Below are 144,179 nucleotides of genomic sequence, written 5' to 3'. Positions count from 1 at the left end.
AAAAAGACGAAAAGACAACCCTCAAAATGGGAGAAAATATTTGCAAATGAAGCAACTGACAAAGGATTAATCTCCAAAATTTACAAGCAGCTCCTGCAGCTCAATATCTTAAAAACAAAAACCCAATCCAGAAATGGGCAGAAGACCTAAACAGACATTTCTCCAAAGAAGATATACAGATTGCCAACAAACACATGAAAAGATGCTCAACATCACTAATCATTAGAGAAATGCAAATCAAAACTGCAGTTTGGTATCACCTCACACCGGTCAGAATAGGCATCATCAAAAATTCTACAAACATTAAATGCTGGAGAGGGTGTGGAGAAAAGGGAACCCTCTTGCACTGTTGGTGGGAATGTAAATTGATACAGCCGCTCTGGAGAACACTATGGAGGTTCTTTAGAAAACTAAAAATAGAACTACCATATGACCCAACAATCCCAGTACTGGGTATATATGCTGAGAAAACCATAATTCAAAAAGAGTCATGTACCACAATGTAACACAATGTTCATTGCAGCTCTATTTACAATAGCCAGACATGGAAGCAACCTAAGTTTCCACTGACAGATAATGAATAAAGAAGATGTGGCACATATATACAATGGAATATTACTCAGCCATAAAAAGAAACGAATTTGAGTTATTTGTAGTGAGGTAGATGGACCTAGAGTCTGTCATACAGAGTGAAGTAAGTCAGAAAGAGGAAAATAAATACCGTATGCTAACACATATATATGGAATCTAAAACAAACCAAAAAAATGGTTCTGAAAAACCTAGGGGCAGGACAGGAATAAAGATGCAGACATAGAGAATGGACTTGAGGATATGGGGAGGGGAAAGGGTAAGCTGGGACTAAGTGAGAGAGTGGCATGGTCATATGTACACTACCAAATGTAAAATAGATAGCTAGTGGGAAGCAGCCACATAGCACAGGGAGATCAGCTTTGTGACCACCTAGAGGGGTGGGATAGGGAGGGTGGGAGGGAGACACAAAGGGAGGAGATATGGGGATGTATGTATATGTATAGCTGATTCACTTTGTTATAAGGCAGAAACTAAGACACCATTGTGAAGCAATTATACTCCAATAAAGATGTTAAATAAATAAATAAATTATATATATATGTAATATCATATATATATTTTTTCTACCAGAGGGAGGGTATCTGTATGATCACTGAGATCTTCCTGTTTTCCTTTTGATCCCACTACAGATGATAAAATACCCTGGAGCATGAGAGTAGCTACTTAACGGGCTGTGGCAGCGAGAACTGAGCAGCTCTTCTCCTGTAGCCAGAAACACACTGTGCACATCTGACTACATACTGAACTCACCCCACAGCCTCGTGAAGCACAGGTGTTGAGAAATGAGACAAGTACAAAGAACAGTCTCTCCTAAGTGCGTCCAGACGGTCTTCAGGACAACTTGGACTTAATATTTTCAGTATTTTTTAGAGCTTTAATCGCCATAAGTAGGGACCATGGTATCTGAATTTTATAGGTAGACAGAGTCCATAGAGGACTTCTAAACTCACACATTCAGTCATAGACAATAAAATCAACCTAAATACATATGAATTTCAATTGTGGGTTTTCACATCAGATGGTTAAGTCAGCATCTGAAACCTGAAAAATGCAGGCTGCTTTCCGTAATCAAACCTATTGATTTCACTCACTCTCTATATCAAGCCTTCTTTTGTCTCTTTCTATCATGTTTTGTTCATGTCCTGTAGACAGCGTGTATGCTGGTTTTGTATTTCCTAGAAATGTGTCTTTCGAGTCCGATTTTGCTGTTGTGAAAACCAAGAAGGACTTTAGTCCTGCACAAGTGTCATGTTATTTAAAAACCACAGAATATGTAAATAAAAATCATCACCACCATGTAAAAAGGCAGGGAACAGAGACATTACCGTCCAATAGTAAATTCCATCATTGTTTGCCTGTTTGTTTGTCAAAGCCTTTATTAAGCGTGCTACTTTCAGGACTGTGTCCACAAGCTCCAAAATGACCTAAAGACGAAGCGTGGAGACCAGGAGGGAAGCAGAGAGAGGTGGGGCCCAAGACCCAAAATACAGGGGGTTAATGCAAGGAGGACTTGAGTCCAGAGCGGAGGCTTTCTCACTTCATAAATTACCATCTTGATGTACATTCAATACTGGCGAATTCGGTGCACAAGTCATGCAAAGAATGTCCGTGGGTGGGGAAGGCTGACAGAAGGGGTCAGGCAGCAGTGTCTGTGGCTCTGCATGCTTTGTTAACGGCCCCAGATTTCAAGCAGATACGAGTACATTCTTCACATACCTGAGAGCGCCGGGTGCTCCAGCACACTGTTTCCAACTCTAAGTGGATCTCGAAAGCTCTTTCTAACTAAAACGCTGGCAAGGAAACAATCCCATCACTAAATGTCGCTGTCATTTTGTCTTTTGTGTGATTGGTTGCAGACGTTGGTTCGAAAAAATGCTTCGGGGTCCTTGTCACCCCACCTGCCAGCCATCCACACTGAGCCACCGACTGGGAGAAACACTGAGCAACCGCTAGGCCACAGTGATCTGGCTTCTAAACTTACATTTTCTTACCTCCACTTACTGGTGCTTATTTTGTAAAAGAAACGTCCGAGGGTTTTAGATGATAGTATAAGGCAATAATGAATACGTTAGATAACTTTATTAAACAGATTAAACTTTAATTATAGAAATACAAGGAATTGTATTTCTATAGGAATATTCTATATTCTTATAGAAATACAAGGAATATCAAATATACACAAATTCAGGACAAAGTTTAATTCAAAATAGAATTGGACTGGGAAAGCAGGAATATTACTTAGTCTTATCTTTAACAGAAATAAAAAATGAAGGCTGTAACAACTAGATGTTTTCTCAAGTGAAGGAAAGTCTAAGACTAATTTTTTAAAACGTTAATAGTAGATAACCTGAAAAGTTACTTGTAATAAGGCTATTGTATTACTTGTGGAACGTATTTCAAAGCATGGCGTTTTAATATTCTTTACAAGATATGACAAACAAGGGTTTTATTTTTGTTATTGCTATGTCATTAGAAGTTGTATAAGCCAGGAGGTGTAATCGTATTACACGGCTTAACTGTAAATACTATTAGTCATATTAATGTACACGCTGATTACTGATTTATCAAAAGGGAGGTATACGTATGTTGGAAGAATGGGAGGGGGGTAGTCTATGGATATGGAGGATTATATAAAATAGATTAATTCTCAACCTGAATACAGGCAGACCCCGTTTTTAAATTTATTGTGCTTCACAGGTAATGGGGTTTTCACAAGTTGAAGGTTTGTGGCAACCCCACATGGAGCAAGTCTTTTTCCAACAATATTTGCTCGCTTTGTGTCTCTGTGTTACATTCTGGTAATTTTCACAATATTTCAAACTTTTTCATTACTGTTACATTTGTTATGGTGGCTCTGTGATCAGTGACTTTACTGCTACCCCTCGCTGAAGGCTCAGGTGATGCTTAGCAATTCTTAGCAATAACACATTTTTCATTAAGGTATGTACATTGTTCTTTTAGACAACATGCTATACTGCACACTTAATAGACTACCGTATAGTGTAAACATAACTTTATTTGTGCTGGAAACAAAGTTACGGTGACACACTTTATCTCAATACTCACTTTATTGCGGTGGTCCAGAGCCAAACCCACAGTATCTCTGAGGTTTGCCTATATAAGGAGAGTAAGAGATATCATCTAAAAGCTAGAAATCAAGAAATAGCTGTCTGTCCAAGCATTTATTTGGGAATGCTGTGGTAAATTACATTAGAAACAGCTGAAAGATAGGAAAGAGTAGAACAAAAATTAGGAGGATGGGCTAAGGACCATCATTTTTCTTAGACAATTGTGTTTTGCTTTTTTGTTTTGGTTTTTTGCGGTACGCGGGCCTCTCACTGCCGTGGCCTCTCCCATTGCGGGGCACAGGCTCTGGACGCGCAGGCTCAGTGGCCATGGCTCACGGGCCCAGCCACTCCGCGGCATGTGGGATCTTCCCGGACCGGGGCATGAACCGGCGTCCCCTGCATCGGCAGGCGGGCTCTCAACCGCTGCGCCACCAGGGAAGCCCGACAATTGTGATTTAATGATCACTGTCAGAGTGCCACTTGAATACATGCACATTATTACTTTGATAATTTTAAACACTTTAACAAATATTTTAAAGAAATTAAATCCTATTAAAAATTTTTTTGTGTGTAGACTACAGCAATATTTCTCTTCAGTTAATATAGAAAAGTAGAAATGATAATTAGCCAACCTATTATTTCTTGCCAAAATATTAAAACAACGTTGAGAACAATCAAAACTAAAGAATATAGCCTGCAATTCTGCTTTCCTAGTAAATAAAACTATCGTCATTTTCCTGTCCAGACTTGTAAAGAACTTCAGCCTATTGATCAAGAATGAAACTTTGAGACATGCTATCTTGGTATGAATCCTGGTCATATCTCTTATTTTGTGATTTGAACAAGTAAGTTAACCTACTTAGTGGGCACATACATCACTACATTATTTAAAGGTTGAATAAAATGATAAGTGTAAAACACATACCTTGTGCCCAGCACATGTTCAGGTTAGGTAAATGTTGATTTTTCTCTTGTCCATGGCTGAAATCAAAGCGTGGGTATATTTTTGCATCTCTCCACATAAACTCAATTCATGAGCCACTTTCCAGCTTCCGACACTGCCGTGCCCTCATCATGCCCATCCTGTGTTCTGCTAACTCCTACCCATTCTTTAGAAATGCCTTCACTAGTGGCCCCTACGCACAGTGATTCTCCCTCTTCCGTGTTATCCTCTGTAGAATCCTGCTTATTTCCTTAACGACACTCCCATGCAAAATAATTATTTCTGTGTGTAACTATTTCTTCGGTATCTATTTTTGTCTGATAACAGACTTTAAACTCTTTAGGGCAGGGAGGATTTCTCTCTCAATCATTATTATAACCTCAGCTCTGAACACAGTGTTTGATACGTAGTAGGTGGTCAGGATACGATTGGTTCAAGGAGTGACCGACTAGTAACTGTGGTGTGACTTTCCGTAGGTCTCTGAACTGTTTCTTTCTTCACTGTCTCCCTTACTATCAGAATACCTCCAATTTCAGCACTTCCACTTACTGGTAGTATGCTGAAGAATGCTCTAGGAATAGGGATTGTTCTTGTCTGTGAAGATCTGTGAAGATCTCTGTCTCAGTTCTCAGATCTAGTCTTATACTACCATACTCCTGTAATCACCGACTCAAATCGGTGATTCAACGTATGTCTGAATGTTTAAGTGAAAAATTACACCAAGACCATCCATCAGGCAGTTACGAGGCTTCCTCAAGCTTAATTCCACTTTACAGCGTTGTTTTTCTTAATCCATCTTCCTAGTGGCCAAATACTTTGTACAGTTGATGCCTCATCTTTTAAGAGGAGAACAGTAGAACATGGAACACATTTGTCCTCTTGGGTTTTTGTTTTTCACGTTTTTATAATGTTTTCTAAATGCCCATATTCCTCCTCCTTAAATGTGATTTGATACCTTCTCATTGAAAGCACACTTACTAGAAATATTTCAAAAAAAAATCTCCTTTTGCAAGTCACTTTTTTAGGGAAGCCTTCCGTGGTTATCATCTAAGCCTGACTTATCCCTGGTTATCATCTAAGCCTAACTTAGGTCCCTCCTCACCCAGGCATCATTGCCATCATCACCAATATCATTCTTATTATCACCATCCTGTAAAAACTGCTGAGAGCCTGTGTGTGTGGCGTTACACTAAATGCTATACATGTACTATGTTGTCTAATTATGCAAAAGCAAACAAACCTCTAGTCACAGTGACTGCCTTATTACAAAACCAAACCCCTAAACTTGGTACATCAGGTCAAACGAGTTATTTGGCTTTGCCCTAGTTTCAGTTTTTTTTAAGTTGGTGTAAAGCAAATTGTTTCTTTTCCATTTTGGTGGAAGCATAGAGATTGAGTATTTGTTTTTCAGTACTGGATTAAAAAAAATTTTTTTTATTATTGATTTTTTACTGGACTGTGTATCTAGATGTTGGCTGTCAATTAGCTTTGATAAATGGGAAGATATAAACATATATTATATATATACAATAAATCTATATATTTATATAGATATAAATATAATTACTATATTATTATATATGCAATACATACATGATATACATAAATATTAGATATGATTATCTACCAAAGCTAATTGATAATAATATATACAAAATACAATTGTATAAGGCTACGTATGTATTAAGGTATCTATGCACACGTACAAACATATATGAACCTATATGTATTAATGGTCTATTCACATATGCCTTCTCTCATGATTCAGCAAAGGCCATCATGAAACAGAGTATTTAACTCAGAAATGAAACTTGGGTGTGAACTCGTACGCAGGGAACCCCCGTTACTGACTTGTCACGTTACTGAACGTCGTCTTTTCTTTCTTGAGTCGTGATAAAGCAGACCTGTCCTCTAATGTCATTTCGGTGTCGCTTTTCTCAGAAATAACTACCAGCAAGGCCACGTGGATTCAAGGTGAGTCTTCGCTGTAGCAGATTATATACTAAAAAATCCCTAGCATTATGGTTTTTCCATTTTTCATCCTTTTGAAAGCCTTAATATTATTGCTATGAATGTGATTGTATGAAGCTATAAATTCCTCGCTTAATCATTTTTAAATCTCTCTGACTGTGACCAGGAGTTGGAAATATATAAATGTTAAATTTTATGCTTTTTTCCATGTTCCCAAGCCCTGCTCTTCTATTAAAAACTGTCATCTGTTACCTAGTCAAAGGAAAATGGATAAGAAAAGCTTATTGTAGTCCAAGGAACATTCCTTTTTGCATGAATTTCCCAACTTTAATAGGAATGTAGGCTGACGGACAAAACTTGGAGTTTTCAGAAACGGCAGGACTGAGTGGGAAAGGACACGTCCCACCTCCTGCTTTGCTTCTCCCCAGCGTCAGTGTAAAAATATCTGGTTTGCAATCTGTGTTTGGGTGCACTCCATCACCAGAAATATTCCTCTTGGGACTCAAGTATATTTCCTTGTGATTGTTTTATAATTTCAAAGTCAGACTCAGTTTTCATGGCTTTTTATCCCAGGTGAGGATAGGTAATGCTTGGGTCAAAAATGCACCTTTTTCATAAAAGAAAGGTCGGACGCCCTGGCTTCAGCAGAACTGTTTTGCTCTAAGTACCTTTCACTGAAGTTCGGCATAGGCTGACCATCAGGCTGACAGCAGGAGTTGCCAATATTTTGTTTTGGTTCTTTCAAGGTGGCAGGAGTCTGGCTTTACAGCTTACAGGATTTCTTTCCAGCTCCTTCCTTCTCTAGTATAAGATCTTGGGCAACTACTTGCTTTTCTTCTTAGCCTTCTTAGTTTTCTCATTGGCAAAATGGCCATAATCACACTTACTGCAGGGGTTTCTACTGATGTTTCGAGGTCTAAAAGGAATAAGGTTTTTATGTCGCATCGCAAATAGTCACATCAGTCCTCGGTACGTAATATCGTCAAGCTGTATGATACCTATGGTTTCCAAACTAAGTTTGAATGATGATTTTCATATTTGTCAGAACTCTGAGGAAGTGATTGACTCCAGGACGCAGGCAGAGAAAATACAACGTAGACCTGGAGCATTCTGTGTTACTAGAGAGTGAAGTGCTCAGGAGAGGACAGGACGTATTACAAGGGCACAGAGGCCGACATGAGAGAGCTCCCGATGGCCAAGCCGGGAATAATTTGAACAACAGAAATAAATGGAGTACTGGATTACTGCCCACAGGATAAAATAAATAGCCATGAGTCCAACATCCTGGTGTAAGTACATAATTGAATAAATAACGAACGAATAGAGAAGAGGGATAGCTCTTCTTTACAGAGTTCCAGTTGATGAATGTAGAGGCAATGAGGAAAATACAAAGTCAGCACTAGAACACCACAGTAATAGTTGTTGGCAAGATTCACCAAATGGTATGAGTGAAGATTTAAGGAGAAACAGAATCGTTGCATTACTCTCAAAGCATCTCTCCCAAGATATTTATTAATTACAAAGGGAAATCAGTATCTTTATAATGGAAAAAGCTACAGACACCATCTTAACTAAGTAATCAAGGTAAATATCCCTGATGATAAAACATCTTGGCATCATACACCCTCAGGATGTCGCACTGAGAAAGGCCCATCACTTCTGTGATCTCCTTTAAAAAATGGACAACTTCAATATAATAATAATAAAAATAGTACAAACCCCAATGAGGGGACATTCTATAAAATAACTGACCAGTACACCTCGAGTGCCAAGGTTCTGAAAGACAAGGAGAGATTAAGGAAACGAAGGAGACGAAAAACTAAATTCAGTGTGAGCTCCTGCGTTGGACCCTGGAACAGAAATACGGACGTTAGTGGAAAAGTACCAGCGTTAACTGCTGGGTTTTGGTAATCGTACTAAGACTATGTAAGATATTAACGCTGTGAGGGACCAGGTGAAGGGTGTAGGCAACTTCTTTGTAAGCCTAAGTTTAATTTTTTTAAATAAAAAGTTGAAATAGCTGTTAGGACAAAGTTGTCATTCTTCTTTGGGAATATGTCTAGCCATATCGCTGAAATTGCGTATTTCTAATTTATTACCAATAATTTTACAAAGTTTTGGGGGAAATTCTCTGAATCTATCCCTGAGTACATGCCCTCTTTCAGAGCTAAATCCTGTTGCCCTTCATCAACAATATTTTAATTTGGGGGCGGGGGGTAGGTTGACCTCTGGGTCACAGAATGATCTGAAGAGAAGCAAACCCATATGAAATCATGAACTAGAATGAACTCTGAGATGGTACCCAGGAATTGTCTGGAAATCTCTGTGAAAGGCCATCAAGAGGGAAAAGAGGCTCAGGATGGAATGAACCCCAGACTCTATTTACCTTTCTGTTCTTCAGACTCTCGCCGCAGCTTTCCTCATCTGTTCGAGGGATGAAAAAGCATGTGATTTCCCTTCAGAATGAGCCTTGTGTGAGAAGCACCCTTGTACAGGTCGGAGCAAACATTCGGGTCCCCGAGCTGAGCACAGCACTAGTGACCATCAGAAATGCGACAGGGCCAAGCCCAGGCATTGATACACTACAGGCACACTCATTGCAAAATGATGCAAAGAACGCACATATCTTTAATCAAAATGAAACACTTAAAAAACATTCTTTTATTTAAACAACTCCACTATTTTGTCCCAACCGTCACAGAACTTCTGGGTTTCCATACCAGGAAAACTTTTTAAAAAGAAAATTTGAGACTCTGCTAGGCACATCAAAAATGGTTCTTTTATGGTTCATTGTCATTTAATTAGACTAACAGGGTTTCTTTTTTTTTTTTGGGGGGGGGGTAGGAGTTTATTAATTAATTTATTTTTGCTGTGTTGGGTCTTCGTTTCTGTGCGAGGGCTTTCTCTAGTTGCGGCGAGCGGGGGCCACTCTTCATCGCGGTGCGCGGGCCTCTCACTATCGCGGCCTCTCTTGTTGCGGAGCACAAGCTCCAGACGCGCAGGCTCAGTAGTTGTGGCTCACGGGCCCAGTTGCTCCGCGGCATGTGGGATCCTCCCAGACCAGGGCTCAGACCCGTGTCCCCTGCATTAGCAGGCAGATTCTCAACCACTGCGCCACCAGGGAAGCCCATGGGTTTCTTAAATGATACAGTTTTTGCTTTTTATTACATCCAATGCATGGGATTTCCAGTCAAAGTAAGGCAGGTGTGCCCTGCCACTGAGGTGCTCATTTCCCTGGTGACAGTTGGGCCACGGTGCTCTGGTTCTGACCCTCTGGAGCAGGGTCTGCATCTCAGAGGAGGTGTCGTAGTGCCTGGCAGGCGACTTCTGCCTCTGCTGTCGACTCGTAACCACGGGAAAATTAATGCTAGGATGGGGGTCCTACACAGAACGTCTTATAAAGACATTTAAGATAATTTTCTTATTTTTAAAGAATGAGATCTAAGCACAAAATAATATTTCTTTCTAAAAGGAGAATTGTTTGAAGATCCAGGAAATTATAAATTAAATGTCATGTCGGGCTCCTGTTTCCCAGTGATTAAAGGACTTGGCTGGGGAGGCCCCCCTCCTCAACGCCCCCCATGTACCGAGAGACAGGTTCTGAGGGTTTCCTCTCAGCTCTTCCAAGTATCTGGCACGTGCTCTTCCTAAAGCTTAAACGCAGTGAACCTTAAACTTTCTGGATCGTAAGCCCCTCTCGGAATATGATGAAATGTGTTGATTGTGGGAGAAAAAAGTCTATACACAAATCACCCCCCATCTTGCTTACTATTTCCGGTGCCGCCTAGATCTTGTGAAATCCACCCCCCGCCGCCGTGGACTGGAGAGCTGGGGAGAGTCCACTTTTACTTATGCAAACAAGAGTTCTCTTTTATTGTGTATTTTCCACGTGCTTAGCATGTGTTATTTCGTCTAATTCTCAAAATAATTCTATGCATAACTGAGGCAGGTGCAAAATGAAAATGCAGCACCCCTGGTTTTAAAAACGTAGGAAAACAGTGCTTATAACGACACTGAAACACAGGGCTCTTTACTTTCTTCCTGGGTCTCTCACCTGGGGTTCCTGGGGTTCTTTTGTTTGTGACGTCACGTTGCCCCTCCTGCACAGGGGTGCCCAATGGGCAAGCAGGGCCCCCGCGTGCACACGAGGCCTAGATGAGCCCCTTTCCCTCCCGGCGGGTGGGGACCCCTGTGCTCTGGCTTCATGCGGACGGACCTCGTGACCTCGAGCCCGGCATCCCACTTCCTAGGGGCCTGGGGTCAGGGCCGGGCTAGAAGGGCAGCCCGTGGACCACGGCGATGCCCGGCCAGCGCGCCCCGGGACTCCTCCATCGCCCCGCCCATTGCCGGCTGGATGCGCAGCAGCGGCGTCACCCTCACCCCAAGGTTTGGGTTTGGCTGCAGCAGTGGTCCCTAGGTGGCACGGAGGGGGAGGCCAGAGGGGACCTGGGGGGGCCGTGATAGGGGCGCAGGCAGCTGAAAGCGTGTCCTGGGGAGAGGGGAGAAGCAGCAGTGGGGGAACCCCTTGTGAGCTAAGGCCCCGAGCCCCCCCTCCCATGCCCCCTTGCCCCACTGAACTTCACTTAAGAAACAGATTCAGGGGCTTCCCTGGTGGCGCAGTGGTTGAGAGTCCGCCTGCCGATGCAGGGGACACGGGTTCGTGCCCCGGTCCGGGAAGATCCCACATGCCGCGGAGTGGCTGGGCCCGTGAGCCATGGCCGCTGAGCCTGCGCGTCCGGAGCCTGTGCTCCGCAGCGGGAGAGGCCACAACAGTGAGAGGCCCGTGTACCGCAAAAAAAAAAAAAAACAGATTCAGAGATGAAATCATTAAATGTCAAGACACTGGAGGTAAAGAAGATCAGGGTGTTTAGGTAACCGTCCAAGGCACAGAGAGTAATTGCGGAGCAGGGATTCAAAGCCCGGTCTGCAGGTTCCAAAGCCAGCTCTTCAGCACTCAGGCACACAACGAGGTGGTGAGGACAGGTGTGGACCAGCAGGGACCGAACCTAACGTGCTAAAGCACAACCACCTGTACACCCACGGGGAACCGTCAGCCCACGGGAGGACCTCGTTAGTTTAACAGGAAAGAGCTAAATCGGACTCGAGTTCTGTTTCTTTGACTTTAACATTTGCTTTTTATTGCTTTTGTTATTATAATCCTACATAATGGCCTGCCTCGGGGAACTCTGCTCCTCTGCCAGAGTGTTAAACTAACGTGCCTCTCTGTTCAGCTCACAGGGAGACATCTGACCCCGTCCATCCACCTGGGGATAGCTGCAGGAAAGAAGAAATTAACACATCCCCTCCCCTAGGCTGGCCATCCCATGGGACCTCTGCAAAACTATGGCCTTTTTACTTTACTTCCTCATCTCCTCCCCGTCTCTGTGCTGTAAAGGAGACTGGCATCCAGACCCCAAAGAGATGGTTTCTCAGAGACACTCGTCTGCCATCTCCTCGGTCAGCCGGCTTTCGGAATAAAGTCATCTTCCTTGCCTCAGCACCTCGCCTCCAATTCCCTGACCTGTCGTGCGGCAAGCAGAGCGAGCCTGGACTCGGTAACTTTAGGACCTAGGGAAACAAAGATGAAGGACAAGGCATCCTAAGTGCTCGGGGTTCCAAAGAGGAAGGGGTGGGATTGGGCAGGGGCTGGGAATGCCTGGCCCCAAGCAAATGGGAGATGGGCAGGAGGGGTGGACAGACAGGGTCCAAGGGGCCTTCTGCCGCATGCGTGTAGAAAACAAGGACAGGGCCTGAGAGGCCCCTGCCGGAGGCTCAGGAATCACAGTCAGCCAGGCTCACGGCCCTGAAGCCAGATGTCACGAGAGGCAGAAGCACCCCAGAAGTCTAGCTGTGAAGCAAAGAGAGTGTCCGAGACAAAGCACTGGAGACACCACAGTGAAAGAACCAGCAGGTCTGGGTGACGGAGTGTGTTTGGAGTCAAGGCAGAGAGCCAGTCAGACCAGGGAAGGACGGATGAGGCCTTCGGACGGTCTGAATAATAATCCTTTTCAAAACACGAAAATCACCAAGCCCCACTGAATTTATTATTCGGATTTAACTGTACACCAACTTGACTGTACTGGCCTCACCTAAGCACTTTTTTCCCTTTGAGTCTTACCGTGATTTCTCCATATTGCTAAATACATCAGGATATTTCTGTAGCAGCATCGTCATGTATCGAACCCAGACTCCCTAGAGAAGCGAGTGGAGATGCAGACTCATGCATGATTTGAGACTTCCCACATGATTTCCATGGGCGCTCAGACAGTGGGGTACACCTGGCTTTTTGCTAGGCTACGTGTTTCGTTGTATTTTGTAACAGACAGATGCGTCAGGCTACACTGGCACCTGGACGAAGCTGCCCGGTCAGAACAGCTGTGGGCACGCAGCCTCCATCTGTTCCCCGGGCCCGTCCATCCAGGCTGGGAGGGGTGGCCTTGGAGACAATATAAAACATCCTAACTGTAGCTGAAACCAGCATCTTTCTTGCATAGAATTTATTTCATGCTTCTTTCTTTCAGTCAAGTTTGTGCATTTTCTGGTATAGAATGTCTCTAACAAAGCATTCTGGATGATTGCTAGTCCATTCACGGAGTTCAACTTTGCCAAGTCAAATTTACCCGTTTCAACGGCTCCACCAAAGTGAGCTCACCCTCAAGAAGTCCCACCTGCTCTTGGAAGAGTAGTTGCCGTTAGCATAGAGCTCTGCCTTCCACCAAGCATGTGGGTCACCTTCTGCACTAGGACAAGGCCCTTCTTCAGCCACCCAGCTTGGCTTTGCCTTCCACTTCCTGCCCAAGGGGAGAACATCGCTGCACTGCTCACCAACAGATCTGCACAGGAGAGGGAGCTCAAAACATTCACTTTATGATTTTTTTTTTTGCGGTACACGGGCCTCTCACTGCTGTGGCCTCTCCCGTTGCGGAGCACAGGCTCCGGACGCGCAGGCTCAGCGGCCATGGCTCACGGGCCCAGCTGCTCCGCGGCACGTGGGATCTTCCCGGACCGGGGCACGAACCCGCGTCCCCTGCATCGGCAGGCGGACTCTCAACCACTGCGCCACCAGGGAAACCCTAACTTTATGATTATTTTTAAATTTATTTTTAAATTTATTTTTTATACAGCAGCTTCTTGTTAGTTATCTATTTTATACGTATTAGTGTATAAATGTCAATCCCAATCTCTCAGTTCATCCCACCACCCCCACCCCGCTTTCCCCCCTTGGTGTCCCTACATTTGTTCTCTCCATCTGTGTCTCTATTTCTGCTTTGCAAACCAGTTCATCTGTACCATTTCTCTACATTCCACATATATGCATTAATACACCATATTTGTTTTTCTCTTTCTGACTTACTTCACTCCGTATGACAGTCTCTAGGTCCATCCACGTCTCTACAAATGACCCAGTTTTGTTCCTTTTTATGGCCGAGTACCATTCCATTGTATATATGTACCACATCTTCTTCAACATTAACTTTAAATAGCTCTGATAAGATAGACAAATGTAGACACTGCTCTTCGCAAAGTTTAACTCATCAACCATGCACACGGATGCATATACAGATACAGATTAGCTAGCTGAGGATCAAATAAAGGAAAAAAACGTGGTGGTTTCAAACTCTTTTTATGCAGATTTCAAAAGATGAAATAGAGTTTCATAAGAGTACACTAGTTTGTTAGGTCTGTCATAACAAGGTACCGCAGACGGGGCGGCTTAAACAACAGAAATCAGTTTTTTCACAGTTCTGGAGGCTGGACGCCCAGGATCACAGTGCTGGCGGGGTTGGTTTCCTCCCTTCTTGGGCTGTAGACAGCCCTCTTCTCTCTGCATCTTCATATGGTCTTTCCTCTGTGTGTGTCTGTGTCCTAATTTCTTCTCTTTATAAGGACACCAGTCATATTGGATCAGGGCCCCATCCCAATGACCTTATTTCACCTTAATTATCTCTTTAAAGGCCCTTTTTCCAAATAAAATCACATTTTGAGATCCTGGGGGGCAAGACTGTGACATACGAATCTTGGAGGGACACGCACATTGTTCAGCCCTTAACAATGGGCAACTGTACTTTGTGAGACAGGACCCCCGACGTGAGCCTACGAGTCCGTGCTGAGCATCGTGTGCATAGTTCAAGGGTGAGTTTCAGAAACACGACTGATTCGACTTCGTATGGTATCTCACTCTGGAGAAAAGACTCTCATTTGTTTCTGTTTTCCATCACTCAACTAAATCTTAATTTAACACCCATTATGTACAAAATGCTGTTAACTGCACCACAGATAGAAAAGGATTCAAAGACATCTGAGATGATCCCCATTCTCAACACAATTCCAAATCTTCCTTGAGAACTAATGAGGTTATGTGGTTAGTATATGGTAAATGTCAGAATACACACTAGCCCTTAAAACAGTGACTAGTGACAGTTGTAGACATTCCCTATAGGTTTTGAATAAATATTTTATGCATAAATATAATTATTTTTACAGCGTTTTGCCTTTGGTACCTGGAGAGGTTAAAAGGGAAGCTGGTTCTATTGTTCAGAACATTTCCTTGTGACATTTTTCCAGTGACAACTGAGGCTTTAGGAGAAAAGACAAGGCTTGAAGTGGCTCTAAAGTAAATGACTACTGGTGAATAGTCATGCTAGAGCCTTACCTGGGGGAAAATTTGGGAGAATTTCTGTGAAAATCAATCATGGGGAATTGATAGGGAATCTAAGATTGTATCACGTTAAAAACAAAAAGCCATCCATCCTTTGGCTACCAGTTAACTCTTTATTAGATGAATGCATTTGCTTGGTCACAGTTTACAGATCTTTTTCCCCTGAAGACAAGAATTCTGCAACTTTAAAAAAACTTTCTCTGTGGAAGACTGAGTGGAAACAACAATGTATTACGTTTTTTCCCCTTCAAATGTTATGAAAAATACTCTTTCTAGATTGATAGCCAACACTTCACTCTTTAATCCTTCTGGATCCAGCTTTGTGCCAAGTTAGAAACCTTTAAACACATTTGTTAGCCGTGGCCTGGGCCGGCTGGCTTTGAACTGCTGTCACACACCCGGGGCTGTAATTTCTACGAACCTGCCCCTCACACAGGCTTGCAGAGTGCTGCCGAGAGCCTCGTGTGAGACAAGAAGAGTCATAAATAACAACTGTGTGAAGCCCTCCAGTTTTCATCCATCGTTTAGACTTAATACAAAGGCATTTCAGAAGTGAGTCCTATTACCGTCTGAAACAATGCAGGCCTGCGGTAGGTCTATTTGAGACAAGATTTTACAGCTATGTCATAAAACATATCTGAGTAAAAACACATGGTTTCTTGATCGTTAAGATTTTTCCAACTGAATGGGCCAAACTTCACAATACAGCAGAATTTAATTTTTGCTTTGATACCTGTAATGAATGGCCCAGTAATCCCAGAAGGCCATGAATTTTAACAAAAGATTAACCGTTTCCTACAATCTTGTGCATGTTCACTGAAATACACGAATAAACCTCTTTTCTGGATTTAGCCTCAAGTAAAGCATGCCCATGCGTGTGGGCTCAGGTCCATTCAGTTCGCTCCCAACAGCTTCTATCTGCTGATGTCAATGCTGATTTCCGGTCCCAAATCCCTTCTTGATGATCACAAAAATGTTTTCTCCAAAAAGATAGCGCCAACTACCTTGAAAAGGGACCAAATAGTAGATAGAGCAAATCAGAGAAACTGCAGGTCTGGGAAATGTTAACCAAAGTGATTTCCTGAAATTCCTTATTTCAACTCATTACAGGGACACTGAAAAGGATCTGGCCATAGGCAACACGCACCTACGTTTCGAGTTCAGTTTTGGTTAAAGAGAACACATTCATCCCTCTTTAGAGTGGTTTTCCTACTGATTTGTTTTTAAAAGCAGCCACTGCGAGCACATGCCAAGATGCGGTTGTTTCTCCCTGACACCCAGAGTGGCTGAACCGTCCGAGCGCACCTTTTCACAACCAGCCTCCTCCCCATGCCGGACACTGGCGTTGTGGACACGCGGCAGCCACGATCCACAGTGCACACGAGCTGCACAGGCCCCCAGCGCCAGGCGATAGACAAGGGCAGGCGCGGTGCAGGACGGCGCATCTCTGGCCAGGGTCCCGGCAGCACTGCCCTGCCCACATCTCGCCCAGATCCCAGCTTTGGCTTTATGGTTTCTGATTCAAGCAAGTTCTGGGAATGAACCGAAGGAGGGAATCATTCAGTTAGTCCTTGAGACGAAGTGTTTTTAATGCTCTCTGGCTTATTCCGGGTTCTTAAGTTACATCCTCTCCCGGTGTGCTTTTCTGGCCGTGGGTGGCCTGGGTTGGTCACCAGTGGTCCACGCTTGGCAGAGATGCTCTGCCCTGCTCTCCACCGCCGTCCGAGAGGTGGGGCTCCCCCGACCCAGGACAGGCAAGAGAGCGTGGAATTTCAGGCGTTTACACACTTTCTTAGGTTGGAGCTCGGTTTCTGCAGCGGACTCATGTTTCACCTGAGAAACTGTAACAGGGAACAGCCAATCCTGACTCCGTGTTGGATCTGTTTCTTTCCTTTAATGGCTGCTTCCTGTTGCTTTTGTTCACTAAAAGGATACAGTCTATATGTAAGGGCCTTCCCGGGGGAACCCTGCCCCTCTGTTAAACCAAAGTGCCTTTGTTCAGGGGAACATCCGGACCCTGTCCACCTGGGGATGGCTGCAAGAAAGAAGAAATGAACACATCCCCTCCCCGAGGCTGGCCATTCCAGGGGATATTTGCAAATTGTATGGCCTTTTTACTTTACTTCCTCATCTCCTCCCACTCTCTGTGCTGTACAAGAAACTGGCATCCAAACTCCAAGAAGATGGTTATTTAGAGACATTAGTCTGCCGTCTCCTCGGTCTGCTGGCTTCCCGAATAAAGTCATAGTCGCTGCCTCAACACCTCATCTCCCGACGTACTGGCCTGTCCTGCGGCGAGCAGAGCGAGCTTGGATTTGGTAACAAACCAACCCAAACAGTGTGAGAGCATCGCACCCACAGACACGCGGGCAAGAAGATGGTGAGCAAATCACTCTGTACGTCTGAAGCAAATAGGCTACTTGAGGAAGGAGCACATTATGCCTTTATGACTGATCATCAGTAAGTAGAACTGATTTTGGATTCCACCAGATTACTTAAAATTTTATGTGTCGGGGCTGAACACATGTGTCACTAATTCCCAAATAACATTTAGCTTTTGTGATTGAAACAAGAATAGGCATGAATCTATATTACTTGGTATTATCCACCAGACACTGTTCTAAGTGCTTTACCTAGACCACACACCAGCCCTACGAGGGGGGCAGGACACTGAAGAACCCCCGGAGCTGACCTTGGGTTCGGACAGAAGTCAAATGCTACACCCCAAAGTGAGATCACAGATATAATATCCATTGCAAGGTTTCTTGAAAACGGTAACTGCTCAAAGCATGTTTGCTACCAGTAACGGTACTAAAATTGCAGGGAAATGAATTATTCCTGCTACCTTCCAGCAACTTTGCTCAATATTTATGTGAAGAAACAGAGTATTCAACCTGCTTCAACTAGATAAATGAATGTGGTACATGATTTCTGACGTTTCATCTTATCTCCCCTGCCCACACATGTATGAGCGGGCAATAAAAGCTTAAAGTTTTTTAAGCTATGAAGATTTGGAGGAAGAAGAACAAAGGGCGTTATTTACTAAAGCTACTTCGGCAGTAAACTACTATTATAAGTAGGTGTACTCAGATTTTTTTCATCTCTTCAAACCAAATTTGGCAATAGAAGTTGTTCAGTGTTAGTGGCAGTATTAAATTGTACTGATTATATGTGAATCAGAGAAATATACACCCCCAAATGGCGTTTTCAATAATCAGAGAAGTATTTTATATGCAACAGGTAGAGAGACTGTAAAATGCCTGTCAGACACCCAAGGCATTGCCTATTGCAAAAATCACAGGCTTTGGGCCTGGCCCAGCCAGCTTCAGATTTCTCACTGTAGATGTGTCCCTGGAAGGTTTTCTCCACTTTCTTAGCCTTCCATGTTCTCATCTTTGAAAGGGTGACTGGGTGGATTAAGAGGTGATGCCTTTACAGCACCACACAGTGTCTAGCATTTACCAAACGCCCAGTAGGTGGTAGGTTTCCAGAGTCCACATGTTCTTGCAGGGAAGGAACCTTTCCACGAGCAGAAGACCAGCAATGATGTCCCCTTCAAGGCTATGTTCATAGGTTTGTTTGTTAGGAGCGGAATTGCTCAGTTTTTGGTGGGGGGGAGGGGGCAGCTGTGTGAGGAGGGTTTGCCCACCTGGGCAGCAGAGTGGGGGGGGGGGGGCAACAGAGTGGCCGCACCAGAGGGGCATCACATCACTGTCTTCCTGCACCGTCTTCTGGCCATCAGCTTTGCATTAAGGCTGAGAATGAGGGGACGGGGTGGAGAAGAGACGCACGCAGGCTGTCTGGGTTGAAGATAGGGATGTGACAGGAAACAGCAAAAATCTCTAGGGAAGATGATCAAGGAGGCAAACTCAGGAGGAAGGCCTGTGACCCGGGTCCCTCTGCTGGGGCTTCTCTGCTCCCCTCTGCTTTCCCAGCTGTCCGTCTGCCTCCCAAAATCTGAGTGAAAAGTCTCTTACTCACAGTTCCCACTAAGAAAGCTATCGTATGCTTCCCACCCTTGCTGAGCAATGAACACCTAACTCTTAAATTGTTCACATTCTTACTTGTAGTTCTTCAGGTAATTTAGTAGATACTTACTGTGTTTCCCACTGCAAAGGAAAATAAGACTTTTGCTGGAAATACAAAGCTGGATGAGGCATTGCCCGGCTGACCCAGGAGCTGGCAGCCCAGCATGGGAGGTTAGGTCGAGCGCAGAAAGAGAGAGCACAGCAGAGACGGGTGGATAGTGCACAGAAGCAGAGGCCAGCCCGCGGTGGGCAGACGGACGTCCTGCAAGAGGGGCCCCTCCGCTCTATCTTAAGTAAAGGGAAACTGGGGGAGGCACACTTTAGAGCATTCTCTCTCTTTCTCTCTCTCTCTCTTTTTGATTTAGTGTGCAGGCATTTAGAGCATACTTGATGGCCTCACCAAAATCAGGGAAGTACAGAGCAGACAGAGAGAAGGAGAGAGTGATTTCCAACACAGCCTGTCCAAAATGACACATGGCACGTGCTTCTCAGACACAGAACTCTCCAATCTGTAGTGACCGCAGGGAACTGCCCACAATAAACAGACTCTGAAAAGAATTGCAAACCCTCCCTGGGCACCGTTCCTTTGCCCAGTTAAGACCTGGCATTTATGTGACAGATGCCCTGGTCAAAGGACCAGACTCCGTGTGCCCTGGTGGAGGTGGCCAAGGGCACGAAGGGCTCCCAGGCCCCCCCGCCCACTGGCGTCTCAGGCAGGGACGGCTTCAAGGAGCGGGGCGGACGGAGACGGCCCCGCAAGGGTCAGGCCTGAAAGCAGAGTGGTAAGTTTTCTCTGTTTCTGTTTAGTTTAATACACGCAAATGTCCAGAAGCAAGGCCCACTTCTTATTTTCCTAATAGTTTCAACCGCTGTGTCCTCTCACGGACGCCCCGGAGGAACATTCTGTGCAGAGCACAGCTGTGTGACAGGACGGAAGGCGCTGGGCCAGCTCCACTTTGTCAGTATCTGCCGTCTCCCCAAACCCCCAACCCTCCCCAGCCCTTAATCGTGTATGTGTGCATGTGTGTGTGTGTGTGTGCAAGCGTGTACACGTGCACACGTATGTGTATAATCGTGACGTTTGGGATTATAGCCCGGATAAGCCTAAATGTCACAGTCAGCATCACTTCAGACGCTCTTTCATTGATGACTCAACCGTGCTACTCCTGAGTTTCTTAGAAGAAAGGATGAGTGAATTCCGCAAGTGGGGAAACGTAGCCTGAGACTTGGTGTGGACCTCAAACACTGCAAAGTGGACGCGGGGAGAGAATCAATGATTTCGTACTCTGAGCTTGCCCAGCCCCTCCGTCTGCCAAATTACAGAAAGCCAAGGAAAGAGCGCATCCCCCCCGATACACACGTGGGTGCATTTCTAATTCCTCTTGAATCCCAGCAAGGCTGGCTCTGTTCAGTGTCCTGTCACAGTAATGATCATCCAGGTTAAGAGTGAGCCCTCTCCAAGACACGATGCTATTTACATGAGAAATCCATCTTGCAATGTGTGACATTTTCTTCCATTACAAAAACTGCATCTCGCGGTATGAAAATGGCTGAGAGAATTTAAGGGTGGTGTGTGAGCTTCTGATAATAGCACCACCCATTCCGGCGCCGCTCAGACCTGAGCTCGTTGCATGGGGCATCTCCTGCATCCAGACGGGGTGATTTAGTTATTTTTAGCCAGCCCTGGTTAGATGGGAGGCGGTGCAATAAGGGATATCACCCAAGGTGACCCCCGCACCGTAAACAACCCCTCCTCCTGGGCCGTGCCGGTTGGGGGGGCTCTATCCACTCCCTGGGTCCCTGCTGCCTTAGAGAAGGGCTCACCCTTCCTGTGGGACTGTCCCTGCCAGGTCACGAGAGCCAGGAGTGGACTGTCGCAAAGGGCATCTCGTTCGGTCATGGTCACGGGGTTCTAAACAGGAAAGGGACTGGTACTCTGTGTTCCCTTGCAGTCCTTGGAATTTTTCATCAGTTTTTGAGTCAGCCTGAGTCTGTTCTGGAATTCGGGAGACTTAATCGTGCTGCCATGTCAAGGAATTATTGCAGATGTCGACATGATCCCTTCTAAATGAGCCTTTACATTTTCGAGAAATGCCTTCCTTTGAAGGGAGGGTGCCCACGAGGACCCCAGTGACCTACATATTTGTGATTCCCTAAGACTTCAAGCCAGCTCTTGGCACTCCACCAGGAATCTTTGGTAGGAAAGTTTTGAGCTAGATACTTTCATATAATAAATTCTATCTGACAATTCGGGCACTCCCTTTCATGACCACATCTCCGCTTGCCAGGCGGGTACACTGTACAGAGTCAGTGGGCCCAGTACCCACCCCGGGCCCGGGAGTTACATGTGCTCTTTGTAAACCATTCTTTTAATGAGTTCAAATGAGACTGTTTCTAGTTACATCTCATATAGAACATGTACCTTTTTTTCAAGTAAATGCCTGCAAATTTATATGAGAGACACGTATCACCAGTAAGAAGGTTCATCAACCCAACTTCATACGATTCGAATTTTATCAGTAATTGTGAACCGTTTTTATAAAATGCTAGCTACCCTTTTTCTTCTTTTAATGTAAATATAGTTGCTGAAGAGGAGAAACCATGGTGTTTAGCCCAGCAATTTAAAGATTGTCCCCTTTGATGTGTTCCAAGTATGGAAAGCTTTTCTGTATTATACCCTTAATGCAGAGAAAAGGCTGTTAGAGAATCCTTTATCCCAGCGGAGACCCAGTTCACGCTGCTGGCTGCAAGTGCCTTTCACTCTGCAGAGCCTAAAGAGAGATGGAAATTTCATATGGCCTGAGGTCAGACAATCAGGGATGCGCCTTGTGGAGCATCTATAACAACAGCGAAGTTAAAGACCTTGCCTACTCCTCTTAACTGCGGCTGTAAACTGTCTGCCCAGAACTTCCTTCCGTGTTCAGCCACGTCTCCAGGCCCCACTCCTCTCTTTCTCTGAATTCTTCGTGCCCAGAGTGAGCATGGAGGAGCCGGCCTCTGTGCATCACCTCTCCTGTGCTCACTCACTCATTCATTCATTCTAGTCATTCGGACATCCTTCTCGACTTGCTGGCCTGACCCAGGCACTATTTCAAATGCCACGTTGAACAGAGCCAAGCGTGCGGAAATCCTGGCCTGATCACTTACAAAATACGAGAGGTTTGGGCAGTTACCTGACTTAACCTCTCTGGGCCTCCAAACAGAGAAGGGAACACGCTTACCACACGTGGCTGTAGATATTGATGGGGAAGGTAGCTCTACCTTCCGGTAAAGCGAAAATGCAACACCCGTACTTGTACGTTTTCCTTTACGGTGGTGCTTTCAGCCTTCCTACAAGTCTTCAAGTACAGGATCGTTTTATCCTCACGCCAGCTTTGTGAGTAGAATTTATTATCTCTCTTTTCCCAAGAACTGAGGCAAAAGGAAGACCACAGATGGGCGGACTGTCACCCCAGTGCTGTCCCAGCACAGGTCCTGCTTCTGGACCATACGCTGCCCCGCAACGTCCGTCTTGCAGAGCATCACGTAATGACAAAAGTAATGTTAACGTCAGGAACCACCCGTTCATAGCCTTGAGATCATTTTTTTTCTGTAGGAGACAATTATCTGTGGGTTCCCCGAAGTGCCTGGAAAAGTACTTTGATACAAACCCACTGATGCCAGAAATCCCAATAGTAACAACTAATTCCTTGAAGGTAAGCATTGACCTTTTCCTCTAATATTTATCAGAAATGTCCATGGGCCTAAAAGTGGGAGCATATTTAGTCTATAATTCTTCAGAGCATGTGATTCTGTCAGCTTCGCCCTTGAAAGAAAGAAAGCTGGGTAGAGAGAGATCTGGAGCACACTTTTGGGTGTAGGAATTTTCTGTAATACCTTTATGACTTAAATATACTGTTTATGGCTTTGTTTAATCTATAGAAACACTTTGTTATTAACCCAAAGGCCTCATATTAGGAATTTAAAAAATAAGTCATGTTATACTCATAAACTGACTTATTAATAAACAATTAAAATGGTAAAGAAGATGATTATAAAGGGGAAAAGATGGCCAGTGAAGGGGAAAAGGAAGAGACCTCGGGACTTGCCTGGTGGTCCAGTGGTTAAGACCCCTCACTCCCAGTGCAGGTTCGATCCCTGGTGGGGGAACTAAGATCCCACATGCCGCACGGTGCCGCCCAAAAATGAATAAATAAAAGATAAATAAAATGCACACACCCAGTCATTAAAAAAAAAAAAAACTTAAAAAAAAAAGAAGAGGCCTTGGGGCAGGAGGAAAAGACAGCAGTGAGGCAGAGAGGACCCACAGAGCACAGCCATTTCCCTACACAGACAGAGTTCTCAGGGCACATCATCTGACCCAACCAGGTCTACTGAATTGAATTTACACTTTGATTAAAAAAAGCAAAATTTCTGCCCCTAAACCTATACTTGCCTCTTGACTGAGGCTGATCCTTTCAGGATAGCACCAAAGGAGGCGTGAATTCCCTGTGTTTTTTATTTTAAGGAGGTGCTAATATGCAGTTTAATTATAAGCACTTAAATTCCGGTGATGTCAATGGCCTCACCTCCGAGGGACCCCAGGGCAGGGCCGCAGGACCTGGAGTGGTGACCAGTCCACAGGCACGTGTGGATTCAGCACACAGGCCTGTGAACGTGGCCGGGAGCCTTTTAGGTAATGTCTAGGAACAGCTGGCTTCAATTCAAGATTTTGTGGAAAGAGCAGAGTAGGGGATGGAAAGTTCTGAAAAGGTAAGGAGTCAAGTTCAGTAGACACAGCACAGGTTGTGGCTGAGTGTTCAGAATTCTCTTCTGCTGTTTTAAACTAGGCCCATGGAAAAGTCCAGCTGACAGACCAGTTATTAATGGGTTCACTACGTTCCAAACAACATATGGAAAACTTTCCTGTAAGAAGAGAACAAAGTATGTATTATTTTATTTTTATGTTACAGAGAGAGGTTTTTAAAAAATTGTTTTCCGTATTCCAAAACGGAACATGTTTGATGCAGAAAACTAAGTACACTGAACAGCAAATACCGATAAATTATTAGTTTATAGACATTTATAATTTATATCCATATTTTAATTTTAAAAATATAGAAAGCATTTTTTTTTTTTTTGCAGGGTTGCTGCATTGGGTCTTCGTTGCTGCGCATGGGCTTTCTCTAGTTGCAGCGAGTGGGGGCTACTCTTCGTTGTGGTGCGCGGGCTTCTCATTGCGACGGCTTCGCTTGTTGCTGAGCACAGGCTCTGGCGTGCGGGCTTCAGTAGTTGTGGCTTGTGGGCTCAGTAGTTGTGGCTCGTGGGCTCTAGAGTGCAGGCTCAGTAGTTGTGGCGCACGGGCTTAGTTGCTCCACGGCCTGTGGGATCTTCCCGGACCAGGGCTCGAACCCGTGTCCCCTGCATTGGCAGGCGGACTCTCAACCACTGTGCCATGAGGGAAGTCCCATATTTTTATTTTATAATAATCTTCTTTACCATTTTAATTGTTTATTAATAAGTCAATTTATGAGTATAACATGATTTCTTTTTTAAATTCCTAATATGGGGGCTTTGGGTTAATAACAAATTGTTTCTGTAGATTAAACAAAGCTATAAACAGTATATTTAAGTCATAAAGGTATTACAGAAAATTCCTGCACCCAAAAGTGTGCAAGTTTTGAATGCTCTGAAGGAATCAGCTACATGTTGCAAAGCAGCTTTTCCCAAAGTCCATAGTGAATGATAATTAATGAGAAATGATATGAATAATTGCCCACCTTCCCTTGCACTTTGTTCACCCTTTAAATTATTTCATTTCGGCACCACAAATTAGATAGGAAAAGCTGATATTTTTTTAAAATTTTGAAACAATTTAGTCTTATTCTCCAAATTGCTTATTCATTTCCTTTGGTCTGTTTTCTACCGGGTATCCAACGTTTTCCAATTTATTGCCAAGCTCTCTTTATATTCTAAGTAATTAAGCCTTTGTCACGTATATTATTACTTCATTATTTGATTTTGAATTTTGTTATGGAAAACTTACATACGCAGAAATTTTAAATATGCGTAGAACAACATATATAAATATTTTCTTGGGAGTTTTACCTTTGATAACATGCTTATTTACAAAGGTCTTCCCAACTCCAAGAATGTAGAAATAATTTCTTGTACTTTCCTACACATAAAATCCGAGGAAGTTTATTCAATAAGAGACAGAAGCCTTACCTTTAGAAAGTTTTGAATAGCTTATCAGTTGCCTCAATGTTATTTGTTAAATATTGTCTGTTTTCCCCGCTGGTTTGCTCATTCTTGCGGTATACTAAATCCCTATATACAGCTTTTTAGCACATTTATTCTTTCAGATGAACTTTGAAATCAACCAGTAATTTTAAATATCTTTGAAATTTTGAGTAGAATTGTGTTAAGTGTATAGATTATTTGGGGGAGGATTTACCATATGTTTCTGTATGCAAATATTATATCTTTTAGTGGGATGTTTTATGTTTTGTGCGTTTATGATAAGATGACTTTTTAAATCTAACCGATTAGCTTTTTTGGAAATGTACTGCTTATTGCCAGAGCAAATCTGATCTGGTCCCCATAGTTTATGACTGTTTATCCCCAATAAGGATATATCATGCTACTTAATTTGTAACCAAGACCATTCTGAGTTTTTTTTTTTTAGTTTTGATTGATTTTAATTGTTTTCTTAGTCCAAATAGATAATTGAATCCTCAGAAAATAATTACCAACTTGCATCCACCTTTTCTTTTTTGTTTGATTAACTATGACAGTAGGAAACTCTTTAAATTCCAAACTCTAATGTTTCACCAGTTAACACCAGTCTGACATTTTAGGGATTCGCCATCAGATGAAGCAAGTGTACCGTCCTCTGCATTGCTTAAGCGTTTAACTAGGTTGCACACTCAATGTTATTACCTGTCTTTAGGGGTTCTGATTGATTCTGAAAACTTTACGACAATATCTACTCTCCACTTTAAACTTTTAGAAATAGAAGTTTAGAAATAGAGTCCCTGAGTGTAGCTGGGCACACAACTACCACACGATGGGCATTTCCCAGCTTTCCTTGAAATTAGCCCATGTGGTTCATTTCAGGGCAGTGGGATGAGAGCAGAAGTGAAGTGACAACATTTGTCTTCCTGCCTTAAGGGCAGCGTCTCTGTGGAGACGTTTCTTCTTTCTCCAGTGTTGGACTGGGTTAGTAATAAGCAGACCAGCACTCGGAACAAGAGGTGGAAGTTACTGGGATTCCATAGTGTCCACCCTCCTGGTTGAAAGCCTGGGTTATCTCAAGGGTCAGAGCAGTTGACCAGTCAAGACCACTGTCTTCCCCTAGACTGCTAAGGAAAGGACATAGTATGTGTAATGTATACATAAATTTATATTAATATTTGCATGGGATATGTAAATGTATAAATATATATTCATGTATATATTTAAGTGATTGTGTTTTAGCATCTCTTTCTTATAGAAGCTTCGTCTATACCATAACTAATACACACGTCGATTAATGTAGTCATACGATTTTATCTCTTTTGACCTGCAATACCACTAACTCACGGAGGCTGGTATAATAACCCTTTCGTGTGATGTTAGATTTGGTTGACTACTACTTAGAGTTTTTATGTGCACTTCTGTTAAGAGACTGGTCTGTATTTGAGAGAAGCTGGATGAAATAAGAACATGGGCTTTCAGGCCAGACTTCCTGGGTTTCAGTCCTGTTTTCTGTTTCTTGACGGCTCCAAACCTGAAGATATTCACCGTCACTGTGCCTCAGTTACGTCATCTGTGAAACTGGGAAAATCACTGAACGCTTTCAAACAGCTGGTGTGAGGATGAGATAAATCAATACGAGTAAAGTGCTTCAGACGGTGCCTGGCACAGAGCAGATGTTCACTGGATGCAATTATTAGTGTGAACGTGTGCATTTTTGTTGTTGTTTTTGTCCTCAGGTTTCAGTATCTGGATTATCCGACTTACTTTACTGGATTAATTTTAATTTCTTTTCCATTTTTCTCTGCTGTGGAACAGTTTAACTAGCACAGCCATCACCCATTTTGTAAAAACAATTCTTTGAACTCTTTTAATTAATTCTAAGGAAGTTGTTCTACCTACAATGTTTACATCTTTTCCATAAATTACTTTACCTCTGCCACTGATCTTATTCTAGGATTGGTTCTTCTTAGACATTATCTCCTCTCAATCTTCACCATGGGGCCGAGGCTTCTGGAAAGTCGATATATGCCTGAAACAGAAGTCCCCAGATATCTGCTGCACAGGTCTAAGTCCACACTACAGTGAAACCACGGTGACCGTCCAAATTAATCCCTCAAACCTTCCGTGCCTCCCCTTCCCTAAAGGCGCGTGGCTGGTGAACAAAGTTCCCCTTTCTGTCTGTCCCCAAGGACTGTGTGATTGTCACAGGGCAGGTGTGAGCTCAATGGGGCTGGGTGAGGAGAGACAGGTAACATCGCTGTAGTTTTCAAGCCTTGTGCTCCCCTGCACCTTCCTGCCACCCACCTCAGAACTATTGGAAATGTCTGTGTGTTATAAACTTTACGGGAAATATCGTTAGCTAAGACATGTCACCCTACTGTCAAGGAAACAACAGTTGAAATGATCAGAACACATGAACAAGCATTTACAGTTGCCGTGGTGGACTGAACTGTTCCCCCCAAAGGTATTAAGTCACAACCCCCAGCACCTGTACATGTGACCTTACTTGGAAATACTCTTGTAGATATAATCAAATTAAGAAGAAGCTATACTAGACTAGGGTGTGGCCCAAATCCAACAGCTGGTGTCTTATCAGAAAAGGAGAGGCAGACACCGAGACCCAGAAAGACGGCGGGAAGAAGGCCCCGTGAAGGCCGAGGAACACCGAGGACTGCGGCCACCCCGAGAAGCCACACGACTCAAAGATCCTCCCCTAGAACCTTCAGAAGAAAACCCTGCTTCCGAGAATGGCCTGCTGACATCTTGATTTCAGACTTCTTGGCCTCCAGAGGTAGCAAGAATAAATTTCTGCTAAGTCGTCCACTCTGCAGTAATCCGTTGTGGCAGCCCTAGGAGATTCATACAACTCCTAAGAGGAAACGGAAGAGCGTTAGCCTTTTTTTCCCGCAATCCATATGGCTTTTATTTTGCTCTTTTTCTTGTCCTATTGCCCTGAGTACGAATTTGATTTTGACTTGGGGGAAAGGTCTTTAGTCACCCTCCATTAAGGTTGATATTAAGCTTTGACTTTAGGACGTTACAAAAGAGAAAGAGCATATTAATCCCCAAGTGTGTAGAAGAAAGTAATTAATGCAGGTAAGACTGGAAATAGACAAAATAGAAAACGTGCAAAGCCAACATCAGCTTCTTTCAAAAACTAATCGAAGTAATAACATTAATGAGACTCATCGATGAAAGAAAAAGCACAAATTAACAATATCAGATACTTCAAATGTTAAAAAGATATTAAGGTGATATGAAGAAAAATTCTATGCCAATAAATTTGACTATATAGATTAAATGGAAAAATGTACTGAAAAAAATTGATCGAAGTGACATAAGGAGAAATGAAATGTCTACAAGTCCTTTATCTATTAGATATACTGACTAGGAAATTAAAAATCTTTCGATAAAAAAGGTTTCAGGTCCAAATGACTATACTAGTGAATTCTGTAAAACTTAAGAAGAAAGTAGCACCAATCTTACGCACACGTTTACCGAAAAAAATGATATTGGAAAATTTTTCAACTGGTTTTATTCAGCAAGCATAACCGTGATGCCAAAATACGGCAAAGACATTACCAGGAAAGAAAATATAGACAAATATCTCCCAGGAACACAGGACCAAGCATTACTAACGAAATATAAACATACCTGATTCAGCAAAAGATAATACATTGTTACAACAGAGTTTATTCCAGGTATACACATCAATTCACCATTTAAAAATCAGTCATCGTAATTCACCTCACTAACAAGTTGAAGTAAAAATTTAAAAAAGGTGATGTCACTTGATGCAGATAAAATTCAACAGCCAAACATGATTTTTAAAAAAGAAAATCAGCAAACTAGAACAAAATGAAATTTCCTCATTTAATAATAAGGCATGTCTAAAGTTAACATCGCAGTTAATAGTGCCTCCTTTACTGCTTTATCTTATGGTCGGAAGGAGAGTGTTTGCTCTCACCATGTCTGTTCTGGGACTTTCTGTCCCAGTCGGTGCAATAAAGCAGGATGCAAGAGAGCATCCCAATTGGAAACGAAGAAGGAAAACTGTACATCCTTAAAGATGATGACTGTGTATGTAGGAAAACCTCATGGAAAATACAAAATGAAGAAAACACCGAGTCCTAGAACCAAAGAGTAAACTTAGTAAGGTCATAGGATTTCTAAAACTTTGTATTTTATATTGGGGTATAGTTGATTTACAATGTTGTGTTAGTTTCAGGTGTACAGCAAAGTGATTCGGTTTTACATATACATACATCTATTCTTTTTCAGATTCTTTTCCCTTACAGGTTATTAGAGAATATTGAGTAGAGTTCCCTGTGCTATACAGTAGGTCCTTGTTAGCTATCTATTTTATATATAGTAGTGTGTATGTGTTCATCCCAATCTCCTAATTTATCCCTCCCCCCAACCTTTGCCCTTTGGTAACCCTAAGGTCACAGGTTTAAAGGGTCAATATACAAACTTCAAATACATTTCCATATAATAGTAACAAAACATGTGAATATAAAATTGTAAAAGAAAATATCACTTCAAAAGCATTACAATATCAAGACCTAACAGGTAGGGATGAATCTTAGAAAATGGGCAAAAGAAGACATGCAGGTGCCCAGTGAGCCAATGCAAAAGTGCTGAACGTGTCTGGCCATCGGGGAAAGAGCAGTGAAAGCCACAGCAGGTGCCCTTTCACACCCTATGGGAGAAACGAAGGCAACCGGGCCTCGGCATCTCATTTTTGGCGCCTCCATGGAATAGTACAGATCCGGAGGAGGAGACTCCCTTCCCAAGGCAACAAATGTAGGATGGGGAGAAAACCGGTCCACATGTTTGGGGAGCAGGATATTTGCACAGAAATGCATTCCAACCCTTGTCTCCACCTCATTCCAAGTGTTCGTTTCAGCTTCCAGGAGGAAAGCTTTCCAAACTAAAAATAAAAGTTGCCTGCATTTCTACAGAGGTTTTAGCCTAACGTTCTAATTTACTGCCTTAAGTGTCCTTTAAACGTCATGGTAATGGCAACAGGAAAACAGAAGGGAAAAAAATGAGCCATAGAGTAAAGTGTATTTTGGAAAATTCTCCTCTTGTATAACCGTGTCTCCACCAGTAGCTTTGCCACGGAGGTGGGTCAGCGGTGGGGTTGGCAGTGTATTGCTGGGAGCTCCATGGGGACGAGGCCAAGATTAACAGGACTTTGAGAAACAATACGCCTAATTTCACGGTGACCCTCCCTCACCAGCATCCTCCACACTCTTCGAAATACGCCTTTTGATTTGTCTTTCATTATAGGTAAAAGATGAAGACTGCATCAAGGAAGTAGGATGGATTTGTCCTAGTACATCATAATGACAAACACTGCCAGATTCTGAGGCTAAGTGGGGTCCGCTGGATGGGCTCCACCGAAGAACTGAAGTCTGAATTCAGCTCATTTAAAAACGTCCTCCACATGGATATTTCAAAAGCTGTCGTTACTCCCAGGGCTTTCCTTGAATGTAAGAAGTAAGTTACTAAATCATACTTATGTGTATGAGATGACCTTATCGCTACCTGAGGGCGCAGGAAGACAGATATAAATATTCGTCTACAGACAACAGCATGCGTTCTTAGTTTGCTTTTAACACATGCATTCAGAGAACTCAGGAGGCCCACCACTGTTTTCCAGCAGTAGTCCTAAGTATCAGTACAAGTAAGCCAACTGTGCATCTTTCTACTGGAATTGGTTTAGCAAACAGAAATATTTTTAGTAGAAAAGTATCATAAAAATGTCACAGCCATTATGTTGCAAATGCAGCTAATTTATTGTCTAAGGGACAGATTTCTCCCTTACTCATAGAAATTCCATAGAAATTTATATTTTTGTGTGTGTAGGTACTTTGAGTTTATAGCCTGGATGTTATCTCACAGAAGGAAGCACTAGGGCTTGGAGGTTTGCACATGGGGGTAATGATATTCATGTTAAAGTTACCAGAGGTTCCTGAAATTTTCCAGAATTTACTACCGAATTTTTGAGGTGACACATTTGATTCAGCCATTCATTCATTTAAATACTGGATGACCTCAGTCCTTTGAAGACCGGGGCAATGCAAGTGTTCCATCTTTTCCACAAGTCAGGAGAGGAAACACAACGAAACCCTGACTAGGGACTTAGCTGCAGTGACGTGCATGGCAGAAGGAACCTGGAGAAAGTGCCTCATCGTAGCCCATGTGGCGACGGGCAGAGATGAGGCAGGCAAGTGAAGTAACCGGGCCTGCCCTGGCCTGCCTGTCCTCTCTGGTCTTGGGGCCTCCCAGTGCAGAGGCCTTCATGGGACGCCCATCCCGAGGAGGCCTTTGTGCTCTGGGCTGTCCTTGAGCTCGCGTAACTTGCCCTGCCTCTTGGAGATGTGGGGATCTGGAACATGTCTCCTGTGTCCCACACCACCTACAGCCATTGATTTCATTGCGACTGATGGTAATCTTCTCCCCTCTGCAGAGGGAAATGCTCTAAGGCAGAACAAAGTGGACGTTCTTGGTCCCCAAGCCTTTCCCTGAGCAGAGTTGGAATGCAGAGAAAGAGGAAGAAGGTATTTGAACACAGAATTCTCCTTTTTAGGGCCAATAACCAGCTTATCTCAGACTCCTGGAATTGCCTTTTCTCTGGCCTTTAGGTCCTTCCTTCCTTCCTCCCCCGCTTTCCTTCTTTTTCTTTCCTTCCCTTTCTTCCTTTCTCTCTTTTCTTCCTTTCCTTCCTTCCTTCTTTCTTTTTCTATCTGTTTCTTTCAGTCAATCTTTTCTTTTTTTAATTAATTATTTATTTATTTTATATTCATTTTTGGCTGTGTTGGGTCTTCGTTTCTGTGCGAGGGCTTTCTCCAGTTGCGGCGAGCGGGGGCCACTCTTCATCGCGGTGCACGGGCCTCTCACTGTCGCGGCCTCTCCCGTTGCGGAGCACAGGCTCCAGACGCGCAGGCTCAGTAATTGTGGCTCACGGGCCTAGTTGGATCTCCACGGCATGTGGGATCTTCCCGGACCGGGGCACGAACCCGTGTCCCCTGCATCGGCAGGCGGACTCTCAACCACTGCGCCACCAGGGAAGCCCTCAGTCAATCTTTAAGAGAGACTTCAAGTCCGTAATTCTCTTTCTAGGAACCCCCTAAACTAACAAGGAATAAACCTTTCAACCAACACTTTTATATACAAGGCAGCGTGGTACCAGGGCAAGGACTTCATCACCTGGAGCTTTGATGACAGATTCACTGATGTCTCTCTGGGAAGAGTAGCAGGATTCATTTTCCCTTGTTCCCAGTCACAGAAATAACACATTATGATTCGCTCTGGTCTCCCTCCAAAGGCCGGCCCCTCACTGCTTCCTGACGGGAAGGAAGACGCCATGGGGTGACGTTCCCCCTTTCCCTGAATCCCGCTCTCAGTAGCCTCTGGGGGGGACAGAACACACCCACTCGGGACTCTGCATGAGCTTCCTTTCTGGAGTTTCTGCTCCAAAACAATTGCAATGATAGAAAATCAAGCCCAACGGTACTTGTTTATTGCAGTGAGCCCACCGCATTTGGAAAGGATATTAAATAACAATTATGTTTTCGTAAATTGACTTTGCAGGAGAAGGATTAGATATTTAAACTATTATCACGTCCATGATCTTTCAGATGAAAACTTTCACTTAAAAAAGGAAAGCGATCTCATCAGATGCCAATTGTACCTGTCCTTTTAAATAAAAAAATTTTAAAGGTGAAAACGTAATACGAAATTATAAAAGCTTGAATAAATACATCTATGCATTGGAGATCCATCGTAGGTACCGACATATGCTTTGTGTTTCACAAAACAGATGTTGTTAGAATTTAGATATCCAGGGTTACCAAAACTGCACGTGTTTCCTTAGAGACCTTTTAAAAGCAAAAATCTAATTATACAAAAAATTCTAGGAAAATAGTAATGGCAATTTTAAAGTTCCAGATGTTAGAGTCTTTAAACCAACTAGGCTAGACGAGTGTCAACAGTATGGTTTTCTTTCCTCTTTCAGAACCTTGGTCTCTGAGGGGGAACGGCATTGCACCGTCCAAGGCACGGGTCAAACAGCTATTTATCCCCTACTTTACTGACACAATGTAGTACTCATAACAGTGAATCGAGTGCTACCCATTATCACAGGCAATCAAGAAAATTAGACCTCCTTAAAAATCATTTACACAAATACAAAGCATTTCAAACTTAAGTGACGCTGTCATTATTTTTGTTTTTCCAAGGTACGGCTAAGTTCTCTCTCTCTGGCTGATATGTCCAAGATGTCATTGACAGTGGCAGCAAGACCACGAGATTGGTTCTGATTTTTGTGCTCCACCTGTATGTCTTTCAAAATTAAGTATCTGACATCTAATTTTACTGAGATGTGCCTTTTTCTAAGTATCTAATATCCTAGAGAAATAACGTAAAAGTTATCTCTTGTCCATTTCCTGAGAGTTTGCCTAAAAAGTGTAAAAACTGCACCAGGGGCTTCCCTGGTGGTGCACTGGTTAAGAATCCGCCTGCCATTGCAGGGGACATGGGTTCGAGCCCTGGTCCGGGAAGATCCCACATGCCACGGAGCAACTAAGCCCCTGTGCCACAACTACTGAAGCCTGCGCACCTAGAGCCCATGCTCTGCAACAAGAGAAGCCACTGCAATGAGAAGCCCGCGCACCACAATGAAGAGTAGCCCGTGCTCGCCGCAACTAGAGAAAGCCCGCGCGCAGCAACGAAGACCCAAAGCAGCCAAAATTAAATAAATAAATAATTAAAACAAAACAAAACTGCACCAAAGCAAGGTTGACCAGCCCGAAGTGTTCTTTGAGACAGCGTGGGGGAAGTTCCAGACCTGCCCTTCTCATGGAGGAGCGGAGCCTCAGCAGAGCAGCTTCAAGAATCTTTGCTGGAACACGCATCCCGTGCTCTCTGACCTCTCACCTTCATCATCTTGTGGATGCTCAAGACACTAGAGCCAATTCTCTGAATGAAGTGCCTGACTTCCTTCCCGCCTGGCCTTAGCACTGGCTCAGAGCTAATCCAGGAAAAATGTGGCTTCTCTCTAGACAAGTAGGAATCAGTAGAAAGTAGACAGCGTGAGAAATAAAACACCCCCAGGGGCATGTCTCTTTCTCCTCCAGAGGCCGCTCAAGGTCCTGCGTGGCCTTTGTACATCTCCCGTCCCAGGACTCCTGTCCGCACAGAGGCCCCCTCCCACCGTGATCTCAAAATCCGGCCCAGATCTTCTCCGATGGAAATTTCAAAAGGACCTTCCATCCTGAAGAAGTTGCTTGAGGAAGAGAGTGAGTTTTCTCAGGGCCTCTGGCCAGGAGCACAGCAGTAGTTAACAAGCTGGCTTAGCGTCAGTTGCTCTGAGGGTAACGCACACCCAGAGAGATGCTAGGATTTCTCAGAGGATTTGCACTTGTGTCGGGTGATTGCAGGAGAGTTTAAGGTAGCGAGTCTTTGCTTGAGGTGTCAGGAGGTACAGGTGACCGCATGATGGGACCTCCTAAATCCCACCTAGAAGCTGGGGGGCCTGGACAGTAATGATTAAACAGCAGCCGTCACCCGCCCTGCGTGGGGGGGGAGACGTTTGGTCACTTACGCAGCTGGACAGGGTCTGTGACTGTGCTCAGATATCCTTCGAGTTGTCCTGTTTGTCCTGACGCTTCTTCGCCACGTAACAGCCTCCCTGACATTGAAATGGGTTTATGGTCAACAGGAGAACACCGAGGCCTTGCACTGAGCGCCAGCCCAGTTCATAGCAGCACAAAGGACTAGCTGACAGCTCCAGGCCAACTCCTGGACACCAGGGCTGCCTTTCTCTCCCTCAGCCCCCAGATTTGGCCGATGCAGACAAGGGAGGCCACTGGACACACTCCATGCTCCTCAGATGCTCAGCGTGGGGACATTTCACTTTTGCTCGCCGGGGCTGAGATTACTTAGAGGACACGAACCTCATCCATTCCAGGAGATTTGCTGGGTTCTTTGATATGACAGTAGCTGCCCAGTAGCCTGTAAGATTCTGCACAGGACACACCAGCCAACGGGAACAGAGGCAGTTATCAGAAAGGAAGAAAAGTTAGTCCTCAGAATGAGTCTTGAAACCAGGGGCCTAGATTAGAAAACCAGACAAGGAGTCCAGTCGGGTGGTCTTGGGAAGCCAGGTGACCTTCTCTCAGCTCCGTCAAGGGCCGACGATCTTGCAGTTGGCACCAACAGAACAGTGTTCGCTAGAGCGTGCGCTTCCCCAGGGCTCAACAAGGGCCAAAGACCGACGGTGATTCTCTGCAACAACTCTGGCTAATGCTTGGGTTTTAGACTCTTCTTAGCGTCAAAGGCAAGGTTTGGACAAACGTTGCAGTTGCAGTGTCCCTAACTGAGAATTGCGCTGGACTTGGTGTGCACGAAGGCTTATCTCAGCTGTCCCTTCTGGGAGTTTTATAAATAAACCTCATTTTGGAGGTTTTTGTGTAATTTTTTCCATGCAAACATGATCAGTTGGAGTGTAGATAACTGTAAGTGTTTGCAAATCTCTAACACATATCCTGAATACACAGGCTAAGTGTGTATGAGGTATAGGTGCAAACCTGACGTCTGTGTAGGAAAGAATGATCTGACGGTGCCCAGACTGTTTGGGGGAATGTCCGGCTCATTTATCTCAACAGGAAGAGGCAGATTTTGTGTCCCTTTATGAGGACACATTTTTTGAGTCAATTTAAAACAGACAAAGTGTCCCTGAAGTGAACAAGTTAACCATTGTGGTCAGCGTAGCTCCAATATTAGCGTTTTTTGGGACTGGCTAACTCGTGTTGATAGGGTTGTAATGACCTCAGCGGAAATGTTTTGATAATGTGGAGGTTAAAGTTCACTTTGTAGAAGACTGAAGGTTGATATTCATGTGAGGGAAACTTAAGAACTAAAAGGCACCCGTAAAAAGACCGTCTAGTCTCCGAAGTGTGTATAAGAGCAGCTATCCGGTGGGGTTGTCAGATGCAGCAGACAGGTACTCAGAGAAGCCCCTGTGTGCTGGGAAAATGTGCAGGAGAGCTTTGTGTGTCCTTCAGTAGGAAAAGGAGAGAGACCCCAGGGGATAAAAATATAGGATGGTGATAAGGGAAATCATATTAGGGTCCTAAAGGGGGCCATAATGTACTAATGGGTAAGGTTAGTAGTGGAGCAAAAGCACAGAAGAGTGCGTGGGCCAATCAGAAATAGTCTGATTCCATTGTCTTGGGTGGAAGGCATCTGCTTCTGTAGTCAGTGGCTTCTGGAGAATTCCAAAGAATCCTTAGTTTAGGGTCTTTCAAAGGATGGGACGTCTAGTGTCAAGGAGAAGTGCTGCGTGTTGGTTAACAGGATACACACCTTCACTTTGACTGGTAAGTCCGTTATTCAGAGAGCATCTTCCCTCAACACTCACGGGCAGCTTCTCTGTTGCTTTTACAGACATGCTGAAACGTTTCCATGAGCGGGTGGGCGTGCAGACAGCACCAGCAAGACCTCCTACAACTAGCTCACCAGCATCAGGCCGATCTCTGCTCCTGTGGATAATATTGTGAAATGTCTTAATTTCATTCTATTTTATCATCGCTGTCTTTTTAGGTGATCATAAAGCATTTCAAGGTTTTAAATTTGCCATTTATCTTATAGGAGTGCTTGGATAGGTCAGGAGATCTCTTGGTTTCTAAATCAGGTTGAAATGATGGACATACCCCAAATCCTACCCACTATCAACATAAATGTACATATTTTATCTTTTGTCAGGGAATTAACCATCTGATTTAATTTCTGTGACAAGTTTTTATTTTAGGGGTAAATTCAAATTCAAAAGTATCTTGTTTGGCAATTTTTTGTTTTACTTGTTATGTGTGATTTGTTAACAAACAATTAAATCGCCGTCATCCAAAGGAATCTCTGGGCAGTTTGTGCAGAGTTCCCAAATCTGGGTCGTTCCCGGAGAAAACTACACAATTGTGGAGTCTTTTACTTCATGTAAAGGAAGGAGGAGGGATGGGTTTGACAGTGATGTGTGAAGGACAAAGCAGTGATATTTTATAGGAAAATGAAAAGTGGTGAGCACTTCTTTTTCTTCTTGCAATAGACAAGATTTGCATAGGAATCCCACTTCAGTAGTTATGGGTACTCAGTGACTTACTTCCCACGCATATGTGCTTGTCTTTAACTGCAAGATTTAAGAAAAGGATGAGACTCAGGAAGGATATAAGGGAGTTCTCGGCATATATAGTAAAGAAAGGTAGACCCAGGATGACCAGGCTGGAATTTTAAGACACAGAATGGCTACATTACCATCTTACGAACAAAGGCCCAGAAGTTGATATAGAGGAAGAAAAAAATAGGACTGGCTTTATTATCCTGGTGACAAATATCATGCATGTGAGTTTGTGTCAGAGCTGTGGGACATCTGAACGTGGTAACTAATCTCTGGTTTGCTTGTTTTATATTTTCTTTTAAAATCTCTGGTGGGCTTCATCTTTTCCCGAAGTACAACAAGGGTATATCTTAAGAGACCCACAGACTCACTTCTCTGAAAGACAGGAAGATAGAAAAAAAGCTGTGGATCTGGAGAGGAGAGAAGCTTCGGTCAGCAGTTGTGAGGTGGGCACGTGTACGGGATCTCAGAAGACAAGGAGACTTCCTTCCCAAGTCCCTGTGCCAGCTTTGGCGCTCACCATTCCTTCAGAGCTCGCTCCAATTTTCTCACCACCATGCAGTCCCAATTTTCAGGTAAGAGAAGCAACCACCATTGGTTTAGGCTTTTGTGAGAGCCTGCAATCTTTTACCAGTGTTTTCATGGAGAAATGATTCCAAGTTCCAAATATAAGACTTCTTCGAAGCTTTTGGAAATGAACCCCAGGAACTTCTAGCCTCCTTCAGCTTAGCTTAGAGGCTGAGCGGTGTGGCTCTTCTGCTTGTTTTATCTCGTGGCCAAGAGGAAGTCACCAGTGTGGAGGAATAACAGTCAGCCTTAGTGACAGTTATCTTACGATTTCTAGGGCTAAAAGAAGAAAGATTTTCAAACCTGAATTTTGGGGAGCATTTTCATTTGTTTTAGATCTATGAGAGGTAGACTGATCAGAGACTATATGTCTCACAAGCAGGGTTTAAAATGTTGCATTTCAAGAAAAGTTGACAAGAAACATTCACATTTTCCCTGCCTGTTTTAAAACATCATTATGTGCTATTGTGATTTATGGCCTCTCTTGTCATTCTGGCACCTACAATGGTTAAGATCATTAAAAACATTTTTTAAAGCTTTTATTTATCAGAGCCATGGAAAAATGACATTCCTATTAGCTTTAGTTGCAAAAGTTAGAAAAGCATGTTGTAACTCATTCCAGGTAATATCTTTCTTTTGTATAGCTATTACCCAGACCTATCTAAAGAAACAGTTGAATGTGAATTATTTCAAAATCAGAATAGTCTCTTTAAAATTTGAAATGCATTATGCACCTCAGGTGCTGACAGCAAAGCCTATGCCAAGCATTTGATCCACGAATACCCATTTTCCAAGTTCTCCAGATCCTTAGATCTGCATCTCTTCCATTTTTTTCTGTGGCCAATTTTCAAATAAGGGATCGGGAAACAGTTTAGAGATCATAAATCACACTGATCGTTGGGAAATAAAAAGGGTTCCTTTGCTTCTTCAGATGTGGTTCCACACATTTTTACAAATCTTTAAGCTAAATCAGAAATCCAGACGCAAAATTATGGTGCTTACATATATCATGTCTGTGACGTTCCACGGAGGAACGTGGGGCTGGAAGACCTGACCAGGCTATAAGCTGGCATAAAAAAGCTCAGGTCAACACTGCAGAAAACAATGGAGAAGAGTTTAAAAGTGAGTGTGGTTCCACTGCTGTGTATATATCTCACTAGTTGACTAATTCAACCAAAATATAGCATTCACTGCACGTGATCATATTAAAGAACAGTTGTATTTGCAACTTACTCATTAAACGGACCTGGTAATAGTTTCATTTTTACTTTAAAAAATTCCAGTCTTTCTGATAGGACTAGTGACTGCCTTCCCTTTATTTTTACTTGTCTTTATATTCTCCCAGTGTTTTTTAAATGATAAAAATGAGTTACTTTTCTAATCATAAAAATACATTTAAAAATGCCTACACTGTCTTAGAGACACTCTTCACATCTTCCTGTCTTCTCGGCTGCTCTGCTCACGTCGGTGTCTTCTTCCTTGACCTTCCTCTAGCACGTTTTTGGGTTTTTTGGTGGCGTGTACTCCTCAGTTGCTATAAGTCACTTTCCCTCCCAATGAGGCTGCAGGAGGCTTGACCTTGGGGATAATTTATGTGCTTGTTGCTTCTCAAAGTGGCAACGCAACATTAGCACAAAGATGATAATGATGCCCTTTAAGATTTCTTTTTTTAGGGCCTCCCTGGTGGCGCAGTGGTTAAGAATCCGCCTGCCAATGAAGGGGATACGGGTTCGAGCCCTGGTCCAGGAAGATCCCACATGCCGTGAGGCAACTAAGCCCGTGAGCCACAGCTGCTGAGCCTGTGCTCTAGAGCCCGTGAGCCACAACTACCGAGCCCACGTGCCACCACTACTGAAGCCCGCGCACCTAGAGCCCATGCTCCGCGGCAAGAGAGGCCACTGCAACGAGAAGCCCGCGCACCGTGACGAAGAGTAGCCCCTGCTCAACACAACTAGAGAAAGGCCTGCACACGGCAACGAAGACCCAATGCAGCCAAGAATGAATAAGTAAAATAAATAAATTTATATAAGAAAAAGAACAAACTAATCCCAAAGTTAACAGAAGGAGGGCTATAATAAGTATCAGAGCGTAAATAAAAAGAAATAGAGAGAATAGAAAAACAACAGAAAAATCAACAAAACTGAGATTTTTTAAAGATAAAGTTGATAAACAGCTAGACTAAGAAAAAAAGAACACAAAATCAGAAATGAAAGAGCAGACATTACAACATATGACAGAAATAAAAAGAATCATAAAGGACTATTATGAACAATTACGAGCCAACAAATTAGATAACCCAGAAGAAATGGATCAATTTCTAGAAACATACAACCTATCAAGACTGAATCAAGAAGAAATAGCCTAGATAGACCAATAACAAACAAGGAGACTGAATCAATCATCAAAAGACCTTCCAGCAAAACGGAAACAAAGACAACAGACAAACACCTTCCAACAAAGGAAAACCCAGGACCAGATGGCTTCACAGGTGAATTCTCCCAAACATCAAATAAGAACCAACAGCTACTCTTCTTAAACTCTTTCAAAGAGTAGGAGAACACTCCCAAACTCATTTTATCAGGCCAGCAAGTGTTCACCCAAAAAATCACGTATAATAATGTTTGTAGGAGCTTTATTTCTCTTAGCTAAAAATCTGGAAACAACCCCAAATTTCAGCAACAATTTCAGTAATCAAATTGTGGGGGGGGGGTTAAAATTTACTTTTAAAAAATTGATTTTATTCTTAGAACAGATTTAGATTTATAGAAAATTTGAGAAGATGGTAAAGTGAATTCTCATATACCCAGCACCCACTTTCCCCTATTGCATCTTACGTTGGTATAGTCCATATGTTACAACGAAGGAACAAATATAGCATTATATATTTTAGAAACTTCATAGTTTGTTAAGATCTTCTAAATTTTTACCTAACGTTCTTCTGTTCAGGACCCACCTGGGACACTATAGTACATGGAGTCATTACAGCTCCTTTGGTTTCTCTGAGTTGTGATAGTTTTTCAGTCTTTCCTTGTTTTTGATGACCTTGACCGCTTTAAGATGAGGTCTTTTGTAGGCTGTCCTTCTGTTGGAATTCATCTGATGCTTTTCTCAAAATGAGGTAGCAGTTATAGGTTTGGGGGAGGAAGATTGCATAAGTAAAGTGCTATCTCATTGCACCCGATCAACGTACACACTGCCAACATGATTTGTCACTGTTGACACTGACCTTGATCACCTGGCTGAGGTCAGGTTGTCAGGTTTCTCCACTGCAGAGTTATTCTTTTATTCCCCTTTTTCACACTTGACCCTTTAAAAGGCAGTCACTCTGCACAGCGCACACTAAGGAGTGAGGAGTTATGCTTCCTCTCCTTGAGGATAAGGTAAATTCCAGTATTTTTATATAATGGAATATTCAGCAATAAAAAAGGAAAAAACCACACTACTGATAGAAAGAACAATGTGGTTGAATTTCAAAAAGTATTATGATACATGAAACAAGCCAGCCAGAGAAGTGTACCTCCTGTAGGATTCATTTATATGAGACTCAAGAATAGACAAAAATAATCTATGGCCATTGAAATCAGAAGGATGATTGCCTCCAGGGAGGGGGCCTGATCATAAAAGGGGCACCAGACAATTCTCGGAGGTGATGAAAAGTTCCATGTCCTGATTAGGATGTATTCATTTGTAAAACTACAGTTAACTGTAAACTTAAGGTGTTGATTTCACTTATGTGAACAATACGTTAACTGAAATATTACACTTAAAAAGAGTCTTTTGCATTTGTTGTCAAATAAGTAATTAATGGTCTTGGTAAAAGCAGCTTCAGTACAACTGTTGATGCAGAAGATTTCCTGGATCTTTTTTAATCAATATTTTTTTAATTGAAGTACAGTCGATTTACAATGTTGTGTTAATTTCTGCTGTATAGCAAAGCGATTCAGTTATATATATATATATATATATATATATATATATATATATATATACTCATTCTTTTTTCATATTCTTTGCCATTATGGTTTATCGTAGGATATTGAAGATAGTCTCTGTGCCACACAGTAGGACCTTGTTGTTTATTCATTCTATATATCAAAGTTTACATCTGCTCACCCCAGCCTCCCACTCCATCCCTCCCCCAAGATTGCCTGAATCGTAAATTTCCCTAAAAGACCTGCAATAATAGAGGGGAGTGAGTGAAAGAACATTACTTATTAAAGAAAGATCACTAATTAAACTCGAGAAATTAGAAAAGTAAGACAGAGGACTAAAGATTTACAAAGGAAAATAAACTGCATGAGCGTACAGTAAGAGTGCTGATCTCATAAGGGAACTAAAAATAGAGTTTACAGAGTATCCAACTGCCACGGCAATCCAACTGAGGGGAAAATTTAAGGAGATGGCTGACGCTCTTGCAGCAGGCTTACCTCTAGACCACAGACCAGCAATTTTAGTCTGTCTTACATCTTTTTATAGTGATCTCTGGAAGTTTGCTAAGCCCTTGGAACTTAAGCCCTAGTAAGAAATAATCCCTTAAATTTTAAGACTTTTCAAGGACACACACACAGGTACTAAAGAGCTGTAATTTTAAAAGCATGTGTAAAAGAACATGTAAAATTAGAGTGTATAACACAGAAGAATCAGCACAGTTCTCACATGATTGTCTAGTGAGCTGGTGGCTGCATTTTATTTTGTCTATGTAATTTGAGAAAATCTCTAGAATATTAATAAGAGAACAGAGAAGATCATTAAAAGAGTAGAGGGGAAAAAAACTTCTCTGAGAATAAATTTGGAAAATTATCCATCATGCCGTAACAGAGAAATTGTAAAAGCCACTCTTTGTTGGAATACAAAAAGAAAATATTCTGCATAAGAAATCAGAACTCTCAGAAGAACTATTTAACCTCTCCTGGAGCTCTGGATAGAAACAGTATCTTAGAGAAGACACAAAGGCACTTACCATAAAGGAAAAAAGAACAAGAAATAGGACCTTTACTTTGTATATTTGTCCTTGGGTGGGAAAGGAATCAAGATTCTTAAACAAATGTTTTTCCAGAATCTTTATATTAAATCTAGAACTATAAAAATAATAGCTCAAAACTGGGAGTTTAAAGCTCAGATATTTTAAAATCTTCTTCTTCAAAAAAAAAAATTTTTCTAGGACTATTATTATTAAAGCAAGAGCCAGACTCTGAAAGACTAAATTAAATGGAAAGGGTTGTTAAAATATGTACATGCAGGCAATCACAGATTCCTGTGAAAAACAGAGTGACTATGGATTTTAATTTTTAATTACATCGAGTTTAATTAAATCCTCCTTCCAGCACATACTTTTTTCGGCACTCGTTCATTCTACAAACATTTACTGAGGACAGATACTGTTCTGGGTACTTGGTTTTCAGAGACGAACAAACAAAATCTGCTGTCAAATAACTCACTGTTTGCATTTTTTCTGGATTTTTTTTTGAAATAGTATTATTTCAAGACTGGGAGAGGGATAAGATCTTCTCTTAGAATTCCTTCTAATCACATAATTTTGTTAAACATCTTGTTGCCAACTCAAGAGATCAGCATCACGAACTCATCTACATTGGTAAGAGCTTAAATAAATATATAGTTATTGTTGGGCTTTGAGAAAGAATATTAGATTACATACCTAGGGAGCTAAAGCCAACATAAAGGAACATTTATGTCTCTGTTTTCCTATGGCATGGGGTTTTGATTCCAAAGAACTCCTAAGCTTAAGCTATTTATTTAAGCATTTCTCCACTATCACAGTATCAACTGGTTATTGCATTCTATGTGCCTATGATTCTTTCCCTATTAGATGCATAAGTATTTTAAGATGTTTCAAGATAAACCTGATGTATTTAGGTAACTAAATGGTTACTCGGGTAACTGAGGGTTGGTCCTCTCTGTATCTCCAGCTCCATCTCTATAGACAGAGGCAGAGAGAGAAATCTCCCATCAAGAAATGGCAGTGGAGCCTTTTTAGTCCATGAAACCAGGTAATAATTTTTGTTGTAGATACTGATTTTAACCTATTGGTTTTAACTATGAATACCAGTTCTAATGTACGAAGTACAAGTTCTAAGTGGAGAATAGGGAAATCGGTGAATCAAATCTTTCCATGAGACTCAAGGATTGAATTTTGTCTTGATTCTTTCTGAATCTGCCATTCTTATTTTAGCTAAAGTTGTTTTACCTTGAGTGGAATTGAACTGGGCACGCTTAAGACATTTTCTGGCACCATAATTTAGGATTCATTGAAATTCTTTACTTTGTTTTCTTAAATTGTTTCCAAAAATAACTTCAGAGGCCATTAGGTAAAATCAACAAGAATATTCAACAAAGAAATAATTACCAGCATTAAAACCCGAATTCTTATGGCCGGGTTGCGTGGGGCGGGGGCAGATTTTACACACACACGCACATACACACACACACACTCCACATAGCTGAAAATGCTTCAGTGGTTGGTCATTGCTATCAAATAACAGAAAACAGCTGCACTTAGTAAAGTAACAACTGGACTGCAATTGTAACCCTAGCTTTTCATTTGATACTTGGTTGGGGGGATGGGAACCTTCCACCACATATGATACAAAAATATGACCTGCGCCATGATTAGAAAATTAGTGAAGCAGTGAAATCGAGCACTTATCGGTTTTTCGTCTTGCAGTCTCTTCCCTCTGCCCCTTTTGGTCCCATATCGTTTTCTCAAGGTAACGTCCATAAGTATCTCCACCGGGCAAGTGGCCTATTACTTAGGAGGTACTCATATTTGGTTAAGAAAATGCGTAAGTGATCTTTTAAAATGCTCATTATTAACATCTCTAGCAAGTTTAACAACTTTCAGCTTAAAATTGAGGCAGTTAGAGCAAAGGTGTCATCGGCAGGATCACACAAGCTGACGTTCCTTCACTGCATGTAGAGTCTGGGGCTGACTCGGTTGGTTGAGTTCGGGTGCTCAGACGAGGGTTCCAGAGCCTTGCCCACCTCTCCTCCCTGACTGCCCCAGCTGCTATTCTCTGACCACACTTCAGCCAGCTTCATACCCTCCTTTCACCTCGTGGTGCTTGAAAACACAACACCCATCCCAACAGCTGGAAGAGAATTTCCAGTGAGGGTTCTGATGGCCAGTCCGTGTGGCACACCGTTCCCTGGACACGGCACGGCTGCCCCGCAATGGACAGCATCCCCCCCAGATGCTGTCTCCCGGCAACTGTGGTTGCTACCTGAGATTCACTCACTCGCATGGGACCGAAAACTATCTTAAAGCAAGTAACGCAAATAAGAGAACTGACTGGATAACAGATCTAAGGATATGCTGAACACCAAAGCCTCAAGAAAGACAGGGGTGCGTCTGTGCTGCAAAAGCCCAGGAACCAAGGACTTACATGTTTCCAAGAGCCTTTCCACATTTTGCCAGGTCTGTTTTCGTAGCAGCTGAATTCTCTGTTACGGCAAACTGTCCTTTCCTTGTAGTGGGAATCATGGAAACATGGGGAAAGCCTCTCCCAGGGATAACCATCACGGTAACATCTCACACCACCCACGAGGGTAAACACTGTTGAAACTTCTAACACCATAGATTAATTTTACTTATTTTTAAACTTTGTATGAATGGAAATCGTATAGAACATCCTCCTACGTGTCTGCTTCTCTCAGTTAATATTATGCTTTTGAGATTCTTCCGTGCTATTGCTGTTAGTTGTAATGTAGTTGTTCCCGTCGCCATATAGTATTAACTTGTCTGAATATAAAAATATTCTTTCCTTTGTTCCATTGTTGATGAAAATTTGGGATTGTTTCCCATTTTGGGCAAGTAACACTTTGATGAACTTTCCTCAGGGGAAGTTCACACACAGGTACACCTTTATTTGGATATATGCCTAGGTGTGCAATTCCAGGTGAAGAGTGTTTAGCTTTACTGGACAATGCCACCCGGTTTTCTAAAGCGGTTTTATCAGTTTATGCTCTCCCCAGCTGTGAATGAGAACTTCAGTTCCTTCACTTCCTTGCATACTACTTCAGGTTTTGTTTTGTTTGGTCTGTTTGCTAATTCTGGTAGGCAGGGTTATCTCATTGAAGTCTGGTGTGCATTAGGTCACGGTTAATGAAGAAATCTTTTTATTTGCTTATTATCATCTCACTGTATCACCTACATTTACTGATTTTATTTAGCTATACCAGTTTTTTTAAAATAATGTTTGTCTACTATGTTTTCTATCCATTCTCTTATTTTTCCTTTAACGTTACATATAGGGTGTGTACCCTTCAACTGAAGGACTTAAGGCTATGTAAGTAACGTGTAGTTGTTTTTCTGTCCAGACTGGTAGTCTTTGTTTTTTAATTGGAGAATTTAGGCCATTTACATTTACTGATATATTTGGGTCTATAGCTCACGTTTTACTGTTTGATTCATATTTTCCCCATGTGTTCTTTGTTTCTATTCTTTCTTCTTATCTTCTTTTGGATTAATTGATAATTTTTTCAAATACTGACTTGCATTATTTTTACCATTTGTATTGATTACCACAAAGATTAAAACCTGATTTTTAAATTTATTTTAGAACAATCAGTAATTTTACTGATGTATATTTAGTTATAACTTATTTTATTATAACAAATACTGCATATACATTGGTTATAATATACTAATGTGTAATAGGTACTTTGCTTCCCACACAACTCTTTATTCCTCGGAACTTTAAAAAATTACATATGGCTTCTTCTCACCCTAATGTTATCATACATCTTAGTGTTTTATATACTTTAAATCATCATACTAGATGATAGGTGACATTTTTATTGTTTTATAGTGTTTGTATTTTCTCATATATTTCCACTTTTTGTTACTCTTCATTCTTTTTTGCACTTTCACGTTTCCATCTAGAGGGACTTTTTATCTTTCTGAATGGCTCCCATTTAAGTTTAGTTTAAAGCAGCTCTAGATGAAAAGAATTATTTTGATTTTTGTTCACCATAACCCATATCCTTTTTACTTTTTTCTTTCTATTTTACACCTGTCTTTTAGTCTTGAAAATGTTTGCTAGCTTATTTTCTAGTTCAGTCAGTCTCTTCTGCTCTGCTCTCGCTGTTGGGAATGTCTTTCATTTTTTTTTTTTAACATCTTTATTGAAGTATAATTGCTTTACAATGGTGTGTTAGTTTCTGCTTTATAACAAAGTGAATCAGTTATACATATACGTATGTTCCCATATCTCTTCCCTCTTGCGTCTCCCTCCCTCCCCCCCTCCCTATCCCCCCCCTCTAGGTGGTCACAAAGCACCGAGCTGATCTCCCTGTGCTATGCGGCTGGGAAGCCTGTCTTTTGACTTCTGAATTTCAATTTTACATTTTTCAATTATAGGATTTTTACTATTATTTTGTGAATTCTACATCGTGTCATCTCCATTCTTGAACATGTTAATCATGGTTGTTTAAGATCTGTTTATCATACTTTCATTAATTGGGTTATTTGTAAGCTAACACTATTTTTTACTCTTTTCAGCTTTTTTGGTGTGACTGTTAATTTCTTATTGAGAATTAGATTCTACCTAATCTAAGGAAGATTGTTATCCTCCTCCAGAAAGGTTACAATATACCTTCTGGTGGTGAGATTCAGTCAGGGTGCATCATTTTCATCTAATTTAGGACCAAGACGACTGTGAGCTGGGTTGGGTGTTACTGCAGGCTCCATCTCCATCCTTCACTTATTCCTAGAACCTTTCTACCCAGCTGGCCCACCTCAAGGCCTGGAGTGTCTAACAGAAACTTTCTGCTTCATGGTGCTTGAATACCATTGTTTTTATCTCCAGACATTTTCAGGAAATTCTATTATGTTTTTCAGTGGCTTTACGCTGAGCCTCTTATCTTCTTAAGAATTCAGTAAATGCCTCTAGGCAAAAAAACATAAATTATAATACATCTCTAGGTCTCTTCTGTCACTGGGAATTCAGCTTCTCACATCCCAGCTGTTTTGAAGTCCCAAACTCCAGTTTCTTTGTCTCCAGTCCTCTGGAACTGCCAAATGCTCTGTTGGTGCCTTATAGAAGCATTTCTCTGCCTGCAGCTTTGGTTCTTGCCTCTGGACAAACTGAAAAATGCCCAGACAACAGTGACTCTGGGGAAGGTCTTATGTATCTCAGAGGTCTCCTTCTCTCCAGGACCTTGATCCTTCCATTTCTCATCGCCCTGACAGCTCTCCAGTGTACTCAAATGGTTTCATCCAGTTTTCCTGTTTGTCCTCAAGCTGGAGTATTGGTCTGCTGCAAGCTCCTTCATAATAAATGGAAGCAGAAGTGTCAAGGCACATTTGATAAATAAAAATGTGTACTTCTTGCATCCATTACTGTTGTTAATAGGTTACCGTCTTTAATTCCAAGGAACTAAAGCTTCTACACCATTTCATTAGACAAGAGTAAGTGCAATCCGGCAATCAGCTACTCTCTAAATCACCCAAAAGTGTTGGTCAGAGTCAACCAGCAAAACATCCTTGTCTTTTACAGACGTCGTTATATTTGGGGTTAGACACTAACTTTTAGTAAGACACATGGCTTACCTCAAATGCAATAGCTTCCTGTGATCACCTCATTAGGTCACCAGAACTGCTATGAAAAATGAAGTTCAGCCTGTTTGTTTGTTTGTTCACTTTTCACGTGGTAAATTTTGGACCATCTACAAAGTCAGATGTGTAATCCTTGCATGTTTCAAATACATTTCATGCCATTTTTATCAATGTGAAATATGCAGCTTTTAATCAAAATATACTAATCCCATACTGCTCTACTTATCTACATTTAAAACTTTATATTCTTTACAGACATATGGAAGAAACTTCGTGCCCTTTATTTCACATTCCAAAAGATTTTTGAGTGTAAAGATAGTTCTATTCCATCAGTGATGAACACATAAAATATATAAATAGGAAAATATTTTCCATGTTATATTTTACCTAACGTGTGTTCACATAGTATTAAACGTTTCTCTTTGGTATAACTGGTCTTATCACTTTGAGAATTTATGCAAATGTCATTGAATGAATTCAGGTGCTTGAAGCTCTATTTTAAGGCAACCATGTGATATAGCTGCCTTAGTAAAATGTGGTTTTAGTATGAAAAAGTAGAAGTCGAATGCTGGGACGAGAGAAGTGCTGAGCCTGCTTTATTCTGTTGTGGTCAGGACTCACCTTGATTTTGGTGTCCTGTTTAAACCTCACTCAAGGGCAACATCAATGACAAGATAGTATATAGTGTCCCTAGGACAGTGAATGACTCTTAAACCATGTTTGCGTGGAGTAGTTCACAGGACCAAAAAGAAGCTAGTACATGTCAAGGGACAAATTTTCCAATATTGGGACATCTCTGACACGGAAGCATAAGAGGCATTCTTGGTCTTTAGAAAGAAGAGAGGCTCAGGGTCAAAGAGTGAGCAGGATTGACTTGAGATTTATATGAAGAAGAACTTTTTAATAATTGGAGCAATACTGTGGTGGGTGAATTAATGCAGGAAGTAGAAAAGCATAAAGCACTAAAGATGTTCAGTGATTTCTTGGGGATGGCATCAAGGGGAGAGTCTAGGTGATTTCTAAAATTTCTTCCAACTCTAAAACTATAAGACCCAGCAATGTCATATAAAGTCAGATCTTTGCTTTCCTTTCTCATTTAATAACTTAACATTTATTTACATGGAACATCAAAATTGGTTTTTCTTTCTTTCGTAATTTGGGGGAAGGATTGGAAATTTGAAGAATAAGCTCTGCACAAAATTTTATCATGATGTAGTATTTAGCTCAAATTGCTGCTGTCTGGTCCTTTCTATAATCATCAGTGGTAAGGACACAGGACTCACGGCTAAGATCTTAAATCAAGCGAGGTTTCTGCCACCTGAAAACCAGGACAGCCTTTCCTCCTGTTTCCCTCAGCTTCTCCTTCTGAGACGTCACCAGAAGCATGTTTAACACTCATATTTGTACCAACATCTGTTCAGGAGGATCCAGGAGTTACCTAAAACATCAGAAGATTTCTGTCCTGTGCTCCCCACATCTGTCTGAGCCCTCACCAGAACTACCTGTAACGTCCATATTTCTACCCAGTGGTCTCTTTAGGGCAATCTACGTTTCTCTCTACCCTGCACCTCAAAACCCTTCCAGCCTCTACCCATTACCCAATCCCAAGACCAATTCCACATTTTTAGCTGCTTGCTACAGCAGCATCCTACTTCCTGGTACCAGAATCTATGTTAGTGTCTCGGGGCTGCCGTAAGTAAGTACCACAAATTAGGTGGCTTAAAACCACAGAAATGTATTCTCTCATGGTGCTGGAGGCCAGAGTCTGAAAGCAGAGTGTTGGCAGGGTCCCCTTCCCCAAGGGGGTCCTAGGGAGGATCTGTTCCATGCTCTTGGGTTGCAGATCCTCGGCTTGTAGCTGCATCCCTCCACTGTCACGTGGCCCTCTTCCCCGCATGTCTCTGTCTCAGTGCATCTCTTCCAGAAGGACACCAGTTACTGAACTGAGGACCACTTAATCCAGTATGACCTCATCTTAACTAATTATATCTGCAAAAATCCTATTTCTCACATAAGGTCACATTTGGTGGAGACACTATTCAACCCACTACACGGGTTCTGTGTTCTTTGTGGGCTGTAGTGTGTCTGATCATCCTTATAGTTCCAGAATTAGCAGTGTCCAGCACTTGAAGGAAGGAAGGAAGGAAGAAAGGAAGGAAGGAAAGGGGAAAGAAAGGGAGGGAGGGAGGGAGAGGATGTTCTCAATCACTAACTCTGTCAATTGGGACCAGTTTAAACCTCAAAGTTGAGATGAATACATTAAATAATGCCCACTTCATCGGAGCATGATTTAAGATTGAGCCTTGAATTTTGATCCTCCTGTTTCACCACATAACTGTTTCCCATTAATCTCATTGATTGTCTCCAAATCAGCTTGAGGACACCGTCCAGTCCACCCACGGAGATGCAAGTTTGCCATCTGTGGTTGAGTTTATTCTATTCCAGTAGGATTCTCATCACATCCTTTCTTCTAGTTCTTCTCACAAGAGAAGACCCTCCTCGACCACCCATATTTCTATATATTCAGAGTGTAGCTGTGTGGCCTTGGTAAGTCACTTAACCTTTCTGTGCCTCTGTTTCTTTACCTGTAAAATGGTACAAATAAGGGTACCTAAAACATAGGATTGCTATAAGCATTAAATAAGTTATCATTTATAAAGTGTTTAAAGCTGTGCCTGGTACGGAGTAAATGCTGCATATGTGTTTGCTAAATAAATTGTACTTCACGTCGCTGAATACAAGTCAATGAAGTTTTTCTGTAAATGAATTATGACGCAGCCATCAAGTGCCCAAAAGGCTCTGGGTGTTTCTCATCGTTTTCTTCGAGACGTAGCAACTGAGAGCTGGTTTCATCGATGTAGTTACTAAAGGCAGCAACACGAAGGAAAATTTTCTGAGCAGCGTTTTCCTGGCTGAGCTTAAAGGTCTGCTGCTCAAACACTTCTGTTTTGGAGATACGACGCTTTACAGCATGAATGGAAAAAACTGCCTGGAAGCTAGAGTGTTTTTTTTCTTTTTTACGTAACACCCACTATTTGTACCTTACACTTCATGGTTTACAGAATGTTTGCTTTAAATAGTAATAGGGTTGCAGAAAGCCTGCCTGATGTGCCTCCTGATCTGGGAATCACAGAACCTGAGAAAGTTGGCGGTCTGTTGATGTCCTTTCTTGGCTTCTGCTTTGCACACTTACTTGAAGGGCTGTCAAAGTTGGCACAGCTTAAATGTCATTTTTTAAAAATAACTGAGGCTCTAAAGGCAGGCTGAGGTTGTGTGTGTGTGCACGCATGTGCACGTATGCGAGCACGTATCAAAAAATGAAAGAGTTTAGCAAATATCTTCATTTGATTGAATATGAAAATGAACTCAGACTTCACTTAAGTCGCTTTTCTGAGCCTCCTGTAGGACTGTTTCAATTGAGTTCAATCAAGGTGACACTTACAAGCTGGGACCCTGCCAGGTAAGAATGACATCACACGAGGAATGTTCTTTGGCTGTAGCCCCGCCTCTCCTACATCCTTACCTCCCCCCCTCCCCCCGTTTTGTCCTTTGCTAGAACCTGAAATCTGTTCTTATTCCTCTTGGGAGGTCCGTTTACATTGAAGGCACATCTGGCTTAATTAGGCTGACAGCTGCTCCAGGTACATTGGACGGGGTCCAGGCATCACATGCATTGCCATGAACTTGGCAGTTTAACCTTTCATAAGCTCATCCTTAGGCTGCAAATGAACTCGAGAGATGTGCTTTTATTATTTGTTACTACATGTTCATTTTCTACCTTGCTACCAAAACTGTCATCGGAGAGACCACACTACAAGGCAAAAAGGGCACTTCCCTCGTGCCAACTGGTGAACAGCAAGGACCCAACTACCCAAACCTGTGAAATCTGGGCGGAAAAGCATAATAATAAGTGGTTCAGGGCGGTTCTGGGGAAGAGGCTGAGAAAACAATTCCCCTTTCAAGGCCCATGGCTTGCGTTTGCTTACATAGAACCTTTAGGCAGTAAAAGAGTGACTACAGTTATTGCCGCTTTGGCCCCAGCCAGCAGAGAAGGTGGTCTTCGGACGCCCCACACGCAGTGATGTTCTCGTCCGCACTCCTGTTCCGCCAGCAACGGGGTGACCGAAAGGTTGGCACATGAGGCTGGGATGGGTCGGGCTGTTGCAAAGCCACGCAGCCTGTGTTTTAAACTGCCTGCATTGAATGCCTTTGCAGTTGCTTTCATCGGCGTGCACACAGCTTTATTCCAGGAAAGCTCCATGCAGAAAAGCTGAGGACAACAACTGCTTTAGTTACCTCCGCCCCAGCCCGAGCCCAGATTCACAAAAGCAAAGGCAATTCCAGAAGGCCCTTCCAAGGAAAGATGGTTTGCCTTCTCCCCACCATACGCACTCAGAGAAGGAGAGCGTTTTATTTAACACATTGCTGTTTGCCTTGCTGGAGGTTCAGCTAATAGAATATTTGGTTCTCTGGGGGGTTTCCTTTTCCCAAGGAGCCACACTGTTGGCCTTCCAGGGGACAAAGGGAATCTTTCGAAACGGAAGGTCCTTCAGTTTGCCAGGAGCACCTTCTTCCTTGAGCTGACGTTTTCTACCATTACAGTTAACTTGTCTTTTTCTCCCTAACAATTCACCTCTACTCTGATTGGTCCCCGGAGGTGCACACGATGCACCATGTTTCTGACACCACGCCTCCTCCGGGAATTTCATGTTGAAATGCATTGTCTTATATAATAGGCCCAGCCGTACATTTTTCACACGCATGTTTCTGTGAACTTGACTTCACCTTTAGATTTTTTTTTAATGCCTCATTTTCCTGAGGGCACTTTTTGCGAAACTGATAAAATTCCTAATCTGTAGCATGTAACGGGCGAGTCCCACCTCAGGTGTGGGTTCCTAGCATTCTCCCGAAACGTAAGACTTGGTGAAGGGAAAGAAGACCGTCAGCAACGGACGATGTCCCTTAACACTGGGAAGCAAGGCTCAGCACGCGGCGCGGGGATCCGCTTCCGTCTGGGGGGCCTCTGCACGTCTTCCCACGCCGGAGGAGAGAGGCTTCCCGCGCCCCCAGGAACTCGCATCAGTGACTTTCTCCGCCGGGGCAGGGCCAGCTAGCCCCAGGAGCCCTCCACCCTGACCCTGACCCTGACCCTGACCGGTCCAGCGGCGCACCTGCCGGGCTGGAGGCTGGGGCCCGTGCATCTCAGCAGCGGGATGCGCTTTGAAAATAAGAGCCGACGGTGCGTGTGAAGAGGGGCGCAGGCTCAGTGTGGGCTCCCCCGAGGGTTCCCGGGGCCTGGCAGCGCTTCGGAGGCTGAGGCGGCTGCCCGAGGTCAAGCCGGAATGGGTGCCAGGATAAATCTTCCTTTCCGGACGGAAGCGGGCACCCAAAGGCCACTAGGGGCTCAGCTGTTTCCCTCTTTGGCCCAAAGTCCACGGCTGCAGCTCCCAGCTGGCCAGCCCCACGCTCCACCCCCCACGTGCCGGGGAATGACCAGCCTTGGCCCCCAAAGCCAGCCCGCCACGGGAGAAAGCGCCAGGACATCAAGGATGCCCGTAAAATCCCAAAGACAAAATATTCAGGTCGCTCATTTCAGTACATAGCATATATAAATAATATTTCTTAGAGATGCTTAGCTACAATTTAAAAAATATATATATATATTTTACAAAAGTATGTTACCTATCACTATAAAGTTGCTCACAGTGTACAGATAGGAGTAAAACAATAAAGGAACAAAATTAGAAAAAGTTTTATCACATAATTTTTCTTGTCCCACCAGCCAATTAAACGAACGGGAAAATTTAACATATCAGATTTAAAAAGTGCACCAGCAATTGGCTCTCATGGATGCTTTGATCCATTTCCTAAAACAGACAAAGAATAAAATTCGCAGTTGAGCAAAAACAAAAAATCAACTTTCAATTTGATGGCAATAAAATCTGTGCTTCTTGATCAAACGCTATCAGAATAACTGATTTGTTTCTTTACTTTTTCAAATCTGTGTACAAGTCAGGTCAAATGTCTGTTTTAGTTTATATAACTATTAATAACCATACAATAAAATTTTATGATGTAATGAGACACCATGCCATGAATGTTAGTCATAGACCATGCACCATGCATTTCTGTCCACTATAAATCACCCGGCACAGCGGCTGGCTTGTTTATAACAACCCCTCTTGACAACTGTAGCGCTGCCTTTTCCCTGCATATTAATTAGTACATGTGACAGAGGATAACGCCATCTCTGGGACAACAAAGCCTTTCGCTCCCCTGAGCCTCTGCGCATCCACTTGGCTGTCTTTGTAGATGCTTTTTCCTCGCTGATTAAATGAGATAAATTCAGGCCACTTTATGAGTTCCAGTGAACCGGGAGGGGTAATCCAGCACCCGTTGGAAGCTTGTGAAGCTGGTGACCAAGCCGTTCACACCTCCCTGGCTACTCTGTCCTCCCAGCCCGGGAGCTGACCGGGATCCTCTAAAACCAACCTCACCTCATGCAGAGCTGCTCCTGCTGGGTTTCAGAGCCACATCTTCATTTTTCAGATTTTTCAAAAAGGCTTTGATGGTCAGAGCTCACAAGTAAGTACAAAGCATGTAATTTAAGTCTGAAAAACATGTTGATAGTAAAAAAAAAGTTGGCTATTTGACTTACTTTAGCTCAAACATCCAGCTATTTGGAAATACCTGTTTTTGACTGAATTTCTCCTCTCGTCCAGGTGTTCGGCATTTTGTAGACAAGGATTAAGTACTCGTATTAGCATATAATGCGTCATATCCCTGGAAATTTGGGCAAACCAAAAGAAACTGGCTTCTTTCTTAGCATAATCAAAATAAACTTTTCTCATTTCGTTTATAAGGTCACATCCCAAAGGGGAGGTGGGTTCCATGAAATAGTGGTTTTCATCCAGTTGCTACTTGTTTCACTCTGGGGTAAGGATTTCCAGCGAATAAGACACGTGAGCTGAGCAGTCAGGGCCCGTGGAGCTGCGAGGCCCCTCAGGACGCTCACCTCCATGCAGGCACGCAGCCTCCGCTGGCCGTCCCCAGCTGGTCCCTGGGGAAGCACCTCCCAAAATGTATAGACAATGCAGATGGACTCTCAGCCTCGGAAGTTTCCCTCATTAGAGCTGAGGGTGTGGGAGAATAGAGTCTGGAGCCCTGGGCACAGGCAGGGGTAACAGGCGGGGCTGCACCATGCCCCGCATACTCCTGGGGGGCTGGCCGGTGCACGGGTGGGAAGAGGATGCTCAGGGATGGAGGCTCCCATGCGAGGAGCTGAGCTCACGTCAGAGCCGAAAAGCAAACCCGCTGTGGACTAAAGCATAGCATTCGTTTGCCCTCTCCTTGTTTTCTAGAAATTTACGGACGTGGGAGACTCTGGGCCAACCCGCTGCAGGACCAGGCTGGCAGGTGCTTAGGTAAATTCCTCCAGTGAGGTGGATCGGATCCTGGTACGGACGATGACACCAGGGTGGAAGAGAAGTTATTGACAGGTACCCACAGAGACAGCAGGATGTTTGTAAACAAAGAAAAATGCCGCAGCCAGCAGTCTCCGCCCTGTCTCTTCCCAAAGCCCATGCCAGTGTGGGTGTTGCAGCTGATTCCTGGGCAAGACAGAGCGTACGTAAGCCCTTTCCACGAGGTCACAATATCGGGGGTGAACGCGGGCAAGGCCAGCTCTCAGTGCCCTGCGGGTATGAAACAAACCCTGGTCTCCAGGTGTGGGAAGCCATCTTCCTATCAAGGTTTAAATCAGCATTTTTCCTGTCACGCGTTTCTGAGGTCAGGAGTTCGTACAGCCTTTGTCGTCACCGTACCCTGTGTGCGTCACACCCAACAGAAAGAGCTCTGGCTAGACGATTAACCAACCAGGTTTTTTTGTAAAGATCATATCCAAATTTCACCAGCTTTGGGATCGGGGGAAAATCACTCAACATTCTGAGTATTTCTTTCAGTTTTCTATAGTGAAATAACAATAACACCCACAATTCAGAGTTGCTAGAAGGAGCACATGAGAGCACAGATCTTCGGAGCTTTGCAAACTCTCAAGTATAGGACACAAGGCCGGGGGGTGTGCACCTCTGCCTTGTGGGCCACAGGAAAGCATGGGGACGCAGGCCTGCGGTGTGCGCAGCCTTCGGAGGCTGTGTGCCACAAGGTGGAGGAACTTGATTTGCATTTGACAAGAATGTCCTTCAGATCAGCAGGTAGAGAACTGAATCTAAGGGGCGGGGAGGCCTTTAAGAGGCTGCTGAGGTGTTGGTACACAAAAGGCAGAGAGGCAGTTGGAACTAGGATGGTCCTGACGGTGAGATGGGCGTGGTCAGAAGCAGCCTGTTTAAGACACTCGAAGCTCCAAGAGTCAAGTGCGTTTTCACAGTGTGAACGGTGTGAACTTGGGAAGACAGAGTGAGAAACAAGTTTGGGAGTAAAACACAAGAGAGTCAGTTTGGCACGTGCTCAGTTTGTTACCTGCGCGCACCTGGAAGGGAATGTGAGCTGGCGGGACTCTGAGTCTGCAGACCACGGGTGACGGCAGGGCTGAGACGCGAGTTCCACTTGTCAATAGAATTGAAAATGATGGTTCCTGGGAGCACTCAAGCTTCAGGGGCAGAGGGGTGGATGGCCAAAAAGGGAAGATGGCCAGAGACTGGGCGCCAGGGTCCCCCAGCATCCCGAGGGCAGGAGCCAGCACCACGGGGACTGGGTCAGCTGCGGCCATCTCTGGAGGTCTTCCTGACTCCATCAGTTCCTGGCACAGAGTCAGGCTGGGATTCCGTGCAGGGCTGTGCATTTAGCCAGGTGCCACCCACTCACACTAGGCGGTGGACCCGTGAGGGCAGGGGCCGCGTCCTGGTCATTGCTCTGGATCCTGAATCTGCCCCAGGAAGACGGCACACTTTGAAACTGGTGTTTGTTGAGCAAAGCAAGACTTGAAAATCTGCTTGAATACCCTAAGATTTTATCCCATTTTGTAAGTAACTTGTGTCAGGAGAAGCTTCAATTGCATAATAGGTGGGGTATGTGTAAACGCTACTGTATCCATAATACCTGGCCCTTGCTGTATCTGGGGTGTGACATTTTGCCCTCAAAATGTATATAAAAAATATACAGCACGGAGACAAAAAAAGAGAAAAATCTCTCTCTCTGCCTCTCTCCTCTGTCCTTTGACTTTTTGAGAGCTGTGGCTGAAAAGAAATCCTCTAAGACGAAAACTACTAATTCCAATATTTCACATTTGGGGTCATTTTCCTTCGTTTTTAAAAACATTGCTGTAGCCTCCCCTCCACTCCCCACTCCCAGCCATATTTCTAACCTGCCGCAAGGCCAGCAACACCTAATGCAAAGTGTCCGTGTCAGAGGGTGGCCATGCATATTCATCACCGCCCCTTGGACCATCCTGGTGATTTACCTCTTGCATCTCGCATCTCCTTATTGGGTTTATAAGTTATGTGATCTTTCACTTTCTGTGTCAATTTCCTGTTCTCATTTTGCAAATTCAGTGCCATGCATCCACTTCTATTAATTTGGCACCTGGAACTGAGATTTACTGTGTGGTCTGACATCTCTAGTTCAATCAAAATAAAATATCAGACCCGTAGCTCTCTCTCCATTGCCCCAAATTGTGTTGTTGTTCTTTGTACCAAGCTGAGTCATCTCCTTAAAGCACAGGCCTCGGTTTCCTTGATCAGTGAAGTGGGGATCATACCTGCAGTGTTTCCTTCTCATAAAGACGTGATAAAATTCCTAAAGTAAAAATAATTTTCATTGGCTTTTGTGCTTCAGGAAATTATTTTCCTTATAAAACACGGGGTCACCTGAGTGATAAGGAAACCCTGTTCATCCACAGCCAATGTCTGCAACAAAGGCCTGGCTGGAAGTTCCAGAAGTGGCCAACCAAGCCTCATTGACCGTATCTCCAAGTGTCAGTGACACCTATGGAAACAGTTATGTCTGTTAAATCTGAAGAGGATTAGGTGCCTATGAATTAGAATAACGTCTGCAGTTATACCAGGGAGGATGCAGTTACCAGGGTGATCCATCCTTACCCTTCAGGATGGAGGCCGAATAACATCTGGGTTTGAGAAGAAAGGTCTACTCCCATGATCAAATTTCATCAATGGTCAGGGGCAGGATGAGTCATCCACCTGCTGAAGCTCCCGGGCCAGACCTTCGCTGCAATCAAACATCGACTCTAGAGGACCAGGTCCTCCCGGTCACTTAGGCAAACTCTGTGACTTACAAGGAAAGGTCCAGACTCGCAATGTACAGATCCACGTAAACCTCAGTATCCACGAGGGGCTCCAAGAGAAGCCAGTGCAATTGTAAACCAGGCCACAAGGCTAGGAAAATGCCTTGAGGAACCACTGCCAGGGGGACGCCAAGTCTGCACGAGGCTGTCGTGCTACCGGGTTTTAAAAGTAGTTGGTTTTCTATGTCTGTGACTCTATCTCTGTTTTGTAAATAGGTTCACTTGCACCATTTTTGTAGATTCCACATATAAGCCGTATCATATGATATTTGTCTTTCTCTGTCTAACTTATTTCACTCAGTATGACCATCTCTAGGTCCATCCACTGAGGGGGAGAGCGGGGGGAGGGATGAACTGGGAGATTGGGACTGACATATACACACTACTATACATAGAACAGATAACTAATAAGAACCTGCTGTACAGCACAGGGAACTCTACTCAAGACTCTGTAATGACCTATATGGCAACAGAATTTTAAAAAGAGTGGGTATTACGTATACGTGTAACTGATTCACTTTGCTGCACAGCAGAAACTAACACAACACTGTAAATCAACTACATTCCAATAAAAATTAATTTTAAAAAAAGTAGTAGGACATTTTTTAACACAGTAGCTCTCTCTCCCTTCACACTCTCTTCTCTTCCACTCTTCAATCTGTAGTGGGAAAGAATCTGTATTTGGTAATTTAAGCTCTCATCTTAAGAAAAGTTTGAAGTAGCTGTGAGTAAACGCTGTGAGCAGGAAACCTGAACCCGGAGTCGGTGTAACCGACCAAGTCCCTAACACATGGGGAAAGACAACAGCACCAGAAATAAACACAGCCGCGCATACATCAGCAGAGAATGTGGATGGAAACTTCCCTGCGGGTACCACTGGGAACAGGGAGAAAACAAGCAGATGGTAATACTGGAGGGAAAGGGGAAATATAAAAAGAAAACATAAAAAGAGGAACTACTGAACTGTTTTGCACAGGATAGGAGAAATTTTGAATTGTTTTCTACTTAGCAAGGTAAGAGTTAAGATAACAATTACTATAAAAATAAATAACACATTCATGAAAAGGATTATATAAAGGCGTAAAAGAACTTTAGGCTTAAAAATGGCGTTCAGGCAATTCTAGAAAGTAAGTACATATATATTTGCCTAAAATTAGTGATAAAACTGGATATGTCAAAATCTAACTTGCATTTGAAGAGATATAAAACAGCCTGCAGACATGTTTAGTTGAAACAAATCTAGTAAATCACAAACAAAATGCAAAGCAAAATTCAAAACTACGATTTTTCAAAGCATATGTTTTTTCACTCATGAATAGCCACCATCACGGTTATTTATCAACATCTCACATTCAATTGTTAGAAATGTTTTTGGTAACTGAAAGTATGTGTTACCTAAACAGGTGTGTTTTGCAGAAGCACCGAGATGGGCATTGCTTTGGTTCATGTCTGAATCATTTCGGCAGCAGGCGCCGTGTGTGCGGCCAGGTCTGAGCAGATACTGGGTGTTGAGGGCACAGCCCTAACAGCACGTGGCCCAGCCCCCCACCAAGGGGTTTGGGCTGGTCAGTCGTCAAACTACTCTGTTCACATAAAGATCTTCAGATTTACACCAAGACACATCTTTCACATGAAACTCGATAAATGCTTCAGCTTCAAATGTTAAGCAATCCCACCCATTTGTCCTCAAGCACCATTTCCTCTGAGCCCTCCCTCCCCAGCCTTCTAAATTGGCGAGCCCTGGTCTTTCCTGTTTCCAAAGTCCTCCCTGTGCTGCCCCTAGAGACGCACTCAACAGTCTGTTCTGTCCGACCTGCCCGCTCTCAGTCTGCTACTGTCCTGTGCGCCACACATCACCGAGCCCCAAAGGGTTCAGGGAGTGCCTCGTGAATGAAGGTTTACGGGACCCGAGCAACAAATAAACAAATGACGTGATAATTAAACTGAGCTGTCCCAGGGCAATCATGAGATCTGGACAAAATAAATAAGCCGATTTACCTGTGCCCTATTTTCGTTTTTATTTCCCTAGAAATGAAACACTCTTCATTTGGATTAAAGATTCATTTTCAGTCCGAAATGACATGTCCAAATTTCTCAGCTTCTCTGGATTACTGGATAATCCAGGGGTCTTTCATTCCTCAGATTACTTTATTCTTCTGCCCTCTTTGAATAAAATGAAGTGTACAACTTGAATCATGGAAACTACTATTTTAAAAATTGTTTACGGGGGATAAGGGGGGAAGGGATAGATTGGGAGATTGGGATTGACATATACACACTACTACTACTATATATAAAATAGATAACTAACAAGTTCCCTCTATAGCACAGGGAACTCTACTCAATACTCTGTAATGGCCTATATGGCCATATGGGAAAAGAATCTAAAAAAAAAAAAAAGAGTGGATATATGTATATGTATAACTGATTCACTTTGCTGTACACCTGAAACTAACTCAACATTGTAAATCAACTATACTCCAATAAAAATTTTTAAAAAGAAAGAAAGAAAAAAATTATTTGGGATAAAAAAGTCGTTTACAACCTATATAATTAGACAGGTAAATATGGTCTAAGCACGATACATATATTTTAAATGTGTAATAGTGCTACCACAACCATTGATGAAAGATAACTTTGTTCTGGTTTATATGAACAAGTTTATACATCTTGAATACTTCTTGCAGGTTGCATTATGAAAATATTTTCTCTCTTGAAGAAGGGATTAGTTGTCAGAAATCCGATATGTTCAGCAAGAGAAGGAATCTTGGTTTTCTGATGGAGGTGGATTTTCTGTTCAAGATCAGTCATAACTTGTTCCTATAAAAACACACAAGGAAGGGATAAGGCACATTCTTCCCTAATATTGCAGGGAAGCGAGTTCAGAATTTAAAGATGAATTACCTCATTGTTCTACTAATATACGGTAATTAACTGCGCCTCTCGGTTTAAGTTACTAATTGGGGGATTCCTATCTGGATTGGAGCTACTTCTCCTCTCAAGAATGTTCACTTCTAAACCAGCTGTTAGACAACGTCTCATTAAGTTACTACTTCATTCGCTACAGCTGCTGCTTCTTCACCTCTTTCTTCAGAAGAATCCCATCCAGCAGAGGCGGTTTCCATGTTTCATAATTACTCCTCCTCCAAGGAAGACCAAAGAAGCTGACAGTAGCGCAATCCCATGACTGCACATCTTGGAAGTGATGAGGTACAGTCAATAAAATATAGACGTATGCAGGATTAATGGAGCAGGTTGCATTTCAGAAGTAGAAAACCCTTGCAATACCAATTATAAATTATATCTTAAAGCTAACTGTATTAAAAAGAAAATCTCTCTGATTTCTCTTAAAGTCACTTTAAATGGATCCATTCTGCTGGTTGTTTGTCTTAGTTAACCTTACATTAAGCTTTATCTCTAGTTTAGGAGTTTATTTTTCAAAAAGTCACTCTATTTGCAAATAAGAGAAAGCTCTGCAGAAAACTAAAACTAAAACACAAAATCTTCTTTTCCCTCAATCAGAATTTAACAATGAGTTCACTGGTCCATGACACTAAAATGTATTTCTCTGTTAGCAGTTGACACAAGAATTCAAGCAGGATATTAAGCTGAACAGCAAGGTCTTGTGAGAAAATCAGGAAAAGTCTTCAGAAATCCATCGCCAGAGGCTCCACACTGGTGAAGGGGGACTCGTGCTGGAGGGAGGGTGGGTGTCTCCCCTTGGGAGAGGTCGCAGGTGCGTTAGATTTTGAGAAGTCTTGGTCTCAGACAGCCATGCTTTTTCCCACAAAGCTGTCAGATATGTCTTACCCTTAAAGAACCATCAAGAAGGTGTGAGAAATAATGGAAGCCAGACAGAAAACAGTCCTGTCCTTAATTGCTTGTTTGGGGTGGCCCAGGCCTCCAGTGGTGGAGAATCCTCACCAACCTCGCCTTATAGTACGATGAAAACAAACACAAGTTAAGATGTGGGTTCACAGCTGCGAACCAGGCCACAGGGGCTGAATGAGATCAGGAAACAGTGCCCCTCAGGGTCTGCTGAGCCCCCTCGGGCCTGTTAGCTTCTCAGTCTCCTGGATATGCTGAGGTTCAGGCAGAGCAAAGATAAGGTTTCCGTGTCCCCTTAGCACCTGGGCCAATTTAGCAGTGGTGCCTCTCATGCTGGGAGACTTCCTATCCTTCTAGACTTTTCCTCCAAAGCAGTTTCTTCTCAAGAGTGTCCCAGGTCAGAGAATTTATGGTAGATTACCGGGTGGTGAAAAGAGGCCCCTCTGCCCTGTGTTTTGAGCTGTGGTGCAGAGCAGCCTCTTTGGGCTTGTGAGGACCTGTGTGTCTGTGAGAAATCCAGAACCAAAGTAAGAGCCGTAGAAAAACAGCGACAGCCAGGACAAAACACACTGCCTCGCTTTGACCCAGGAAATGGAAAGCATTCTACGTGCCTCCAAATTCAGCCACATTCAGGCTCGGGCCACGGTGACGATGGTATTTTTCCTGTTCATCTATAGAAGGCACTAAATGTGCATTAAACACCCATAAGGACAAATAATTTTTTAATAATGGAACTTAATTTCTATGTCCCGGCATGCCCCAATCCCACCAGGGGCAGGAAGTTCCTTCCCATCACTTCCAGGGAAGCCCATCACCTGAGGGCCAGGCAGTGCTGGCATGGGCGGCTAGGCCATCCAGTCATGTTCATCTCTGCAGGGACAGCTGGTCCTCAGCAGCAAAACCTCCCAGGTCCCAGCTGGGCCTCCTCCTTCAAGGACCCTGCAGGTCTCTGGGCTGCTTCTCAGGCACCTCTGACCCCATGCTGGTGCAAGGAGCCGCAGAAGCATTGACGGGTTTCGATACACCCTCTGAAGCTTCCAGGAGCTCTCCAAGGCAGCCCCAGCCTCTGGAGCAGCAATCGTCACCCGGTGCTCTGGTTCCTGGACCCGGGGCCCTGCGCTGATGCTGGCTGATGTCCCTCACCCTCTGAATTTTCAGATTTCCTAGAAACTAGATGTTTGTGCCAACCCACCAGCGAGCTGTACAACGTTCACCCTCTCCTCTTCAGCAACACCTCAACAGCTAGTGGGTGTTCTAATAATTCTAAGGAAAATATTTAATCCCTCCGGGCAGAGAAAGCCAACCTACACCTCGATGGCTCCAGACTCTGACTGTTCCAGAAGCTTTATGCTCCAAGTCCCTTAAGGCCTAGACTTTTTTTTTTAATTAAAATTTTTGTTTTGAGATAAATGTAGATTCACATGCAGTTGAAAGCGATCCCAGGTATTGAATACCTTGTACCCGGTTTCCCCCAATGGTAGCATCTGGCAAAACTACAGTACAATGTTACAACCAGGATGTGATGCAGTCCACATACAGAACATTCTATCACGCCAAGGACCACCCCATTTTATCCTCTGGCAGCCACTAATATGTTGTACTTTCTCTATAATTTTGTCATTTCAAGAGCATTATATAAATGAAATCATATGGAAACATATATAATATATAACATATACAGAATGTTACATATTGCATATATAATACGTATATGTTATATATGTAATATATATGTACTATATAGCATATGTGCAATTTAGTACATTAAAGTACATATATACGATATGCTATATGCTATATAGTACATATATATTATATGAAAATTTCTGTGATTGCTTTTTTCCCCCTCAATATAATTCTCTGGAGATTTAACCAGGTCATTGCAGGCATCAGTGGTTTCCTCCTATTGGACGCTGAGAAATATTCTGTGGTATGGATGCCCCACATCCACGGAAGGACATCTGGGTTGTTTCCAGGTTTGGGCTATTATGAATAAAACTGCGATAAATATTCGTGTATAGGTCTTCGTGTGAACGTAAGTCGTCATTGCTCTGGGATAAACGCCCTGGAGAGCAAATGCTAGTAGATACGGTAGTTACACGCTCAGCTTTTTAAGAAACTACCAACTGTTGTCCAGATTCCCACCAGCAGTGCCCGAGGGACCCAGTTTCTCTGCGCCCTCATCAGCGTTTGGTGATGTCACTATTTTATTCTAGCCGTATCGACAGGTGAGTACAAATAGCTCTTCACGGCTTTAATTTGCATCTCCCTAATAGCTAATATTGTTGGACATCGTCTCGTGTATTTATTTGTATTTATCTGTAAATCCTTTTCATTGAAATGCCTGTTAATATCTTTTAACTATTTTCTAATTGGATTGTTTGTTTTTATACTGTTCTGTTCTGAGATTTCTTTATATGTTATAGACACTTGTCATTTATCAAATATTTAGCTTGCAAAATTTTTCTTTCAGTGTATAGCTTGTCTTTTTATCCTCTTAATGAGTGTTTTGCAAAGCAAAACTTCTTAATTGTGATGAAGTCCAATTTATCAATTTCTCTTTTTATGGGTTGTGCTTTTCACGGCGAGTCTAAGAACACTTTGCCCAACCATACGTCCCCAGATTTTCTCCTGTTTTTCTCTAAAAGCCTTAAATAGAATGACAGATTTTGACTTACGTTTTGTTTAAGCTGTGAAGTTTAGGTCACTATTTTTTTTTTTTTTTGTCCTATGGATGTCCGGTGGCTCCAGCTCCATCTGATGAAAATCTGTCTTTTGCCTTTTGTAAAAGTGACTCGCCCCTCCTCCTCTTCCTTCCTTTTGTCTTATTTATAATTATCTTGGATATTCCTCAGTTTTTCATATGAACTAAGGCTCAGTGGTCAAGTCTCATTTAAAACTGCCCTTTAGTAATCTGACTGGAATTTCACTGAATCTGTATATTAAATTAAGTACAATCGACATCTTTAAAATATTTACTTTTCCCATTTAGCAAAATGAAATATATCTCCATTTATTCTGGGTTCCTATGTCCCATAACTTTTCATAGTTTTTTCTACAGAGGTCTTAAACAATTCTTGTTAAATGTATTCCCAGATACCATATAGTTTTTGTTGACAATGAGAAGTATATCTCTTATTCTACTGTATTACTTTTATTGTTCTTATAAAAACTCTCTACTACTTTCAAATACCAAATATTTTGAATCTCCCTTTCCAATTCAAATATTTTAGCTTTGGTTAAAACCTCTAGAGAAATATTAAATAGTAGGGATAATCCCTAACTTGAATAAGAATACATCTAAATATGGGGATATATGTATATGTATAACTGATTTACTTTGTTATAAAGCAGAAACTAACACACCATTGTAAAGCAATTATACTCCAATAAAGATGTTTAAAAAAAAAAGAATACATCTAAAGTTTTACCATGAAATGCTACTTTTAACAGATACGTTTTTAAAGTTAAAAAAAACCCTCCTATCTAGTTTGCTAAGAGCTATTGTCATGAATGTGCACTGAATTTCTGACAGCTTCTTCTGCATTTATTGTGCCAAACACAATGTTGTCTCTTTCCTTTACCTTACTAATATGAGTAAGTGCAATGATGAAGAATAATACTGCATCCTGTGACAAATTCCACCTCTGCATGCTCTATTTTCTTTAAATACTGCTACATTCGCTATTTTTTTTTTTTTTTTTTTTTTTGGTGAGATTTTTGAAAATGTGATCGTGAGTAACATTGCTCTGGATTTTTATTTTATTTTCCTTGTCTAGCTAGATGTAGATTATTGGCTTAAAATAATAGGTGCATAATTTAATGCACCTTAAAATAAGGTGCATAATTTTATTTTGCTATGTTCTTGGAATAGTTGTCTTGAAGTGTTGTTAGAAGTCATCTATTAAGAAATGTCTCATCTTGTCATTTGAAGGAGGGATCAGGAGGGACCAGCATACAAATGTATTTCTTTTAAAAGTTATTGGTTTAAGTGTCTTAAAAAACAAATTTATTTGAGACAATTTTGGTAAGGTATATTTTTCTAGATAATAGTCTACTTCAGCTATATTTTCAAAAGTTTGGTACGATGTTGTATGTGGCATTTTCTTGTTTTAAAATATCTCTCAGGGGCTTCCCTGGTGGTGCAGTGGTTAAGAATCCGCCTGCCAATGCAGGGGACACGGGTTTAATCCCTGGTCCAGGAGGATCCCGCACGCCGCGGAGCAACTAATTCCGTGCACCGCAACTACTGAGGCTGCGATCTACAGCCCACGAGCCACAACTACTGAGCCCACGCGCCACAACTACAGAGGCCCGCATGCCTAGAGCCCGTGCTCCACGAGAAGCCACCGCAATGAGAAGCCCGTGCACCACAATGAAGAGTAGCTCCCACTTGCCGTAACTAGAGAAAGCCTGTGCGCAGCAACAAAGACCCAACGCAGCCAAAAATAAATAAATTAATTAAAATAAAATATCTATCTGTTCATTAAAGTTATGCCTACTTTGTAATTCTTAGTGTTGTTTATTTGTTCATTTCCTGACCGATCCTGAATTTCTCCTGCTCACTCTGTTCAGATTATGATCTATTTTTAATTCTCTCAGAGAAAAGTTTAAATATATATATTAACTATGTGTTTTTCTAACAACATGTGACAGTATTCGGTACCTCTAACTTTCTCCCTAAACTACAAAGACTTTAGCATATTTAACCTTTCCTGTTCATATTTCTTATTGTTATAGGCAGATTTAGTATCTTTGTGATTGACAATGAATTAACTTTGGTAATATGTTTTTAATTCTTTTTCCCGGTTCACTATTGTCTCTGTCATGGCACACACATTCAATTCTTTTTGTCTATGTTTATTTGCTTCCTGCAAATATACCTTTTATAGTACTTTTAGTAAGCATATGTGGTTTGTAAAGTCTCACCTGTCTTTGTATTTCTCTATTCTGTGCTCCCTGTTGAATGATAATTCAGCTGAGTATAGAACTGAAGTTGATATTATTTGTCTCTTGGTGATTTGAAAGCTGTTACTCTGTGGCCCTCTGCTCTGTATTGTTGATGTTGAGAAGTCTATTCAAATAACTGCCATTCTTGTTCGGGTAATTAGTTTTCCTCATTATTAGTTTAATATCTTCCCCCTCTATCTAGGTGTGGATTTTTAAAAATCTTTCATGGGATTTAAAATGGATAATCGGGCTTCCCTGGTGGCGCAGTGGTTGAGAGTCCGCCTGCCGATGCAGGGGACACAGGTTCGTGCCCCTGTCTGGAAAGATCCCACATGCCGCGGAGCGGCTGGGCCCGTGAGCCATGGCCGCTGAGCCTGTGCGTCCGGAGCCTGTGCTCCGCAACAGGAGAGGCCACAGCAGTGAGAGGCCCGCGTACCTCAAAAAAAAAAAAAAAAAATTAAAAAAATAAATAAAATGGATAATCAATCTAGAGACTCCATACCTTTCTTCACTCTGAAAAATTCTCAGCTTTTAGCCACTGTCTCTATAAACATTGTTTTTGGTCCACTTCCTCTGGTCTTGGTGTCCTTCTGTTCTTAACTAGATTTTGACTTATCCTGGACCTTCAAAGTCTGTCTACCACTTTACCTAACTGCTCTTCTGTATTTTCAAAAAATCTCTTTGTCTTTGGGGACACATTCTGAGTAAATGCCACAGTACTGAGATTCAATTCTCTAATTGTCTTTGGAACTAGAATGTTTTGGAAGTTGGATTTGTAGGCAGAACTTGTCAAGAAGGATCTCCGTGCCTCTGTTTCTTTCTCTCTCTCTCTCTCTCCCTTTCACACACACACACACACACACACACACACACACACACACACACACTCTTTACTGACTTTTCTAGGAACTGCAGTTGTGCATGTCTTCCCCAGAAGCCCACTCCTGAATCCCAGCCTCTGCAGGTCCAGAGCCCCTACTCTGAAGTGATATTTGGGATATAACTTGCATTCATTCATGCAGTTAACCCAAGTGAAGCACAGCTGTTCTGAGGAGCACTGTGCCAGAAGGACCCTCCAACCCTGGCCGTACAGCCCTGGCCACCACATTTCTACTGGCCCTCTACCAAGAACTCAGCATGACTCCTTTTATTATTTTTTTTTCCAAGGAAGACACATTTTACTATAAGAGAAAGGCAATAAGTGGACGACTGCGTAAACAGAAAAGTGGAAACGCAATGTTAGAGTTATACACTGTAGATTAGACATCAAACCCAACTTGGGGGTAAATTTGAGGAGTGCTTATTGGCTCAAAATATTCCCTCAGCACTGAAATTTCACTTATATTCTTTATTAAAGTTGGTTATTCTCCCACACAAGCCCCCAGACGTGGATGGCGAGGAATAATTCTGAATGTTTTCCGAGCCTCAATTCTCAAAATCAATGGGTCAGCAAGACCAGACATTATCTCCTTTATATTTTTAGAATCTTGCTTCTTTATATCCCATCTAATGACCTCATAATCTTTACTATGGTAATAGTCCCCTCACTATTCATCCTGATCTAATATTTATGTAAGAGTTAAATCCCATTTTTTAAAATGCTGTTAAAGCTCACTCTTATTTCACAATATAATGAGTTAACTTTTTCAAGGAGGCTATCCTTTTATAACACTTAGTTTGGGCCAGTCACGTTCTACAAGACTTTACGTATTTATTCACCTAATGATCACAATACTCCTGTGGTGTAGATGCTATTAACAGGCTTACTTTACAGCTGACCAAACTAAAGCACAAAAACATTATGTCACCTTCCAAAGGTCATGGAGCACGTAAGTGGCGCGCTGGTCCCAGAGACTGTGCTTTTGACTGTTACAGGTAACCACAATATCCAGGTCATACCACCTTTGCCTCTAAGGTTAACAAACCGAAAGTTTGCATCTTTGTAAGGCTTTGAAGTTCTTTTGGGACAGAATCTAGCTCATTCATCTGCATACCATCCAGGGCTGCTTTCAAACTACTATGGTGGCAGAATTGAGTCATGTTGACAGAGACCTTATGACCCTTAAAACTAAAATATTTACTGTTCTGGCCATTTGCAGAAAAAAGCTGCCAACTCCTGCTGCAGAGCACTAGTTGTGCCTCCTGCAAGCAGTCTTCTTAAGTGAGGGTGTCTTCCAAGCTCTGAGGGGCAGGTTTGCACAGGCCGGCGATGCCCGTTTGTGGGCTGCCATGATGAGACACACTCACACTCGACTTCAGGCTGAGCTCACAGAGCCTGGACCCGTGGTGTTGGAACCGAAAAGGACCCTGGAGGCCACCTTCATCTGTGAACAAGACCACCAAGAACCTACAGGTGCGCAGACCTGAGCTGGTGGAGGAGCCAGCCTTAGCCTTCGATTCTCTTTAAGCTGCGGCTAATAGAGTGTCGGGAATTCTAGAGCAGACCTAAAACTGACATTCAGTACATTATTTTGAGATTAAATAAAACCTGCACTCCAAGGATTGAGTGCCAGTTTTCACAGGGGCGTGTGAATAAATGCCCCCGCAGAGTCACTGTGCTTTGCAATTTATTTTTTTAAATTGAAGTATAGTTGACTTACAATATTGTATTAGTTTCAGGTGTACAGCAAAGTGATTCAGTTATACATCATGTGTATGTATATATTCTTTTTTTGATTCTTTCCCATTATAGGCTATTACAAGATACTCAGTATAGTTCTCTATGCTATACAGTAAACCCTTGTGGTTTATTTTATACATGGTCCTGTGCATCTGTTAATCCCATACTCCCAATTTATCCCTCCCCTCCTTCCCCTTCGGTAACCATAAGTTTGTTTTCTATGTGCAATTTGTTTAAAGAGCAAACTGCTGTATGGCAGGAGTGTCTGGTCTGCAGCCTGCTTGGTGCTTGTATGTCGGAAAGATTACAAGGCAACCCAGCACGATTTTACCTACAGGTCACCAAGGCTAGTTTACTAGTCCGTTGAACTGCCCCAGGGGATCATCAAATTCTACCTTAGGTAAGTTTTGCAACAGTGTGACAATAATTTCAAAAGGTTTAAGTGAAAGAAATAGCCAAGCTTTTCCCCCTCTCAATTTTTAATTAGTGATATTAAATTACAGAAATACCAAAAAAAAAAAAAAAAAAAAAACCATTGACCATGAAGTCCATCTGTCTTTTAGGCTCATGCAGATTGTCTGAAGTGGCACCAAAAGGGTATTCACGTGGGAAGAGGAATTACCAGCATGAAGCTCCAGTCACCCCTTCCATCTGCAAAGTGTGGACCTCGAGTCTCCCTGTGGGAGCTGAGTGAACACAGCATCCCTAAGCCCACAGGACCCTGAGGCATACTCAAAATTACATGCAATAAACCTCCCGGGGATGCTTTGTCCTATTTCATTTTGAACTCGTGTCCCTTCGGAGCCAAGTTCACTACATTTCTGTAGCTAAAATTGAATGTGGGAGCATATCGTGTTTTATACTGATTGTGATACCACTGTGTCCTCTCACATTTATTTGTTGGTCATTAGCAGATCTGTCTTGTCCTCTCAGTTCCTAATTTTGACCAAAGTGGCTCATCCCAGATACATTAATCCTTTTGCTCAGTGAGTTTCCTTTATATTTAAGAACTGAATGCATCAAGCTCCCTAAGTATCTATAATGAGCAATCATATTTTAGCTAATGGCTGTATCAACTTTGTTATCTCTTTGTAGAAGCGCAGAGAGAAAGCTGCACGTGTACAAAGGGAACGTACCTTAACAGAAAGGGAGTGCTGTGGCTCGCATTTTCCACCGTATCACATGCAAACCCGAGGAGGTGTCGCAGTGGCCAGTGGAGACGGTGTTCCCCGGTGGCACTGTCTTTCCCTGTGTAGACACAGTGGGCAGGTGTCATGATTAGACTTGACAGCTTGAGTTTGGAACTCCGAAGGGAACGCCAAGGACAAGGAGGTAGTGAGGTGGAAGGAGAGGAGCTGGGGACCATGGGAAGGAGGGGCTGCGTGGGAGAACTTGGGCTGCTGCCAGGAGCCACTGCCAGGGCTGGGGTCCAGGGAAATCTGGCCACGCTCTCCCCCAAATCTGGCCTCCCGGGAGCTGGAAGGGAGACACCAAGGATAAGGTACACACCACTCTATTTGCTATTTGAGGGGTTTGTTCGCTTTTCTGTTTTAATGACAATGATCAGGGTTGCCTGCAGTGCAAGTTCCGGGGCACAAGGTTTATACCAAGGAGAGACTGAAATTCAGAAACTGCATGTCACTCTTTATCTGGCTCTTACCCGACACGTACACAGTTCCTGATGGAATACAAGTACAGTAGGAAAAAATATCTCACCCCCAATATTTAGGGCCTGATCCTTTCTGAATTTAAGACACTTCCAGAGTTGGGATACATTAAGCCTCAAAGCTTACAAAAATTAAAACAAAATTACCTGGTAAGGTATGGTATAAACCATGTAATTTAAATTTCCTAAGAAATGAACAGTTTTACAACCATTATTATATGACTATATTTGATCTCAACTTGTAATTGCTTAACATATGCACATGCTAAGAACATCTTTTCTAGTCAGGACATATAGATTAATTCCATTGTTTTTATTGGATGCAGAGTATGTCACAGCTTGGATATATCAAAATTTATTTAACTCTTTCCTTACTGATGGTCATTTAATTTGTTGAATTTGTTACCATGTTTTGTTTTTTGATACTAAAACTAGTTTTGCAATGAAAACAAAAAAAGAAATGAACAGTTTTTAATTGCATTGTTAGAAGACCTTTTATTCAATACAAATATATCATAAAATCATGGATATGTATTAAGGATCTCTCTTTTTCAGTCATTTGAAAACATATGGGTTTATCTAATAGGAGAACATAATGCAATAAATCTAAGTGCATACCCAAATATATTTTAATTGCCAATTATTGCACTGAAAATAAACATTTGCATTAGATACTCATTTCTGTAAAAAAGTAATGCTATAATTTTTAAGTAGTATTTATTCAAAGCAAATACTTTTTGATATACAGGTGGGCTGTGACAAAATCGTATCATGATTAAAATCCGCAGAAACCTAAGGAAGAGAAAAACGAGCCCTTTGGGAAAGATTCACCCAAGGCAGCAGTACACTATGTTATGCCTCTATCTTCCTAACTTCTATTTTCACCTGGAGAGCCATCTTCTTTATGGCAAAGATCTGTGTTCCATGAAATTGATTAGATGTTTTTAACAAGAAGTCATTTTTGACCCATTCATTATTACCCTCACAACCCTGAATGTTACATGTAGTCACTACCCAGTCATTTGTAACCTGGTAACTCACAGCATCACCGCTCATGCATTCATCATTACACCATCTCAGCATCACCAGCCATCACAGCAGCATCACAGCAACACCAACCATCACAGCATCATCTCAGCATCACCAACCATCACAGCATCACCAATCAGCTAACGCAGCAACTCCAACCAACACACGCCCACTAACCATCACAGCATTGCCGTACCACCAGAACATCATCAGACAATCGGAACATCACCATACCACCAAAAATTGTCTTTTAATCAATCCAATGATAATATTTTAAGAATAGAGTATAAGGAGAAATTTTTATGGAACAATTATGCATGTTTCCTGGGAGTCCAGACTGAGATATATAAATGATCTGCAATTCTCTGAGAGATTGTAACACAGAAAGTCTGGTCTGATACATAGATTTGGTTAATACTTTAACAAGAGTTGATAAGAATGGAATATATATGAGGGAAATATCAAGAGAGAATGTCAGCAATAATTAGAAAATATCACTGAAAGAAGGAAATCAGCTCTCAGAGGAGCTAGAATCACACCAACAATAGTTGTTGCCCATTTCCTAGTTTTGCCAGCTTGGATACCCTACCACACCTGTTTTTATAATCCAAACAACTTGCTACTAAATGCAGTCTCCAAGACCTCTTGTGTGCATGTGTTTTAACTTTATACCTACCACTGCTCAGAGCCACCTTCCTTGAATTACTTCAGTACCTGCCAAGTTTTTTGCCCAGGTTTGATCCAGTTGTTGAAAACTAATAGCTAGAAGAGCAAATCTGCTGGTGACACTGCATCACTGCACCACTGAATCGTGTACGGAGTTCCAACAAGCACCTAGGCCTTACATGGCAACTGTCAGAGCCAACAGGTAAATCTTTCAGGATCTAGTCATTTTAAAAACTGTCCCACCTCAGAAATTAGATGTCCATCACTTATGGACAGTATTTGTGATCAGAAATCTGAGTAAGAGATCAAGTGATCTATGGTTAAGGCTATGACACTGATTTGAACTCTTACAGGAGTCACAACTTAAAGAAAGAAAGAAACTATCATCAAAATAGGAATGCCTTTGAAGTGTATATAAATTGTATTTAAATTGCTGTGAAAATCAAAAAATAGTTATGCCATTATCATATTAAACATACTCTTTGTTCCCTTTTCTTTGTTGATTTCATTAGAAAAAAATACTGGATTTGCTTTTAAAAAAAAAACCCAGTTCATTCTAAATTAGATTTTGTATGAACTGGAATGTTTCAGGGAGAAGAAAGGGGTAAGTCTGAGAAGAAGATCATCCACAGACTCTCTGGGTTTCTCCCTTTGATGGATTCAGATACTTTCCCACACACTTCTATCAACTGATGTAAAATGTAGACCTACAGCATATGTGTAAACACGACTCCAAAGACGACTGAGGTGATCCTCTTTCCAGGATGGAATCTGAGTCCTTTTTTTTTTTTTCAATTTTTTTCAATTTTTTTTTTTTGCGGTACGCGGGCCTCTCACTGCCGTGGCCTCTCCCGTTGCGGAGCACAGGCTCTGGACGCGCAGGCTCAGCGGCCATGGCTCACGGGCCCAGCCGCTCCGCGGCATGTGGGATCCTCCCGGACTGGGGCACGAACCCGTGTCCCCTGCATCAGCAGGCGGACTCTCGGCCACTGCGCCACCAGGAAAGCCCCGGAATCAGAGTCTTTTATGCCCCGTGCGTGTGCTCAGCTGAGCTGTGCCCCAACCCCTCATGCAGACCCTGCCCCGAGATCCCAAATCAGCCAGTGTGGGAAGCGCCCACCGAGAGCACAGTGTTGCCCCATGCCCTCCCCTGTCCACACCGCTTCAGTTTTAACATCACTAGTTAATCTAAGTCTTATTCCCTTCTGTTTGCATGGACACGGCTCCCTCTCAGAATGTGTCACCCAAAGCACAAACTGAGTCTCTCCTCAGTGGATGCCCAGAGCCAAGTGTGGTACCCAACACAGGGTTACTGTTTGTTCAACGGTCAGTGACTCACAGAAGGGATGAAGGGATACAGAGAACGGCTCACACCCATTTCCCCGCCCATCGGATGTATTCACTCATCACAAAATTTCCATGACAACCCAGAGCTGCTTTCCCACTTCAAATAGCACACCCTAAAAGCCGTGATTCCACATGCTTAAAATAAGGTAATTGTCAAGAATAAATTTCCCCTAGAGTGAAATTAAGGGCCTGTCCAAATGTTTTTCAGATTATTATAATTGTCTGTGCAGTACTGCTTATCAATCGAACTATCTACAGAAATGGGCTCTAACTCAGCAAACAGACGAATTTACCCGGCTCCGTTTTAAGATTAAAAGCAAAATTACAAGTTAAAAGGAGAACCCGTTTGATTTTTGATACTCACTGTACCTCCTTACTAGAAAATTATACGTCCTGAATACTCGACATGCCAATACTCCTTCTTAATTGAAAAGTAAGATTCATATATGAAGGCAGAGTTTTTTTTTTATCATTTTGAACAACTAAAATATTACAAACGAATGACACGAGTGTGAAGAGAAAGAGAACGAAGCAGAGCTCTTAACCAGTGCCATTTCTGTAACAGCTCCCACTTGGGAAAATAACCTTGTTCAGCATCGCTGGGAAATGCTAACCCCTCCATTAAGTAAAAGGAATGATATTGGTTGGATGACTCAGAATTGCCTTGGCACTTAAATAAATTCACGGGGGGTATATGTGTTCTTAGTACATGTGTTTATCTAATACCTAAAACTTCTGTTTAAATAGAAAATGGTCACAAACTGTTTCTTTTTATCTTGTAAGGCAGAAAAATGGCATGTGAGTGCCGGCCAGGAAAATAGTCCCTGCATAAGTGAATAAACACCCTTATCTTCCCCACGGTAATGGACGTGCCAGTTGACCTCCCCTCTGGCGCTGGAAATTATTCATCCAGTGTACTCTTAAATCTACCATTGTTTCCTGGTTTTTGAAGATTTTCCCAAAAGGCATTAGCTAATTTATCCGACTGATTTCATAATGAGAAGTGGATTAATTACCTCTCCCCATCTTTGTCTCCAATCAACTCTCCCTCTACAAATAAAACTACCTAAATATATGTAGGTAATGAGAACACAGAGGAAAAGCTAAGATTCTGCATTTAGGAATGAGTCTCAAGTCTGAGAAACTGTCCTAGTCCAGAGGACCCTCAGTGGATACGATGACGCCTTGTAACAGGGAATCCAGGATGGGATTGGTAAGAACTAAGGAAATAGGAACAAACTATGGACTTTAGTTAATGACAATGCATCAATATTGGTTCATTCACTGTGACAAACGTGCCCTAGTAACAGAAGATGTTAATAATGGGAAAGTGAGCCTGGGATGTATGGGAACTCTATACTACCGTCTCAACTTTTCTGTAGATTTGTCTATTCTAAAACAAAAATTATTTTAAAATGCTTTCTCTTACTGACTGAATTATTTTGACCCCGATGAAATATATTTAGACTATTATGCTACAGTCGAAATTAGTCTAAAGATTTTTACAAAAATCTCATCAATTAAGAGATAGAGCTGAACTGTGACAAAACACCGTCTTCCTTTGATTTTATAAAACAGTGTATTTTTCTATGCTTATCTTCATGTGATTAATAAAGCATGCAGGTGAAATGAGCTGGCAGAATTCACCAAAGTTTAGAACATTTTGAGTTGCTACATGTAAAATAATTATGAATCAAATTTAGGAATTACACAGAATAGTCTCTTCCGGGGGACCAAGGCACTGTGGAAATGGCTCATTTTTATTAATATTCCATCGTATTCAATAGGTGACAATGGTAGGAAGTCCCCATATTAAAACTAAGCACAGGGTGTGGGGTGGTCCATGACGGTGAAAAATACGTGGCTTAACCAGGTCATAACTGGGCCAGGAACTGCTTTTTGGGACACAATGCCCTAGAAACTGAACAATTACAGGAATCAAAAACGACCAGAGCCTTTCTGAGCCTTTTATCAAATGATTCCGCAAGACGACTCATTTCTGAAGTCTTTCTCTCACTTACTAATAAATAACTTCCATAGATGTGGGTGATGAACGTGTGTATACGCGCTTGGAACTTTTAATATTTTACTCTCATAAAATTTGTAGAAGTGAGGGGCTCTGCAGTTTTCTTTTATTCCAGAAATAAGCTTTCCATATAATCTAATGGAATTACGTGTGCCTGTATCCTTGTGTGCGTGTGTGTGTGTGTGTAGAAGCAGGTCACAAGTGATGCAGACTCGCAGATACACTGAGAAAGCTATCAACCAAGTGAATAAATCAGAGACTGTACGTGTTCCTGCCCTTACCCTGCAGAGCTAGGTTATCATTTATGGGTTGTTTAGATTTCTTACCCCCTCCTGTAGGGAAGAGAATTGTGTGCATTCTTCCTCATGCTTAGATGTGTGTAAAGTAGCCCTAAACGTTCCTTGAGAAAGCAAACATTGTATTTAATGCAGCACATTAACATATGTTACAAATTTTGAAATGGACTTTTTTCCTTTGTGATAAATCTGTGCTAACAGTGGGTTCTTCTCAGCATCCTCCAGTGTGGCTGGTCCCTTGAAAAGGTTTCTAACGAACAGGGGTCTGTGGAAATCCAGCCAGGAGAAGTGTGAGCCCACGCGGCCTACTTCACCTGACGGCCTGTTGGCAAATGGAGAAAATCCCGAGATCAGCTCACCCCACACTGTGATTCCCAGAGCACACACTGGTCGGGGTGCTTGGGGGAAAGTGCGTCAGGGTGAAGTTTTCCTTGTTGGGCTTCTTTACAGAAGGGGAAGAGGAACTGAATATCCTGAATCCGGTCCACGTGGGGCTCCCACTGGTGTAAAGGGAGGATTTGAACACGAAAGGAATGTGAGTTGTTCACTCAAACTCCTGCAGGGTGTGTGTGGCCCAGATTCCAGCCCTTCACAAACAGCCTGAATCAGGGCTCCAGACAGGAAAATGAAGCCCATCCCGGAGGCAGTGCCCGTTTGAGCACCCTCGATTTTTTAAAGACGTTTTGAATAATTTTTCTTCATTTTCTTGTCTTCATGGTGAATTATGGCATCCCCCCTGCTATTTATAGCGTTTGCACATCAGTCTAAAGACCGGGATAGGGTCTATTTCTGCAGCACAGAGGCTGCCCTTGGATGACGGGTCACGTGTGTCAAATCCACGCCAACGTGTGACAAAGCGCTCTTGGAAGGGCCAAGATGTGAAGAGACTACTGGAAAGCACACATGTGGTTTTTGAAAGAAAGGGGAGAAAGAAACGGCACATTTCCATCCCCAGCAGACAGAGAGTCCGGCAGAAAGTGCTTCATTTTCAATAAAACTTCTCAGGCTCCCCTGAAACCTGGATCAGGTTTATTCCTAGTGATGCCCCTGGTGGCCCTGCAGTGGGAGTGATTACAGGGGTGACTTGCCCCCCACCACCGATATCGTGGGGATCATAAAGGGCCCCTGGGGAAAGTAAACCACAGTTCATGTCCCTGTAAAGGGAGCAGAGGAGGCAGGGACCCCGTGCTCTCCCCAGACCCCGGCCTGTGTCTTCACGTCCTAATGGGATGTAACAAATGGACTGAACCCCGAGGCCATGGGGCTCACGCTTACACGCGTAATGATTTTAAAATGTGTGGCTGCATCTTGAAGAAGAACAGACCTTGACATAAAATCCGTTATCAAACGATGGTAATTGACACAGAGACAGGCTGCGCTTTACACTGGGTTGTAATGAATCTGCTTGGCTGACCCCAGAGCCTGCACTTCTGAGCACCCACGACTCACGACCTGATGCTCTGTCAACTGCTCCAGGAGAGATGAATTACGGATGAGGTACTAATGACGCATTTCATCACCTGTTTACCTTCAGTGATCAGTGGCCCTCCTTTAATTTACCAGAAAGACGTTTTTTGAAGCTACTGTTAGTTAGAACGGCCTCTTGTTTGAAGTGGTTATAAAGTAACACATACCTGAGGAAACTTGGCTTCTGGTTCTGGTACTAAAGTTCTACAGGAAGAGAAAGAGAAAAAAAAATCAGGGTTTTCTAAACAAGAGAGGAAAGGTTAACACTTGTGATTTCTTCCATTAGGTTTTACTTCTCAAACAAGGGCCGCCAATAGAGTTAACCCATCAGAATACGTTCTCATGATTTAGGACCAATACTGAAGCAGAAGTCCCATAGGCTCTGTGCTGCACTTCATGTCAGCATCCATTCCTAATACGTGGAGGGTCACAGAGGCACCATCACAGAAAAGAGAGATCAAAAGAAGTGGGTTGAGATCCCGGCTCTGTGTGGCTTCGGTAGCCACTTATCCTACCGCATTTTAAATTTCCTCAAACGCCTTTCCCACTGGATCGTTGTGCAAATAATTAAGACAAAATTAGAAAATGGTTTTATACTGTCTGGTACCAAGCCAGCAGCCGTGCCATTCTCCTTTCTCTTGCATTTTAACAGCTATTAACTTTCAATCCTATTGATTTCAAATCAACAGATATTTGTGCTGCAGGGGATAGAAATCATCATTAAGGAACCATAATAACAAAATAACTATAATAAAAGGTAGAATAAAACAGGCAATTTCTCTAAGAACTTTCTTTCCTGTTTATTTCAGTTTTAGGTTTGTTTTCTTTTTCCATTCTTCATTCATTTTTACATAACAATATTACATTAAATCTCATGAAATCTAGTTTAATATGTCCTAGTTTTGAATCCTAATGTAATTCACCCCTGAAAAAAATCACAAAGTTGCACTAGCTTACAATTACCTCCCACACAGAATCCAAACTCTACCTGGTGGGTGAAGCCATGTGCATTTACTAACCGTATCAGCAGACACTGAAGTTACACGTGACAGAACTCAACTCAAACCAGCTTGATCTGGTGGGGGACATACTGGCCCCCTTGCCTAAGAAAGGGGCAAACGGCCTTGGGCATAGAGGGATTCAGGAATGCAAACATCTCCCCAGGAAGCCTTCTCTTCTTCACCTCCAGGCTCTGTTTTCCATTTTCTTGGCCTCCTTTTCAGGCAGGCAGTCTCTCTCTCTAGGCTGGCAAGATGGCCCAGCGGCAGTTCTGGGCTTACAACGTCCCTACAGCCAACAAATCCAGCGAAAATAAATCATCTTTTTCAGGAAATTCTAGCAAAACCCTTAGAAAGGTGGTGCCTGGTCCAGTTGGCTTATGGCCCCTTCCCTGAACCAATCACTGTGGCCGGTTGGTACAGACTCTGATTAGCCACCTCTATGACTGAAAGGGAAGGAGACCAAGCACATCACACACATTCAATGGGTTTTCTATAAAAAAAAGACGTGTTCAGTTACAAGGAAAATTATAGAAGAGAGTAATGGCTAGTCGGTGATACCCCTGCTCTGGTCCTGAGGCTGACCTGGCTCCGACCTTCATTCTTCCTTGGATACAACTTCTTGGGGAGAGGGCAGTACGGTCCTCGGCGACCTTCACTCAGGACACCGACCCTGTCTCCCAATGTTCTCCTTCCCGGAGAACTTCCGTTTTTACTCTGCCCCGTTCTCCTTCCCGGTCCCTAAATCCTCACGCCTCTCTGCACCTCTCTGGTCAGTGACTTGTTTGGCCTCGTAAGCTGATTCCTGAACAAGGCTGTCCTTATCAGGCTACCGGATCCCTGTCACCCTCGTCACCTCCATGAATCCTGTCCAGCCTGGTTTCTGAGGAACCTGCACACACGTCCCCAAAACTGTTTCCCAGCTTCTCTCTTACTGCTCTCCAAGCTCCAGAGACAAATGTGCCCAAAGACAAGCAGACTTTCTCTAAAGTAGTCCTCTTTTGCCTAACTCCTTGTGAGTTTATTTTCTGTCACTTTTTTTATTAGCCTAAACTAATATACTCCTCAATTTCTCGTTCCATTAAATCTATTCATGTTTTTCTAACCACCTCCCTCCCCCCCATTTCCTGACTACTGGACTCTGATATTACTTTAAAGGCCACAGAACCATTGGAAAATGGAAAATGGTATGGATTTAGATTTGGAAGGCACGGGCTCAAGGACCAATTCTACCACTTCTAACTGGGGACTCGCTGCAAATCACTCCCCACGGGGACAGCTCAGCATCAGTGAACTGCGACACTGTCCTTAGAGCTTGTTGTGAGGCTCAGATGAGACAGGGCATGTCTGTCAATTGCAAATATTTTTCAATTGTATGTTTCAATTTTTATACTATTTATTATTTATTTCACATACTTGTTTTCCTGATAGTTTGGTTTTGCTACTTCCACCAAATTAGACATATTTGAAGGAGACCAGGAATTATGAACTATATTCTGCTAGCATAGCTTCAGGAACACAGTAGATGCCCAATAAGTATTTTATTTCATGCTTGGCTCTGAAATATAATGTAAGGAGAAATACTTGGCAGTTTTGAGCCTTTAAAATTGGAGTGTCAACCCTACTATCACTATAACTTTAACACCAAAGTCAAATCTTATCATTTAGGCAACATGGAATAGATGAACAGAATTCCATTTATGTAGAACTGTCCAGAGGGAGCCATTAATTCATTTTCTCTTGAGGAATGAGAAGGAAAGGCAATTGCAGTGTAAAATTAATGACTCGTATGTCATTATAAAGCTGGGAATACCTGCTGAACTTGTAACTTAATTTTGGATTCAAGGAATAGATTATATTCGCCCAATCGTATCCTTCTGCATGGAAAGCAGAGAAAACCAATGTGGAGAATGAGTGACAGACAGACACAGGGAGACACACGAATAAGATGTGAAAACACCATCCTCGTTCAAGTGTCCCTCAGCTTAGACTGCTTTCCAGTCTCGTGTTTTATGAGGCACCTCAGCATCCTTGTAATAAGTTCCCATATTTACTTAAGATCATCTGAGTTGGATAAAAATCAGCCCTGATAAACAGTTTAATAATATCATTTCCAATACACGAGACAAGTAAAAATTCTACTATTATTCACTTCATGAAGGAAGACAAAATACTAGGTTCATGATATTAGGATAAATATTAGGATGAAAAAGGTGAGGGAGGTTTTATTTCTGTGTAGGGTGGGCACCTACCAGAGGACAGAATAGCTCTTTCCAGGCACAAGGAAGCTAGTTTCTTTACTAATAGATTGTACTGGTTGAGTCTAGAGTCCCACGCTGGACACTCAGATTTGAACCAAGCCCCAGCACTGTGATTTAATAGCTGCATCACCGTTCACCAATCACAGAACCTTTCTGTCCCTCCTTTTCCTCTTAGTAAGAGGCAACTAGCAATGAAATCCATCACGTAGCGCTGTTTGGATGATGAGATGTTGAAATGTACCAAGCACGCTTAGTATGTGCCTGGAATGCAGTAATATTCAGTAGCTATAACTGTATTTATGACTGTGGAATTAGGGGGTTTTGCAGAGTTGAGGTTAGCGGTCTGCTCTTGAAAGCAAAATATCTTAGAATTAACGAGTAGCTCCGGTCTGTTGAAGCTGCTCCCACAACAGCTCAGAGCAGCATTTCTCCTCTCAGTGCCCAGCCTTGGCAATGTCTCCACCTCCACAGCTGGGCTTGCACTTGAACCCATTCCATCAGGAGCATCCCCTCAGTTTTCTCAATCCTTTACATCCTTAGCCCTGTACCACAACCACTGACATTCCAATCCACGCTACTACAGCATCAAGAACCTCTAAGAAAATACAAATATTATTTACTAAACCCGATTCACTATGGGATAAACATGCACTGGTGCATATAACAGGGAGATTTTCTTCAAAGCAAAATAAAGCAAAACAAAATTTTAAAAAGCACTATCTTAATTATTCATTTCCGACCTCAAGTTTCAATTAATGGAAGGCCTCATTCTATAAACAGTCCCATGAGTGACCAAGTGTCTACTTATCAGTCCATCTTCACTGCCATTTATCAACCTACCAGTTAAACCTGTTTATCATTCCTCGTGATCCTTAGTCCCAGTATGTTGGATCTAATTCTATCTTTAAAGCATGATCTACCGGGTACACTAGTGAAGTCCCAAATTATTGTTAACCCAGATATGGGCTATTTCCACTGTTTAGCAAACCTAACCAGAGTTTGGGGAGGATTCTAAAGGAGATTTAATTAAATCCTCCCATTTTATTAGACTTCAGCATTTCTGGTAAGAGTTGAGTGTGGCAGAACACTGCAGTTGGGGCTGAAATAAAATCTAGAGCCTGTCTGCAGATCTCATTTAATTATATTACTGCTTCCATGATGAACATGGAAATTAGGTGTTGACTGGAGAATCTGAATCACAAAGAATGACCTCTAAATAAAAGAGCTTTTAAAAACCTTAATTTGATGTCTTGGTTGAAAGATGCTAAAAATAAAATTAAAACTAAGCTCTTTCAGGGGAAATACTAAAATATTCTCATCTAGCCAGCAAAAGTACTCTAAAATCACATGTCAATTATACAGCTTTTAAGTTTATTTTTTTAATATTTGTTTCTTCTAGAAGTAAACAGTTAATGCAATCTTTTAAAAATAACTCTCAGTATTAAATGGCCTTGCGGCTCCTTCTCTATGTACTTACAAATGTTGGTGTATAGAGACCTCACTTGAGTGATCATTTTCAGCTTAGAATCATCAGTGAAAAAAGTACAGGTCATGGTCTGAAAATGAAACAGTGGTATTTTAACTTAGCTTCTTAAAAAAATTATTTATTTTTGTCTTACTTTAACATGGTCACATGTTAATATATATTTTCCCTAAGTTATATAGAGCATAAAGATTAATTTGCTGGGGTTTTTTTTTTTTTTTATGTTCGTCTTCTGTATCCATACGTAGGGCTACCAGTTGCTAGAGAGAAAAAATAATTTTTCTCCTTCCCAATATGGTGGTAGAGAATTACACTCTTAAACCTCCCAAAAATCATTAAAATCCATTATCTGCTAGTAGAGAAAGTGATTTTCCTTTATTTGTAGTTATTCATACAATAAATCTAACTAACTCTTGAGAGCTAAGTCCAGCCCTGAGTATGAATTTCTACCCTATCAGCTGCAGTGTGGATTATCTGTAAGGCGATAGAAATTAAGCTTCGCCAAACAGAATTGCATGCTGGTTCATGGTAATAATTTAGAAGAAGTTAAATGAGATGGAAAGAGTAAATTTTTCTTCTTAATTGACTACTTCCTGCAATTCATCACTTTAGCCTTTCATAAAGAAATCTACCCTTAACACCAGCCCTGTACCTGTCCAAACACCACTGTCTCAATACATCAGTGATATTTTCCCCACTAACCATTTCCATAAGATTTTTTAATTATTAACTTTCCTACAGAATAAAGAAAAATTATGAATGCAAACGTTATAATTCATCATGTCGATAAACTATTTAACATGAATTATACATTATTTTATTATTTTTTTAGTCTTTTAAAATGTTTTATTAAACAAATTATAAAAGTCATGCATGCTTATGACAATTTCAACAACACAGGAAAGTATATAGCGAAAGTTAAAGTACCCTATCATTTCACTCCTCACAAATAATCATCACCAAAAATGTTAAAAGAGGGCTTCCCTGGTGGTGCAGTGGTTGAGAGTCCGCCTGCCGATGCAGGGGACGCGGGTTCATGCCCCGGTCTGGGAAGATCCCACATGCTGCGGAGCAGCTGGACCCGTGAGCCATGGCCGCTGAGCCTGCGCGTCCGGAGCCTGTGCTCCGCAACGGGAGAGGCCACAACAGTGAGAGGCCCGCGTACCGCAAAATAAAAAAAAAAAAAACCAGCATTAAAAAAAAAATCATCATCAATAATTTACGTATCCTTCCAGAAATTTTCTCTTCATGTGTAAGCATAGAAAATCTTTATACAACCCAAGTAGATCCATACTGTACACAGAGTTTTGCAAACTACTTTCACATTTTAAAAACGTATTTTTTTTAATTTATTTTTTTAACATCTTTATTGGAGTATAATTGCTTTACATTGTGTTCGTTTCTGCCGTATAACAAAGTGAATCAGCTATACGTATACTTATATCCCCATATCCCCGCCCTCTTGCGTCTCCCTCCCACCCTCCCTATCCCACCCCTCTAGGTGGACACAAAGCACCGAGCTGATCTCCCTGTGCAATGCGGCTGCTTCCCACTAGGTGTCTAATGAATTATACTTTAAACTCAGGGATGAAAGCTTACTCTTGATGACTTTCTTTCAGCACAACTCTTACCCCATTCTCAGACAATTTTAGCACCTCAAAGGATTTGTCATCTTACTTTTTTTTTAACTTGGTTATTGGTTCTTTCCTAAAAGGCTATAAAAAGATAAACTGTAAAAGCAACTAATTTATAGTTATGGGATGTGAGTCCTGTCAACTTCACCTCTGTGCCCTAAAATATTAATTTCTTTGGATTTCAGATTTTTTATGCCCCATCTAAATAAGGCTTGGCTAGATGTATGGTCGATCACTTCTTCAGGACCACAATTCTTTACATTCTCTTTTCTTCCTCTGTAACAGCTATACTTTTAAGTATGTTTTTGTGCTTATTGGCTTGTAGTTATTAATAATAATACAATATTAATAAAACCTATCTACCTTTTATTAATCAATAATAGATATATGTCTGTCTACCTAACTAATCAGGGTTTCCTATGAGGATGAAATAATCATTGTTACCATCCTTAATGGATGTAACTTTAGTCAAAAGCAGAGAGTCCTGATGTTTTTAGTCTGAACTGCATTACACCACTGCGTTTAGAAACTGTCTTACAACTTTGCTCTGGGAACTACTTCATCAGGTGATCTCTCAGACTCTTTCCAACACCAGTGTTCCATCATTCACAACCAACTTGATAAAAATCATGATGTCTTCAAAGTACAATCCTGCCACGTGGACTTGAACAATGAAACAGATTTAGGCTATGCCATCAGTTGTAGCAAGGATCATGTACAGATTTTCAAGCATTTCCTCCTTTCCATGGGTTCACTGTGGCGAGTGTCAAAGGGAGGGGCCTGCAATCCATCCGTTCTACTGGGCATGAAATATGGTTTTATCAGGAATCAACCACGTGTATGGAACGTCTTTAGGAGCATACACACTCGTATGCACTGCGGGATCTGTCCTCTTGCAACCATCTGAGTCAACAAGGCATATCCACATTAAAAAAAATCTAATAATAAAGGGAAACACGCTGTCAGGACCAATTAATTAAAACAGTGGTTGCTATGGGTTAGGAAGTGAGGGCTCTCTGAGAGGTTGGGTGATCAGGAAACTCTGTGGACGAGGGAGAGTCAAATCACCAAGGATTCTTACAACTCAGGCTGAGGCCAGGCACCTGTGTTACAATAATGTCAGGACAGAAAAGACATTTTCTTGACTGAGCTAGCATATTCAAGAGGATTTAGAAAGTGACAGCCTTTGCAACTCAAAGTATATGCAAAAGTCCATTGAACAGAGGAGCATGTTTGGATGATCAGTTTGGAAAAAAAAAAAAGAATTCTTTCCCTTTTACATTGATTAGGAAGGTGGCAGAAAGAAGGAGCTGATAACCACATAAAGGAAAGAGGCTGTGAGTCTGACGATTTTTATCAGGGATACCAGCAGTAAGCAGTTTCCTGAGCACAGCCTAGAAGCAGCATGGAAGGAAATTTATATGAAAATACTGGTCTTTTTCCCAGATGTTTCCCATGTCTAGACAGTTAGTGAACAGAGATGAATATCTGTAGTCTTACTTCATGTACCAAAAATCTCCTCCTTTTAAAATGTCTGCCTGGACGCCCAGAGCGGGTGTGCCCTATGAGTGATTTTCAAAGTATGACTCAAACAATAGGAAGCTAAAGTGAATTCATCTATTTTTTGTTTTGTTTTTATAAGGACGGCTGATAGTTCCCTTGGTATCAAGACTTCTCGAAAAGGGGGGAAAAATAAGAAAATGAAAAGAAAAATAGTTGATTTGATTCTATTGCCTCCTGTCAAGTGCTGTTTTTAAAATTCAACTTTGAATTTTCTTGTGGCATGAGGACAGCGTTATTTCCATTCCCAAGCTCTCATGTGTAGCTTAACTGAATTGCAGGGTGGAAAGAGACTTTGAGAATTCAGCCAGTCCAACCTTCAACTGCAGAAGCAGAGATGGAGGCCCTGGAGTGTTTTTCACTGGCAAATAGCCTCCTCCCAAGGCCAAGGAACTCTCTGGAGTATTTTTTGGGTTTTTTTTTTTTTGCGATACGCGGGCCTCTCACTGCTGTGGCCTCTCCCGTCGCGGAGCACAGGCTCCAGACGCGCAGGCTCAGCGGCCATGGTTCACGGGCCCAGCCGCTCCGCGGCATGTGGGATCCTCCCGGACCGGGGCACGAACCCGTGTCCCCTGCCTCGGCAGGCGGACCCTCAACCACTGCGCCACCAGGGAAGCCCCTCTGGAGTTATTTTGAAAATGTAGGACTGTCACACCCTGATCACAACAGAGGTGTAGACCCCCGTTACCAGGGGACGTCAACCAACTTTTTAGAGTGGGATGGAATGTCCACTGTCACCTAGGAATACAACTCTTTGATGTATTGTAGCTTAAAAAAATTTTTAAAGGAAAAAATTATTTCTGAGGAAGGGCAGGATTGAATTAGTTTGCGGGAAATTTAAGCCCAAGGATAGAAGAGTATCACTGTTGCATCCTTGGCAACCTAGCAGAGAATTCTGGTTACTCTTGCACTTAAATTTTCATTCACGCGCTTTAGCAAGCTACTTTCTTATGGATTTTGCTTGGGGAGGTATCTCACATCCAGTGCCATGCGCTCTGAGGTGTTCTCACCTTGAAAACATTTCTTCATGTAAAGAGCCTGCGACTCTATACTTAAAAATACCCACGTTTCACGTAGGCATGTTAATTAACTTTAGCGCTTGATGAAGTGCTTTCCAGCGTCTAAGATGCTGAAGAGGGCATGTCTCTGAGCTTCAAACGTCAAGTGGAAATGCTTGGGTAAATCTGGGTCAGGTGATTATTAATTTAAGGCCAATCAATGATTGACCATTTATGTAGTATGAGCTGCATTTTAAAAAATCTTAAATCTGGTGTTTTCATAGAAGTGGTCGATGGGAACAAATGACACAGGAAAACAAAACATCAGTAATTCTAACCTCAAAAAATACTGCCTTATGGGATTGCAGCATTATAGGAATCTGTATGGTAGATTAGGACATTTATGCTCCAAGTCCCTCCCTAATTGAAGAGCCCATGAATCTGTGACCTCTGGACTAAACAGGGTTTCTCAACTTCGGCATCATGAATATTTTGCTGGATAATTTTTTGTTTAGCAGCATTTCTGGCAGTTGCCTACTAGATAGTGGTAATACTCATGGCAATCCCACTCCGTGGGAAGACAACCAAAACTGTCTCCAGAAATTTCCAAATGTCCCCTGAAAGGCAAGATCACCCATCAGTTGAGACTAGAGAAAGAATTTTTTAATGTACTTTTTAAAAATTTTATTTATTTATTATTTCTTTTTTTGTCTGCATTGGGTCTTCGTTGCAGTGCGCGGGCTTCTCATTGCAGTGGCCTCTCCTGCTGAGGAGCTCGGGCTGTAGGCGCGCTGGCTTCAGTAGTTGTGGCACGTGGGCTCATTAGTTGTGGCTCGCGGGCTCTAGAGCACAGGCTCAGCAGTTGTGGCGCATGGGCTTAGCTGCTCTGCGGCATGTGGGATCCTCCTGGACCAGGGCTCGAACCCGTGTCCCCCTGCATTAGCAGGCGGACTCTTCACCACTGCACCACCAGGGAAGCCCTAATGTACTTTTTAAATGTTAACTTTTACCCCCTCCCCAGTTACAATTCAGTGAATGTCCTAAGAGCATCACCCCAATTTGGGACCAAAATGTGCTGGGCTTACATGACCTCTAATCAAACTTCAATAGTATTAAGAACAATTAAGCTTTCTTTCTCATTTATTCATTTTCCTTCTGAATAGTTAATAACAGTGTAATGCTTTCTGTTTCTTTTGATATTTGCTGCTTCTATTAACGTTCTTTATACATGGCTCTTTAAAGAACGAAAACCGTATAAATCCTCAGGTTTTAGCAGTTATGTTCTGGATCGCTCTTAAGTTTTCACTTTGGAAGACTGATTCGGAGCCTGCGACTTACATTTTGTTTTATGAACAAGTATATATGCATTTGTTTAGCTGCTTTAAGATTGGCAGTGAAGCCGTCAAAATGACGTAGCAGCTGTCACCTCTGTGTCCAGCAAGAATGTATGATCACCGAGAAATAATGCAGCAGTATTTTGCAGTTTTTTCAGTGGGGCCAGCCACCATCCTGCATGACCCCAATCTAAAACCACAGAGGAGAGCTGGTGTTGTTCTTTGGCACTTAATAAAAAGTTAACGCTGGGCTTCCCTGGTGGCGCAGTGGTTGAGAGTCTTGCCTGCCGATGCAGGGGACACAGGTTCGTGCCCCGGTCTGGGAAGATCCCACATGCTGCGGAGCGGCTGGGCCCGTGAGCCATGGCCACTGGGCCTGCGCGTCCAGAGCCTGTGCTCCGCGGCGGGAGGGGCCACAGCAATGAGAGGCCCCCGTACCGCAAAAAAAAAAAAAAAAAAAAGGAAAGTTAATGCTGCCTGGATTCATTTAGGACAGACTTGAGGTAGGGATTTTAAACCGTTTATCCAGAGAGAACGAGGAAGAGCAGAGCTTACTGTTCATGGTATGGGAGGCTGCTGGGACTCTGACACGACTGCCCACATTCCCCTGACCTCCAGCATCACGGGTCAGCCCTCTAGGGCTCGGACCCCAGACTCATGACACCCCTCCCGCCATCGCTTAACTGAAAATCTCCCCCCAAATACTTCCTCTCATAGGCTTATTTGAAAACTACAGGTGAACACAAGGAAGCGCCTGGGTGGTATTTACTGAAACTACACATTAAAAAGCATATGGCCATATCCCCAGATTTCTACTTAGCGATATGACTTCACTTTCAGTCGATTAATTAGAGTTAAGAAATTCTTCAATACAAATGGAATACAGAAATACAACCACAGTCCTTTATCTTAATTTCTATAATGTTAAAATTTTGTGAGAGCACAGAAGGAAATGTATATGAAACCAGGGTAGTAACATCCCTCTAGAAATTCTTTAAACAATTAAACACGTGTATTATTATATGTTAATATTTTCTCCCCAGCAAGTGCCCGGTGTTAGGCCCTTAGTAACTGCTGAAGGGCAAATGCACAAGCTTGTTGTTACTGATGTTTCTTTTCCAAAAGCCCAGGCGCTCTAGTGCTGCCGCAGTCAGTCTTGGACTTCTTTCTACCTTTGCCAAAAGAATTCCCTTGACTTCTGCTCTGATTTGGATTCTGTCCCCTTGGTCCTGTGACTTTCTCTCTCTAGGATTACTTTTCAGTCTAGGGGAAGACATTTTCCAGAGTTCCCTGAGAAATGGTACTTGGCAGGTCATTTTTTCGAGAACTTGCATGTCTGAGAATGTCTTTATTATACTCATTCTTGATTGATAGTTGGCTAGTTATGAAATTCTAAATTCCCTCAGCATTTTAAGGTTTTGTTCCATTGTCTTCTAGCTTGAGGCACTGCTGTTTGAGAAATCCAGGGCCAATCTGGTAGTTCATTCTTTTTACGTGATCTGTTTTTCACCCTTGGAAACTCTTAGACGTTTTAGACCGTCTAACTCTGAGCTCATTCCTGAGAGTGCCCCCACCTTTTCACTAATCATGTGTCATATGCGAACAAAGAACCTCTGATTCCCATTTGTAAAATGTGTAATATAATGAAAATTGCATGTAAATAGTGCCTCGTGAAATTTTGCTCCATGACGAGATTTTTTTTTTTTTTTCAGTTGAGGAGAAGTGTTACCAGAATTTGTGACTCCATCAGCTAAGGGGACTTCTAGGGAGCTTCAAATCCCAAATGCAAGTCTTCTCTTACTGCTCGCCCCTTGGACTTTCTCCAGCTGGGATTCATCACTCCGGCCTCTGAATTCGCTCCGTTTCATTTCCTGTGGTTTCTGACTTCTCCTCTCCTCCTGCCGGTTTTGCTGCACCTTCTCTCCTTGACCCTGGTTCCTAAACATGGATATGCCCTTGGATTCTGTGCCGGTGCTCTCCTACTTGTGTGATATTTGAATTTTAAGAGGCCTCGTTTAATTTTAGGATATTAAATGTCACCATTATGATTGTCACTTTCAAAATATATATCTGATCATAACCTATTTTACATGTCGCCCTGCATTTCCACCAATATCGTCCTCGGAGTGGTGTACTGAAGAAAAAGCTGAACTGAGATCTTAGCGTAGGTGTTGGCAAACTTCTTCTTAAAGGGCCAAAGAGTAAATGTTTTAGGCTTCGCTGGCTACACAGTCTCTGTTGCAAATACTCACTTCTGCTACTGCGGTGTAGACGCAGCCATAGACAATACCTAACAAATGAGGGTGGCAGCATTCCAGTCAAACTTTATTTACGAAACAGGCAGAAAGTCTTATTTCACCCTGGGCTGCGGTTTGCCAATGCCAGAGAGCTATGTCTTGAATTTTGCACTAAGTAGTTGTTTGACCTTAAGAGAATCATATGATGACCTCCATATCACAAAACTACTGCATTAGAAATTATTTCTTTTGACTAGAATTTTCCTCCTCTCGCCCACTACCTTATGGGCCTACTAAACTCCTATTCATTTTTGAGACCCAGCTCAAATGTCGCCTCTTGGATGAAGCCTTCCTTCACTCATGCTTACAAGATTGTGTATTAATAATCTTGGTACCGGACTTCCCTGGTGGTCCAGTGGTTAAGACTCCACATTTCCAGGACTTCCCTGGTGGCGCAGTGGTTAAGAATCCACCTGCCAATGTAGGGGACACGGGTTCGAGCCCTGGTCCAGGAAGATCCCACATGTCACAGGGCAGCTAAGCCCGTGCGCCACAACTACTGAGCCCGTGTGCCACAACTACTGAAGCCCACGTGCCTAGAGTCCGTGCTCCGCAACAAGAGAAGCCACCGCAATGAGAAGTCTGCGCACTGCAACGAAGAGTAGCCCCCGCTTGCCGCAACTAGAGAAAGCCCACGCAGCAACAAAGACCCAATGCAGCCAAAAATAAAAATAAGTAAATAAATTTATTAAAAAATAAAAAATGACTCCGCACTTCCACTGCAGGGGGCACGGGTTCGATCCCTGGTCAGGGAAGTTCTGCATGCCGCGCAGTGTGGCCAAAAAAAATCTTGGTACTTATACTATACTTGTACCTAGTCAGAATTAGCTACACCTCCTTTTATTCCCATATAGAATACATTTAGAGTCCATTAAAACACTCCCAGTGCCCTTTTGTAATTGTTTTACATGTCTCTCTTCACCCCTTGATTTTAAGCTTATGCTTTGAAGCTTCAATATCTATTGAAGTCCCTGCTATGTAATTTATGCTGAATCATTGCTTGTTAAACATTTGTGCATTTGTGCGATGTAATGGCCGGCATGTTCCTTACGTTGTCTTCCTGCTAAAAATATAATTATACATGTTTTAAACCAAACTCATCCTATTTCTTCCCAATTCTGTTTCTCCTCTTGTTAATGACATCCTCAGTCTTAGTTACCCAGGGCTCAAAATTAAATCTATCTGCATTGTGATTAAAAGAATAGAATCTGTGGGTTTCCCTGGTGGCGCAGTGGTTGCGAGTCCGCCTGCCGATGCAGGGGACGCGGGTTCGTGCCCCGGTCCGGGAAGATCCCACGTGCCGCGGAGCGGCTGGGCCCGTGAGCCATGGCCGCTGAGCCTGCGCGTCCGGAGCCTGTGCTCCGCAACGGGTGAGGCCACAACAGTGAGAGGCCCGCGTACCGAAAAAAAGAAAAAAAAAAAAAAAAAAGAATAGAATTTGTGTCAGACAGATGTGAAGCTGAAGCTCAGTTAGGATCCTGGGTACATTACAACTGTCTCAAGGCAAAGTTTCCTTATTTGTAAAAGGACTAGGTGCAGCCCTGGGTTACCGTGGGCAGTCAATAAACGTTGCATTTTGAATGCGTAGCTGACACTCTACAAATGGTTCCTGTTATTTCTTATTGGGCTCGTTCTAACATTTCTGGTAGTATGATCGTCAACAAATTTTGGAGGAAAACTCGTTTTCCCTTTAACTTTTCTTGGTTTGCGATTACACTACCTGATGCCCTTGATCCTGGAACATTTGGTAAGAGCTAATTCCTTCTGGAGACATTTAGTCTCTCTGTAATACTCAAGTAATGTATGTTACGTTAAATTTTATAGCCAAGAATTAGTTTATAATTAACTGATAGTATTTAATTGGATGCGACTCTTTTTAAAAACCATGTGCTCTGTCTACAGAGGGAAAATATTTATCTTTATATTTTTAGATGTTTTGGGGAAACCCCCATATACTCAGGCCTACTGTATCTTAAATGCATCTAAACATTTTGTGTAGCCATTGGCTTTCAGTAACTCAATGAATGATATTATTCAATCAAGCGTTTTTTAAGAACTTTTTTCTTTTCATTTATAATCAGAAGTATACAGATGGCTGTTAATTTTGTGTCTGCACCTCTTATTCTTTCTGCACAACACAAATTCCTATTCATACTCCAAGCCGTGTTCCTAAAATTCATTTGGTTCCCAAATATCTATTTTCCTGTGACAGGTCTTTAATTCTGTTCTGGAATAATATTTTAATATTCAGTTTAACTTTTTTATAAACTTGTGTTATTTTACAAAATAGATTATAAGCTCTATGTATGAAATAAAATTATTTTATTAATGTTTATATTCTCACACAACCTGGTATAATTCTGCCTGTTACACAGGCATCTCTTCTTTTCTCATCGTTGTATAAATGTAATAAAAGTTATATCGAACAAAGCTGAGCAGGTCTCCACGAGCCCTGTTCCACAGACTAACTGAACAAATGTTTCTTGATTTCAAATTATTAACATGCTAGTTTTAGAATAATATTGATTATTTTCTTTGAGGAAAACTCAGTGAATGAAATATACATGTAATGAATCTTCTCTGAGTATCTGAACCCTAAGTATATGCATTCACTTAAAGGATGCGCTATGATGTTATGCCCTACAAAACCCCATCCTACTTTCCAAATACCTGTATAGTAATTGAGGCTGCGGGATAAACACCATGTCCCACAACTTGCCTTCTCGGAAGAGATATCACCTCTGATTGAAAAATCATTATGGCTATTATTTATTTTTGCAACTCTGCAAGAACTAAGCCACTAAGACTATGCCTAAGAATTTCGAAGAGAAATACAAAAGTAAACAGTAGGTTTCACAGGAAATTTATCAGACTTAACATGGTAATAAATGTGGTAAAAAATAAAACCTCAAACATAGCAACCAGCAAAACAATGAAAACAATCCTTTAAACTTTGTCCACCAGCTCCACCACATGGCATCATGAGAATTTACAGTTTATATTCAAGGGGAAAATAATCTTCCCAAATATTTAAAAATACCTATTCATGGTGAATTGAATGTCTCATGACCAAAAAAAAAGTATCGAAAGTAGTAAGAAACAACTTTTATGAACAACTAATGTACGTCCTTTTATCTTGTTCTAAGTTTAAGAGGTTATAAGAATACAGTATTTTCACCCCGCAGGAAAACAGATGCTAAGGTAAACTAACTTTGAATTTTAAACATAAACTTTTGCAGAATGTTCTGCAATATTATTTTACAGTTTACAACGTTGGGTTGAAAGTTCATGGTTTGTTTTATTCTATCCAATATCTATTTTACACAATAGTCTTATATCTCTGTGCAAATCACATCATTTCAAAAAATATAGGAAGATACAAAACCATAAGGTCATCCCTTTATAAATTTAAGAAGGCTTTAAAATTAAACAAATTATTTCTTTGATTTAACATTCTGATCTCCTACCACGCTTTGGTCTGTATCCTTACGTTGCAGCCTACAAGTATAATTTAAAAAAAAATAAATTCTGCAAAACTATTGCTGTGAGAATCCAAAGCTGACCAGCCTAAGGAAAAGAAGGACAGGATTTGGGAGGGATTTCAAGTGCCCATCATGGGGAGAAGGAGTCGGATAACAGAGGTAGGGAGGAGAGGAGGGGTGGGCACCGCAGGGCACTCACCTCTGAGTTCTAGTGTCCTCTGGGGGTCTTAGGTCTGATCTACAAACACTGCAATTGGACTTGCCTGACTCAGGTGCCTGCCCTGAGCTCGTCAACTATCCCAGGAAAGACTCAGTCACCTTTGCTCAGAGTCACCGAAGAAGGCCATTCCTGGGCAACCACCAAGTGTCGGCAATACCTGGGTGCCGTCCCTATAACCAACACCGGCACCAAGATGGTTCTAAAGGCAGTGGGACTATTTAAAGGAGGAGATCGCTTCCAATTCCACTTTACCCAGATGAATTACTAAACCAGCCAAATCTAGGTAATTAAATATTTCCAGCCCAAGAGGGTGAGGTCCAAATTATATTTATGGATTTTAGACCACAAATTGTACATAATGGGAGAATTACAAACTTCTCTCTCTCGATGTGAATTTGGTCTTCTTTCTTTGGGCAGATTGTAGGAGTACCAGCTAAATGAAGCTTTTTTGACCAATAAAGCATTTGGTCCTGTCCCATTAGGTGTTAAAGGAGGTTACAGGAATTATGACAACCCTCTGGACTGGATGAATTTTCACAGCTGCACCCCTGAAAGACACTACCTGTTGCCAACAGTGAGTTGGCAGGTGATGGTGGCTCTATGACTATGACACTAAGGTCATGTCTGCAGGCAGGGACCCACCTGTTTATGCGGGATATACAGCTAATGCATTAGCACATGTGCGCTTCTTAAATATCTTTTATATCCTGAGGGCAACTTTTCAATAACAAAATAATTCCCCCTGCCATTTATGAGGCACTTACTCCATGTCAGGCCCACATCTGCTTTACACGTACTAACATTTTAGTGCATGTACAACAACCTTGTGATGTAAGTATTATTATTATTATTATTATTATCATCCTCTTATACATCAAGAAACAAAGAAATGTAGTCCCAAGATCACACATCTAGGGATGATTTAAATCAGGTCAGTCTGCTTTGAAGCCCGCCCAAAGACAAATTTCCCTATAAATGCATGTTTAAGGTCTATACCGAGAGATAAATTATCCTTTTCTCAAACTTATGAAAAAGTATAGATAGTGTACAGATTCAACTGCAATATACTTCATACAGAAGGAGCAGATTCTTGCCTTGTTCTGTGTCACACTCTGGACCTAGGAAGAATCCTAGTCCCCTAACTAGCTGACAGCAGTAGCTACAGACCTCATCCAGAACTGCACAGAGACCATTTCCAGTTAGTGTTTGCACCGTTCACTTGTTATAGCAATCCTATATTGAACACCTACCGTAAGTCAGTTGGTTTTCCTACATTGTCTTATGTAATCTTCCCAATACCGTCAGATTGGTATTATCATTCCCCCTTCACAGATGAAGTCGGGGGGGTGGCAAGTCCCAGGTCCTAAATTAGGTCCAGGTGAAGCTGCCCTTCACATCCAACTGGGAGGAGGAGAGCTTGTTTCATTTTGTTTCAATTTTGAGGCTTATACTTTTTCCGTTACAACACGTGACACCTCTTGAACATTCATTTACCTCCTTGTGTTTAATCTCACCTCCCCAGATACACAGTGAGCCAAAGGTCACTTCAAATTCCAACGAAATGCATCGTCTTGGGGAGGGCTGTTATCAGCGGGTATCAGGTATCGTGGCCACATGGCTGACCCATCTAAACTGTATTTGGTGGGCACCCTTTACATCGCTCAGACCACAACGCAGAGATGCCACGTGCTCTGCAAAGGAGTGGCTTTCCAGCTGAAGAATTTTATAAGCAATCAACAGTCTCTGCAGAATCACATAACAATTTCCTCTGACTTTTCCATCAGAGATGTCCCTCCATCAACATTCTGTGCACCAATCCACGAACAGAGATAATATTCCCAGAATTCATTTCAATTATGAACAGCATAATCAGGGGGTTGGTTGAGAACTCTTGAGTGTGTGTGTGTGTGTTATAGGTTTACAAGCTTTCCAGTAGTTTGTTTTTTAGAAATCTTTGAGTATGCTTCTTTGAAAAGACTTCTGGATCCTCCGCGCCAACGCACCAGTATTTCTAGCTAGAACCAAAGTTAACTATTGACCCGCACACTGTCTTGCGGGAGATCCAGGCACTTAATTACCACCCCGTTATCTGCTTTCGGTATCTTTCCTCCTGCCCGAATCAGTTCAACAATTTCCAGACATTACTACATTCATACGATTTTTCATCTTCTCTGATGTCATCATTTGAACACCCACTTTTTGATCTTTACAGTTCATCTAAGTTTTTTACTTTCGGAGAAGCACTACATTGTAGAAGGACTTTAATTTTTTCCAGCCTAAAATTTAACTCTTGCTTTACCTTACACTTTCATCTAAGAAGCTATTTGATTTCTTTTTGAAACATATTAAAACATCAGTCCTTGAAATGACTCTGAAAGTGTCTGTTCTCTCCAACCCTAGTTTGTGTATTCCAGAAATGGGAACTCTGTGCTAGTTTTTATTCCTCTTTTTGGACAGTAATAACTATCCCATAGCAGCAGGGGCTGTATAGACACAGCGCACTGTGCAGTAGGCTGCGTACTCCTTTCAGACATTAGCACTTCCCTTGCCTGGAAAGATTCATCTGACACTAGTTTTGAAGTCCTCCAGTGACATAAATGTGCATTCCTTTCAAGGTCCCCAACCTGTTATACGAATGTTCAACTCAATGATCCTCCAGACAGGTCCTCAACTCTCCACAGCCTTCATTCTACGAGGGATGTTATCTTATCTTAGAATTACACTTAAATTAGGCTGAGATGATCTTTCTTAAACAAACTTTGTTAGCTAATACTTAATACATGACAGCATTCAGGCACTAACTCACCATTTCCCTAGGAGGTGTTCTGAAGTATTTTCTCGTGAGTTTTTTTTTTTCTATTTAAGGAGGATTTGAACATCTTTTCCTTATGAATCCTACAGATAATTATATTATCTATAGGATTTTGAGACAATGTGTTCCAATAAAGGGACATAAAAATGTTGAGAACAGAGAACAATGAAGGATACGTATGTGTACACACACACACACACACACACACACACGGGGAATAGGGAAAGAAGAACAGAGGAGAATAAAATTCATTAAAAGCTATAGATTACAAGTAGGAGACTACAATAATATACTAAAAATTGTAGACACCATAAAAAGTAAGGTTTGTTGGAAATTTTCTCCCTATGTTTGTAAATAGTTACTATAATGTTACTTAAGGAAAGCTTTTGTTGAGTTGCAGAAAGCAGGTTACACTGCATTTCAAATTTTAATATTTAGTTGCTAAAATATTAGCGCCTTAGAGATAATAGACAGCAGGGGGAATTGGTGCCATTTTCATGACAATAATACAACTTTTAGTGGAATTCACCTAAGCCTGTGGAGATGGAGAAGAAGACCTCCAGTCTAATGCTCTTTTTTTTAATCACCCCCATGCCGTCCCCTCCCCAGGCTCCAGGCCATGAATGCTCTCGGGACAGCAAGGCAGAGGCTCAGAAAGGTGTTTTCCAAGAACTGACGGAGGCGCAACATTCCGGGAACAAATCACCCACCAGCATCATTTTATTGTTCTGCTTGCAAGAAACACAGGTCTTTCTTAGAACTTCAGCGCGTGGCCTACATCACAATTCACAGGCGTTCAGGCAAAATTCGCAAAATGTTTGTTGGTCTGCAGTGAAAGTCTCTCTTCTGTGCAATGAAAGCACCACTCTTCTGGGTGCTCCTAACTGGCCTCGTCAAAGCCAGGCTGGGACATTCTCACCCTGCAAAGCGGCTGAATCTGCAGCATCTCTTTATCTGCCTCTCCCTGCCCCCTTTTAAAAACCAAACGTATCCTTCCACCCAGTTTTATTTTCCTTACCAGGCACATCGATACACACTCCGGACCCATAATAACCCATTCAACACACCTACAAACTCTGTTTAATCCACTAAGGCCTTATGAAGTGATTCAGAAAAATCGCATAAACAGTGTCACAACCAGAAATGAAGAGTTGGTATTACCTGGACATATTATCTTCCTGAGAGCAAGCAGATTTATTTCCCCCTCCACTTTCTTTGTCCTGTATGTAACGTTGCAGTGAAACCAAATGTACACTCTAGATGAAGTCTGATTTTCACATTTTATGAATTTCATCAACGCTAAGTATGTCTAATACCCTCCCTTAATTATTATAAATTTGAATTAATTTGGAAAAAAATGGAAATGAATAAAACGATTAAAGAGTTAAATAAAATCAATACATTACTATCCAGAGACAACAAAGATTAAATTTGGGAATAATAATTTCATGATTTTTCTCTCTATATTTATTTATACCCAAGTAAACCATACGGGTACTTAATGATGTATTTGTTAATTAGTAAGTTAATAATTTTTACAACCAATGAAATGGATAATTGTGCATGATAAAAAATTAAAAACAAAATGACAGAAAACACTATTCTTTTTATATATATATATATTTTAAGTAATTAATTTATTTAGTTTTGGCTGTGTTGGGTCTTCGTTGCTGCGTGCAGGCTTTCTCTAGTTGCGGCGAGCGGGGGCTGCTCTTCATTGAGGTGCGTGGGCTTCCCATTGCAATGGCTTCTCTTGTTGCAGAGCACGGGCTCTAGGCACGCGGGCTTCAGTAGTTGTGGCACGTGGGCTCAGTAGTCATGGCTCGAGGGCTCTAGAGCGCAGGCTTCAGTAGTTGTGGCACACGGGCTCAGTAGTTGTGGCTCGCGGGCTCTAGAGCGCAGGCTCAGTAGTTGTGGCCCACAGGCGTTGCTCCACGGCATGTGGGATCTTCTCAGACCAGGGCTCGAACCCGTGTCCCCTGCACTGGCAGGCGGATCCTTAACAACTGCGCCACTGGGGAAGTCCCGAAAACGCTATTCTTAACGGTTGCATAATATCTTTTGGATGTGCTATGAATTCTTGTCCATTCTTTTGAAAACACTTCTATGATTCCAAACTGCAGTACTGTTATATTTCCATTTTTGTACTTGGATCCAGACCAGATCTCTGATCATGACCTTGGATTCTGAGATATGAAATTGTGGGCTCAAAATTTAAAACATTTAAATGCTTTTGGAACACAAAGGCCAATGTGTTTCTAGAAAGGTTCTATCAAATTTATCAATCACTGTAACTCCATACCTCCTGACCATAAATTAATCATATTTTAATTGTTTCCTAGTTTATAGTTAATAGTTAATGAATGTAACTTGTGTTCCATTTATTACAAATCTATTGCACATTGTATTTGATTTTATATTGATTTGCCATTTGTATGAAATTTGTTTGTTTAAAAAAGCTTATTATATATTATAGTAATTAATACTTTATCTGGCATTTACATAACATATTGTTTTCTTAGCTCTAATAATTTTAATCTTTTGACTTCAGTGTGTTAAATGTAATTAATTGATGTTTTCCTCTGTGACTTCAATTCTTTCCAATATATTGATAATTTAGTGTTTATGTTTTGGTATATGATATGAGATGAGAACAAAAATTGAGTTTTTCCAAGTAATTAGATGTTCTTCCCGGTACCACTAATCAAACTATCCATTCTTCTTTGGTGTGGTGTGTTTTCTTGATCACACACATGCACACACCACACACACACACACACACACACAGAAAGGGAGAGAGGGGCTTTCCTTCCACCCGTTGAAGCTAGCAAAAGAACCAGGATGCTTAAATATAAGTATCATTTTACATCTGATAGGGCTTAATTTCCCACATTCTTATTCTTTTTTATTCTCCCCATTCTAACTTTTTCTAACTTTTATTAAGCCCTCCCCCTCAGCATCGTCATGAAACCTATTTCCTTTATCCCATGGCTAATAATTGTACTAACACTTTAAGAATTTAAGTTAATTTGGGAAAAGTTAATATCTTTAACATAGTTCATTTACTTATTCAAGATCATGGCACATTTCTCTAATCCTTGAAATTCACTTTTAAGTTTCTTAGTAAGTTTTCTGGGTCTTTTCCTGTATGTTTAACGTAATTCTCTTTAGGGAGATTCTTAGTAGAATTTTTGGATTTTATTTTTCTGATTGTCCTAGTTTTCTTTGCTATCATAATCCTCTCTCATCTCTATACCATCAAACTTACAGAAGCTATACAAGAACACTTTTAGTTGTATGCTAGCATTCACTTGCTTTACTGAATACTCATGTTTAATTTTAGGTTTTTATCCAATTGATTCTTTTGCATTCATTAAGCATGGAATTATGTGATTTCAAGTAGTGGTGAGGTTGTCAACTTTGCAATAGTTCTATCTCCTTTCATGCATTTTTGTTGCATTGACCAAAATGTCCAGAACAATCTAGATTAGTTGTGATATGTTTATAAATATATACGTCAATAGAAATCCTGACTATATCTCTTTGTTATGTTTGTTTTGCTGTTTCATACCACAGGAATACAAAGGATCATGAGAGACTACTATGAACAATAAAACCAAAAAACTGGATAACCTAGAAGAAATTGTTAACTTCCTAGAAACCTACAACCTAACAAGAATGAATCATGAAGAAACAGAAAGTCTGAATAGACCAATAATGAGTAAGAAGACTGAAGCAGTAATCAAACACCTCCCAACAAAGAAAAGCCCAGCACCAGATGGTTTCACTGGTAAGTTCCACTGAACATTAAAGACAAATTAATGTAAACCCTTCTCAAACTCTTCCAAATAATTGAAGAGAGAGAAACTCATTTTATGAGGACGGTATTACCCTGACACCAAAGCCAGATAAGGACACCACAAGAAAAGAAAATCATAAATCTATACCCCTGATGAATGCAGGTGCAGAAATATTCAAAAAAATATTAGGAAACTGAATTCAACAGCACATTAAAAGGATCATACACCAAGATCAAGTGGGATTTCTCTCTGGAATGCAAAGATGATCCATATATACAAATCAATCAGTGTGATACACTATATGAATTAAATAAGATAAAAATCATAAGATTATCTCAATAGATGGCACAAAGAAAGATCCTCTCATAAAAAAAAAAACAACACTCAACCAATCTGGTATAGAAAAAACATACCTCAACACAATAAAGGTCATACCTGACAAACCCACAGCCAACATCATACTCAATGATATGATGGTCATACCCGACCTTTTCCTCTAAGATCAGGAACAAGACAAGTGGCCCACTGTCACCACTTCTATTCAACACAGTCCTGGAAGTCCTAGCCAAGGCAATCAGGCAAGAAAAAGAAATCAAAAGTGCCCAGACTGGCAAGGAAGAAGTAAAATTGTCTTTGTTTGCAAATGATATGATCTTATATATAGAAAATCCTAAAGACTCCACCAAAAAAACTCATAAATAATAAATGAATTTAGTGAAATAACAGAATATACAATCAACATACAGAAATTTCTATACATTAACAACCAATTATCTGAAAAAGAAATAAAGAATACAATCTCATTCACAATAGTATCAGAAACAATAAAATACTTTGGAATAAATTTAACCAAGGAGGTAAACACTTTTACACTGAAAACTAAGACTTTTGTGAAAGAAATTAAAGAAGATATAAACAAATGGAAAGATATCTCATGTTCATGGATTAGATGAATTAACATTGTTAAAATGTCCATACTACCCAAAGTCAATGCAATCCCTATCAAAATTCCAAGGGTGTTTTTAACAAAAATAGGAAAACCAATCCTAAAATTTATATGGAGGAATGAAGACCCTGAATAGCCAAAGCAATCCTGAGAAAGAAGAACATAGCTGTTGGCATCACACTTCCTGATTTCAAGCTATACTACAAAGCTGTAGTAACCAAAACAGTATTTTTATTGATTTTAATCATTTATTTATCATTTATTGATTTTTATATTTTGCTATGAAACTTCAAGCACATTTTAATTTGACTTATGCTTTTAATCAACATAAAAGGATTCTCATTTTGCCACTCTGAACTGTTTGAATTATTAAATTTATTTTTTTAATATCCATTTTATTTGTTCTTATTTTATACTATAAGAAATACCATATGAAATATCTTCTTGACTTTCATTTTACCACTGACTTTGATGGTTTTCATCTTCTTTTTAATTTTATTTTTTAAAATGTATTTGAGGGGACTTCCCTGGTGGTCCAGTGGCTAAGACTCCACACTCCCAATGCAGGAGACACTGGTTCAATCCCTGGTCAGGGAACTATATCCCACATGCCACAACTAAGAGTTCTCATGCCGCGACTAAAGATCCCGTGTGCCGCAACTAAAAGATCCCCATGCCGCAACTAAAAAAAAAAAGATCCTGCATGCTGCAACGAAGATCCGTGTGCCACAACTAAGACCCAGCGCAGCCAAATAAATAAATATTCCAAAAAAATAATTAAAAATAAAATGTGTGTGAAATAAATTTTCTTTGTTGATTAAATTCAAAATTAAAATCTGCTTTAATTCCCCCATGCAAGACAAAAATATATGTGACACATTTAAATTTTTTATCTTCTTTTTTAAATTCATAACCTTAATACATAAAAACTGTTATTTTTATATTCAGGTTACCTTTCCTGAATTACCCCTTTCTATATATGTATATCACCTTTATTAAGACTGGTTAATAAATGTGTATTCTATACTTTCCGTATTTATTTTTTTATCTTTTTTCTTTTCATCCATAGATATCTCACTATGTAACTTTAGAAGATAAAGTTCTTAATTGTAACTATGTAAGGACATGCAAACGCAAAAAAAAAAAAAAACCCACTTTGATATTATGTAATAAAAATATCCAGAGTTCAGATTTCAAATTATCTCATAAATCTCATGGTTAGTATGAAATTTATTAGAGTTTTTTGGTTGGAATACAGTTGAACAGGAAACAAGACTCATTGTGTATTTTTTTTGGTATTGAAATACTGAAATATGTCTTTCAATTTAAACTCTAACATAGCTAAATAAAGTGTGAATTTAAAGAAGGTACAAAAATAACAAATAATTCATTTTAAAGTTACACCTAGTTTTAGATGTTTTGCAATATTTAAAGAGAAATAAAGAAAAGAAAACATCATTCCAGCAGCCTAGGTCAAAACCAAAGTTCAGATTTGATTTGTTTAGTTGAATTCTATTTTTTTCCTCACACTCCAGTGGCCTAGTGTTCTAGTCTAGGGGTCCTTTCCTTTCCTTTTCTTTTTTTCTTTTAACTGTTTGACTCCCTTCACCCACTTCTCCCACCCCACCTCTGGCAGCCACCAATCTATTCTTTGTATCTATGAGATTGATTTGGGGTTGTGTTTTTTTTTTTTTTTGGATTCCACATATAAGAGAGATTATAAGGTATTTGTCTTTCTCTGACTTATTTCACTTAACATAATACCTCCATGTTGTCAAAAATGGCAAGATTTCCTTCTTTTTATGGCTGAGTAATATTCGTGTGTGTGTGTGTGTGTGTGTGTGTGAGAGAGAGAGAGAGAGAGGGAGAGAGGGAGAGAGACATGGTCTTGGGATCACCAGATGAGCTATCGGCAAAGCCATGGAGTACTGAAAGCTAGTGGACAGGGCACAATGACCTTGACATGGTGGAGAAAATTTAACCCTAACTGCCTACAGAGGAGAAGGAAACAGCAGGGATGAAGCAACAAAACACAGAGGACTTTTAGGGCAGTGAAAGTATTCTGTGTGATGCTATAATGGTGGGTCCATGTCATTGTACATTGGTCCAAACCCACAGAATGTACAATACCAGGAGTGACCCTAACGTTGCCTATGGACTCTGGGTGATAATGATGTGTCCATGTAGGGTCATAGATCATCACCAATGTAACACCTGGAGGGGGATATTGATAATGGGGGAGGTTATGCATGTGTGTGGCCCGGAGTTATATGGGAAATCTCTGTACCTTCCATTCAACTTTCCTGTGAACCTAAAACTCCTCTAAAAATACAGCTAATTTGAAAACAAAATGAAAGAAACCTATGAAGCAAACTGGTTTGTACAGAGACTGGCAGCAGAAAGGCCTAGGAAGAGAGGCATCAGGCACCCCTCAAGGTGGAGGGCAAGGTGGGCTTGAAGGTGGGAGAACAGGTGCCCTCAGTGGGGGCAGCAGCCCGCCCACGTGTCCTCACCAGGGGCAGCAGGGCCCGGGTCTCCTCTCTGTGGAAGTTGAGCCAGGACCTGCAGAAGGGACTACCAGGCACAGAGGAAGGGACGTGCCAGGCAAGGGCGGGGACAGTGGGCAAAGGGGCGGCCTTGGCACTGGATGGCCCCACTCACTTCCCTTCAGCCCTTTCCCTGGGTGGTTCTCACACTGTGGTGACAGTGCTTACAGGATCTGTATGGGAGATGGAAGGGATCCAGAGTAAAGACAGAGGAGCGAAGGGGAACCAGGAGGACGATGAGGGACGGTGTAGGATGCACGCTTTGCTGAGCGCTCGCAGCGAGACCAGGACCGGTGCAGCAGGAGGACACGGGCTGCAGGAGGGACATCGATCATGGACTCGTAGGTCACCTGAAGGCCACACTGAACTGACAGGAGCACCACAGTCCTTTCAAAGGGGGAAACTAATTTACAGGGACTTAGAAAGGCAATCAAATTTTTTTTAAAGCATTAATCATTCTAAGAAAATAAAAAACAAACCAAGGTGACATATATTCAAAATATACTATGTGTCATCTATGAACAAAAGGAAGCTTACGTAATCATACATTATAACCGCTAATTTAGCCAAAATCATCATGAATTAAGTAGGGAGATTGGAGGTGGCATGTGTATGAGTGTTTGTACGTGAACATGTACGTGAATCACATGTGTGTTTGGGGGGGGGTAGCTGAGAGGGTGTTGAGTATAGAGGAACTTAAAAACCATGAATGAGTAACTCAGAAGTATTCATTTGAGCCTATTATTTCAAACATGAAAATAAAGCAGCTGAAAATCTGAAACTGATTGCACCCAAAGAGTGAGACTTGGGCACAAGGGTGGCTGGATCCTGTGTTACTCTTTTAAGTTTAATTTTCATACATACAGGTATTACTTTGATTTAAAGAAAACTTTTAAAGCAATTAAACAGGAAAAATGCATCAACAATGCATCACAATGAGGCTTTGCCACCTGCGTTTGACTTCACCTACATCGCCGTCTGGTGTCTTCCCAAAGGACCAGAACAATGCTGCTCTCAGGTTCGTATCTGTGGAGTATCACTGCTGCCTAGCATCCCAAAGGCGTTCAATAAATGCTCTGAATTAAATATGTAAATCCAATCAATATAAAATGAGCCTTCTTTTTCCAAAAAGCGAACGGGTGTGACTCAGATAACACTAAAGCAATATTAAAGAGACAGTGAATGGGTATCCAGGCAAGAAAGTTTACTCTGAAGCCAGATCTTGTTTAAAATCCATCCTACGCCTTTTTGGAAGATTCCTAAACTTCTAACATTTGAATTTTCTCATGCTTAAATGGTGATTGTAACAGTTCACTCATAGGGTTGCTACGAAGATGAATGGAAATTACATGGTTTGTGGCTCCTCTTAGTACACATTTAGTAAATGTCAGTTTCCCTTTTCAGACCAGTGATAAGTGGTATAGTGGCTTCAGTGAAAAATGTGCATGGGTTTATATATCTTGATGAATTAATTTATGGAAAGGAACTAGAAGATAAACCAAGTGATGTAACACAGCAGATACACTGCAAAATCCATGCTAAAACTTTAAAGGGAATCTGTGCCCATACACAGAAACAGACACATGAATACTTCCCCTAATTCTGAAAAAGCTCTGGTTCTAGATGCAACAAAATCTTTAACTGGAGACTTGAACTGGAGAGTTTAATACCTAGAAATCTCTCTCTATGCTTGTAGCAAAGCCAGGGCTTCCCTTGGATGCCCTTGGACTGTCAGAATCAGACCTAATCAAAGACAGAATAAAAGAAGAAATAAAAGAACAATAATTGGAACGCAGATTATTTTTTAAAACCGAAACTTGTTCTTAACATTTTGAGTTTCCCTGCTTCACAGGTCTGACTCTGTGCATTGCACCTCCAAGTTAGCTTCTCCAGTGGCAGAGCTATTTCGGATTCCAAGAGAGCCCTATGCATGAAGGAAACACATACTTCTATGGGAATAAAAAAAAGTCAACATTCCTTAAAGATGTCTCTTATCAATTACAACTCAAGTGTTGATTACAAAGGGAAACAATTTCCCATTCAAGACTGCCTAACTCGGGTCTAGTTTAATGTATTCATCTAAGCTAAGTTAACTTTCCAAAGGTCTTAAGCACAGCGAGCCGGCGTCCCCTCCTCCAAACCCCACCCGCAAACTCTGAAAGGAACGTATATGATCTGGACAATACACAAAGGAACAAGTGGGGATACAGAAACAAATGGCTATTGTGATGGCAGCTTGGAGGTTCCTGATCCCGGCTGAGGGGCTAGAAAGAAGGCAGTTAACAGCGGACACCAACAAGAGAACATTGTGCCCGCAGAAGACTGTACTTTGTGTACGAGGGGAAAATCAAAAGCATTGTAGACACTGCTCTGATTTCCCATAACACAAATGTTATAAGACCAAGAACAGCTGAATGAAACGGCAGTTCATACAGGAGACAAGTCCAAATGATGAAGCCTAGTCATGGTCAACAGTTAATTAAATTCAACACACTGTTTTTATCATCCTTGGGCTTTGACTCTCTGACACTGCCTTTCCCCACGCTCTTCTTAGGGAGTTTTGACTTGGCTGGAATCTCTGGATAATCTTCTTCCATTAGCTGCAAGCAGCCGGGAGAGGGGCCGTTTGATCGTTGTTGGTGAAGATGGTGAGGGAAAGCACCAGAAAACCCTCTCGTTTTCCCAGTGTGGCTGTAGTTAGCGTCCCTCTGCATCAGTTCTTAGCTGTGACAAAGACCTGTGCTTGGTGGCTGGAAGAAGGGGTGTCTTCACAGGTGTATGGGTGAGGAAGGGGCCAGAGGAGGGGTGGGGTGGGGGAGGGTACAGAAAAGGGGGCGTGGGAAGAGGCCGCATTTTCCTATTGCTTTCTTGACCTACATAGATTTCCCTTTTGGGACTGAATGAGGACACATAACTACCTGCTCTAAAAGTTGCACAAAAGAGCATCTGTTCTATTCTAAAGGTGAGAAAAATCTTTGTACAGGGATAAATATAGAAGCACACACACAGCAGTATGAGTGTCTATATTTATTCACATCCAAGTTAAAAGGACCTTTTTAAAGCCAACGAGAATATTTTCTATGTATGACCTTCATGTGCCTAAAAATAATTTCACTATCGTACACACAATTCATTTCTTCTTTGAAGCAGAGAGGAGAATAATTAGTTTTTCCAAACTCTACATCATGACTAATTTGGATATAATATGAGCCCCGAAAAATCTCCAAAAGAAAAGTAAATCTCCTGGAAATGCAAAGGAAATACTTTCCACCAGCTCGGTAATTGTTTACATTATATCCCAAAGATGTTATGACTTGATTTAAGGATTTAATGATATGGCAGTAGCTTTGTCCGTGGTTGGCCAAAAATAAATTTTTAACCAGGTTCAGGTCGGTCACCTGGACATGGAAAATGTACCCCCCACCCTGGACGGCTGTAGGAGGAGACCTTGTCAGCATCTCCATCATGGGCGGTAGGGGATTCGAGTCTTCCAGCAGCCCCCCACCCCTGCTCCCACTTCCCTGAGTGCGTGGCCACCCAGCCATGTCAAAACTGCAGGGACCCCAAAGCTCTCTCCCCTCCCCACAAATAAAAACCAAACAAAGCAAACCAGCAGAGCCGAGCACCCTGAAGCTCTGCCGACCGTTTCATGTGTGAATGTGTGTGTTTTCAAAGTCATATAATTTCCTATCACTTCCCCAGAGCTGGTACTTCTAATTCATTCAACAAGTATCGAATGAGCACGGGGGAAACGCGGTGTCCTTCTAGGTGCCTGGGAGACCGCGCGTGGGAACTGCACGTGGAAAAATCCCTGCCCACGAGCTTCTAGTGGAGGGAGAGGCAGTCGATAGGGAGTCAACACATACCTAGAAGGATGTCAGGTGGATGCAATGGCAATGATTCAGAGTAGGGGAGGGCGTGTGGGGTAGGAGAGTTGACGCCCTGTGTAGGAAGGTCAAAGAGGCCTCTCGGAAAAGAGGGCGTGGAGTGAGGGTCTGAAGGAAGTGAGGGTGGGGTCGCCTGATACCTGCGGCTTCCTCCCACTTGCCGTGGCCTGGCCAAGCCTGCGGTGGGGCGGGTGAACAGGCGGGTAGACGTGGCGACTCTGGGCGGGGGTGAGGGGAGCCAGCCCCAGGCCACAGACACCTGGGCCCCTTCCCTGAGGGACACGCAGAGCTGTGGGAGGGTGTTCAGCAGAGCGGTGGCATAATGTTCTCCATCTCAGTAGGACCGCTCTGGCCGTCGGAAGGTCCTGGCGTGCACCCAGGTAAGAGCTGGGGACCCATGTGGAAGTCGCAGAGGTGATGAGACATGGTCAGGGTTTTGGGGGGGTTTGGTATATTTTGAAACAAGAACCCGAGGGATTTGCTGGAGGGTTGGAGTGGGCGTGAGAGGAAAAGAGGCATCTAGAGGTCACAGTTGCCACTTAGAAGTAAGAGGAGAGACCGTGCGAGGGACAGATATGCAGAAGAGACGCTGAGAAGGCATCAGACACAAGACGGGTTCAAGGGAGGACTCTGAACTGAAGGCACACGCTCGGGAATCACGGGCTTCTAGGAAAGAGTGCCGGCCTCGCGATGCAACGCAGTAACCCAGGGAATGAGTGTAGACCAAGCAGAGGAGAGAGAGGCTTGGGCCCAGGACGCGCTGCAGCGCTGGGCCCTGAGACGCCGGGCAGCCTGCCGAGAGCCCCCAGCGAGGAAGAGGAGACAGGAGAGGGGTCCCAGAGGACAGCCGGGCGAAGCACCAAAGGGACAGCAAGGAGTTCTCTACCAGAAGCTACCAATGGAGCGAAACGTGTGAAATAAAGACAGAAGGGGCCACTGGATTGGGTAACATAAACCATTACATTAAAGTAAAAGTCTATGAATATTTCTATTCCCTGTATTTGTGAAAAGGACACAGGTCAGTGGATCACGAGAAGCAGCAAGCAGACAGAACGGAGTTAGGCTGACCCAGTGGCAGGACGCCGACTCCCGCGGAGCTCCAGGGCGCCGGCAGCAATGAAATTCCATGTCTGCAGGCCACTCTCAGGCGTCAGGAGTGACCCTGGAAACCGTGAAGTGACAACGTTCTTTGCTGTTAAGGTACAGTCTGGGGGCACTTCACCAAGGCCATCTGCTTTTCTCCAGTAGCCTCTCAGCATCCTTCAAGCAGGAAAGGCTTCCAGAGAACAAGGCTGTGTCACCCACACCCGCTTCCATCCTCATCACAGACTCTGAGTGAGACGCCGGGCCCTGGAAAAACAGCGTCCGTGTGATGTCCCCCTGGGGAAGGAAGCAACGGCGGGCCCCCATCCGTGTGAGGCACGCCAGGAGGCCCAGAGCAAAGACACAGGGCTTAGCTGTGCATATCAAAGTATTGAGAAGCCCGTCGTTAGTTTTCCTCGTTTTGACTACATTCACCGTGTGCATTCAGATCTGCAACATAAAACAGAGGACAGAAGGAGAGCAAAGCAAGCCCCGGCAAAGCTGCTGCACGAGTCCTGGCGCATGGAGGTGCTTTCTGCTTCCCCCGCTCCGGGTCACAAGTCCTAGCAACGGGGGCTGCTGCACCGCCCCAGAGGAAAACTGAAGAAGGGCTTTAAAATACATGCAAACTCACAGACATTCCTTTAAATGTACAGAAACTACCATTACGTAATTTCATTTTAATCCGAAAGAAGCTCGGGCAGGGTTTTCTGCTGACTCTGCTGAACTGAAACCCCTACCATCTTCTGCACAACCTCACTTTCTATCCCACCCAGGGGCAGAGCCAATAAAACACGCACAGCGGAGCAGACAGAAACCCACGTCTCCCTCACGCACGGAATCGAGATCAATGGTCACGGGAGCTCAGATTCGACAGAAACCGATACAGGTGCCGATGCTGTCCTTGTGCCTGAAGAATCTGGTTCTCCAACCAGATCAGGGTTTTCCTGAAGGAGCCCAGGCCGGTTACCTGACCACGGGTTTTCCCGTTCCCGTCAAGTGTTAGACAAACAACGGACGGTTGGAAACAGAAGGACCACGGCTAATTTAATGCTCTTTTAACGTCAGGCATCCTTAACACAGGAACCAACCAACATGGCGGAGGCATTTCATGTGGGAAAGAAAAGCTTATGGCCTTTGTGTTTGTCTTAACATCACCCACTTCTCCGCCCCCCAGCTGCTTCTTTCTTGAGCTCAACCATATAAGCCACTGAGTCAAAACTAACTCTAAGGGGCTCAGGCCCCTCCTTCAGAGGCCAGTGTGGGATGATGGGAACATACTCTGGGAGTGTGACACTGGAAGGCCAGGAAAGCTTGTGTGCATCCCTTAAAGAAATCTCTCCAGATGAGCCTCGATGCAGAGACCCCTGTTTAGAATCACCTGAAATCGAACCTAAATGACTGAAAACCATCTAATCTGGTAATGTTTATTGCCACTTTCAGGATGACTCCTTTAAGTGAAGAAATAAGAGCTTAATTTTGACTAGATATCTCAGGATCTCTAGCCTGGGGTGTGTGTGTGTGCGCGCGCGTGTGTGTCAATGTGCTCAGAGTTGAACTGGAAAGAGGAGGGTTAGGGTACCTTTTATTTTACTTTAAACCAATAAAACCCTAGCTTTATAGTGAGAAAAGATTCTTCAGTCATCAGGACATATCAAGGAGTTTTGACAGTGTGGATCCCTTTGTTGAGCAAGTCCATGCATGTGGATCCCTTTGTTGAGCAAGTCCATGCATGTAGGCTACACATATATATTAGGGTATTTGCTGCAGAGCTAAAGGTCACAATTCTTGTCCAGAAATTGCGTTACGTCAATGGTGTCTCTAGACTCGTGGCCACATCCCTCCAATCTTTGCCTCCATCTACATGGCCGTCTCCCTGGGCATCTCTGCTTCTTCTTACGAGGGATCTTGCCACTGGATTGAGAGCCCACCGAAATAATCCAGGATGATCTCATCCTGAGACCCTTAATTGCATCTGCAGAGACTCTTTTTCCAAGTAAGGTCACATTCGCAGCTTCAGAGGGTTAAGATGTGGACCATTCCACCAACTGCAGGCGGGCTGGACAGGCTTTTGGCAGATGGAGCGAAACAAGGACAGTTGAGCACGGCTGCAAGCTGATGCACCGCACTGCGCCAACAGGCAAAGCAATTCTGACTTTTCCATTTTCTATAGCTAAACTTTTTAAAACATATATATTTTTTATTGGAGTATAGTTGATTGACAGTGTGTGTTAATTACTGCTGTACGGCAAAGTGATATACATACATACACAATCTTTTTCATATTCTTTTCCATTATGGTTAATCGTAGGATATTGAATATAGTTCCCTGTGCTGTACTGTAGGACCTGATTGTCTACCCATTCTATAAAAGCTTCTATCTGCTAGCCTTAAACTTAACTTTGTCATGAGTCTCTACAAGTGCCAGTGGAGACGGAAGGAGACTTCAACGTAGGAACCCAAGGAGAGGAGTCAGGGAGAAGGGAATCTTAAACCCTTGCCTTCCCTCCACCTGGCTTCTCCCCCTCACATTCAATGGCAGAGGAAGGGCTAAATCTCCCGCTCCCACCTTATTCAGGAAGGAAACTTCTCTCTGTCATACCGTCCCCTTTGCCAGGTGATAACTACCTTAACCTAAGAATAAAGTACTTGGGAACACACTTAACAAAAGTGCAAAAATTGTACACCAAAAATTATAAGATATTGTTGAAAGAAAATTAAATGAGACACATAAATGGAATATTCATAGGATATTTAATATTATGAAAATAGAGATATTGCCCCAAATTTATCTACTAATTCAACACATTTCATTTGAAAATCCCCGGTACCAAATTTTTCTAGAAATGTTGACCAGCTGTTACTAAATTTCATATGGAAATGGTATAAAGCCAGGATAGCCAAAACAGTCTTGAAAAAGAAGAATAAAGTTGGAGGACACACCATTCTTGGTTCCAAAACTTGTTATGAAACTATAGTATTTAAGACACTGTGGTATTGACATAATGACAGACAAATAGTGCAATGAATATAATTCAAAGTCCAGCAATAATCCTTTCCCCTTATGACTAATTGATTTTCAACAGGATGCCAAGACAATTAAATAGAGAAAGATTAGTCTTCTCAATAAGTGGTTCTGGGACAACTAGATCTCTACATGCAAAATAATGAAGTTAGACTTCTTCATAACGTAAACATGAGTTGACTCAAAATGAATCATAGACCTAAATGAAAAAGGTCAATTATAAAACTCTTAGAAGAAAACATAAGAAGTCTTTGTGATCTTGGATTAGGAAATGGTTTCATGGTTATAACAGTAAAGGCCCATGTAACCGAAAGAAAAATAGGTAAATTACTCTTCATCAAATTAAATATACCTTTGTGCTATAAAAACTGGGAAAACTTTATGTGTAAAAGACAGTCCACAGAATGAGAGAAAATGTCTGAAAGTTATACATCTGATAAGGGACTTGTTTCCAGAGTATATATTAAAAAAACTTTTACAACTCATTAATAAAAAGATACATAAACCAATTCTTTAAACAAGCAAAGGTAGAAATAAAACCTTCTTTGTTCACAGATGACATGATTTTCTATGTCTATGTAGAAAATCTCAAAGAAACAGTCCAAAAAACCTCCTGGAACTAATAAGCAATTATAGTAAAGTGGCAAGATATACAAAAGCCAATTTCTTTCATATATACCAGCAATGAACAAGTGGAATTTGAAATTAATAACCCAATACCATTTACATTAGCACCAATGCATTAAATACTTAAGTATAAATCTAATAAAATATGTGTAAGATTAATATAAGGAGAAGTACAAAACTGATGAAAAGAATCAAAGATCTAAATAAATGGAGACTTCCTGTTCATGGATAAGAAGACTCAATATTGTCTAGATATCAGTTCTTACCAACTTGATCTATAGATTCAACACAGCGGCCATCAAAATCATAGCAAGCTATTTTGTGAAAACTGACAAATGGATTAACGTTTATATGGACAGATAAAAGACTGAAAATACCCAACACAGCAATGAAAGACTTACCTGTAGACTTATTATGAAGCCACAGTAATCAACACAGTGTAGTACTGATGAAAAAAAATAGGCAAAGAGAGCCCAGAAAGAGACCCACATAAATATAATCGCCTAATCTTTGTCAAAGGAGCAAAGGCAACTCAGTGGAGAAAAAAAGCATCTTTTCAAGAAATGGTGCTGGAACTCGACCAAAAAATTGAATCTAGACACAAACTTTATACCTTTCACAAAAATTAACTCAAAATGGATCATAAGCCTAAATGTAAAATACAAAATTATAAAACTCCTGAATGATAACATAGGAGAAAATCTAGGCGATCTTGGTTTTGCTGATGACTTTTTAATTTTTAAAAAAATGTTTAAATGTTTTGTTTTTTAAAATATTTTAGATATTTATTTATTTATTTTTTGCCACACATTGTGGGATCTTAGTTCTCCGACCAGGGATTGAACCCAGGCCTTCAGAGTCCCGCCAGCACACAGTCCCGCCAAGGAATCCCCTTTTTAATATATATTTTTTTCTGGCCTGGTGATGAATTTTTAGATACAGCACCAAAAGCACAATACTTGCAGGGAAAAATAATAAATTAATGTCAGTCAAATTGAAAACTTGTTTTCTGCAAAAGATACTGTTAAGTGAATGAAAAGACAAGCAAAAAATGTTTGCAAAACATATCAGAGAAAGGACTGGTATCCAAAATATACAAAGAACTCTTAAAACTCAACAATAAGAAAATAACCTGGTTTAAAAAAATGGGCAGAAGATCCGAACATACACCTTCACCTAAAAAGATACACAGACAGCAAACAAGCACATGAAAATACATTCAACACCGTATGGCCTCAGGAAATTGTAAATTTAAACAACACTGATACACCCACTACTCACCTGCGAGAATGGCTAACATCCAGCACACTGACATCACCAAATGCTGGGGAGGACATGGAGCAACAGGAACTCCTATTCATTGCTAACGTAGCAAAATGCTACAGACGCTTTAGAAGACAGCTTACCAGTTTTTCACAAAACTAAACATATTCCTACCACACAACCCAGCACTTATGCCCCTTGGTATTAACACACGTGAGCTGAAAACATACGCCCACAAGAAAATCTGCACATGAATGTTTACAGCAGCTTTATTCGTAATTGCCAAAACTGGGGAGCAACCAAGAGGTACTTCAGTTGGTGAATCAACAGATAAACCGTGGTCCATCCACCTAATGAAATATTACTTAGTGTTTCAAAGAAAGGAGCTATCAAGCCATGAAAAGATATGGATGGGCTAATGGGTACAAGGATACGGAGCTTCTTTTCAAGGTGGTGAAATATTCTAAACGTAGACTATGACGGTAGTTGCACCACTCTGAATATATTGAAACCCAATGAATTATAGACTCAAAAAAGAAATTCCTTGCATCCATACCATGCATTATATATTAGACTTTGAACTCTTATTTATGTTTTCCCATTTGAGCCTCCCAATAAGTTTTAGGATTAATCATCTCATTTTCTACAGACAAGGACACGTGGTTCCAATTAGTTATGCTAGTTAGTGAGGAAGCTAGACAACAGACACCACCTCCTACAAACCCTTCCTCCTGCTGTGTGTTCTCACCACCCCCCCTTGCTATCTCTTCCCAGAACAAGGGCCGATGGTGGCAGAGGAGGGTCTTAGTCTGTCCAATTTGTCCACTTACTTTATTCACAGTTTCTTGAACGAACCACGTGACTGTTCGGTCAGGTTGAAATTCATTTTGATCCAGTATATACAATGTGGCTTACTGGATTTGGAGGGGACGTGGTCATTCAACTTTTATTTGCAAGTGTTTAAGAAGCCAATCATGCAGGTCAGTGACCCCGATCCTTCAAGAAACCCTGGGGAAGCTCAGAAGCACATTCCAAAATTTTGGAAAGATTGTCCTTTCCAGAAGGCATCATTTTAATTTTCATTGTAGTGTCTTGACCAACTGTGTGGACCTGCCAGGGAGACCTTGGTTGGCATGATAACTCATTACTCACTGGACAATCTTAGGTACGAATTAAAGTCTCTGAAGTGCAATTTTCTTTTGAGTAAAATGTGAATAATAAAGGGACTTCCTTGTTAGGTTATTGTGAACATCACATGAGCTGAAACACACAAAAGGTTATCAGAGCACCCTGCCTGCCACATAATATTTCATTAATAAAATTCAGTCCTACTATTATTACCAAAAGAAAGAAAATGAAAAACAAAGAAGTATTTTGAAGGTCCACTGGAGGACGTGATTATATTTTGGAGAGATGGACAAAGGAAGGGGAGGAGTTAGAGGTGACCCCAAGGTTTCTGCACCAGAATAAGCAAGACAGTGATGCCGCCGTTGAATTTAAACTAAGCTCAGTAAGTTTTTTCACGTTGGATTTAGTCGCATGAGAGCAGAAAACTGAAATAGACTTGGGAAGAATCTATTGTACAATCAAACGCTCTTTGCTTCAAAACAGAAATAGATTCAATGACTATTTGATGAATGAATGAATAAATCCAGGGTTATCACTAAATACCCCTTGTTGGCTCCTTTCTAGATTTTGTCCTAATTCCCACATGCAAGCTTAGTCCAAAAGAATCTGAAGAAGGACATCTCTTAACCCGAAAGATGTGACTCCTCCAAACCTCGGTGAGCAAGAAAGGCGGGCGCTTCGTGCTTTCAGACACTTTTAGAAAATCTGAATGTGGACTGGACGTGAGATAATACAAAGGTATGATTGCTAACTTTTTTAATGTAAGAAAATGCCTATAATTTTTGGCAGTGCAAGCCAAAGTATTGTATTTGCTTTTTGAAATCATTCAGCAAAAGAGAAAGAAAAAGAACATATGAACAAGATTGTGTTAATTATAGAATCTGGGTGATGAGATTATGTTGGCTCTTTCTTTACTTTTCTTTATTTTTTGTTATAAAAAGAAAAGAAGTGAGAAGTATAAAGACGAAACATCAAGATACTCTGAGCGATGGAACAAAACAGCGGAATAACCTTGAGACTGCCCACTTCCAGAACACATGCTAAATAAATAACAAAACACTGTGGTGTGAGCCAATTAGTCCTGGTTCTTTACTGTTTTCAGTTGAACATTTTTATGCCATTGTGAACAGAATATTGATTTCGTATTTACCACATGGCTATCATAAAATACTTTTTTCATAGTTTTAAGAGCTGACTATTCTATGAATCCTTAAGATTAATAGAGCACATTTCCTTCTAAAACCATAGTGTTCCTTACACGGTTAATTGATTTCTCTCTACATCTAGCTCATTCAAAAGAGTAATTAAGCATTTTACATATATACAATAATGCAAGATTTGGAAAAAGAAGCAGAGAGACAACGAAATCTGCATGGAGAAAAACCATCAGTTTAGGGAAGTAAAACAAATATATATGTATGTAAACAGTTTATTTGGTGTGGGTTTCAGCTTAGAGACAGTCCCTCACGTATGATAAACCATAATCTATTTTCATAGGTAGTGGGATAATGAAAACAAAAGAAACGTCGTCGTTAATTCAAGTAAAATCGTGTCCTGTTTCTCATTAGCTATTTACAATCTAAAGCTACATAGAAGAAAATTGCTAACTATGCTTCTCCACTAGAATTATATTCTAGCATAGCTAAGATCACATTTTACTTCATGTCATTTTTAAGTAAACATATATAGTGCCCGTGAATAAACTTGTTTTCCTCAATATAAATGAAAAGTGCAAGTTCGGTCATAATTTTCCACGAATAACAATCAGTAAATATGTGATTATACTTAGTGGTGAAAACCAGCCACCTATATCAGCAGGTTAAGCTTCTGTCCAAGAGATTTTATTTGAATTTTAACTTAAACATTGTACAGTGCAGTGAATGGCACGTAACCTGTTTTTTATTTTCCTAAACTTCATCAATTCATAAAGTTTTAGGTATCTTCACTTAGAATTCTGTCTTGGGCATTTTCACACACCAGTACTTTTTTAAGGAAGCTCTATGGCTGCTCTGGGATTTTGTTTTTATAAAAGACTACAGTTAATCAGAAAGAAATGTATTTCACTTTGAGTTTATTTTTAAATTTAAATGAATGAATCAACTCGAGCAAATTTAGATCTGATAAAATAGGATTCCAAAACAACCCGCCTCTTGGCTTTTCTGGATGGAGAATATTAAAGTCAAATGTAAACAGGAGCTGTGGTTCCAGTGAGGAGATAATCTCTGTTTGCCCCAGGTACTCTGATCTTACCATTCTGTGAGTAGAAAAATAATCTAATTAATTTGATTGCCTTGAAGTCCTTGCTTTATTGCAAATCATAAAACCAGATGAGGAATAAGATGAAACAACACTGACATGCCCCTGAATACTTGAGATTTTTCAGTAAGGCGGGGAACAAAGGATTTATTTCTCTAACTAAAGGATGATGAGATTAGTTTCCCCGTTTTCCCATTAGTGGCTGTATATCTTTCTCATCCTCTCTCGGTCCTTACCCAACTATTTGAGCTCCTCTATCACTAAACTTGTAATGTATTCCCTGCCCAGCCTTCAAAGCCATATTCACATTCACAGATAAAAGGCTTGGTGCACCGTCCGGGGTAGGACGGCCACAAGCCACCCTGTGGTGATGACATGAGCACATGATAAACGTCCTGACACAAAAAAGCTATTTTTTAGAGGCGGCCACCACTCCATAAGCAGACCTTTGTTGCTCTATCTGTGAGTTAAAGGATCGGTCCTCCCACTGAAAGGCCCTGGAGTCGACAGACCGACTGCTCCAAGTTGCTGACACCACAAGACAGAACAAAGAATCTGTCCAAGACTTGATCCCCTGGGTCGGCAGAGGCCAAGTTCAGCCAAGCCATCTATCAAGGCCCTGGAATGTGCAGCAAGAAAATACCCGCATTCTGCCAAAGGAAAAGCAAAGCTGAGTCACTGACTCTTCACGGGACGAAGGAAATTCTTCCACGTCCAAAAGGCACCAGCAGCCTTCATCCAGGTCTGCACCGTATAATGGGTAGATTTTCAGCAAGTGCTCAGAAGACAAATGATGCTTTTATCTGGCTTCTCCCCCTTGCAGGAAGAGTTTACGTTAAATCCACTTAGCTGTCTGGAGTGCAGCCTGCGGATTACCTGTTTGTATGAATCGAGTACATTACCTGGTCACGTGACTGGGGGAGATGGGGGAGGAGGAGATTTTTGTCAAATTGGTTTTGCTTTGAAGGGATCTTCAGCAATTTCTGAAGCCTCACAAAGACGACTATACATTCTGGGCCCCACTAGGAGAGAGGATTAAAAGTGAACAATATACCGGGTAGAGACGTTCGTCTTGTATTTCTAGTGATTTTATTAGTTTAGCCTCACTCAATTGCAAGCTTTAACATCAGCCACTCATTATGGCAAAAAAGTTGGGAAGTGAATAAAAAGCATATCTCTGAGATAGTCTTCCCAAGCTTGGGAGCTAAGCGTCCAATGGAATTTTGAGATAAGGCTTCAGCAGGTAGAGTGAAACAATCCTCTTTTGAAAGAAAACTGAAAGGCCCTAAAAGTCAGGTATGAAGACAGCATTTGGAGGACAGGCATCTTAAATGTTAACAAAGTTGAACTCAAATACCTAAAATGATTAATTGACCAAACTCGTGGTTGAGGTTAAAGCTTTTTTGTTCCTAAAATACATTTTGATTCCAAGAAGGAATTCTTTTCACAGCCACCCTGAGTGAAGTCTTAGTTTTAGCCTCAGAGGTTTGCTTTCTTTATATTTGTAAATTTCAGTCTCAACTGAGGGCAGGTGGGGGGATAAGATGAAAATGGCAGGATATCAGAGAAGTTAATTTCCAGCCTCAGTTCCAATGCCCGATACCAAATTACATACTAAGTCTTGTTGGTAAAGCTCTCTAATGTCAAAAGTTGACAGTCAATATCTTGTGGACCTACCACACACAGCTTTATTTTTTTTTTTCAGGACCAAATAAGATAAATGCATGTGGAATTGGTTCGGGGAAAAAAATCTGAAATATTGTGATGAACTCATCCTTGGGTTGAATTTAGAGTGAATCTCACTGATAGGGAATGTAAATTTAATCTAAAATTTTGTTCTCCATTCCATTTCCAATTTTCATCTCTTTAACAGACAAAGAAATCACTGGACCACTGACTGAATAACAGAAGAGAAAAGTGGATTCGTCAGCACTTTCTGCCCTGCCTTCCGGTCATTTGCTGTGTTAGCTCTCAACCTGAAGCAATTTCTAACTGAGACCAAAAGCCCATATTTGGCCAAGATAAGAGGCAATTAAATAATTTAAGTTTAAAATTCAGGCCTCAATTTCAAATTGACAAAGATTTATGGATTATTATCTATTGCAAAATAAGTGGTTTTTTTCTAGAGCTTGATAAATACAAAAAAAATCTAATTTACAAAAACTGAATATTTCTAAACACATACTTCTTTAAAAAGCAAATTCTTAGATATTCACATTACAAAAGATTTACTAACTTTAGCACAGCTTTGATCATCCAAAGTATAGTTGTTTTTTGGCAGCTTTATTAGATGTAAATTGTACCTATAATAAAGTTCACTCACTTTACTGTACAAGTTCATGGGGTTTAGTATACTTAAAAATCTGTGCAACCATCACCACAATCTAACCTTAAAATATTTTCATTATCTCAAAAAATAATGGTGTACCCATTAGCATTCACTCTGTCCTCCCTCACCCCAGCCCTAGGGGTTAACAATTAACCTACTTTCTGCCTGTTCTGGGCATTTCATGTAAATGAGTTCATACAATACGTGGCCTTTTTTGACTGGCTCCTCTCACTGAGCACAGTATCTTTGAGTTCCATTCACGTCTCAGCCTGTGTCACCACTTCATTCCTTTCGTTACCAAATAATATTGCATTGTGTGGATATATCATGTTTTGTTTATCCGTTCATCTGCTGATGGAAATGTTAGTCATTAGGGAAATTCAAATCAAAACCACAAGGAGGTAACACGTCATATTCACCAGATGGCTATATTAAAAAAACAGACAATAGCAAGTGTTGGGAAGATACAGAAAAGTTGGAAGCCTTATACTTTGCTGGTAGGAAAACAGTTCAACAGTTCCTCAAAATTTTAACTGTTGAGCCATCGTATGGACCCCTAATTCCACTCCTAGGTAGATTCACAAGAGAAATGAAGACATGTGCACATGAATGTTTATAGCATCACTGGGCACAATAGACAGAATTCATTGTATACACTATTTTCACAAGCATATTTCAAATATAAAAGTTGACATTTCTAAATTCTACATAACTTCTCTAACCTCTCATGTGAGAGAATCTGTCTAGGGGAAGCCTTGGGGGGGACACTGTGGTACCACTGGCCGGGTTAAGGTGTCAGCCTCCTGAGAGCAAGGTTTTCTTCCTCTTGTTTGTTTTGTCTTGATTTTAGGTATCATCTAGGAAGCACATTAAAGTAGAATTTCTAGCAAGCTCCTGAAAGAGTCCCCATCAGCCTCAATTAAGTAGGATGACTTATTAGAGATGAACAGTGTAAATGAGAAATTATCATTATTATAATTATCATCACTATTATTTTGCTGGTAGAGTACTTTGTCTTTGATACATTAACTAGAATCAAAATTCTCATCTTCAGAGAGTTGGCCCCTTACTCCTCGTGCCCTTGCAGGTCACCAGGTGAGCAGCCTTTAGAGGCATCTGAGTTTTCTACCTGTAATTTCATCTCTTTGCCTGTTTTTACCCTCAGCTGTGACCCCCCATCTTCACATGTATGTTAACGTGAGCCAGGTCACACGGTTTTCAAAGACGGTCACTTTAGTGACTATGCTTTCTTCTTTTACCTTGGGGTCAGGTTGTTCCACGCTCAGAAAGACGAGGGAGGATTAACTGTGTATAGAGATAAACAGATCTGTGTTGCTGTAGGGGGATGTAGGAGAACAATTTTATTTGTCCTTTTCACCCAAAGGCTAAGCCATTCCTATCAGATCAGCCAGTCCCACTGCTTTCAATTTTAGGGAAGCATATTTTTTTTATATATAGGAGTTCAGGATGTAAAACATAATAAGCATTCTCAATTGGAAAAGCCACATACAACTTGAGAATGTGTCACTCACGCCTCCCTTGCATCCTATTTGTGCCTGGACCGGTGCTAGGCACACAGCAGTTTCTCAGTGAATGGTTTAAAAATTAAGGACACAAAAATGAAGAGAACAGCTGAGGCTGGAGACACGGACAGATTCTACAAGTCTTCAGACTGAAAGGAGAGTCAAGTGGTTGGATCGAGTGTCAGAAACATTTCTCTGATCTCAGGGTTGAGGACAGACCGGAGAAGGACAAGATAAAAGTAGAAGTACCAGTCTATCCACATAGAGAAAAGGAGGGCCTGAACCGCACACGGGAATTAAAACAGAGAGGTAGTATTTACGAGACGGCAGGGAGGGTCATCTGTGAGGCTGACTGACCCCCTGGACGCGGAAGGTAAGAGGAAGGCAAACACCAAAGATGTGTCCAGGTGGCAGGATCAGGCCGTGGCCTCCTGGAGGCGCCTCTCACCTGGGCAGGAACTTGCTTGGCTGGGGTTAGAGGAGAAGTGAAGTTTGGTGCTTATGGAGGATTCCGCGCCAGGATTATCATCCAGTGATACGTGGGCAGGCAGCGGATCACAGAGGCCTGGATTTCAGGGCAGGGGTATGGCTGGGCCACGCAGACTGCGAAGTCTCCAATATAAAGGTAGCCGTTTAAGCCTTGGGAGTGGATGAGGTTTCCAGGAAGAGGGCAGAGGATGAGAAAAGGATTATAACTGGGGCCCTAGGGAACAACAAAACTAAGGTGTAGACAGAGGCCTTCACCATCCCTAGAAAGATGGTGTTACTCAGAAAATCTGTCATTATTGATAAAGAGTCAACCGCCTCCTGTTACGAGTTCAATCGTGTCCCCTGCAAAATACATACGTTGAAGTCCTAACGCCAGTTCTTCAGAATGTGCCTTTATTTGGACGTAATGGGTTAAGTTGAGGTCCTCCTGGAGTAGTGGGCCCCTAATCCAGTTTGACTGATGTCCTTGTAAAAAGAATGTCACGTGGGGCTTCCCTGGTGGCACAGTGGTTGAGAGTCCGCCTGCCGATGCAGGGGACGCGGGTTCATGCCCCGGTCTGGGAAGATCCCACATGCCGCGGAGCGGCTGGGCCCGTGAGCCATGGCCGCTGAGCCTGCGCGTCCGGAGCCTGTGCTCCACAACGGGAGAGGCCACAGCGGTGAGAGGCCCGTGTACCGCAAAAAAAAAAAAAAAAAAGAATGTCACGTGAAGAAACAGACTCGCACACAGGGAGGATGCCACGCGAAGACTGTAGTTATGCTGACACAAGCCAAGAAATGGCCAGAAGCCAGGAGAGAGGCCAGGACAGATCCTTACCTGCTGCCTTCAGAGGGAGCTCGGCCCTGCAGACGCCTTGATCTTGAACTTCAGCCTGCAGAACCGTGGGACTAGACACTTGTTTCTAAGCCACTCAGTTTGTGGTACTTTGTTATGGCGGCCTCAGTGACTGGACAGAACACGGCTGCCACACAAAGACAGTAAAGCTGTTCTGTTCTAACCCCCCCGCACTCCTGGCATCCTTCCTGGATCTTTCTCCTGATTCTCAGAGGTTTCTGGGTGGGTAGATCATCCCCCCTCACTCACCAGAGCCTGAGAATCAAATGATCCTGCATGGCTTGACCACTTCTGTTAACCTAGTCTTTCCCCCAGATTGAGATAAGCCAGGAAATATCGTTGTACCTCAACTTCCTCATTTTAAAATAAGGTGGTATGATTGCAAGACCATTTCCAGCTCCAAGCTTCTAAAAATAATTGGATGGAAAATAACTTGCAGAAAAGGGAGGATGAGAGTGTCAATCCCCTCCCGCCCCCATCTCTTCTCACCACTAAACACCCCCAGCTTTTATCTGAGCAAAGGTAGAGACCTTCCTTGGGACCTTAACAGATAAATCCTCAAAATTCGCTTGCCATATTTTTTTTTTTTTTGCGGTACGCGGGCCTCTCGCCGCTGTGGCCTCTCCCGTTGCGGAGCACAGGCTCCGGACGCGCAGGCTCAGCGGCCATGGCTCACGGGCCCAGCCGCTCCGCGGCATGTGGTATCTTCCCGGACCGGGGCACGAACCCGTGTTCCCTGCATCGGCAGGCGGACTCTCAACCACTGTGCCACCAGGGAAGCCCTCGCTTGCCATATTTTTAAGCCTTTCTTATAGGCTTCTTAAATATGAAAGTCTCAAAACTGCATTAACGGTATTTTTTTCCTTTATCTTAAACCTGTCCTCTTAAAGCTTCAAACTTTACTATGATTTGACGTTAAACTTGATGACTTACAAAATCGCAGATATCAGGCCACAATTCAAATCATTCTCAGATTCATCCCTCTAGACCGTGGTCCTAAATTGTTTTTGTCATTTCACCACCTACGAAGCCCGTCTGATTTCTGCCTCACCTTCTAATCTGCTTTCTCTGCCATCAAGGTTAGGTTGCCCATCATTTCTATCTGTTTCCTCCCCTTCTCTAACTATATTGCTCTAACTTACCATTTCAAATTCAATTTCTTCCATAAAACTAAAGAACCACCTAACGAAACAAAGGAAACTCTTTAGTGCCGTCCTGGCTTTAGAATCTGCGCTCTCCCTGGTAAATCATAGCCTTCACCAAACCAATGGTGTCACTGCATATCTTAAATACTGTTATATCTTAAAGACCGTTATCTAAATGTTGTTGAAACTTTATCACATGCCAACCTGAGAAAAAATGTTGTGTATATTTTTGAGATAAGACAGCCATCACAACGTTGGCCCAAGGACTGTATCTGGCAGTAATATTTCACACTGTTTTTTTGTTTGTTTTGCCCTTTACCGTCATAACCGTGAAATGCGTAATTCATAAAAACAGTAGTATTGTTTCGTGAAGTCAAACCATATTGTCATTTTAGACCTACTTGTAGTAGAAGAGAAAAAAGGTATGTTCTTTCAGCCTTAGCTTTGTAAGAATTTTACATATTTTATTTTAAAACCAAAATAAATAAAATCCTTGTTCTTTCATCCACCAAGCACAATGCAGGTTCTTAAAGAAAATAAAATATTGTTAACTGATTCTCCAAAAGCCCAGTATAGTGTAGAACCCTGTTTTTCACTGAGCATTTTTACATCTAAGTATGTATTTTACAGGAGTTTCACAGTGACTAGGAAGTGGCCCTTTAACAAACGGTGGGCAAATAGCCTCGTATTGAGGGGGACAGGATTCTCAAAGGAAATGGCAGAATAGGGGGGTGCCGGGCCATCAGCTGAGAGTCTTTTATCAGTGGAAACGTAACGAGAAATTTATCTCAAAACAACTCTCTGTGAGCCAGGTTGCTTTACCCATTTTCTAGAAAAAGGAACCGAGTGTCATTTCCTGCAGCTTGTAAGGGGCAGAGTTGGGACCATCTGTATCCAGGTTAACACATCCTCCTACTTCTCCTGATCACAGAAGAAGCCGTAAGCGAGCTGCCTATGTTAATGCAAAGAACAGCTTCCTTTCCAAATAATCTGAATTCAAATTTAGTAGATTCCCAATGAATACGGTTTTACTTTACTATTTCTGAGATTCTACCCTATTGCAGGCTGGATTCCTTTTCAATTCTGAGTTGCAGGGAAATCCATCCTAAGAAAAGTCTGTCTCTCTTTCTCATGTACACACATTGTTACCCACGTTTAGGAAGCTGTAGACTTTTTGTCGACTTTGTGTAAATCAATGGGCTATAATGCATACCTTTTTTCTTTTCCTGGCTGCCAAGGCATGGTAGGTACATAAGTGGATTTATGGTGCCACCATGTGGTAATATACAGAAACTCATTAAAAAAAAAATTTTTTTAACTAATTTATTTTATTTTTGGCTGCATTGGGTCTTTGTTGCTGTGCGAGGACTTTTCTCCAGTTGCAGCGAGCGGGGGCCTACTCTTTGCTGTGGTGCGCAGGCTTCTCATTGCAGTGGCTTCTGTTATTGCGGAGCAGAGGCTCTAGGCACACGGGCTTCAGTAGTTGCAGCACGTGGGGCTTCAGCAGCTGTGGCTCGTGGGCTCTAGAGCGCAGGCTCAGGAGTTGTGGCGCACGGGCTTAGTTGCTCCACGGCATGTGGGACCTTCCCAGACCGGGGACTGAGACCATGTCCCCTGCATTGGCAGGCGGATTCTTAACCACTGCGCCACCAGGGAAGCCCCTCATTGTTTTATTTTTTACATCAGGCTCCCTGGACTTCAATCTGTGGCTTCAGCATCACCTCTTGTACCACTATTCCCTGTCTCTCCGTAAAAACACTGCCATCCAGCAGGAGAAGTTTGTGTGACTTTGGTCTTCTGGGTGGGATATTAAGTAAAAGATGAGATGTTGGATGCTGCTTCCGACTGGACCAGGCATGGAGTTACTTGTGGGTGTACTTTTTAAATGAGGCTTCACTTGCAAGGGTGCCTTTGATTGCTAAGAGGTATGAGTAAAGTGGAGTCCAAGTATTTGTGAGTTATCTACAGGCAAAAAATAACCAGCTGGAATAGAGTTAGTGACTGGTTTTCTCCAGGTACATTTTCTAATGTATTCAACAAGAATCTGTCGAGTCCATGACTAGCATAAAGTATTCTCCTAGGAACTGTGGGAGCTCACAGACAGACGGATGAAGATAGACTGATGGACAGGTATACAGACAGATGATAGACAGACAGAGAGATACAAACAGAAGGATAGTGACAGCTTTCCATCTTTGATCAGTCTATAACAAACTGGAACAACAATGCCTAGAAAGGTCATACAACACAGCAGCGGCTACAAATGATTCCTGTCACAAGGGATCTGCCCTAATGGCGGAGTCTTTGTCATTTACCTTAAGTGATACGGGGATATATGTATTTGTCTATATAATATTATATTTTACAAGACAGGATAGCGTGATGATCAACATTGCAAACTCTTAAGCCAGACTTCCTGGTTTCAAAACTTGGCCCCATGATTTGTCATCTAGGCATATTCCAGGAAGTCATTTACTCTCTCAGTGCCTCAGATCCATCAGTAAACTGGAGATTATATTCAACCCTAAAGGTTGTCTAAGGACTGGATGGTTAATAGGAGCAAAAGCTCTTGCCGTAAGTAAAGCAACGAATGCACTGCCTGGCACATAAGTGCTCAGTAGATGCCAGCCATTCCCACAATATTATATTTACTAGCTTCAATTATTTTTACAGATGTTTTAAATTTTACCATATAAAGAAATAGGGCTGCCCATCTTCAGCTAGAAGTCTTCAAAACAGATTACTACAGGCATTAATACTTAAATTTGACAAGATTAGTCTCCAAGCTCCGTAAACAGAAGCACTATACTCCGTGGACATAGGCTACAGCACCTTCAGGTCTATGGTCTGCCCAGCCCTAATCGCTCTGTCATTTGAGGGGGTTTCCATTAACTTACAGAGGTGCTAGCAATCTCAGATCCTTTTCTGCCAGATTCACACAACCAGTGATCTAGGGAGCCAGGATGTGAAGCCAAGCCCCAACCAAAAAAGAGAGTGAGAGGACCTCGTGGTACCTCACCAGTAGGAGATGCTATTTCATAGCCCTTTTTTCAGGTTCTGACGAAATACCGTATTCTGTTGAATCTAGGATGCCACAGGTTGTGAAATACACATTATCTTATGTTCCATTAAGAAAGAAAATACATGCAGCCAATTAAACTGGTATGAGTTCAACTATAAGATACATTCTGATTTCTGGGATGTTCAAATTTGAAAAAAAAATACAATATTAGAAATGATAAATTATGGTCATAATTGTTTAAGGAGTTCAGTAATTTTAACTGTTAGTGCTTAGAATTTACTCAGAGAAAAGCACTCATGACCCTGCAAACCCAGGGGGTCCTGGCCACAAAGAGGTCATGGTCCACGAGTGACCAGGCCCCTTGTTAATCCACTCAGCACAAGCGGGACTTCCCACGTCCACGTAGAAAGATCTCTGCTTGCAGAGCTCATCTTCTATTGGAGGAAAACACACAATCAACAAATAAAAATATAACTTCAGGTAAGTGCTGTGAAGAAAACGAGTGACTGGTAAACAGTGACTGGGGAAGGAGGACAAGATCTGTAGAATGATTGGGAAAGGCGTCTCTGAGGGTGTGACTTGAGGCCTGCGTGATGCAACGCCAGGCAGGAGGTTGTCGGGAGAGTGGCCGAGGCCCTGGTCAAGGGCACCAGCCCCAAGACGGAATGAGATGGAGGGAAGAGAGTAAGTCTGGAGGATGGAGGACAAGAGGGAGGACACGAGGAAATGCGAACAGACTCAGACGAGATCAAAGAAGCGGGCGGGAGCCACGGAGAGGAAGGAACCACGTTTCCTCTGCTCCCCCGTGTCCAAGCTCAGCCGCCACGGGCACAGACCCACTGATGGGTGGTCCATCCGTCTCCTGCTGGCAGCCAAGTCCATGGAGACCAGCTGGCCTCCTCCCTCTCTCAACTGTTAGGGTGAACTCTGCCAAACTGGCGGAGACACAGGTCACAGGGGAGGAGCTATCCCCTTTGGTGGGTAAGTTGGAAAATGGCACGTGGGTCACATCCCGGGACTCAGTTCCATGAGCAGAGCGTGACCTGCATGCAAGCCCAGCTCTTGGTCTCTGCGAATGCAAACTGCATCCTGTGTGAGCCACGGACCTGCTGAGAATAAGGGAGACCTTATATTCAGTCTACTAATTATGGGTCTAATGAGGGCAATTTTGTTTTTGAAAAAAATTACAAAGCCAGCCACGTAAGGGGAATGCAAGCCGGGCATTTCCTGGAACTTAAACAGTTTATGTTTGTAAAAGAAATGACAAAGTATCAGCTCAGTTATTTCAAAAGTTGTTCTGTTATAAGGAAAGAGGCTTTGGGTCTGACGGGGTTGAGGTCAACTCCCTTCAGCAGTGTAGATTCCTTTCCTTCAGAAATCCACATCCACCTCCGTGTGCCCGGCTCACAGAGTGTCATGGATTTCAGTGGATTTGCCTTGGAAACCCAGGCCCCCCCATCCACGTGTGACACCACACTTCACTCTGCCTGCTCATCTTCTGTATCTCACCCCCTAAGCAGGGCATTCATCCATCACTTACGTTTCATACAAGAAGCTTAAGAACGTGTATGACTGGGCAGGACCCTATGGGGATGGGGGGTGCTTTGTCATCACCTGGTCCGGTTTCCTCACACACGTCACAGATGTGCCCCAACTTGGCAACCACACAGATGTCATCTGCCCTCCAAATGGTGCCTGAGCTCACGAACGGCCGTAAACCCAGCTCCCTCATTTCAGTTAACACTGGTTACCCATCCCTGGATCTCTACCCACGGGTCCCCTCACCCTCAACGTTCACACATCAAAGGTGCAGGAGCACAGACAGAATTCTAGCTCTGGGCACGAAACAGAACTGAATTTCCCATAATTCTCAGGTTATACAGGTATGGTGAGCTCTTAAAAGAAATTTATGCTCAAAAAATACAGCCTAATTACATGAAAATCGTGTTGAATGGAAGTTACTAGAAAAAAATCATTATTTACTTCTGGAAGTTAGTTGATTTTATTTTTTCAAGCAGATACAAGGTTATTACCACCAGAGAGCACCATGGTTCTTCCTTAATCTATATATACATACCAGTTACACTGATCCTTAATTTCAGGGGTTTCTTAAACAATACCAGTCATAATTTAAGCTGAATTTGGAAAATTCTTTTGCTTTATTTTTGACCTTTGTCTATTAAAATATCCAAAGGTATTTCAATTTTGTTTTTTAATGTGAGATGTGAAAACACGTTTAAAGTGCGTTTTCAAACACTATGATATAATTTTAAAGAGTTTTAAAATACTTTTGCTTAAAACTGATGCTGCCTCATTCAATGTTGTTTACATTTGACCTCTTAAGCTTGTGCATATGCCATCCATTTCCTGATTCTCATGAAATGTTTGTGTTAATGATCTTTAGGTCTTATTTGTGGAAGAATACAACTTTATTTATGAATCTTGAGAATTGCTGATGGGCTTGAATACCGTTTTAGAATCATCCCACTCTTTTTTTTTTTTTTTGTGGTACGCGGGCCTCTCACTGCTGTGGCCTCTCCCGTTGCGGAGCACAGGCTCCGGACGCGCAGGCTCAGCGGCCATGGCTCACGGGCCCAGCCGCTCCGCGGCATGTGGGATCTTCCCGGACCGGGGCACGAACCCGCGTCCCCTGCATCGGCAGGCGGACTCTCAACCACTGCGCCACCAGGGAAGCCCCCACTCTTTTATTGAATAAACATTTATGCTTGTCCTCCTCACTGCCATCATCTCGAAACTCAATAGATAGTATCTAAGGCCACTCTCTGCTCTAACGTTTCATGAGTGTATGAGACCGTATTCAGAATGCACCAGTCAGAGAATATTGCTTCAGAGACAAGTACATGAACAACCCCTGCTTTGAGTCAAATCTGACCACATGATTGTGTGCTCTTTCCTAATTCTGAAGGTGTTTTTAGAATAAAGTATGTGTGGTCAGGTTCCCATAAAGAGGAACTTCCTTTTTCCCTGGCTGGGTTCAGGAACGGACATTTGGGAAGGTTGCAGTTTTGGTTTCTTGGGTGATGATTTCAATGGCCTCTGCCTGGAACTCACCCTGCTTTTCGGACATCACCAGATACCACGTTGGCCACACAGATATAAGCAAGTCCCCACTCTGATCGTGAGCTGTGCCTGGGTGAGAGTTGCTTAGAAGAACTGGAAGAACTGACCCAAAACTTCCAAGAGTCGGGGTCCAGGGAACTTCTGTAATGAGATGCCCCGTCAGGACATAAAACCAGGGTGGGTGGGTCAGCGGACAGGGTGACTCTATGGACAGACTGTCCTGTGTTTAGTATTCAGAGCTGGCCTTTCCTACTGCTAGAAGGAGAACTTGGAGAAAAACAGATTCCTTCAATGTTAAACATGAGAGTTCAAGGTCATGTTAATTTGATCTTTGAAAGGGATGATGAATATAAGACATCCTTGGGATATAAAAATTAATCCAGCACTAGTTTTGAAAATTATGACTTGAAATAAAAATGCTTTGAAAATATCCCTTATTACATGTCTTCTAGAGCAGGCCCTGAAAAGATCATCCAAATAATCGACTGGTTATTTTTCCTTACAGAAATTCCTTTAATAATACAAGACTTTTCTGCTGGGGAAGCAAAACTGACTTTCATTTTTCTGGGGAAGCAAAATTGTAAAGGGATACCAAAAAATGCAGGTATTTTATGTGACAGAATTGCACGTGGCTTAATTTAAAATAAAAGAAGACATGATATAACAGTGAAGTAACCCTAAATTATATGTCTATGATTTTCAATTGCATGGGATATTTATGCTTTAGGAAGCTTTAATTTGGGTTAAAATCATATGAACACATATAAGCCTCTGTTTCCTTAGTGATTAAATTAAAATGGGAGAAGACAGCTCTCTCCTAATACATTCAAGCTATTGTCTCACTAACTGTTCTCCAGAGGACTATTCCAGGTAAATGATAGGAGGTTTTCTATAGAAAAAAGGTTCTAGGGCTTCCCTGGTGGTGGAGTGGTTAAGAATCCACCTACCAATGCAGGGACAAGGGTTTGAGCCCTGGTCCAGAAAGATCCCACATGCTGTGGAGCAACTAGGCCCATGCGCCACAACTACTGAGCCTGCACTCTAGAGCCCGCAAGCCACAACTACTGAAGCCCGCAAGCCACAACTACTGAAGCCCGCGCGCCTAGAGCCCGTGCTCTGCAACAAGAGAAGCCACCACAATGAGAAGCCTGCGCACCGCAACGAAGAGTAGATCCCTCTCGCCCCAACTAGAGAAAGCCCGCACGCAGCAACGAAGACCCAATGCAGCCAAAAATAAAATAAATTAATTTAAAAAAAGAAAGGTTCTATGATGAAATAACTTTGCAAAAGCCTACATAACTTATCTCCTTCCTGGAGATTCACAATGAATATTATTATTTAAGGACGCTGAGAAATTCTGGAGTAAAGAACCTGCTAGAACTTTTTGATATAATTTCTCAAACCTATATAACCACATCCTGAGCATATTAAGGAAGAAGTATTCCACAGCACACAGGTGAGAAATGCTACTGTAAACAAGAGCATAATGGAATAATTTTCACCCCAACACCGCCAATAAACATCCTAGTGGAGATGCAGAAATGACAGTGGATTTATACAACTACTGAAGGTAAAACTGAGTCTCAATTAAACCTCAGTTGCATTTGTATAATCACAATGAACTGACATTTGGAATTTTTGTACAGTAATAAATTATAGCTTGTCCTTTGTAAAGTAATGAGGAATTCCTAAAGATTTTAAAGGACTTCTCAACTGGAAGTTAGGAGAAATTGAAAGCAAGGTCTGGAAATTTTACATTTAGATTAGACACAGCTGTGACATGGAAGTCCATATCTGCTAATTATCAGCTAAGTGATCTCGGATAAGTTATTTTAATTCTCTGGGCCTATATGAATGTTAATTTATGTAATGCACATAATGCTAAAGATATATAGGAGACACCAAACAATCTTAGGTCTGTTTTCATGCCTCATGGACATGCTCTTAAATCCTACAGATCTATATAGCATCGTGTTCTAGTTATTAAAACTAGGTTAAGAATCAGTGTTTCTACAAACATGGTTACCAAAGAGGATAGCAGTGGGGGAGGGGAGGGATAAGTTAGGAGTTTGGGATTAACACACACACACATACATACAAAACAGATAACCAACAAGGACCTATACTGTACAGCACAGGGACCTATACTCAATATCTTGTAATAACCTATAATGGAAAAGAATCTGAAAAAAATACATATGTACATGTATAACTGAATCACTTTGCTGTACACGTGAAACTAACACAACACTGTAAGTTAACCATACTTCAATAAGAAATTTTAAAAATATTTTTTGAAGAGTCAATGTTCCTATCCATTAAAATCATTTATTTTCATGCACTGGGTTCCATGGGGACACTTGGTGCTCCTGACGGCCCGACACCCATCCAGCTCCTCTTTCTAAAAGTACCCTGATTTCTTATCCAGGCAGGAACCTGTCCACAAGTACAGTCTATGCATTTCCAGGGCAGCTGATCCCACCCCAAGCTCAGGATTTGGCCATAAACATTGAGTTAGGAAAAAGTAAAGACTCAAATAAGATCAAGGGGACCCAGGAGGAAGCTGCTGCGGGCCCTTCCTAGAAAGTGCTCACAAGAGATGCTCTCCGGTGCTGGATACTCTGTTTGCCTCATTACAACCCTTTTCGACCCTGCTCCTCCCTGCTCTTTGCCTGGGAAAGCTGCCTTCTGTGGACGGTCTCCTGTAGGCTCCCAGCTCTCTCATTCATGGTTGATTTTGGTTAATGGAAGACTCCAAGGACAGACTGCAGAGCAAGGGCAAAATCAAAGGGCAGAGCATCAGCCCCGCCCTCAGCCTGCTTCTTGGTAACTGCCCTCTTTCATCCGGCTTCTCCCTCCACGGTCTCTCTGAATCTTGTTATGGAACCTACATCGCTTCCCTCTTTTTTAGCCTCAAGAATTTTCAAGAAGAATTGGCATGTCGGAGTCAAAATTCTCTGTTGTGTCCTGGGAGGAAAGAAGAGTCTCAGAGCTAGCTCATTAATCATTTCTATTTCATCACACAAATAAATAAGAACATAACAAAGGAGATAAACACATAAGAAAGGAGAAAGGTGCCACGATGACATTATATTCCCGTTGCTGCAGGGGACACACAGGCAAGGTGTGGACAATTTTACCAGCATGGGGACAGAGTTGTCAAGGAAAGGTGTTTCATAAAGGATAACACAATTAAGCTGAATTTTTAGAGATAAGCAAATAATTTCAATGAAGAGAAAGAGGACAAGGAAATTCCAGGTAAGCGACAGTCAGACAGCATGGTACAAACTGTGCCTGGTACTGTGACTATAAGCATCTTTTTGTCAAGTGTTTTCGCTGCATATCTAATCGGCCAAAAGGCAAGTTTGCCATGAAGAGTAAAATAACTGGTTGACAGTTTTTGGTTTGATGGTTTGGTTTCGACTGGTTGAAATGCGTTAGCATCTCTTCTAGCGATCGACCTTATTGATGGTTTTATCCAGCTGACAGATCACAATGATTTGCCCCAAGAGCTGGTTTCCTATTTTGAGACACACCACATTGGAGAAGAAAGAGGCCGAGGGCCTCAAGGACCCGGAGTTGAGCCCACTTTTCCCACGGAACCTCGGAACGTCTATGGATGGGCCTGGGATCACGTGCCAAGAACCGTCAGGAGGCTTTCACAGCACAACAGAGAGCTCAGGTGCAAATGTGCAGCCCGGTGCTTGGTAACGGACACCTCTCCTAATGAGGGAAGAAATTTTAGCAAAAATAGAAAAAGTCTGGTGCTGAACGAGAAGACGAATCAACAAGCAAGACAAAAACGAACAAAATGCTATGAATGAAAGACCTGGAGGACAAGTGCTTACATACAACCCACAAAATAAAATCAGTTATTGGCACAGTACTGCTATGAATCTACACACATTTTAAATGCATTCAAATATTTCTATTTCACAAAAAACATTTTAATTTTGTTATTCATTTTTCCATGCTTCACATTTATGTCCTTTTTAATGTTCCTCTTTATCTTTTGTAATTTTATCTTCTACGGCAAAATTGCCTTACAGCCAATCAGTTATGGGACAAAAACGTTCACAGCAAAAATGCTTACGCAAAGACGCTCACAGCAAAAGCACCTAGAACCAATAAAAGCCATAAAGTTCTGAAACAGAAAGAGGTGTTTGAGAAACTTTGAGAATTTCATTAGGATTGAAATACTGAGTCTGAGACATCAGGAACAGGGGAAAAGATGGGACTAGAAACAGGCAACAATTCGTACAGGATGGGCCTTTACTGCCACACGAGGAAACAGGGTTTTGTTCTCCTGTTAAAGGTATAGATACTATTTAGGGATTTTAAGCAAGAGAACAATATGACCAATGTTATACTTCAGAAGGAGCCCTCTGGCAATATAATAATGTGGAGAATGAATAAATGGAGAGAAGGGCAGTACTGGAGGCACAGAGACAGAGAAACTATTATAATCTTCTGTGTTAGAGATTCTAAATTAGGATCCTGGCCAGGGGATGGTGGACTCCGTTTTTAGACGGACAAACTGTAAGCGAATAAAATGTTTAAATGATTCTAATCAGAATAGGTGAGGATGGGGGAAAAAGAAGGATGAATCCCATATTTCAAGCCTTGGTATATGGAAGATGCCTGAGTCTTCTCAGGCTGCCGTAACAAACACCAAGACCGGGCGCTTAAACAGTGGAAATTCTGCAGGCTGAAGTCCGAGGCCAAGGTGACAGCCAGCTTGGTGTGTGGTGAGAACTCCCTCTTTGGCTTCAGACAGCTGCCCTCCCCCTGTGTCCTCACACGACCTCTTCTTTGTGCAAGTGTGAGGGACCAGGGCGGGGAGGGGCTGCGGTGTGAGCCCACTGGTGCCCCTTCTTACGAGAACACGACTCATCAAAGTCAGGGCCCCACTCCCAGGACGGCACTTAACCTTGGCTACCTCCACATGGTCCTGTCCCCAAATACAGTCACACTGGGGGTTAGGGCTTCAGCATATTTGGGGGGAGAAACAATTCAGTCCATGGAAGAAGAATACCCTATCAATAGAGAAGCTTAATTTTTCACTGTTTTTATATAGCCGTCATTGTATTTTACCCATCCTTTCAGTACTGTTACCTTATAACAGGCAATCACAATGTATTTGAGTTTTTGAGGCCCCTGATCTTTCCGGTTTATGCAGAATCCTTTTATAAAACCACACTGGTACCTAACTGGAGAATATCTTTTGGAAACAATGGTCTATGTTCAGGCTATTGGTGAGATCGATAATGCAGTTCACACATTTCTGGACCCTGAGAAAATCACACTTATAAAATATTTTCCAACCAAATTATACATTTAACATAAAGTCTGAGAAGAAGAAAATCTACATCATCTAAACTTTTCTAGTCTTTACTGCTTTTGTGAGTCAACTTCTAAAGGAAAGCAAGTGACCTCAGATCATCATAGTTTGGGTTATTCTTTGAGTATCTGATGCTTAAAGGACCTGTCCCCTATAGAATGATACAGGGCAGGCTCAGCAAAGCTCGTAAAGGGAGTGTTGGTGTTGTTCTAATACCAGGTAAAAAAAGTAGAGAGATGATAGATGATTGATAGAGATGATAGATGACAGAGATGATAGACAGATAGATAATAAATAGATAATAGATAGATGATAGATAGACAATAGATACAGATGATAGATAGACTTAAATAGGTAAGAGATGATTAGATAGACTGAACAATCAATTACGTGGAAGCACTAAGCCAAATATTGAGACAAATAAAGCATATGCCCCTCTCTGAAGAAAATGCGTTCATTTATTCAATAAACAATTATTAAACATCTACTAACGCCAAGTAATAGATCCAGAAAACGAATAAATGAGAATGATATTTACCATCATGGATCTTAAACTATAGAAGAAGCAACAGAAATTAAGAAATAATTTTAAAAGCTTTAAAATCCCACTTTGATAGGTGCTATCAAGGAAAACTAGATCCAAATAATGATTCTGACACGAATTTCAAGTGCTTGTAATACACAACTATTTGGTTAATGTTTTCTAAAGCAAGCTAATCCTCTACGTAGCCATAACTGAAGCAACAGAGGGACTCATAATATATTTAAATGCTTGGACATCGGAATCCCTCATCAATGCATCATAACACACCTTCTGGTGTGAACTTGAGTCTGATTCAGCGCGGCACACAGTCAAAGGACTTGAAGACCCACACATGAACTATCAATATATACTTTTTTTAATATATATTTTTTAAATTAATTAATTTATTTATTTTTGGCTGCATTGGGTCTTCATTGCTGCGCGCAGGCTTTCTCTAGTTGCGGCGAGCGGGGGCTACTCTTCGTTGCGGTGTGCAGGCTTCTCACTGCGGTGGCTTCTCATTGCGGTGGTTTCTCTTGCTGTGGAGCACAGGCTCTAGGCACACAGGCTTCAGTAGTTGTGACACGCGGGCTCAGTAGTTGTGGCTCGCAGGCTCTAGAGTGCAGGTTCAGTAGTTGTGGCGCGCAGGCCTAGCCGCTCCGTGGCACGTGGGATCTTCCCAGACCAGGGCTCGAACCTGTGTCCCCTGCATCAGCAGGTGGATTCTTAACGACTGCGCCACCAGAGAAGCCCCTCAATGTATCCTCTTGATAGCTGTGTAGCTACAAAGTAAGCTGACGCTTTCTTCACTTAGCTTGGTCATGTTTTGTTAGAAGCCTCCTCCCCCAACACCCGCTGGGCCTATTGTCATATATAACTTTGTAATTTCTCTGCACCTTTCAAAACACTATTTTTAGAAGTATACACACATGAATTCATATTGTTATCATTTAGAGACTGCACCAAACACATATTTCCAAGTAGGAAATTTTTATCTTATTTCCCTCCTATAAGATTTAAATTGTCCTGCTTGATCAGGCTATAGAGTCTTAACCTCAGTGACACAAGGGTCTCACACCTGTCTCTGCTTCTTTCGTCATTTTATAAACTGAATAAAAATAAAATGAAAGGGAGAGGTCACAGTTTATTGTCTTTGTTCTGTGCACAGCAGCTGTCTCTTTAGTCACGTTTAATCCTATCTGGGGCTTGTTTAACCCTATGTGCTGGTTACAAAATTGCAGCAAGAAATAGCAAGGTTTAATGAAAAAAAAACTAACATTTACTTAAAACCAGTTACATAGCAGAAAATATTAGGTACATTTTCTCTTGTAATGGTCACAACCAGAGAATGGTCTTGTTTCCAGAGAAACATATATTGTTGTTCTCATTTTATCAAGGAGGAAGTTGGTCTTGGAGAGATTAAGTAATTATCTCAAGACCTAACAGCTTGAAATCAGCAGCTGATCTCTGATATCAATGGCGATTCTATCTTCACTACAACACCTTAAACTATCTTGACCAAGCAAAAACACTAGCTATTCAAAGGCCATAAACACCCTCCCACTGCACAGACACCAAACAGAATGAAAATCCATGCCCTTGGGAAGCTTATATTCTAGCAGGAAGAGACTGAGAACAATTCACAAGAATACACACACACACACACACACACACACACGTATAAGATTAATAGGATATTATATATAAATAACGATCATATATAGTCTATACAAAACCATTAACAAGATATTATATATGATATATGTATTTACATATCTTGTCTGAAATATTATCACTAAGGTAAACTCAGATCCTTAATGGGTGGCTACACTACGTTAATTAACATGTGGGAATAGAAATGTCCTTTTCTATAGAGATTCAGCATCAGAACATCCTGCCCATCTCTCCATGCCCTAAGTCTCCAGACTATCCGGACTCTTACATAAACGTCTTGAGAGTCAGCCTCAGAAAGACAGGTTTCGTTTTATTTTGGTTTTCACGCCATTGTACCTGAACTAATAGCATGGAGTCATAACTCAGGACTCTACCTCAACAAGACTTCATTCATCACAAAATAAACTTCAGGTCAGATTCCATTAAGTGCATCAAGAGAGATGTTTCCTTGATGGATACCACATCATTCTTCCATGAGGCATACTCAAGGACAGAGCTTCGCAATGACTTTCTCCACAATGAAATCTGCTCAGAGGTCAGGATAGCTATATTGCCCCTCACAGGTGGCAGCTCCATAACTCACTGTTCAGAGATATAGGTCCCCGGCTGAGCGTGAGGACCCATTTGGATTTAGGCACATTTTTCCTATCTCCCGATCAATAAATTCTAAGTGATATAAAATTGACTGTATTAAGATTGAGAATCCTGATAAATTTTATTAGGGGAAATCTATTTTAACATGCTGTTCTAGTTTATTGTTTCTGCAAACTTAATTGGGAAACATCCTGAAAGCACCAAAGGAACTTGCTTTTACGAGCTGGGAATGCTCCCGCCCAGACCAGGCAGTGTCTGTAGTGACCAGCAGAACCACTGAAGACTTGAGGTCAGCCTGTCAATACCCTCTTTCACCCTCACCTCCATCCAGATCAAATGTACTTGGAGAAGAACTGACTTAAGGTTCAGAAGTCTTGAGGACTAGCCTCAACTGAATTGTTTGCTAAGTGTGTAATCTTAGACAATATCTGAGCTTCTTTGCCCGTCACCTTCCTCACTGGGAGGATGAGACGGTACCCAAGCCTGTTCACCTGAGGGTGTTTAGAGAATGCTAGGAAAACATTCAAATGTAAAGGATGCACTAGGTTGTCATGTATTTTCATCACCCTGATCGTTGTATTTGATTTTTCCAATAATATATTTAGTCTGAGTATCACGTCATATCTTATGGTAACGAGGATAACCTTGTTATCTGTGGCACTTTGGCTAAAACTGCAGGCACCGAGGAGTTGAACGGGGGTGCCCCAAAGGCCGATCAGGAACCTACAGGTCACCAATCAGAAAGTCTTAGCGCACGGTGACGAGTTCTAACAAAGAGTTATTCCCAGCATCTCTCTGTCAGTAGGTCTATATATCAAATTCTGTGGATTCAATTCAATCCTAGTCAAAATCTCAGCAAGTTACTCTGTGAATATTGACAAACTGATTCTGAAGTTTGTATGACGAGCAAGAGACCCAGAAAAATCAACACAGTATTGATGGAGCAGAACAAAGTCGAAGAACGGACACAATCCAACTTCAAGACTTACTATACAGCTACAGTAATCAAGACAGAGTGGTGTTGGTGAAAACATAGAAAAATAGATCAATAGAGCGAAATAGAGAGCCCTGAACAGACCCTCACAGTACTGCCCGCTGATCTTTGACAAAGGATCAAAGGCGGTTCAATGGAGAAAGGACTGTCTTTTCAACAAATGGTGATGAAACGACATCCACATTCCAAAAAATAAACCTAGAGACAGACCTTCTACCTTTCACAAAAATTAACTCCAAAGGGATTACAGACCAAATGTAAAACACAAAACTGTAAAACTCCTAGAAGATAACAAAAAAAAATCTAGACGACTTTGGGTACAATTATGTCTTTTTTAGATACAGCACCAATGGCATGATCCACGAAAGAAATCATTGATAAGCTGGACTTCATTAAAATTAAAATGTCTGCTCAGTAAAAGACACCATAAAGAGAATCAGGAGACAAGCCACAAACTGGGAGAAAATATTTGCATTATATCTGATATAATTTAATCCAGCAATATAAAAAGTACGATACAGCATGACTAGATGGAGTAATCCAAGAAATGTAAGGTTGGTTTAATAATTTAACATCAACCAATGTGATTTACCATATTAATAAAAATTTTACATATGCATATGTAAAAAGTAGAAAGAAAAGTGATATGATCATTTCAGTAGAGGTAGAAAAGTCAGTTTAAAATTCAATACTCGTTCATGATACAAACCCTTCAATAAGCTAGGCATAGAATGAATTTTCTTCAATCTGATAGAACACATCTAGGAAAAACCCAAGGCTAAGATTATACTTCATGGTGTAATATTGAATGGTTCCCCCCAAAGTTGAGAACAAGGCACGAATATCTGCTCTCATCACTTCTGTTCAACATTGCAAAGGGGGTTCTAGCCAGTGCACAAGGCAAGAAAAAGAAATGAAGGAAATAATGTTGGGAAAATAGGAAGTAAAACTGCCTATATTAATGGACAACATGATTATGTCCTTGGTAAAAAATACTAAGGAATCTGTAAAGAAACTATTAGACCTGATTAGTGAATTCATTCTGCAATCTGCAACATATCAATTGTATTTCTAGGTATTAGCAGCAAAAATTAGAAAATGAAATAAAAATAAATTATTTTACAATAATATAAAAAGTGTAAAGTTATTAGAAATAAATTTAGCAAAGATATGCAAGACTTCTACACTGAAAACTGCAAAGCACTGCGGTGAAAAAAAAACTAAAGAGCGAAGTAAATAAAGTGATAAGTCATGTTCATAGCCTGGAAGACTCAAAAGTTATTAGGATGCTAGGGATCTCCTGTTTAACCTATGTATTAACACAATTCCAGTCAGAAGCCCTGCCTGCTTTCTTTAGAATGTGATAAGATGATTTCAAAATTTATATGGAAATGCAAATAATGCAGAATAGACAAAGCAATCTCGATAAAGAACAGAGAACTTACCTGATTTCAAGACCCACTATAAAGCTACTCTCATCAGTTTGACATTGCATTTAGGATCAACACCTAGTTCAATGGTGCAGAATATATAGTGCAGAAATAGAGTCACATTTATGAGGTCAACTGATTTTCAACAAAGGCACTTATGCAACTTAACGAGGAAAAGAAAATCTTTTTAATAAATGGCATTGAAAAAATGGATATCAACCAGGGAAAAATAAAATAAAATTCAACCTCCACCTCACCGTGTATACAAAAATCAATTTGAGATGGATCACAGACCAGAACATAAAAACTATAACATCTTCAAAGAAAACAAACATGGGAGGATTTCTTTGTGGCCAATCAATAGTTCTTAAACACAACACAGAAATCACTAACAACAAAGAAGTAAGACTGATAAATTGGAATATATTAAAGTGTAAAGTTTCTGCCAGTCGAAGGACACTTTGAAGAAAAAGAATAAGCAAATCACAGAGAAAATATATGCAAAACATATATCTAACAATAGACTTTTATGCCAAACATATAAAAGATAACTACAACTCAGTAAAAAAGAAGATAAGCAATCCAATTAAAAATGAGCAAAAGGCTTAATAAACACTTCAAAACAGAAGATGTACAAATAGCCAAAAAGCATATGAAAAGATATTCAAAATTATGCGTTATCAGGGGCTTCCCTGGTGGCGCAGTGTTTGAGAATCTGCCTGCTAATGCAGGGGACACCGGTTCGAGCCCTGGTCTGGGAGGATTCCACATGCCGCGGAGCAACTAGGCCCGTGAGCCACAACTACTGAACCTGCGCATCTGGAGTCTGTGCTCCGCAACAAGAGAGGCCGCGACGGTGAGAGGCCCGCGCACCGCGATGAAGAGTGGCCCCCGCTTGCCACAACTAGAGAAAGCCCTCGCACAGAAACAAAGACCCAACACAGCAAAAATAAATAAATCAATAAACTCCTACCCCCAACATCTTCAAAAATAAAAAATTATTAGTTATCAGGAAAATGCAAATAAAATCACAAAATACCACTAGAACACCCGAATGGGTACAATTAAAAAGGTGAATAACACCAAACGTTGGCTAATTGAAATCGCAGACATTGCTAGTTAATATATCGCTGGCTATATAAAAATAGCAAAACCACTCTGAAAACATGGGTGGTAGTTTCTTATAAAACAAAATAATATCTACCGTCCAACCCAGTAACTCCACCCCTAAATATTGAGCAAAACAAAGTATATTTGTAAAACTGGTCCAAGAGTAGCCTTAGAATATTTATTCATTACAACCTGAAACAACTGAAATGTCCATTAAAAGGAGACGGGATGAACAAGTTGTGGTGCATTCCTACAACAGAATCATACTCAGAAAGAAAAAAAAATTAAACTACTGCTACAAGCAACAACAAGAGAAGTCACACATAAATGTTAGATTCTACTTGTGTAAGGTTCTGTAACAGGAGAAACTAATCCATGGTGGGAAAAATGGAGAAAATGGTTACCTTTGGGGGATAAGGAATTAGTTGGGGAAAGGTATAGGGAAACTTTCTGGGATGATAGAAATATTCTATATCTTAATTAAGACAGGAATGTCAGTTACACACGTGTATGTACCTGTCACAACTGTGAACTTCACACTTAAGATGTGTGCTTCTCACTATATGTAAATTTTACTTTGAAATAAAAGAACTGTAAACAACATTGACCTCTACATAGAAGGTCTCCTTTTTGGTATGGGTTAGCAATTCTGAAACTTCTCCCTGTGTATTCCATGCTTGAGTATATAAGCACATATACTGAAGAAAATGTGAGTCAGGTTTGTCACTGTTGGAGAAGTGGTTACAAACATGAAAAAGGAGAAAGACAAAAATGTAACTTGTGGTTCTTATCATACTAAGTGAAGTAAGTCAGACAGAGAAAGACACATATCATAAGATATCACTTACATGTGGAATCTTAAAAAAAATAATACAGGGCTTCCCTGGTGGCACAGTCATTGGGAGTCCGCCTGCTGATGCAGGGGACGCGGGTTCGTGCCCCGGTCCGGGAGGATCCCACATGCCGCGGAGCGGCTGGGCCCGTGAGCCATGGCCGCTGAGCCTGTGCGTCCGGAGCCTGTGCTCCGCAACGGGAGAGGCCACAGCAGTGAGAGGCCCGCGTACCGCAAAAAAAAAAAAAAAAAAAAAAAAAAAAAAAGACACGGGAGCCAGCTTGAGGGGCTCCCACTGGTCAAATGTGGATGAATTCGATCATCAAGATAAATAATAATTGTAATGGATTAAAATTTTCAGAATAAAATAAAAAATTATTGGCCCAAGCCTATACGAATAAATTACTAAATAAACAAATAGGAGAGAAAAGGAATATTTCTTAAAATAGGATGCCAACAAATAAACACAGACATAATGATGGAGGTATAAAAATCATTAATGAATGTTAACTATAGTGGATAAGTTTGATGGGGAACAGCGTATGCATGTAGTCTCAAAGTATCTCCCCATAAATTACATATTATTTAAAAAGGAAAAACAGTAACTTTACAGTAGAGACACCTGGCTGACAATACCTTAATCCAGTTATCAAAGTTAACATC

Source organism: Monodon monoceros, unplaced genomic scaffold, assembly GCF_005190385.1.
Source record: "Monodon monoceros isolate NGI ecotype Baffin Bay Population unplaced genomic scaffold, NGI_Narwhal_1 Super_Scaffold_8, whole genome shotgun sequence".
Taxonomy (NCBI): Eukaryota; Metazoa; Chordata; class Mammalia; order Artiodactyla; family Monodontidae; genus Monodon; species Monodon monoceros.
This window is presented reverse-complemented; position numbering follows the sequence as displayed.